The 112,539-nt window shown below is 39.7% G+C and overlaps 7 protein-coding genes and 1 long non-coding RNA gene across 17 annotated transcripts; 5 read left to right on the forward strand and 3 right to left on the reverse strand.

Annotated features, from left to right (window-relative positions):
• Window positions 1-5,207: 5,207 nt before the first annotated feature.
• On the forward strand, window positions 5,208-13,435 carry errfi1b (ERBB receptor feedback inhibitor 1b). The gene is made up of 5 exons (XM_082520140.1): window positions 5,208-5,321; window positions 5,708-5,956; window positions 9,635-9,793; window positions 10,229-10,314; window positions 11,109-13,435. Exons 3-5 carry the CDS (start codon window positions 9,747-9,749, stop codon window positions 12,104-12,106), a joined length of 1,131 nt encoding a protein of 376 aa, XP_082376266.1. The 5' UTR covers window positions 5,208-5,321; window positions 5,708-5,956; window positions 9,635-9,746; the 3' UTR covers window positions 12,107-13,435.
• A 573-nt stretch (window positions 13,436-14,008) lies between these two features.
• Window positions 14,009-25,393, reverse strand: emc1 (ER membrane protein complex subunit 1). The gene is made up of 22 exons (XM_082518828.1): window positions 25,235-25,393; window positions 24,642-24,769; window positions 24,489-24,554; window positions 24,289-24,382; window positions 24,074-24,202; window positions 23,767-23,893; window positions 23,443-23,601; window positions 23,093-23,260; window positions 22,708-22,779; window positions 22,338-22,436; window positions 21,984-22,080; window positions 21,252-21,368; window positions 20,467-20,666; window positions 20,101-20,250; window positions 19,670-19,831; window positions 19,321-19,440; window positions 19,071-19,208; window positions 17,706-17,879; window positions 17,306-17,516; window positions 17,081-17,165; window positions 16,864-16,993; window positions 14,009-15,015 (listed from the first exon to the last, which is right to left on the reverse strand). Exons 1-22 carry the CDS (start codon window positions 25,324-25,326, stop codon window positions 14,836-14,838), a joined length of 2,898 nt encoding a protein of 965 aa, XP_082374954.1. The 5' UTR covers window positions 25,327-25,393; the 3' UTR covers window positions 14,009-14,835.
• Window positions 25,394-26,083: 690 nt separating this feature from the next.
• ubr4 (ubiquitin protein ligase E3 component n-recognin 4) lies at window positions 26,084-82,347 on the forward strand. 10 transcript variants are annotated; one of them, XM_082518817.1, is made up of 107 exons: window positions 26,084-26,094; window positions 26,335-26,468; window positions 28,875-28,972; window positions 29,104-29,207; window positions 29,362-29,491; window positions 29,750-29,895; window positions 30,070-30,169; window positions 30,685-30,826; window positions 30,952-31,076; window positions 31,198-31,322; window positions 31,430-31,489; window positions 31,627-31,817; window positions 31,941-32,040; window positions 32,569-32,706; window positions 33,011-33,128; window positions 33,956-33,997; window positions 39,506-39,693; window positions 39,806-39,962; window positions 40,131-40,216; window positions 40,356-40,525; window positions 40,808-41,087; window positions 41,378-41,510; window positions 41,607-41,686; window positions 42,911-43,039; window positions 43,611-43,793; window positions 43,999-44,121; window positions 44,217-44,446; window positions 45,168-45,286; window positions 45,390-45,487; window positions 45,618-45,775; window positions 45,882-46,088; window positions 46,257-46,358; window positions 46,438-46,538; window positions 46,665-47,052; window positions 47,545-47,608; window positions 48,160-48,351; window positions 48,498-48,568; window positions 49,297-49,489; window positions 50,164-50,397; window positions 50,519-50,689; window positions 50,824-51,006; window positions 51,354-51,512; window positions 51,624-51,776; window positions 51,948-52,175; window positions 52,985-53,142; window positions 53,244-53,418; window positions 53,631-53,832; window positions 54,159-54,322; window positions 54,727-54,943; window positions 55,145-55,361; window positions 57,305-57,337; window positions 57,607-57,670; window positions 57,792-57,926; window positions 58,057-58,231; window positions 58,447-58,578; window positions 58,789-58,910; window positions 59,140-59,251; window positions 59,417-59,547; window positions 60,192-60,369; window positions 60,800-60,904; window positions 61,319-61,456; window positions 61,845-62,013; window positions 62,235-62,439; window positions 62,522-62,635; window positions 62,870-63,079; window positions 63,168-63,317; window positions 63,410-63,637; window positions 63,998-64,076; window positions 64,180-64,422; window positions 64,604-64,772; window positions 64,914-65,058; window positions 65,354-65,439; window positions 65,543-65,630; window positions 65,946-66,139; window positions 66,308-66,547; window positions 66,637-66,775; window positions 66,896-67,021; window positions 67,190-67,318; window positions 67,413-67,762; window positions 68,000-68,090; window positions 68,255-68,339; window positions 69,069-69,196; window positions 69,320-69,449; window positions 69,562-69,722; window positions 69,837-69,946; window positions 70,303-70,444; window positions 70,618-70,699; window positions 70,838-71,011; window positions 71,144-71,265; window positions 73,388-73,585; window positions 73,716-73,796; window positions 73,940-74,027; window positions 75,303-75,430; window positions 75,648-75,755; window positions 76,958-77,074; window positions 77,201-77,391; window positions 77,572-77,745; window positions 77,842-77,941; window positions 78,054-78,272; window positions 78,352-78,465; window positions 78,674-78,816; window positions 78,936-79,061; window positions 79,147-79,341; window positions 79,526-79,750; window positions 80,065-80,155; window positions 80,388-80,550; window positions 80,876-82,347. In XM_082518817.1, the coding sequence occupies exons 2-107, from the start codon at window positions 26,344-26,346 to the stop codon at window positions 80,938-80,940; spliced, it is 15,597 nt and encodes a 5,198-aa protein (XP_082374943.1). In that variant the 5' UTR covers window positions 26,084-26,094; window positions 26,335-26,343; the 3' UTR covers window positions 80,941-82,347. The 10 variants fall into 10 exon arrangements, with proteins under 10 accessions (XP_082374943.1, XP_082374946.1, XP_082374949.1 ...); XM_082518820.1 differs by lacking the exon at window positions 26,084-26,094 and having other exon boundaries at window positions 26,316-26,468; window positions 59,417-59,544; XM_082518823.1 differs by lacking the exon at window positions 26,084-26,094 and having other exon boundaries at window positions 26,316-26,468; window positions 49,297-49,444.
• Window positions 82,348-83,052: 705 nt separating this feature from the next.
• LOC309697150 lies at window positions 83,053-86,390 on the reverse strand. Its single transcript, XR_014273759.1, has 3 exons — window positions 86,360-86,390; window positions 84,234-84,663; window positions 83,053-83,955 (listed from the first exon to the last, which is right to left on the reverse strand). It is a non-coding gene; the product is annotated as an uncharacterized lncRNA (long non-coding RNA).
• Window positions 86,364-87,788, forward strand: LOC309697148 (transcription factor HES-5-like). Its single transcript, XM_082518829.1, has 2 exons — window positions 86,364-86,529; window positions 86,647-87,788. The coding sequence occupies exons 1-2, from the start codon at window positions 86,368-86,370 to the stop codon at window positions 87,085-87,087; spliced, it is 603 nt and encodes a 200-aa protein (XP_082374955.1). The 5' UTR covers window positions 86,364-86,367; the 3' UTR covers window positions 87,088-87,788.
• Window positions 87,789-91,957: 4,169 nt separating this feature from the next.
• her12 (hairy-related 12) lies at window positions 91,958-93,030 on the forward strand. Its single transcript, XM_082518830.1, has 2 exons — window positions 91,958-92,067; window positions 92,152-93,030. Exons 1-2 carry the CDS (start codon window positions 91,999-92,001, stop codon window positions 92,557-92,559), a joined length of 477 nt encoding a protein of 158 aa, XP_082374956.1. The 5' UTR covers window positions 91,958-91,998; the 3' UTR covers window positions 92,560-93,030.
• Window positions 93,031-95,387: 2,357 nt separating this feature from the next.
• On the reverse strand, window positions 95,388-99,145 carry tas1r1 (taste receptor, type 1, member 1; the record flags this gene model as incomplete). The annotated part of the gene is made up of 6 exons (XM_082517534.1): window positions 95,388-96,310; window positions 96,956-97,076; window positions 97,369-97,587; window positions 97,670-98,428; window positions 98,527-98,854; window positions 98,964-99,145. 6 exons carry the CDS (start codon window positions 99,143-99,145, stop codon window positions 95,388-95,390), a joined length of 2,532 nt encoding a protein of 843 aa, XP_082373660.1.
• A 2,259-nt stretch (window positions 99,146-101,404) lies between these two features.
• rprd1b (regulation of nuclear pre-mRNA domain containing 1B) lies at window positions 101,405-108,504 on the forward strand. The gene is made up of 8 exons (XM_082518832.1): window positions 101,405-101,803; window positions 101,903-102,126; window positions 102,994-103,123; window positions 103,467-103,600; window positions 104,095-104,213; window positions 104,358-104,484; window positions 105,368-105,543; window positions 106,177-108,504. The coding sequence occupies exons 2-8, from the start codon at window positions 101,976-101,978 to the stop codon at window positions 106,324-106,326; spliced, it is 987 nt and encodes a 328-aa protein (XP_082374958.1). The 5' UTR covers window positions 101,405-101,803; window positions 101,903-101,975; the 3' UTR covers window positions 106,327-108,504.
• The last annotated feature ends 4,035 nt before the right edge of the window (window positions 108,505-112,539 follow it).

The raw sequence follows: 112,539 nt of genomic DNA on the forward strand, positions 1-112,539 counted from the left end.
GTGGTCCCAGTGGTAATCGGAGCACTAGGTGCAGTGACTCCCAAGCTAGGCGAGTGGCTCCAGCAAATCCCGGGAACAACATTGGAGATCTCTGTCCAGAAGAATGCAGTCCTGGGAACAGCTAAGATACTGCGCAGGACCCTCAAGCTCCCAGGCCTCTGGTAGAGGACCCGAGCTTGAAGGATAAAACCGCCCGCAGGGGCGTGCTGGGTAAAAGAGTAGATAGATAGATAGACAGATAGACAGATAGATAGACAGATAGATAGATATAATAGTAGATAAAATAGCTCTCCAGTTGTTATCAGGAAATTGCATTCCATTAAGGAGCAAGGTGTCCTTAATTGTCCTCTCAACATAATAATGTCAACAACAGCATCCCAGCTCTGGGTCTTGCAACACATCCAAGATGACTAATCCTGGAGCATGTCCCACAGTCCATACTTCCAGTGGATCACGTTGTGTCGATGGCAGTTGTAAGACTAGTGTGGTAAGAAGGGTGTGTAGAGTAAACTCAAGAGATGACGACATGCTTGAATCACAGAAAAACTTTGACCTCGTGCCAGAAAGGGGATTACAGCAGCGCTGTGATGGGCACTCCTTCGAGCAAAGCCTCATTTTCCATTAGATGCAATCTGCTTTCTTTGAGCAGTTTGTGAATAAAGGAGTACAATTGTAGTTTTTTAAGAATGAAGCCTTTATTAGTACTATAACCTTTTCCTCTTCTCTTTTTCACAGTGACAATGATCACCTGGGAGGAGTTGTCTTCATGTCATAGTCAAGATATTAGTCCCTCAAAGGAACAGGGTGGACGCACACAAACACACATAATGCCACATAGGCTGGCGACGTGCTTCTGGAGACGAGTTTGCAAACTGAGTCAGCAGCTGTATTTCTGAATGACTCAACCGGTCCACCACAGAGCCCTTTCATTTCTCAGAGCCCTGCCTTCAACCCTGCCTAACACACAGGCATGCACTGAATATGTTAAACACTAGTGCTGACCTCACTACAGCATCACTTCCTCCCAAATGACCAGGGTAAGTACTCAAATACCAAGGCGCAATATGGACTTAATTTCCAAGGAAGTAATTCATCTCAGTGATCAATATTAACAGACAGTTTGATGCTTTAAGGTAATTTCTTAAGGCTACATCTTTTGTTTTTCATTGCTGCTGGAAACTTTTTTTGGCATTAATGCTGTATACTGATGACATGTTGTGGCAAGTGAGGTGGTGAATTATCTGTAGAGCTAATAATCCTTTGATCCTCCAAGTCATTTACTGTATGAATCAGTCAAGTTGCCAGGAAGAGACTTGTACATCTGCTTTGACTTTTCCAAAATGCTGCTTGGAAGGCTGTTGTGGGCCGACGTTGTGTTTCATTCCCCTCAATTTAAAATGATAGCCATCTTGTGAACAAGGAAGTGGAGGAGGAAAGTTTAAAAAAAAGGGGGACTAATAAAATGTAAAACATGGTGCAGCCTGACTGTGACTCAACAGGAAATGATGGAGTGCGCGTAAGTAAGGTGAGAGAAGAAAAGGAGGAGGTCTGGAGTGGGAGGAGAGACACAGTGAGGAGGAGGGGGAAAAAAAGGAAAACTGCCTCAGGACTCCAAGTTAATTTTTGGGAAAGGAACAGACTATAAGAGAGCATACCATGCCTTTCTGGGGAAAACTGTGGGTTGTATACGTATATCATTTCTCAGCCTTGCTACTCAATAGAGCCATGACGTGGACAAACACACGTCATGGCTCACTCACTAAATAATCAGAACAACAATTTGACCAAATTTGACTAGTTTCCACCGTCCTCCTAAAGATGACCCGGGATGACGCAGTTGTGCAAAAAGACTTCGACCTCAGAACAAGTTGCGAAAACTGTGCAAACATTCAAATATTGACAGCGCCTTCGTGTCTCCTCTCTCTACCCAAAATGTCCTTGTTAGCTAATTTGCATTGATGCCTGCAAATGTTTTTTTCCACTCCAGCAAAAGTGTGATTTATCAAGAAAAGCTGCCACGGATGAGTTAAATAACGGTCAAAGATCAGTCCAAGGCACTCTCTGTATTCTTTTTATCTGGATTCTACACAGAGCCTCCTCCGGCCTTCTGTTCCCTTTTCTCATTTCAACTGAAGCTCTTAATGAACTGAAGATGGACTTCACAGGGCTGCGGAAGTCCTCCTGCTGGGTTTGCAGAGCCTCTGCCCACACTGAGGCCTGATGTAATGGGTAGAAAAGCTGGCCAGGCGTCCAGTTCAGTATCCTAGGAAAAGAATTGCTCTTCTTTCATGCTCAGATCTCTGCCATTCATTGAAACTGTCACCGTGACATCTGATGTTGCTGCGTTTAAATCACTTTAACCCTTGATCCCTTGGTGTACTTCCTCCATCAGTTTGCCTGCTTACTGTGCTTTGTTTTTCTCTGCTGGTACTCTGGGAAAAGCTACGCTGCTTCATTGTTTGTTTGTTCTGTGTTTTAAAGAAATCTGTGTTCATTTATGTGTGTTTGTGTGTCATTTCTCTCTCCATTAAGCTCCATTGTACCTGGATTTTATTCACAGAAAATATCAGTTGCTATTATTATTTTTTTAAAAAGCACTTTAGCATCAGATTAGATTACACAGAAGTCTTTGTGCACATCCAGATTTGTCCATTATTAAAAGGTAGCAGAGGCATGATTCTTCCATCTGTCCTCCTCTTCCTCCTGATGACTGTTGTTCCTTTGATAACTAAGCTAAGATGTGGTCAAAGGCTGTGGTGGTGAGCCCACACAGACATTTGAGGAGCCCAGCTCCCAACTTGTCAGATCTACCCGTAAAGCCATTAAATGAAACAAGGACTAGGTGTGGGGTGTGTGTTTCAAATCACACACAGCGTTGCACACAGCAGCACAACATTCAGGTCTTAATCACTGTCCGTCTACTTTGAAGTAAAGCATCAAACATAAATATTACAAATCAGGCTGAAGGAAGCAGTAGGTGGCAAGAGAGGGGTGCAATGCACTAAATATGAGAATTTCATAAGAATATCTTTCTGTTTTTTCTCAATTACAGCAACTCGAATCCAGAGTTAAATGACGACGCTCTTTCAGTTCTGGTGACCCATCGTTTACTCATCTCTGAACAATCTTGATTTTTAACCTCTTACACATATAGCAGCATCAAGTGGACATTGTTTTATGCAATCACATATTTAAAGTATACGGCTCATAAATATGGCCGCCATATGCGCCTGTAGTTATCACAACCTCTAACACAGATTCGCTGGAACAAGGAATGTGAAACCTAAACACAAGACACGTCAACCGCGACTTTGAAAACAGCAGCCCTGTAGCGGCGCTCTAATTGCTATTACATGTTTGTACACAGCTGGTTCCTCTATAAGAGAATTCCCTGTGTCACCGTGTCAGCACATCAACCTACACGAATGTATTTACCATAGAAAACATATGTTAACACCTACCTACTTCATTTCCTTTTCCAACTTGAGACACTGTTAAGCGCTGTGCTGCACACACACTCATCGTTTTAGTTTTCTATTCTCAGACAGATGGGGAACTGATAGATCAGTTTAATATAACCATAAGTCTTGATGAGTTTTATTATGATCTTGTACTTTTTACTCATTCTTGCATTAATCCTGTTCTTTTCCACAGAACAATTGATTTTTATACACACACACACACACACACACACACACACACACACACACACACACACACACACACACACACACACACACACATATGTGTATCATAGTCCACCTGGTATTCCTGCTCATTTTTTGCCAGTCTGCATTTGAGTCAGGCCAGCTCTCGAAGTCTGACATATATGTATGTTTGCAACATTAAAAATAAGCAGTCTTCTTTATCTTTTTTGATAAGGATGTTGGGAGGTGGAGTGCTGCAGATGTGGAAGGTGGGCTTCTGACTGCACTGACATCTGTGAGGGACGGAGGTCTCTCAGAGCAGGAAATGACTTGACCTCCCCTGTAGGAGACTGGCCCACCCTGGCAAAAACCCCCACAGCCCTGAGCATCCTGGGTCACCACAAGCGCCCACAGAGGACTGCAAAGCAAGAGCAGAGCTGCTGGTAAAAGTGGCAAAAACTTTGAATTTTGCATGGCCATCTTTATGCAATTTATTAAAAGATGATTAGACTAAGATTTTGATTTTGAAGGGACAGCAGGTGGTATATTTAATTTCTATATAGTTTGGTATTGTTAGTCTTACAGTCTTAACTGTAACACAAAACGTGTACTTGGTTTAGAGCTGAATGACAGTGGTGTGACTGGACATCTCTGTGTCACTTTGAAATTCCACATTGCACAATGTAAAGTTGATACATAACAGCTTATTTGTTGAAACTATGAGTATTCCTTTAAGCAAACAAGTTAACGTTAGTGGGAGAGGGATGGTTGATGATTGCAGCAATGTAAGCACGTTACATGTGGCGTATTTATTTTATGGGTTTGTGATTTACAGTCAGTATATAGGTATAAGGCACTCCTTAATCCGCATATGACTGTATGTGGGCTTTATTGGAGTAGTACAAGCAGAGGAACTACTCAACAATCTGCACCAAGGGAAGAAAGAAAGGTTACAGGGTCACTTGGCTTACAATTTTACGATTTGGTTATACAGTGTACAATATTTGATGGGTCATTTTGCCTAAGGATTTATTTGTGCTGTCACTGCAGTAAAAAGATCAGATGGCAGTCTGGGGGAAGACTGTAAGCTCAGTGTGGTCTGGACCCTGTGGTGAAAACAAGAATAGCCTGCACTCACTTCCCTGTTATTTTCTGGTAAATGGCCTCTCATATTGTCCTTCTGCCTCTCTCAGCGTGGGTGAGGACAAACACAGGACAAACACACACACAGTCAACTCTTTTGTGACATGCAGGCTTCAAAACAAGTCCTCATCCTTCATGTCTGGTCTGCCAATCTAGTGCTTGTAACTCTTTATCAGTGTTATGTTGTACACACGCCAATATCCACCCACACACTTTCTGACTCCCACACAAGTCAGGCCACAATTGCTTGAAATGCAATTTCCTGTACACGCATTACAGGGAACAAATAAAATAAAGGACATTTTTGCTTTTTGACCTGCTGAGGCATACTTAGTGTAGGGTAAACGATGTAATAAAATGGGAGGGGAAATGCTTAATAGATTTAAGCATAGATCCTTAAGCTCTACAGAGTCTTAGTTCCACTGACTGTAAGGAAATAGATTTTGTGAATGGTGTCCTGAAACCTGAAAGTTGCGCAGACAGGTTAACAACATCTTGTTAGATTCACACTGCAGTTGAGAGTTCAGGAAGGTGAGTAAAACCGTACAGAGGAGTATAGAGATGAAACGTAAGAGAAACGTGAATTACTGCTGATAGCATAATGCGCAAGTACAATTTCAATGTTATTCCTGGTCAAAGGGAGACGATTTGTATAGTTTAATTGAGAACAAATAATCATATTTTATAACATTATCATGTGTATGTAAAAATGTAATATGAAAAGTAATTTCAGATTATCAGTTACATTTAATAGAGTCAAAACTATGTTGGACAGAATTGGGTTCTAACTACATACTCAAAAAATACATTTAATTAAAATTTTAAAAATCAAATAGTAAAGTAAACTTAGTAAAGTATTCAGTGCATTTCCTAGTAGAGTGATGTAAAAAGAATTACAGGCATTTTTCCCCTTTAAGGCAGCCATGGGTGGAGTTACAGTAACGCGTTCTGGGTGTTGAATTCTTTTATAAGGAGATGTGGAAACCCGCGTCACTCTGACAAAATGAGTTTCACCTCCCAGTGTTGTTGACAGAGGAGGGTCGATGCACATGGGTCAGGGTTGACTGACAGACTGGATTTTAGCCTCACGGGTGTCATTTCTCGCTTGGGACTGAGGGCGATCGAACGAAACCAGCTGTACGTGACGGATAAGCAGCATTTGCATGGTGAGGCTCATCACGTTCTCATAAAAGTTGTTTGATGAACATTGGCTCTTTTTTGTTGCCTTTGCCTTTACCACGGGACGGTCAGATGCTGTGTTGTATGTGATGTGAATGTTACTCTGTTACTAAGTGTATACGAGTGTTTTCCACACTGGGACGTCACGAAAAAAAAGAAAAAGAGCCGGTCAGAAATCACTGAGGTCTGTTCTCTGAGTAGAGCCTGTATAGTTCAGATGTGTGTGGACAGCATTTTGTAAGCTGGACATTTGTGTGAGTAGACCAGCTAGAGGAAGTTATTTATCTAGTGGAACGCACTGTACTTCTGACTCAATGAGGGATTTCACTCGCGTCCGCCGAGGGAAGTCACGTCGAGGCGGGATAGGTCTTGGACTGCTCGGCACTTCCATTTTCACCCACTAGTAGGCGATAAAGAGTAAACCAGTAATTCTATGTCTGTCTGACGTTTTCGTATAATTTAAAGCGCAAAAATAAAACAAAACGAGGGAGTCAAAATTGGTTCACAACTATCATTCAAAAAGTGTAAAAAAAAAGTGACGTCAGTAATATAATGTAAAATAATTTACAGTAAAAAGCGCATGACCCAGAGTTAAACATAACTCGGTGTTATCAAGAATAGAGTGCGATAAAGGCCAATAACAGAAAGTGACAATAAGGGTTATGGAAATTAATTATAATAATAAAATAAACTATAAATATATAGTTTAATAGTTATGATGTGAAAATGTACTACATGCCGATGTGGCCCATGACCAGGTGGAGTTGCGCTTTTTTCAAACTATAAAAATGTGAAAATCTTCATTTTCTGCACACTATCTAGACTTTAGTTTATTAGAAACAAAACATTTCGGACATGCAAGTAGACTATAAAGTCTACCTACCATCTTGTTACATATTAGATATGTAACAATATTAGATAGGTTGTTACATATATAATATTATGTAACAATATTAGATATGTAACAACAAAAGATTTTTAACACGTTTATTTAATTATTATTTTTTTAAATATTTTTTGTAAGTAAAAAGCAGGTACTAAAACTGCATTTTTTCAGTTAAATATCATCACAAACATCTTTTCATATGCCTCTTTTATTCCCCAGGTGAATGAAGTTAAACAGTGGAAATGTCAGGATCTAATGAACTGCACTAAACTGTCACATTTACAGCATGGCCTTCGCCTGGTGACCCATTAAAAATCAGTACACGCAGATAAACCTAAAGGTCTGGTTTGTTAGTGCAATGGAAAAAAAAAATTGAAAGCTGCAGTCACACATTGAACCTAGATTAGTTTGGTGAATAAACTTGTATTTGGGCTGCGGATCTTGTTGTTAAAACGGTTTCTCTCATTGAATCAAATGCTTTATTGTTTAGTTTTGTGGCGCGCAGTGTTGTAGTTAGTCCCACAGCTTAGCAGACCTAATTAGTGTGTATGTATGTGTGTGTAAGGTGCAAACTTCACGCCATCAGGATAATCAACTCGTGCTTAAAGAAGGCCCGGTCACTGAATGGTCTATTGCCTGAAAAAAAGTTGAGGTGGGGACTGCCAAGGACAACACACCAAGGACCCTGCATGTACTAAACAAACTGTTTTCTCCAGCCTCTGGCTTGTCCTTCCAACTGTGCCAACACACGCAGTCCCCCCCGCAGGGGACTTTTTGTGGCACAGACTCATACCTTGGCCGTGGCAGCTTGTCTCCATGGCGTATCTCTAGTCCTAACCTCATGGGAGAGTTTACTTGTATTTTCAGGCTTGCTTCGCTGTGCACCAAAGTGGTACAAAGGCCCATTCATGCCCGAGAGTGGCTCCATTCATGGACACTGAGTAATTGCCGGTAGAATTCATAATTAGTCTGTGTCTTCCATCTCCGAGGCTCACGGGTGGAAATGACGCCACAGTTGGTTGTTTTAAGGATAGCATTAATATTCAAATCCACGCTTGAGTCACTGTTTTGTTTGTAGTTGGGTTTCCTTTGCATGCTCTGCATTGTTTGCTTCCCACTTCGGCATTGGAGTTATCATGGACAGGAAACAAAGCAGGTCTTTGAAGCGAAAGATTGCAGTGATAGTAGAATGGAGACCTTGGGTTGCCCTCCAGGCAGTGTGGTGCTTTCATTTTAATGTGAAATGGGTCTTTTTATTTCATTGCATAAGCACAGTATGTGTCCGCCTTATTGTATTTTAATTCTAAATGTTGCTTTCAATGCAAGAAGAAGCACAAATATGTAAAGTACAATATATGGGGAGAACAAAGATTTAGAGGTATGTCATTGAGTCAATGCAGCTGGGTGCTTTGCTGCGTCACTGCTGGGAAGACACAGGGGCACCACTCAGTTTTAAACTCCTTCAGTTGTCTGATGGTCTGCTTAACCTGAGCTGCACATCTGACCGTAAGCCAAAACCGCAACAGCAAGGTTGACATCATCATCTATCATAAAAAAAAAAAAAACCAGGATGACCTTCACCTTTGCCCTGATACAAGTGTCCATCGCCCTGGAATGATATCAGTTGCTGTGCATCATATCAGGAGAAACAGTCATCATCTTTATAGATATATGCTAGTTGAGAATCTTAATCATCAGCATGGATGTCACGTACAGTCTTTGTACTTATTTCATTGCTTTGCCTGTCTGCACAAAATTCTCTCTCACCTTAACCCCTTAAAATATTTTAACAGTAAGACATTTCCTAGTCATTCGCAGTGTGCCACTTTTTAAGTGCACTTTTGTTCTCAGCCAGTAGGCTAACAAGGTTAGGGCTTGTGACCCTGTCAGACTTAAACTAAATTTTCCTTCAAGTGCATCTATAATCGCGGTGCTTTGGGGCCGTCTCAGCGGTGGAGTTTGTCATCCAGCATCACAGGAATTCTGGACAATAAGCCCCTTTTGTGAGGGCAGATACTGGAGCGTTGCACAGAGACGAAGGAGGGTGCAGGAGTACTGTCGCCCTCCCACATCTGACCCAGAGGTTGTGTAATACCCTGCTCATCAGACAAATAGCTTTAAACTGGATACATATGGTGGCTGAGAGAGCAGGCTGAAGCAATTTTCTTGGCTTTTGTTGTTACTCGTTTCCTCAAGGCTCACCTAAAACATGCGGGGTATCGCAAGTCGTTTGTTTACTGCGTCTAGTGAAAAGTGGCATATGTTCAAAATGTAAACGTTTCTTTTGCCCTGCTTTCATAACCTTTTTGAGAATAGGAAAAAGCTATTGGATATAGTTGTGTAATGATACTTTTACTACACTGAAATGTGAATGATATGAATGTTTTTCACAATCCTGCAAATCTACATACTAAACATAAAGAATGTCATGAAATGTTACATCCTTTGAACTTTGTTATATGTTACTTATTCAATGTAAAATACTTTGCTTTATATACAATTTTCATGAAGTAGTCCATCTGTCTGTAATATATGCTGTATGCTTGTGTATGTGCAGTTATCTTGTATTGTTTGCTGCCTTTTGCCTTGCCTGGTAAGATAAGAACGTGCAGCTGAGTGTGATGGACGGTGATGAGATCCAGCTGTACCCTGCTTATGGGCATTTCACACCAGCAAAGGTGTGACCTGAATGATGTGATGTAATGCAAAAGCCAGATGTGAATGTAAAAGATAGCCAGATGAATCCCCTTGCACTCTAATGTCAGTGTTTCTTCAACAGCTTACCACTGGCTAGAATGAAGCTGTGATGGGTTTGACGGAGCTGACTTGTGTTGGAGCTTTAGATCGATATCAAACAGAGCTTCTTATAAGAACACGATCTCTTCTACATCATGGCCAGGAGTCAGAATAATTTGTGGAGACAGCATGACCTGAACAGGTACAATTAACACTACACAAGTCCTAATACTAATTTTTAAAAAAAATGTAAATAATCTGTTATTATTATCTGTGAATCTGTGGCAGCTTTGCAAAATGTTGAGCATGTAAATCTGACCAGGAAAAAAAGAGAAATATAAGAGAAGGGATAAATGTTAGCATGAGCAACTACATGTAGTCATGCAGGATTATAATATATGTATATAGCAAGATAATATGAAACTAAATAACAGTGTCTGGCAATCATAGACACAGAGTCTGGCTCAGAAAAGAAATCCAGTAACTTGTTACTGTTTTATACTGCAAATAGAAAAAGGACAACTGAACATATGTCCTGTTAATGCATTTGTTAGGCTCGTCTTATAAAGACTGATTTGGAATGATTTACCATCGTGCACAGCTCTGTATGGATTTCTCAACCTGTCCTGCTTTGCAGAGTGCAGAGCTTTGGCCTGAGGGCTTACACAGAGCAAACCCTGAAGGAGCTTCAACAGCAACAGCAAATGGCCAACGAGTTTAACTGTGAGTCTTTTTCAGATATTAGTGTTACATGTATGAAGGAAACGGATTTAGCATGGATGCATGAACTTTATCAAAGCTCCTCTGCTTTGAATTCGTATGTATCAGGAACACTATCAGTATGTATCTGCTATTACTGTAAATTGTAGAAATTCTGGCAATTTTTTTTTCATTGTTTTGAAATTTTGAAAGGATGTGAAGAGTTATGTTTGTTAAATTAGGTGAAGTTATGCACTTTTTTTTATTAGAGAAAAAAAAAAACCTTTAAACCTCATTTGTCTAGTAGAACAGTATTTAGACAGGATGCAAGTGAGTTTGCCATCACAGTACTAAGCTGTGTACCAGAGGAAAGAGATCGGGGTGTAGGAGGAGGGGAAGCTATCGCTCCCCAGTCACCAGCTGTTCCTGCAGTCTGGGGCACGTCGGATGTTTCCACAGAGAAGGTTATGGGAAGCTCAGTTAAGATTGTGGCCTGCCCTGCAGATAATGACGATTCCCGTGTTAATCAGGGTGTTGTGGCTGATGTTTGACGAAGAAGGCGATAGGTTAAGCTGGTGTTTTCAGGATGTTTTTACTCCCGTTTCCTGTACAGTATCTTCAGTAAGTACGTTTTTATAAGGCGGTTGGGCAGCAAGTTGTTTTCCATGTTTCTTCCTCTGAGTGTTGTTTCTGCACTGGAGGGGACAACAGCGATAGCAAAGCCTTACATAACAATTTGCTTTCTCAGTATAAAAGCAAACGTAGCATTTTGTGTGTTTTAACACATTTCCTTTTTTTGCCCCTTTTTCTCTCCGCAGCCAACCCCTCTCTCTCCCAGCCTCCATTTTTTTCTGATTCCTACCACCTAGCATCAGACAACATGCTGCTGCCCATTGAGGGAGACCAGGTGGTTCCTTCTTCCCAGAGACAGGCAGTGTTCGGGGTTGATCAGAGGGAGGCCAAACCCTTGCCACCTCTGCCAGACCCCGAGGAGCTTATGTCAGATGAAGCAGCTGATAGTGAGGTTGAGTTCTTTACCAGTGACCGACGGCCCCTTTTGCCCAAGAGCTGCCCTAAGCCTATCTGCAGGAACAGCAGCAAAGACTTTGGCCAAGTAAATTATGCCTACCAAGAGAGTTCATTGAGGGCTGGAGATGCTGGCGTTGGATCCATGGCATTCTCTTGGCCAAGCAGAGAGGGCCGGCCAACATTTGGAGGAGGCAGGTTTGCGGCCGACATTTGGTGCCTTGGTCACCAGACAGATGAAAACCAGCCTGTGGTGTCGGAAGCTGAGGATACCTTTGGAGCCAAACGGCCAGAGCAGAACCTATTACCTAGAATCCAATTTTTTGGCTCGGGTCCTTCCACCCAACCACACGCCAGCACCTCATCATGGTCCACTGACAGGCCACAAATCCCTCCTCGTATCCCCATCCCACCAAAATCAAAGACTGGGACCGATGAAGACAAACCTCCCAAAATCCCTCCTAGGGTGCCTTTAGTCCCACCCTGTCCACCACGCACCCCAAGCCCTAAAAGTCTTCCAATTTATATCAATGGAGTGATGCCTGCCACTCAGAGTTTTGCTGCTAACCCCAAATATGTCAGCAAGGCGTTGCTGAGACAGATGACAGGTGAGCCACCTGCAACCCAGTTTTCTCCCTGCATTGTTCCGATTTTGAAGGATGGCAGAAAGGCCAGCGGGACACACTACATCCTGCTGCCGCCGGGCCGACCGCCAAACACAGAGAGAAGAGAAAGACTCCTGAGTGAACCTGCTAAGACAGGGAACAGCAGCTTCTGGCAGAAAAGGTAGAAATCATCTCACCATGTCTGAAACTAGACGAGTACAAAACGGTGACTGACGTTATTAATCACTCTGTGATACACAACTGTACAGTGTGCGATGATATCTGCTCACATGTGTAACGTATTGGTATTTTCATTGACTGACATGTGTTTGGTGTAATATCCACGAGGTTTTTTTGACTGAACATTTTACCAATCAGTATTTTAGAGACGTCTCTTCTACTTCGACCACAACGACAATACACAATAATATAGTATTTTCACAAATAGAGAACAAATATTTATTTTCTATCACCATTTGTCAGTTTTTGATAACTAAGATACTGCCGTTTCCTTACTAAAAAAAAAATAGTATGATCACTTATAAATTTTTAAAGTCTGACAGTCGTATGCTCATACCACTAAAAACAGCCTTAGCTATGCAACATATACCTTACAAGAGAGCACGTCTTTATAAATGTACAAGCTGGGCTTGTGCCAAACTGTTCCACGTCTGTTATTTTTTATCACAATGCTGCTTGAAAAATATAATGTGTTGATAGATTTGATGTTTTTCCAAATAATTAAAGTACTATTTGAATATTTTAGCATCTTTTCAGGTAAACTTAATAAAGTGCTCCATTAAAAAATACCAGATTATAAAGAGTTAGCCAAGTGCAAGTCTAAAGATTCTTGACAAATTTTATAGTAAATTTGCAAATGAACATGTTAGATCACCCCCCCCCACACACACACACACACACACACACACAGTCGATGCAGCTAATATTGGGTGTTTGCGCTTTTGAATTAGCTTATGATTTCAGTATCACAAAGCTGATTGAGATAAGATAGCCTTATCACTCCCAAAGTTTAGAAATTTACATCAAACTACATTAACTACAGAAAAGTGTCAATTTGTTCATTTTAATCAGTGTGTATTTAAAGCTAGATTCTAATTCATTTTCATTAGAAACTTTGTTGAAAACCTGCAGTCACACTTATGTTCACAGGTCTTTAAACATATGAAGAGCAAGTCAGAAGTTTTTACTTGTTGCATTTGTAAATAGAGCTGAAAAATTGTCATTAGCTGATCCTCGTGAAATTTTTTAATGATGTAAATCTGATGTTGTGTATACTTTTTTTTTTTTACTGTGTGGGCATGGAAGTCATGTTACGTTTACACTGCTGAGGTGCAGGCCCACATTTACCTTTGTTACACCAACCTCTATGAAGTTCTCATGAAGGTTCTGTATCAGACTTGGCCCATTCAAAGGCTGTTTGTAAGTTCATAATTCTGTGTCAATTGTAAAAATTGTCTTTAATCTATTTATAGAAATAAATAACTTATTCATTCTAGGATTGCTTCATTCTCCACACTCAAGCTATGATATGGAGAGCTTTCTCTAAGTTTGACCTCCTTTTTTCAAGATAAGATAAACTTTATTGTCTCATCCATCTATAATCTGGGTTCAGGTCGCAGGGGTAGCCCAGACTTCCCTCACCCTGGTCACCTCTTGCAGTTCATACAGAGTTCATCTCAAGCCAGGTGGGGAATATATCTCTCCCATGAGTCCTCGATCTGTTATGGAGGAACTGAGAAACCTATGAACATATATATTTTTATGGCATTAGGGTGAAACCAGGCTGCCATCCCATGTCTAATTGAACTTTCAGGCACTACATAATAAAAAAGCACATGTTGTTATTTAGAGTGGATCATGTCACAAGCACCTGGAATATTGAACTAATAATAATAACACTACTAATAATACTATAATACTACTAATAATAATAATCAAAAGCAGAGAGTTGGTGTGACCGAATATAGGTGGATGGGGGCAGATGATCAGCTGTGAAGAACCCTAAAAGGAGCAGCTAACAGAAGAAGAACAACAACAACAACAATAACAAACTAAAGCGCTCAGAATGGAGTTTTGGGAGAAATTTTAATGGAGCATCAACAGTAGCTATGTGGAAAATTTCTCATAAAAGTATGAGCTACAAGATGAGAGATGTACATAAAAGAAAGGCTACTGTCTCTTCCCATTCCCTTGGTTCATCATGTGATGGTGGCAACAGTGTAACAGTTCATTTGGTGGTTTTCAGACATCTCAAAAAACCATTTCTTGTACATGCTACATTATCACCTCACAGCTCATATTCACAGCTCATTTGCCAACAATCCAAACGGGACTGGAGTATCAAGGTGATTCAGCAGGCTAAAAAAAAACCCAACAAACCCTTCCACTATGGTACTGTTCGAGTTCATGCTCACATTCACGCATTTCTCCTGACTATTCCCTCAGCTCCACATTTGTTATCGCTTTATATTAGATCAGTCCAGTGATGCAGAAATGTCTCAAAAAACAAAAACAAAGGCCCAGGAAAACTAAAATAACTGTCACATGAGCAGAAGTTTTCAAGCTCCATAGTTTAATAAATTGGCCGGTTTTATCGGTTCATAATTAGCTGTGTTAAACATTTAATCGAAATGACATTTCACAAAAGAACAATTATTCTACTATGAAATAATTCATTTTTGCAAAATAAGTTAAAAAATAAACACAAAAACTTTTTGCTAACCCCTCATTTCACCCCCTCCCCACTGTCCCCTCACCCCTGCAGTTCCTTATGGGCCTTATTGAACTTTGACCTGTGTTCTTGGACAGGCACGGCCTCAGCGGTCTCATCTCTTGGAGCCGAGGTCCTTCGTGCAGCCACAGAGCTGGCAGATGTAGGAATTTAACCGTCGCCTTACCGCCAAGCCCGGTTGAGCAGTTTAACTTCTGCCAGGCGTTTGCTGATCATGGTGGCAAAGAAAAGGGCAAGAAGCACGCTACTGATCAGCATGTAGTCGTAGTCATCTTTTAGTACGTCGAACTGCTTCGAGGGATACACACGTGTCTGGTAGATGTCAAGACCATATGCCACAACCTAAAAAATAAAATTGTCATATTAAGATTTTATTTAAGTGGGGAGGAAAACCAAGTGGTGGCAATACATTTCCAAATAAGGAATCATCTACAGCCCTGTTTCCAAATAGTAGTGATGTGATGAAAATGTACATGCAATGATTTGAAGATGCTTTAAATTGGACGGTAAACAAGAAAAAAAAATGTTCTGAACTCATTTTGAATTTGACGTCAGCAACACGGGGAAGGGGCAAAAAAAACAAACAAACAAAAAAAAAAGACTGGAAAAGTTGCGTAATGCTATACCAAGAAAAAAAAAAAAAAAAGATCCGGTGGAACATTCTCACAACTAATTAGGTTACTGAGTAACATGATTTGCTATACAAAAAAAAAACATCCTAGAGAAGCTGAGCCTCACAGAAGTAAAACCAACGAGGATTTCACCATTTGCGAAAGACAGAGACTGAGTGGGCAAACGTTTTTTTAAAACCACTGTCAATTTAATTTAAACTGGGGGAATTTCTCATCTATGGCAGATGATATTAAAGGATCCAAATAATTCCTTGTAAGTGGGGAAGAAAGTCAAAAGCAGATACTGAATAGCCAAGCTTTGGTTAAAAAACAAGACAATATTCCATTGTGGAAAATTGTGCATGAGCTCTACTGAACATAGTTCACTGCTGCGTCCACAAAAACAAGTTAAAACTCCACTATGTGCAAAAAAACCAAAAAAACCCCCAAACATAAACAAGACGCAGGGGCCAGGACATTTGCGAGGCCAAAGCTCATGTAAGATGGACTGAGGCAGAGTGGAAAAAAACTGCTCAGTGGCATGAAAAATCAAAATATGAAAATATTTTTGGAAACCATGAACCTGGAATACTACAGGCTTAAAAAGGGACCAGTGGGTTTGCTCTTAGTGCGTGGCTCACAGCTTGGTAATACGGTTGGAGAAAACGTGCACAGAGCTTGTGCACTAAATGATATGAAAATCTCAGAGCAACATGCCCAGAGTCTTTTTTCCAGGGAATGTATCAATTATTTCAGGATCACAACTCTAGTAAAGTACGCCATTAACTTTTGAGCAGCTGAAATCAATATATCTACCAAGGATGGGAAAACACTTCACTTTTAAAACAACAGCGTTTGTTTCCCCTCGGTTATGAACCCCATAGAAGAAATGATGCAACACGATATTAAACATGCTCCGATTGCCACAGTTACATGTTATATCCACTCACTGACCACTTCATTAGTTACACCTTGCTAGTACGATGTTGGACCTCATTTTGCCTTCAGAACTGGCTTAATTCTTCATGGCACAGATTCAACAAGGTGCCAGAAACATTGCTCAGAGATTCTGGTCCAAGTGGCACCTGGTGTGATCTACTCCTGCTTTAGTCCATCTCCTTTAAAGTTCGATGTGTTGAGTTACTGTTGCTTTCCTATCAGCTTAAACCACTCTGGCCATTGTCCTCTGACCTCTGACATCAATGAGACATTTTCACATAGAGAGCTCCTGATCACTGGATGTTTTTGTTTTTCAGATTATTATCTGTAACCATACCACATTCAAAGCCACTTAAACCACCTTTCTACCCCATTAAGATGCTCAGTTTGAGCATTACAATGCTGCCATGTGATTGGCTTATTAGATGTTTATGTAAACAAGTAGTTGAACAGGTGACCCAGTGCGGTGGCCGATGAGTGTGTTGTTCAACCAATAAAATTTCTTCATTTCAACATTTGATAGGTTGTCTTTGTACCATTTTAAACTAAATATATGTGATGTAAATGATTTTTAAACCATTTTATTTTAATCTTACACTGTGCTGTCATGTGCTTTTCATTACTTTGAAGGCAGACTTACCAGGCAGGTTGACTCCAGTCCAGACGGGGAAGTGTGAATACCTCGCACTCTTGATATACTCTGATTGTAGTTGATAAACCACTCTGTACGGATCATTAGCTCTGGAGCATAGGGTATCAGGTTCTCCTCACTGAAGATCAAGTTAACAAGTCAGACACATAACAGTAAAGAAAAATCTGACTTTCATTTTCACACTAAGCCTGACTTGAGGACTGACCGGCTTTGCTCAGATACTATTTCTGGCCTTCGTGGGTCGAGGAACATCTTTGGTAATGACAAAATCCCTCCAGACGGCAAGCCAACTATGACAAAGCAAATTCAAACAAACATATTACAAAAAGGGCAGCCCGGTTCTGAAAATACTTTTTATTTCTAACATATTATGTAATAACTAAAAGCCAAAAAACCACAGAAAACAGCAATATAACCGAGTAGCACTTACTGAGCAGATGGCGGCTGGTGATGCCCTTTTCAGTCAGCGTGGCCTCCATGGTAGAAATGGCGGAGGGGAAAATGTAAGACTGCTGGAGAACCTGAGGAGCGTGTGGCCGATCCAGCGAGCTGAACACGGTGCTGTTGTAGAGCTCCATTCCTTCATACAGTTCAATTACAGAGAACTCGTTCCTACGTGACTTGGTGCTCCAGTATTCATACTGCGGAGTCACACAGGGGAAGGAGACACAATAAATATAACCCTCAATATTTCTCCTTTTTTCCTCCATTTAGTTATGTGCTTTGAACAAATGGCCTTCAAACTGTAACGATGCAAAAAGCAAGACAACAAAAGGTGGTTGTAATTATTTCAATCCCTACACATGACTGTAGCAAACAAGCGTGCTCACCACCACCCAGTTTTCAGAATGCACAATATGCACCGGTCCTCTGGCTTTTCTCTGAACAGCCTCGTGGATGATGCGGCCGGTCACACCGTCAATCAGGATGATCCCGACAAAGCTGCGCTCCTGATGCGTGTCTGTGCTCTCAGTCACTACAGCCAGTAGATTGGGGTTCAGGTACTATAAAAATTAGTTAGAACACAATTGGACATTTAAATTAATATAATAGCACAAAAGTACATATCTCGTTAATTAAGATAAATTTGTTGTCAAATGAAGCAGAGCCTCACTCAAGCTACTTTTGGGCCACTCCGGATGTTTGATTTGGCAGAGTTTTATGCCAGATGCCCTTCCTGACGCAAACCCAAACTGGGATTTGTGTCTCCGGCTGGAGTCCAACCAACAACATTTGCTTGCCAAGCAAATGTGTAAAGTGCAAACCACTACAACCAAGTAGGACCGCATTAACGCACTGACTTTTTCTTTGTAGTAGGGAAATAAGTTGGGGGTTTTTTGTACCTGGTTTCATTTATGAAAAAAGGTTGGAAAATAAATTTTTCAGTCCATAAACGAGGGTTCTTGACTATGTTAAGCTACATTTGCCTTCTCAGGAATCTAGCTTACAAAAAATATGACCGGAAATACTTGCAACAAGGTCTCAAATATGGCAGTCAGCTGGCCATCAGCCTATCCAGATCAACAATTCTAGGAAACCTCAAGCACTACTCGATGTACCGCTATAAACTGTCCTAGTGAATGATTTCTAATGTGTTTTTATCCTCATCTTCTTGTGCTACTCTCTGAAATAATGAATGCAAGAGCACACTTCACGGGTGATTCATAAATCACAACAAAGGCAACAGTAAGGAGTACTAGCAGTGAATTCTTACTAAAAGAGGGCAGTCGAAGGGAGAATGTGATTCACTGGGAAAACAGTGACATGGGTTACAAGATTTCTTGGAAAGATGAGTTTTTAGTTTACGTCACAAGACGGGGCGTTACCGTCTTTTAGCGCAAAGAGGGAAAACTGAGCCAAAACAAACCAAAATCGAGCCAGAATAAAGTCAATAATATAAGCTTAACCAGAAGGATTTGAAGCTTTCTTAGTTGTTTTCACTTGCATACTTCAAAGACATACAAGTGTTTTTGTGAAATCATCACTGGGAACTTGTTCCTATCTTTGGTATGACTGTGTACATTAGACAAATTTAGCTATTTTACTGTTTCTTTTATTGTTGTAATTTTAATGTTTGTCTAGAACAGATCTATCTTGTAAATGAGACACTGAGTCGCAATGGGACTACCTGTATAAATAAAAGTTAAATAAAAATAAATTAAAAAAAATGTGTTTTAAAAAGGATGTTACGGTACCTTATAGAGAACACTGCGGTCTCCCATTACTCTTCCTTGCGAGTGGACATGCTCATTAGGCCTTTTCCCTTTGACAGAGACAATCCTTTGTATCTCCATTGGAATGACAACTTCCCAGATCTGCTCAGTGGACAAGTCCTGAGAACACAAAATGATACACATGAACTTTTTCTGTCTGTGACTTGGGTATAGTTTCATGACGGTTTCCTGTGAGAATCAGGAAATGATGCGTTCAAAAAGTTTCACTTGCCGTCCTTAGTCTGTAACCAGAAAGTCTTCCCTGGCTGGAGTCAACAAGATAAAAGAATATAGATGAGGCCATTTCCTGGAGCTGCTGCAGTACGTTCTTCGTAGAAGGAAATGCAGAAACCTGGGAAAAAGCGAGCAAGATGAATATCATTTGTTTGCAGGTAACCGACAGCTCACACAATGCCATTGTTAAACAGTGTTCTACTGCCTGGTGGTCATGCACAATATGTAAACAGTATAATTAATGGGACATAGAGTCGTTATGAGGCAGCATGATGAGTATTCATACAGAAATGGCTTCGAGATGCAATATAGTGAGAATGTGTAAATGTATACAGTTTGCTACAAACCTTGTACTGATCATCAACTAGAAGCAAAACTTTAGCATAATCCTGGTCCATGAGTGGCAGCAGGAGTGACTGAAGTATTGGCTGAGGTAGAGCAGGTGGAGTCACATGACTCTTCTTTCCAAAGATGGGGTTAAACACATGCAGTGTGGTGAGCCCTGTGTCCTGATGACCAAAAATAGAACAAAGAAAATAAACCTTAATCACGTTTTACAGGTCAGGTCAGTACTTTATCTGTCAAGTGGGTATCTTTAAGATTTCTTTTATCTTTTACTGAGCCTGTCTTGTCTTTAAAGTTGAAAACTGTAGGTACCATTTGGTCAGTTTTTTTCCCCTGCCAACTATTTGAGCTTTATCCATATTGTCAGCCTGCAAGATAAGAGCTTTGACACCAAACCTGAATCTCCAAACACAGAGCCTTTGCAATAAGTTACCTTATCTTTGATGAGCAACGTGCACTGCGGAGGATGAGGGAAGTGCGCTGTCGTTCGCTGTACCATCAGTTTGAACGCTGCATTCGATGGGACATCATTGAGGTAGTGCCTCCATAAAATACTGCCAGTCTTACTGTCAATCCCAAAGAGCTGAAAAAAGGAGAAGAAGAAAAGAATGAACCTTGCAGGAAAAAGTGAGATGACTAATCTGAATTTATTTATCAGTGTTTCAATTCCCTTCAAGCCTGCCTGATTTTAGACAAAATAAACCAAATCTAGTTTGACCACAACTGTGCGGCGCTGCTCATCCTCCCTGAAATGCTAACAAACCATTTCTAAATGACAGGATAAGCTTTAGTTTCATACTTTTCCAGATGCAGTGACCATAACCATCATCTTCTGCAAGTTGAACTCATCTCTGGACAGGTTTTCGATGGTGACCTCGTTTTTAACTTGACTACGAGGCTTGCGTGCGTCATAGAACAGCTTCCAGAGGTGAGAGATCCAGGCCTGCAGCAAGATGAGCTGAGAGGACAGCCTCTTGAACACCATAGACATCAGCCCATCTGGACAAACGTAAACAAGAGCACAGATGCCGCTAAGTGACCTTCCGGGGACTTGACTCAAATTTTTAACATCTGATCCACATCATGTTTCATATCTTAAATACAACAAACGTTGCGAGAAACAACAAGGACACAGGGATACAGGTTTTATTTCAAGAGTGAAATAAAATGAAGCAAAGGGTTCAACAGAGGAATGGTTCACTGAATGTGAGGAAGTCCTAACCGTAAGACAAGGAATCAAGTTTTGCTGAAAAAAGGCACAGATTTGTTACCTTGAATGGCTGAATCCATAAGCAGCAATAACAAAAAACAGGACAAAAACAAACAAAATGAAAGCAGTAATATCAACACACATGCGAAAGATATGTTTGAAACTGGAATATAGCAAATTCGCCGATTTGATAAAGCAGCTGAGTTGTTTAAGGAAGGACAAAAGCAAATGCAACAACCCTCAGAAATGATTAGAAATTCTAAGTTATGGAACCATTAATGGAGACACCATCCAGTTCTGCTGAGTTTACGCTTTGTAAAGGAGATTTACATGACTCCATTCAAATACAGCAAAAATTTCGGTTTGACATTTACCGGCCTTTTTGCCGAACTCTCCCTCCAGCTCAGCCTGCGTTCCAGTGAGGGGCAGATCCACCATTTCCATTGTCACCACATCTGACAAGGCCTCCTCTCTAGTCCACATCACACGCCCTGGAAAGCAAGAATCATTATTGTTCTGCAATCGTTTATTCAATCTATTTCCCACACCCTGCGGCTGTATGCAGTTTGTGTTGACGCTTTCCATTAATTATATTATGAGACGCGTTTTTCCATCATTCTTGTGGAAAAGACAGGACTGTAGGTACATTATGAAATCTGTCCACACCGTGGTCAGATGTTGGCAGCAACCATGATGATTAAGAGGTGGGATAAACCAAAAATATTATCATGAGGCACTGCACAGCTTACAAGTCTATGCGCTTTGGGAAAAATGTCCAAGTTCTCAACACTAAACAAACACGCAGACTCCTCACTTACATTTAATTTGCCTACTGATTGACAGAAACCCACCGCAGTCAGACCACAGTATGAATATTCATGACGTTTTCATCCCTCTGTCTGACCTTGCTAAAACACATTCCAGAAAAAAAATAGGGTGTCTATTCTTCTTTTGCTCTTTTGAGTACAATGAGAAGGATTTTACTTCGGTTAGCTTTAGTAAAACTATAATTAAAAAAGTCCTGCAGCATCAATAGCTCTGCTCACATTAACATCAGTACAGCCTGAAAGCACTCTTTCCTTGCTTCCTGTTTTTGCCGCTCATACCTGGCTGTTGTATGAAAGTGAGTGTGTGGTCCTCTGTTTGCACCATGGCCCTGTAGCCTACAGAGTCATCTTTTTTCAAGAATGGCTGTATGTAGATCTGAAAGAGAGAATATAATTTACTTCTATTGTAAAGCCATTACTAACACACTACGGGGCACATTTACTACTAAAGTTGGCATAAAAAAAAAAAAGAAAAAAGTACTGTCTATATTTTCAAAGAAAGCCCAGAAACCAGCATGTCTTATTTTTTCCACATCATACTGAAATGAACTGACTGCACCTGTGTTTAGAAAACTCTGCCTGCTCTGAAAGGCCATAGTTCCCACAGTACCTCAGGAAAGAAAACTGACTCACTTTCTCTGGTTTGCCACCATTAGGATCCATAACGAAAATCAGTGTTGTATCTAGAAGTCTTCGTCCAGTTTCAGCACTAAAGAGGTTAATACTGCAGGCCTATGGGAAAGAAACAAATAATAATCTCCCAATAAAAAATTTTATTTAAAAAAAACAAGACACAAAAACCCCAAAACACACTTATAAGACAGTTTCCTGAAAGACATGAAAAAAAAACTTACAGTAACAAGTCTAACCTTTACATTAAGTAAATCAATATGTGTATTACGCATCTGCCTTCTAAAATCAAATGCATTTATGACTAAGAAAACAGCTAAAACACATCAAAACCCACACATAAATCTAAAGGTGAAATATTACTTTAACTCACAGTTTTATTCTTGGGGGACATAACAGCAGCAATGGTCTTCTCTCCAGTGGTTGCAAAGGAAACCAGCAAGGCCTACAACAAACAAAGGATATAGCGCTGTATAATACAACAAAAGACATCATGTTTCTGTAGAAAAACAATACATTCTACAAAATGTCACAGGTTGGGGGAAAAAAAAAAAAAAGGATCGTATTTGGCCGTTTTTAACAGTTATTATGTTTGACATTTTCCCAGGGCAATAAAATATTTTGGCAAGGATGCCAAGCCACATTTACATTTTTGCAGATATTTACTGATGTTGGCTGATATAGCAGAACAACTGCAATACCAGGACAGGCTAATGTTTTTGAATATGAAACAAAAATATAGAGAAAAGCTTACGTACTGGCTTGAAATCCCTGAGCGTAACTATCTGACCATTGTTGAACTGGAGAAGCAGGAAGTTATCAGGGCCGAGCTGAAGGAAGAACTCAGACAGAGGCTGATGGGCTGAGTTGGGCTGGTGAGACACCAGGACCGGTTGAAAGTCTGGAGCTACTTCAAGTCCCAGTGACTGTGAGAAGACAAATAGGAGAAGACTGTAAAAGAAAAACTGTGCATTTACAAAGGAACATATAAGAACACAGAAGTGGAGAGCTGAGAAAGAGAGAGGCAGAATTTAAAACGTACCCAATCTAAAGCAGAGGACATACATGGCAATTTTGTACATTAGAAAGGTTTTTGTTAGAATCATACCTGCAGGGGGATCTGGGTCATCTGTAAATCATCCATATTTGGGTTTAAGTTGTACATGTACAGCGATGGAGTTGCAGAGTCTACACAAATCAGCACCCCCTGACCAATCACTGCACAGCTGGCCACTATGTTGGACAGCCACGGAGCTTCAACTGAGATCTGAAAACATTACAAACAAGAAACTCACAAAAATCATTCTATATACTGACCACTGGTTCAGTGTTTAAGTTAGTTTGTTCTTTAACAAATTACCTATTTTATATACATTAAATTTACAGAGCATAGGCTGATTTTTTTAATACTATCATTAATAAACAGGATTACCTGCTTGATTATTTCTCCATCATCAGTGCTGTAAGCAATAATAACAATGTGGGAATGGGGAACAATTCCCAAAGCATAAACTTCACCATTTCCTCCAGAATAAACAGTCTGGTAATCCACAGTCTCACTGTGGAGAGAAACAGAAGGTGACAAACGTTTCATAATAAAACTACTGTTTTTGCAACACTGTGTAGTATTTTCTACAAAAAAAAAGCCTTTAAGGTGGTAAATGAATTCCTGTGTAGATTTATGTTCATTGAAACAGAGAACATCAGTACACAAAATTAACATTAATATAAAAACATACCTATCTGGTAGATTTTCTATCCATTTTTGATGGCCATTAGAAAGGTAATGGAGAGAGATAATGTTTTTTTCCAAAACAGCCACATGTTTCACTGTGCCTTGCTGTCCCACTAGACATGCTTTCTGGAAACTTGAACATATAAAAAGCAACGAGGTAAGATTTAATCAAATAAATGAATAAATAAAGACCATTCTTAACCTCAAGGTAATAATCACCTTCCAGAGTCGAGCACAATTTCCCAGTTCAAACCACCAACATTGACATCCCAGGATCGCAGCAGGCGGCCATTGCCAACCACTAGGATCGCATCTAGGACACAAACACACTTTCATCAACTGGAGGAACTTTAAAAAAATCTTTAAACTTTACTGCAATTCAAATACATGATTAGAATCATTACAAAAAAATAAATCACCTTGTCCATGGTGCAAAAGAGCATCAATGTTTCCTTCGGGTCCAGACTTATCAACATGTCGCCAGACTGTAACAGACATTGATAACAAAGTGACAATAAAAGACTATACCTAATATATGAGAACTTCGTCTTTCAAAGGAACAACATACTCACAGAGTTCCCCGGTCCTTGTATTGAGTGCGGCAAAAACATTATTCTCTGTTGCTACAAGAACCTTTTTGGATGACTGTACATGTGTGTCAAAATGAGAAAAACGAACCTTGCCTACATACTGCTGCCTCCTGTGAAACATGAAGAGAAAGCACAAGCACTCAGACTGTCATCCAGCTCACCCATGATCATAGTGACACCATTGTTTTAATGACCACATGGATCCAATCCCGGTGCAAAGACATATTTCTCAAACTGAAAAGCCGAAACTACATGACACTGGTTTATTGATTATTATCAGATTGGCTACAACGTTTTCCTATTACCTTTAAATCACTTTCTATCGCGTTTCACTTGCTGAATTTAGTGGGACCAATGATTTACTTAATGTATAAACCATGGAGATATGTACACCTCCTGAAATTAACTACCAAATTTACATTTGTTTGTTTGTATTCATTCTGATGTGTTTTGACCTGTTCTCTCATTCAAAGTCCACCGATTCGCAGTTAGCTGCTTTGACAGGTGCTAACATTAGCATTTCCACATTAAAACATAATCGGCACACATTTGATCGTTCGCTTGACTCCTCTTACCAATCAAATTTTCCTACTTGGTCCTCAAACACAGCATCGACAGCATTGTATAATATGATACACTTAAGCCAAAGCAAAATTAGCTTTGCCATTGCTGCAGCAGCTCTGACTTGCTCTTCAACGGAAGGAGGAAGTCGGAAGCCGAACGACTTCCTTTTTGTTCTGCGATGGAGAAGTGCTGCCCCCTAAAGGTTGTAAAGGTTACAGCGTCGGTCCTGGTAGTGACCTTTCAGATTAACAAATATTCATGGATTGAACCAAATCCTAAACTGAAAGAAAAAAAAGAAAGCAGATCACTATTGAAAAAAATAGTGTAAGACCGAGATTAATTCATGTGTGGGAAAATGTGTGATGGGATCAAGTGACAGAAACACAAATGATAAAATTTAAAAATAATGGTACCACAGGGGATAATAACAGGATTCAGGTGGAAGACAGAGGCTGCACCCCGACACGTTAAAAAAGCGAAAAATAAAAACCAATTAAATAAAGAAAAACGAAGAAGATTTGTGTATTTAATATATTTTATCTATTTAGCAGTGCATTCTAGGCCTTGTGTGGTGCAGTCAGAAATTAGACAATAAAATATTTATTTTATTTTATTTATTATATGAATTAATATTTACTTTTTTTTTTTTTACTTACTTGATGATCTTGGATAAAGTCCTGTTGGCTTTTTTGGAATCAAAAGGTGTCGTATTACTATATCTATCTATCGTTATACAAGAATATTAACATATGTGGATGAAAGTCACATAAAGTCAAAAACTTGATTATTGGTTTGTTGATGAAGTTAATATTAAAACAATAAAAAGATAAGTTAAACGCGGTAAAACAAAACAAAACAAAACAACCAATATGTAAGTTTTACTACTTGTATATGTAATTATATCACAAATGAATGAAGGGGAAAACATCGCTTTATTCGTTCCTGTAAAATGGGAACTATATTATTATACATAATTTAAAATGGGTTTAGAAACAGTAAACCAGTAAACATTTCGAGTGAAATGTTGGCAGGGCTGGTATCAGAGTGAGAGCGCCCCCAAGATTTACTTACACCACAGTTTCTTCTTCCAGTAACTAGTTTTTTCTGTTAGGATTTCAAGATGGCGTCGAGCGGAGGAGATGGGGAACACGAATGGACAGCGGCAGTTCGGCCGCTTTTATCAGCTTCGTACACTGCTTTTGAGACGAAGGAGCTACCTCAGCTTATTGGGTCTATAATCAACAGGTAACCGGTTAATTGTCAATAAATTGCAGGTTCATATTTGCTTGAATACTGCCTGTGTCCACCTAGGCGTAGGCTAGCTAGCTAAATTGCTAACCCTAGCTTGGTTAGTATAGTTGGATGGGAAACGATACCCATTTTGCTAACGTTAGCGGCTAGCAAGCTATTTAAGCTTAACTTGCACTGGCATGGAGTCAGCTCCAGACGTTAGCTGATATGCTAATGACAGCTAACTTACTCAAAATGCTATTTAGCGTTTCCTTTCTGCTGACTACAGAGTTTGAAACAACGCACGTCTTATGACTGATGGACATTTATCTTTAACGTAATGTCAGCGCTGTGCAAACGTTAAACGGTGTCGCAGTGTAAGCTTTAACAAAATTGCTTCATCATTAGCTAGCTAACACAAACATTAGCCGACAGGCTAACTCGGGGGGCCTTCCAACTGGACTGGCTAACCCTCAAACGCCCCAGCCAGAGTAATATTTGACTACGTCAGCTGACTTAATTGGGCTAAATTCAGCAACACTTGCATTATGAGGCGTAATCTGGGCATGTCATTAGCCAAATCACGCATTATATGGGTGGCAAAAATAGCCAGTCTGCCTAACGTCATCTGCTTGTGGTTAGGCTGGAAGTAGGCGGGGGACCTTATCTCTCCACTCATTTTTGATCAGGTGATGGTGGGTTACCGTCAACTTGTTGTTAGTAAAATTGTTATTTAGGGTTATTGCTTCTAAGACTTGTACTTTAGGTAATGCTGAATGGTTCTGCTTAACCACAAAGATGCTGGTGCAGAATGAACTTGTTATCTCGTTACAACATTCCCACCTATTTATGTTCTCATAAAAGTAGGAATATGTGATATTAGTGCTTTGCAAGTATTGTTGAATGATTTATTTGATTCCGTAGTTTTCCCTTGATTCTCTGTTTGTGGCGTAACATAAGCTAGTACACTGAAATAAAAAGCTTCCTAGTATGTCTGTTGGTTTCGTTTTCCAGTGCAACAGGCTGTATGCAAACATAACTATTACGAGGATTGAAAGTAGTGTTGTGTAGTTGAATTATCCTATTGTGCAGTTTACTATAATAAAAAAAATTAAAATAAAATAAGACTCCATTATCTATGTAAGTATTGGATAAAATGTTTCTTTCTTTCAGTTATGTAATTGTAACAAGCCTGCTTATTAGAGGCCCCAGGTGCTTATGTAAAAGTACTTAAAAAATTCCAACCACACCAAAAGCCAGTTCCAATACCAACAGCATAAACACACCTTGTTTCCTTACATCTCAAGTCCTAAAGAACTATTTCATTCTGTGAAGACAACATTGAAGAAGTAGGCTTGAATTGCTAAAGCTTAAATGGCATACCACGAGTTTGACCACACTGAGTTTGGTAAAGCTGGGTGATAGGTTTATAAATTTTGTGTTCTCACTGTAGCACACTCTAGCACAGATACCAGAATGGCCATGCTATTGCAACTTGTCAATAGCATGTTAGCAATAGCATTCATTTTACTATTTTAATGCTTTTTTGTGAAGGTCATGATTGTTTTTTGTGAAGGTTCAATTAATTATTGATAATATTGACTATTTGTTGCATATATATTGCAATTGATTGTGGTTTGATATATGAAATTTATCTTCTTTTTTTTAAAAAGTTTTTTTAACTGAGACAAACTAATGCTCCTGGGAGATGTATCAGAAATGTTAATTAGTTAAGTCACTGAGGTGGTGTATACTGAAGAACAGTAATTATTTTGATGCTAACTTTTAACCAGATTATAAACCATTTAATAACCATTAAACCATTTTATTCTTTTATTTTATTAAAGGGTTGTGTTGACAAAATGTGTAAGAAATGTTAATGGATGGATGATAATAAATTATAATTATAAGAAGTCTGTTTTAAAAAGTTGAATTAATTTTTAAGACTGAATTCTTGCACAAACACATTGGACAAACTGTAGGTAAGCAAAGTTTACATAATTGCAGTGCCTCAGAGGAATCAATTTCACAATTCACAATGTAATGTCACCATAGCAACAGATGGAGCTGATTCTGTCTATATTTTAAAAGTAAGGCTGCAGTCAGCAGCTGTTTTCTTTATTGTTACTTGGACATTTAGTATGGCAGTTGATTTGATGTACATCATGAGAAGTTGCCATCTGTTTAATGTGACACAGCAGAACATGAGATTGTCCCGTGAACACTTTAACTCCCATCTTTGCACCTCTTACTCTTATTTGCGTGGAAGAATTAAGACACTAGTTGAGGAAAGGAGGAGGAGTTAGATCAAATCCACTCTGTGTCACTGTCCTATCTGTATTCTCTACCCCCTCCCCCCAAACAAACTAAAACAACCCACTATAAATGTTGTGTAAAAAGTCATATTTCCTTTGTTTGCAGTGAATCAGACATTCTTCACCACGACAAGCAGTATGAACCTTTCTACTCATCATTCGTGGCACTCTCAGCACATTACATCACCACAGTATGTGGACAAAGTATGTGTATTTCATTTTCTCCTAAGAGTAATAGACAAATTACTGCCACTCACTGACAATGAGCCAGAATCTTTCAGTGAAAACTGTTTTGTTGCTAGATGTTATTTTTGTTCTTTTCTTTGTTTCCCCAGTACCAAGAAATCAATTGCTGTCAGTTGCTGCAGCGTGCAAAGTATTGATCGAATTCTCATTGCTGCGCTTGGAGAACCCTGATGAGGCATGTGCAGTTTCACAGGTAAGTGAGACAGTCAGCAGGGTGGGTGTAGTCAATTGTAATACATTAGTGTAGTCATTTCTAGTTATCACTGATTTGCATTTTCTGGTGGTTTTCTGCTTTCTATTTGTATGGAATTATGTATTGAAATAAAAAAAAAATTGTTTTTCTTTAGAAACACCTGATCCTTTTAATAAAGGGACTGTGCACTGGCTGCAGCAGACTAGATCGCACAGAAATCATTACTTTCACTGCTATGATGAAATCTGCCAAGTTGCCTCAAACCGTCAAGACACTTTCAGATGGTAAGACTCCATAAAGGACAAAACTGAAAAATGCTTCACTGTCCTGGTAGACAACATGAATAAGTTATATGGCCAAAACTGGAAATTCACTGCATTCACTGGAAGGATTTGGACATTTTTGGTCTATTAGTTTTCTATATACTATAATTATTCAATGAAGCTGTGAGTATTTATCTGCCTGGGCTGTCACAGAGGCCCTTTTGATTAACAGCCTTGACATGTGGTGAAACTCTTGTGCCATTTTTTTTCATTTAATAGTGGAAGATCAGAAGGAGTTACCCAGTGCTGTGAACCCAGAGCTTCGACAAAAAGAAGTACAAATGAACTTCTTTAATCAGCTGACATCAGTTTTTAACCCTGACCTTACCACCATCTTGGCCTCTCCATCAGCAGCACACATGCAGGCAAGTATTAATGACCCAGCTACTCTCGATTGCTATTAGCAGAAGTTACGCAGCTTCTGCTTTTGTTCCCCTTTCCTTTTAAATTAATTTTGTTAGCTGCATTTAAAATAATATTCTGTCACTGTATTGTTGAAAATTATCTTTTGTAATCATTGCATCTCTTGTTAATTACAGGCTGAAAGTGATTGCGATGAACAAAATACAGATCAAGCTGTTCAGACCAAAATGAAAAATGCCTTTGTGTCCCAGAATGTGTCAAGCTTACAGGAACTAGGTAAGTAGTTGTTCCAAGAGACTGGACCTTTGACACTACTATATACAGGTCAGGGTTTAAAAGTTTTATCGCAGCTGTTGAAAGATGGGAGACTAGAAATCTTGGGTTGTTTTTTTTTTTTTTTTTTTGAAAAATATCTGTTTAGTAAATGTCACCATTAAGTCACACTATGATGAATATACTTCAATAATTGATTTTCCATACAGGAGTGTATATATACACTGTGAGTGGCTGTAATCCAGAATTGAGTTTGTTTTTTCCCCCACACATCCATGTGGAAAATGTACATTTTTTCCCCCCTATTGATTCAAAATGTCAGATGGTCCCTTGTTTACTTTTCACTCTTGAAAGCACGCTTGAGCTCTAAATTATACGTAACCTTGTAAAAGCACTTTTTCCTTTACAAATTGCAATGAAAATTTAGTTTCTTTAGTAATCCTGCCATTAATTAATTTAAAATGAAACTTAATGAGTTATTATTTGATTAAATTTTTGATTTAATGTAATTTTTCCAGGTGGGTCTGAGAAGTTGTTACGAGTGTGCCTCAACCTGCCCTACTTTCTACGCTACATCAACCGCTTCCAGGATGCTGTATCAGCCAACTCATTCTTTATCATGCCAGCCACAGTGGCTGATGCCACTGCTGTTCGCAACGGGTATTCTTTTTTTTTTTCTTCTTTAAATCTACTGGGCTAATAAGAAATTGTGTTTAATTTTGGCATCTGGCCATTTCACCACTGGCCCCAACATTAAGTTGTTATCCTGTACTTAAAATACATAGATTTCACTCACTGGTGATAGATGTGACCATGGCTTTGGACACACTTTCCTTGCCTGTACTGGAGCCCTTGACACCAGGACGACTACTGGATATGACTGTGCTGGCTCTAAGCTGTCTCTATGCTGGTAGGTGGTTACATTTTTGGTTAAAATAAAACATACCATGTGATTCAGGCTGCTATAACATTCAAAAACCAAACTAAGGAAAAAAAAAAAAAACATCTACAATGCGTTTTTACTTGTTTAGGTGTAAGTGTGGCCACTTGCATGGCCATTCTACAGGTGGGTAGTGGCTTGCAACTTCGCTCTGCCTCCACTGGTACCAAAGAAGAGGACTATGAAAATGATGCAGCCACAATTGTCCAGAAATGTGTAAGTATTATAACTAATCACTTTTAAAAAGTCTTTAATTACTGTCTTACTAACATGTATATTTTAACAAGATTTAAAAAGATGACATATATTTGTCTTCACAACAGCTGGAGATTTATGAAATGATCGGACAAGCCATCAGCAACTCTCGCAGAGCTGGAGGAGAGGTGAGTACCAATTTTGATTGATATATTGCGCAAATAGAAGAATAAATATATATTTATAATTGACAGTCCTAGACTGTCAGTTATAAGTTAAGTATTATGACTGATATTTTTAAAATTCTCTCTTCTCTGTTCTGCAGCATTATCAGAACTTCCAACTGCTTGGAGCCTGGTGCCTCTTAAACAGCCTGTATCTGATTCTTAACCTGAGCCCGACAGCGTTGGCAGATAAAGGAAAAGAGAAGGATCCCCTGGCTGCTTTGCGTGTCCGTGATATTGCAAGTCGCACCAAGGATGGCGCAGGGTCACCTAAACTTGGTCCTGGCAAAGGGTATTTTTAAATCTTAATAAAGACAATTTTAGTTCAGTAGGTATGCTTATGCATAAAAGGTCATTTGTGTGCATTAATGTTTTGCCTTTTTCTGTTTTGATCTTTTTTGTTTTCCCTCTCAAGACACCAAGGCTTTGGGGTTTTGTCTGTTATCCTGGCCAACCATGCAATCAAACTTTTGACTTCACTTTTCCAGGATCTGCAGGTTGAAGCTCTGCACAGAGTAAGTGAAGCAACAAAAAAACGTGGCTGCATTAAAACAAAACTGCCATTGTAGCCATACTGTACTTGCCACCGCTATCGCTGGTTTCAGATGTCACAATCGTTTGTAGGTTTAAACCCTCTACTGTAAAATTGAATTAAATACTAATGTAGCTAGTTACATTCAAGCCTTCATCTCTTGTTTGAGGAACCAAAAGAATTTTTTTTTAAATTACTGTACCTCAGTTAAATCTTCATGGCTTCATATTTAGTATAAGTTCCTTGTTGTTTTACAAGATTGCATGTTTATTTAAAATTAGACGCACAGATTTGAAAGTTGTTGTATTTTTTGTTTGTTTGTTTGGGTTTGTTTTGGTTTTTTTTTTGGTTTTTTTGTTTTTTTTAGCATTTTCATTCTTTGTTACCCTTTCAGGGTAGGAAATGAATTCAATTAATAAAAAATTCAAAAGCATCCAAGTATGCTTCAGTAATTACTGAAAGTATTTTGTGTTCCTTAAAAGCCGTTTCCCCCCTTCTGCCAAATCTAAAGGGTTGGGCAAGTGATGGACCACCGGCTGAGCTCAACATCATGGCACAGAGCACTTCCAGCCAGAGGGTTCAAAGACTCATTGACTCTGTTCCCTTGACAAATCTGCTCTTCACACTTCTCTCCACCTCCTACAAAAAGGTGCTGTCAGTTGTATTTGTAATTTGCATTTGCAGTTATGCTGTTTTATTGATTTGAACATTAATTGTGATATTGTGATACAAAAGAAACAAGCAACAGATTTTGTCTGGTTCATTTTTATCTTTGTAGTTTATCCTTTTTTATCCCTTACAAAATTAGTGGATGTCTAGATGATTATTTATTGAAACCAGCCATTTTCAAATGTAGGTATACTGCAGCTGACTTCTCGGGTGAATCCTGGAAACTTTCTGTGTCCCAACCAAACTTTTAAACGTTGACTTTTATTTCATTTATCTGCTGTTAGGCTTGTGTTCTCCAGCGTCAGAGAAAGGGCTCAGTCAGCAGTGATGCCAGTGCTTCTACAGATTCAAACACCTACTATGAGGATGATTTCAGCAGTACAGAGGAGGACAGCAGCCAGGGTATTTATTTTCTTTGGATTCAAACAATTGTTTGTTACATAAAGTATGCATTTACATAGCAGCTCAGTTATGCAAATAAAGAGACATACTGCTCCCTGTGTGCTGCAGACAGTTTTTTCTTAAATCCTGGGTTTAGGAATGCAGATGATACTCTCAACAATTCAGACATTGTTATGCTACTCCTGGATTGATTAATAAAAAAGCAACAACTTAAAAAATACAGACAATCCACTGAAAAACAGGGGATTACATTAGCATGACCATATGTATCTATATTGTAATTATGAAGCACTCTACTTTTGCAATTAATATATACAAAAATGCAATTTATTAAAATATATTGATAATTTAGGGTCAAACTTTCTTGCATTTATGGACAATTAAAAACAAAGATGTTGTCATCTAGCTTTAAAGGTAAAGGGGAGACACATGAACTCACCATTTAAGGACTCAATTCTGTTTTAACATAGTGACCAAGAAGTGTTGTTTCATTCCTACAAGGTATGCTTCAGGTTTCTCTGCATCACAGTGGGGATTCAATTGGTGAAAGTAAAGTCACATATATTTTTACACATTTCCATTTGATCTGAGTTTCTGTCAGTGCTGAGCTGGATAAGATAACAAATGCAGTATTTTCAGTATTTGGGAACATTTTTAAATTGGTTTAATTGAAGGAGTGAAACAAGTGTGCTGTCAGTGGTTAAGTCAGTGAGGTAATGACAGCAGTGCGAAGGGTAAACTCATACATACGCTCACAGTGATGTGATTTAAAAAAATTTTGCCCATCACAATAATACCAGTGTAGTTGACAGTGTCTACTATTTCAGCAGAGAGAAGACAGGAGAAGACAAGTGCAGCTTGTGTCTCAGGTTAGCAGTTTTCTGTCCTCAGGTCAAAGACTTGGTGTCCGCTGTCCTAAATTCATTTTTGTTATTGTATGTCTCACAATTTAGACTCTGAGCCTTGATCCTAACGGCCTAGAAAATGATAAAGCCACAGATGAAGTCTTTGACAAAATACTCCCTGTTATCAGAGTTGCTCTGCCTTATAATTCATATGAACTAAATTAAACTTGTTTTATCAAAGAGGTTCATCTGTGGCTTGTTGTTTTAAAGAATAATACCAGTGGTGTTGATATGTGGGATATTATTTAAACTATTAACTACTGAAGCTTTCATTAAAACTAGTTAATTATCTGAATAATTACACTAACAGTTACTGACAGAAGTCATAAAACATTTCTCAGTGATTTATTTTAAGAGCTTTACCTCTATTACTTTATCATCCTTTTGTCTTCCAGTTTCTGCCTCTTTCCTTTTTCAACAGCGACTCCAAAGAAAGAAGTTTGTTATAAGATAGCTGCTAATAGTAATGCTTTAAAAGTATAACATTTATTGCTGGCCTAATGACTTTTCAGGTCGTGGTTGAAATTAAAATTAAAAAATTTTCAGTATGGTAGAAAATTATTTTTGAAATTGGCTGTGATACTACAAAATGATAAAATCCATTTTACCCCCGACTCTTGAATCTATTTTAACACAAATGAGGATAAAATTGTTAGAAAACTTATTTAAAAAAAAAAAAAGTGAAAAACTCTTGATGCAAAAATAATCAAGACCCACATCAAAGCAGTGGTATCATTCTTAAATACAATAAATTCAAGTTGTGCTTAATGAGCTTAAACACGCAATGCTACATCTTGCTGTCACCTGAAAAGTTCATTTTTGTATGTTGCATGCAGATGTGAATATCAAATTATTGTGATATTCTTTTGAAACACTAAAGTTGTCTTGTTTTTGTATTTGAAAACTTTCAGTGTAGTTGAGTGATATCACCTTTTTAAAGAATATGAATGTTTTGTGCATGGTAAGTGCACAGAGCACAATGAATCAATAAAATTTGTGGCTATAAATTTAAAAACATTATGGGGAAGGATCCAGAGCTAATATAGATGGTACACCCATGTAAACTAAACCAGGCAGTACCATCTCTCTAGATTGGTGCTATTAATTTGTCTCCTAGCTAGAGCTGGTTGGTGTCAGACACCTATTAGTGTTCACTGAAACCAGCCAGGTCAATGCTGCTCTGTTAGGAATTTTTTTTTTTTTTTCCTCCATAGCTAAGCAGAAGAGTTTTACAAAGATGAATGCGTCTTATTCTATTCATGAACTAATTTTTTCCTCCAAGGCAGGGTCTAGGAGAGACTGGTCAAATTTGTAATTTGTTTTGTTAACTTAAACGCACATTCTCCAAAAAGTTGATTCTGTTCATCTGGACCTAGCGTTTTGTGGGAGAAACGTTTCGTCACTCATCCAAGTGACTTCTTCAGTCTCAGCTGACTGCAGGTTTCCCCAATCTTATAAACAGAGCATTTGCATAATGACTGAAACCAGCCCACTGAAGGAACAATGGGCTGGGAGGTCAGTTCCTTAATCTTAATTATGCAAATTCTCATAACCATTGATCAACAACCACTGACCAAAACCCACTGATCAAAGACCACTGATTAATGGCCATGAGTACCATTCACAGACAGTTGGGGAATGGCTGCAATCACAGCATTGTAAGATATACCCTTAGGCCCCCTCCTCGATTCAGAGATGGTCTTTCCCTTTTCACGTAAATGGCCTCCTTGACTCCACTCTCAAACCAGCGTTCCTCCCTGTCCAGGATGTGTACATCCTCATCATTGAAAGAGTGTCCACTGGCCTATAGGTGTAAATAGACTGCAGAGTCCTGGCCTGACGAGGTAGCTCTTCTGTGTTGTGCCATCCGCTTCGCCAGAGGTTGTTTGGTTTCCCCGATGTATAAATCCTGGCAATCCTCCTGGCACTTAACAGCGTACACTATGTTACTCTGTTTGTGTTGGGGGACCCGATCCTTGGGCTGGACCAGTTTTTGGCGCAGCGTGTTTTGGGGTTTGAAAGCCACAGAGACCCGGTGTTTAGAAAAAATGCATCTCAACTGCTCCGATACTGCTGACACATATGAGATCACTACAGGTTTTCCCTTGGGCAGCGGTTGTCCTTCTCTCCTGGATTGACTGGCGCTTTCTTTAGGTGCCTTTCCAGCTTTGACGTCCAGCTGGGATAACCACATTTACTCAGGGCCTTTTTGATGTGATGTTCTTCTGCCTCCCTGGCCGCTGTGTCTGTGGGGATGGTGTTCGCTCTGTGTTGTAGCGTCCTAATGACACCCAGTTTGTGCTCCAGCGGATGATGAGAGTCAAACCTTAAATACTGATCCGTATGTGTAGGTTTACGGTAAACGTCAGCTTTTAGATGTCCCCCATTCCTGATGGAAATCTCACAGTCTATGAAGGCTAACCTGCCACTCTTCATATCCTCCCTGGTGAATTTGATGTGTCGGTCCACCGAGTTAATGTGATCCGTGAAATGTGGTACGTCCTGAGATTTGATTTTCACCCAGTTGTCATCCACATATCTGAACCAATGGCTTGGTGATGTTCCAGGGTAGGATAGCAAAGCCCTCTTTTCCACTTCTTCCATGTACAAATTGGCCACGATGGGTGAAACTGGGGAGCCCATGGCACTCCCATGTTTCTGCCTGTAGAATTGACCCTTGTATGTTAAGTAGGTGGAATGAAGACACAGTTCCAAAAGCAAACACACTTGGTCGATGCTGAGATCCTGGCCCTGAGGTTGGAGTCATCCAGTAATCTCTTACGGACTACCTCCAATGCTTCCGTGACTGGGATGCAAGTGAAGAGAGATGTAACGTCGCAGGGCGTGGCTCAAGAGTTGGGAGTTCGCCTTGTAATCGGAAGGTTGCCGGTTCGAGCCCCGGCTTGGACAGTCTCGGCCGTTGTGTCCTTGGGCAAGACACTCCACCCTGCCTACTGGTGGTGGTCAGAGGGCCCGGTGGCGCCAGTGTCTGGCAGCCTCGCCTCTGTCAGTGCGCCCCAGGGCGCACTGACAGAGGCGAGGGTGGCTGAGGCGAGGGTGGCTGAGGCGAGGGTGGCTGAGGCGAGGGTGGCTGAGGCGAGGGTGGCTGTGGCGAGGGTGGCTGTGGCTGTGGCTACAGTGTAGCTTACCATCACCAGTGTGTGAATGGGTGGATGACTGGATGTGTAAAGCGCTTTGGGGTCCTTAGGGACTAGTAAAGCGCTATACAAATACAGGCCATTTACCATGGTTTCATCTGCCTCCATAATGACATCTCTCACCTTCTCAACAAAATCCAGGGTGTTCTGGATGTGGTGTTCAGAACTGCCCACCAGCGGGTTGAGGATCGAAGCCAGAAACTTGGAGATGTTATAGGTGACCGAGTTGATCATGCAGACAATCGGTCTTAAAGGTGCACCCTGTTTATTTATTCTGAAGAAGTCACTTGGATGAGTGACGAAACGTTTCTCCCACAAAACGCTACGTCCAGATGAACAGAATCAACTTTTTGGAGATTTACTTCCCTGGATGATTGAGAATGCATCAAGACGTTAAACGCACATTGACAAAGTGGAATGAAAACCCAGTGGGGACTATTATGAGCAATGCCGTGCCTATTCTGAACCTTAGTGGAACCTTGTGACATCTGTTAGTTGTGGTTTGTCCTTGACAAGCATGCTGTATCAATAAATAAGAGCCACGAACTTGACAGCAGTGCACTTAAAAAAAGAAGATTGATTGCATTTGTCATCAACAGATCACATCTGTTTACATATCCTACAAGGAATAACATAGCTGTCACCTGAGTTAAATCAGATGGCGAGTAAGGAAGCCATAGAGACTCTAACTTTCTTTGTGGTTAAGCTGAAAGCGTTGGACTGAAACTATTATCAATAGGTCTTAAAAACCTGCTTTCAAAGAAATTACTCCTGTATCGTACTGCAGGCTGAGCACACAGAATCAAAATGCCTGTGAAACAATTTTTCAGTGTAGAAAATGTCATGGCTCAGCAGGTGAGGGAAGCAGTTGAGCTTGAGTTGGCGACCTATTAGAAACACAAGATTTAAATGAGTTTTTTCCCCTCATATTTAAATTCAATGTTTGTTATATAGGTGCTTTTTTTTTTCTAAATTCTTACTGTGAATTTTTATTTGGTAGAATATGAATTTTTCAAGCTATCACTGTAAATTAATGTACAGTATTATGTAGTTCTAGGCTGTGTGACAGTCAGTCTTATATTTTTGCACCAAAACATTTAAAGAGAAGTGTGCACATTTTATATTTTATCATATTTTTGACCGACTGACATGTTGATTGTAGCAGTGTTTTCTGCAGAAGGTGTAATAATGCATCCTCACGCTCTGTTCAGCACATTCAGATTCTAAGCAATCTGAGAATAACGTGTGCTTTATGTTCAGCTAATTCTAGCATTGTTTCTTATTTTTGCTAGAAACACACAAGAATGTATAAAATGTGTAAAAATTCTAATGCAGCACAACTTGGAGCTCATAATAATATAAATTAATTTAAAGGAATGATTGTGGCTTTCCTCTCCACCATCTATGGTAGCTGACAAACTGCAGCATGTCTTTTGTTACTAGCAGATTTACTTCCACTTTGGATTGCACTTGTCTTATACAAAGATAAAAATATAAATCAATACAAATTAATATGTTCATGTATTCTCAGTGACAGCAATGAAAAGTGCATGTCTTTGAAGATAAATTGTGTAACATCCTTATGTAGATATTCATCAAGAGGGAACTGGTTATTGTTTGCTTCTTACTGCAGTCTTTGGATCTTGTTCACCACCTTCACTGTGTTGTACACTCACTGGCCACTTTATTAGTTACGTCCTGCTAGTAATAAGTTGAAAATTTCCTCATTGTTTGTGACATGGAAACAGCAACTTGCTAAAAATTTTAGTCCATATTGACATGGCATCATATAATTCCACATAACTTTTTCATGCCTGGCTACACGTTTTACTGCTTCTTTGCAGGGTAGTAATGTTTTGTTTGTTTGTTTTAAAGCAACTGGCAAACAACATGACATTGTTGTCAGGCAGCATATTTTTAAGATCATGACAATTCCAAGTACACAGGGGCTCATAGTGTGGTTAAAAGAAGGCCATTATACCACCACAAAAGGACCAAATGGTCAATAAATACACTGCGAGCACACTAGCAAATTGGCCATGGGGAGAGGATGGTGTTACTCAAGTTAACCTAAAGCAGTCAACCTCGGGGTAATACTGAAATGCGTTTTAAGTTCTACCGTGTGAGCGGTTGAAGTTTGTTTAAACAAATGGTAACTGATGGCCAGTGTCCAGTGAGTGTAGTTGCCATGAACTATTGTGAAGCTTTGTTTTCCTTTTATTGGTGACACCACTGCTACATCACAAATACTTTCATGAATGTGTGAGCATTTTACCTCAAGATGTTTATGTAAATAATTAACTATTCTTTACAGATGATGACAGTGAACCTATCCTGGGGCTTTGGTTTGAAGAGACAATTTCACCAAGCAAGGACAAAGTGGCTCCTCCACCCCCTCCCCCTCCACCACCTTTGGAGACTTCTCCCAGACTGAAGAGCCCCAGCAAGCAAAATCCAAGCGAGAACGGCAACATTTTAGCTGGCCGTAAAGATCCCGAACTGGTGAAGACAACATATAGATTGTTGCTGTTACAATGCATACAATACTTCTTCTTTTTTTTCTTTTTTAATAGGGCTTATGACATTGTATCATCTCAAATCTTTGTTTCTGCAGTTCCTCAGCTTAGCATCCAGTATTCTGAATTTCATCACCACCTCGATGCTAAAATCCAGAAACAACTTTATCCGTAACTACCTGAGTGTGTCTCTCACAGAACAACACATGGCTACGCTTGCCAGTATCATCAAAGATGTGGACAAGGATATCAAAGGTATGCTTAACAAAAAAACCCCAAAACAAACAAAAAAAATTGCAGTTATTCAAATATAAGAATATTTACCTAAATTCATAATAATTTGCTTTGCAGCCCTGCAGACTTGAGTATTTTGACAACAGTGAACATCTATAGTTATGCGTTGTTGTTTCTTTTACCCCACAGGGTCTTCAGATGAAGTCTTTTCTTTAGCACTGTATCACTTCAACCACACCCTAGTGACCTCAGATCTTCCCTCCCCAGCATTGCAGGTAAGAGGTTTTGCTTTGCTTTCGTTTCTTTGCCACTATATGAAAAAATCTTTTAACAACTACTTTCTACAACAAACTTAAAATTGATTTTTTTTTTTATTATCTCAATTCTCATATTGTTTCTCTTAACTATTTGCAGAGCACCCTTTTACAGCAATTAGGTGTTGCACCCTTTTCGGAGGGTCCATGGCCTCTGTACATTCACCCTCAATCATTATCAGTGCTCTCCAGACTTCTCCTCATATGGCAGCACAAAGCTACTCTGCAGGGAGAACCGGATGTTCCTGAGTGTATGAAAGTTTGGGAAAGGTAGAAAAATTCAGTTTTTCTTATCTGAATATTTATTATTATGATCAAATTGTTTAAATGCCTTGACGCTGCAATCGAACTTAGATAGTATGGTTGTTGGCATTTATGAAAAAAAAATGGTGGTGGCTTGATGGGGGCGACTTGTATAAATATCCAATATTGTAGTCAATAACAATGGAATTATTGTTTGCAAAAACATCACAGTTGTAGTCTAGCTTAGTCTTCCATACATTTCTCTTTAATCTGGATTTTTTTTCCCTTTTGCTGCCTGTACTTTCTCAGATTTTTGGGAACCTTAAAGCAACACGCCATCCAGGGTTCTATTCATGGCGAAGATGACCTTAATGTGGAACACCTCCAGCTGCTGCTGCTCCTTTTCCACAATCTGTCAGAGCGTGGTCGTCGATCAGTCCTCACCTTAGTCACACAGGCTATTACAGAGGTGGCACAGAGCAGAGACTCCCAGCTGAAAGCTGTGCCCCTCAATTTGGCCCGCCTGTTGCTGGTTTTTGACTACCTGCTGCGCCACTACTCCAAGGCTCCTTTATATCTTTTTGAACAGGTTAATGCTTTCTTTCAAATTGTTATTTATATGGTAAATTGAACAATAAAGCTTTTTCTTTTTTCTTTTCTTTGTTATTTGATTTCCATTCATTAGGTAAAATATCGTCCTGCAAGTGCATTAATCTGGGTTCAGAGTAACATAAAGATGTCATTATGATTGTAATATAAGGCTAGTTTAGTATAAAACATACCAAGTCCTATACCTAGTAAATTTTTGCTAAACATTCTAATAACACAGTATTGTGTTTGGGACTCAATAACAGTGTTTACTCTGTGTGCTATAAATAGGTGCAGTACAACCTTCTTACCCCACCATCTACTGGGGCAAGTTCTGTTCAGGAAGGTGGAAAACGCAGCAACATCCCACTTTACTATGGATTCAAAGAGGTGGAGGAGAACTGGGCTAAACACTGTTCGACAGGTAAACCCAAATATTTTTTTTAACTAAATTTCAGTTTAATCTGTTTGTAGTATATGAAAATTGAATTTTATCTTTGATTAAATGCAACTGTTTTAGATTCCAATGTCCAGCCCAAGTTCTACTGCGTTCTGTCTCCTGAGGTGTCTGAAGATGATATCAGCAGACTAGATAGCAAGGTGAGGCATGGACTCTGTTTTATGTGGTCTTAAATGAATTTTTGACAATACAGTTTAAATGTGTCTTAAAACATGCTTTTTATTTTATTTTTTTGTATATAAATACTAGGGGTGCAACAATACTCGTATCGGTATTGAACCGTTCGATACAGTGCTTTCGGTTCAGTACGCATATGTATCGAACAATACAAAATTTTTTCTTTATTTTATCAACTTTTCTTCTGACGATGCTGTCTGTGTTGAGAACTCAGTGAATCTGCGTTCGACTACTCCTCCTAGGCTGCACTGTCGAGCGCAGATCCGCTGAGCACAGCGCAAGCTAGCAAGACAGCTAAGCTCGTTGCAACATGGCAACTGCCTCAACGCTAGCCGAATTTTAACCTCCCCCACCCTCATTCAGATCTGGCGTTTGGAACTAGTTTGGTTTTCATGTGAAGTATGACCCTGATGGTAAGCGCGTCATGGACAAAAGTAAAACAGTATGTCGGATGTGCCACGCAATGCTCAATTACATTGGTGGGAACTAGTGCGTGCGTTAGCTCGTTAACGTGTTGACGCCATCCAGCCCCACACACGGGGCGATCCGCGGTAACTCATTAATGGAGATTTGCCGCGTTATGGCGTTAATGTCATTTTAACGAGATTAACGCTGACAGCACTAGTGGGAACACAATGAATTTGACTGCACATTTGCGCCGACATCATCCTAGTGCAAAGACAAGTGGAAGCAGACAAAAACAACAAGCACGCATGCTACAAACTTTACCCGAGTCATTTAGACAGCCGTTAGCACATGATTCTCCTTATGGGGACCTGATATGTTTAATATGCTGCTGAGAATATAGCCCAGAAGAAGCGTATAGTATAGCTTTTATTTTGGAAAGAGCCATTTGTAATAAACTCTCATTTCCAAAGATGAGTGATTTCTTGATCAGATAGATTTCTTTTTTAATTATTTTGTTGTTTCTGCAACAGTAAATTTAAAAACTGTACTTTTGAGTTAAAATATATATTTATAATTTTAATAAATGACAAATTAAAAAGGCATGAACATCTTTTGCATCGAAAAAACATCGAACCGTGACACCAAAGTATCGAACCGAACCGTGAATTTTGTGTATCGTTGCACCCCTAGTAAATACCAGTATTTCTGTTTTTAATCACAATATTTTATCACAATATTAAAATTATTGCCATGCCTAACTGTTAAACATGTCCTCATAGGTCTTTCCAAAGCTTTTTAATGGAGCAGTGAAATATGATGAGCTGTATATATGGCTCATCTCACTCCTGGCTGCAGGCTCTCAGTTTGACACAGCAAGAAGACAAGAGAACAAGTCCATCACTCCTATGGTGAGAGCACCAAATGAAGAAATAGAACAGCTGAAATAAGCCCACTGAGCATATGGCTTTAGTGGTTTATCTAAAAGGCATTAAACACCCACGTGCTGCAGGGCTTGTGTTTTGGTGCGTCTTTCTGGTTAACTTAGAAATTGATCTGCAAACAGAAACGTGATATAAAAACCCTTTCTATAATGATGCAGTCCTTTTTCTAATTGTTCACTGCTACTGTTGACTTCAGTGACTGGTTTAGTTGGTTCAGGTGATAGAGGAAAATGCATATTACATTTTTGAAAATAGACCAATAAGAATAAAACAAAATAAACAAGAATAAGCCACATTGGAAATGTTTATCTGCAATTCTAGAGACAAAAAAAATGATAAACACATGCTAACAATATTGGCCAAAAACAAAGTTAATATCATCACTGCAGTAAGGCAGGACCTACAATAAATGTTATTCTAAACTGCTATATTGTTGTGTAAGTAATTTGAAGAGCTAAGCTTCAGTTTCTGAAACATTAGAGACTTGTATACATAATGATACTAGCTTAATGGCAGCAAACTGTTGGGCCCCATACAGGAGGCCTGCTCCCTTCAGTACTACTTCCTGATACTGTGGAGGATCCTTGGCGTTTTACCACCTTCCAAAGGCTTCATGGAGCAGCTAAAGACTGGCTGCAGTGACCCCAGTGAGAGCGACATCCTACACACACTGCGATGGTCATCACGTCTCCGCGTAGCTACGTATGTAAACTGGATCAAGGTCAGTTGATGCTTGAAAGTCCTACAAATGTATTATCAGTGTGATGGGTTTGTTGTTGTTGGTCAAACCTTAGAATAATGTACTTGATTAATTCATGGGGGGGGGGGTCTGGAAATTGTTTGCTTTTTCAGAAAAATTTATATTTTGTATTATTTCTGCAATTTCAAGTCTTTGATGGGTGTTTTTTGTGTGTCATTACTCACAGGAACACTTGGTAAAGCAAGGAATGAAAACAGACCAAGCTGCTTCTCTGGTTGAAGTGACTGCTGCTAAATGCAGCACTGTGAAATACGATGTGGAGCTAGCAGAAGAGTACATTGCCAGACAGGTAATGGTTACGACAGATACATTAGTAACTTGTGTTGGTGGTGTTCAGAGTTTTGAAATCAATTGACACCTCCTGACAACTTTATTTTGTTGCAGATTTCCACATTCTCAAGTGTAGACCCACATGTCATCCTACCACTTCATCAGTTGCCCTCTCTACAAGCCATCTATACGCTGGATGCAGTCATCTCTAAAATTCAGGTTTCTTTAGATGAGCATTTGTCCAAGGTTGCCATTGAGGCTGACACCCACAAATCCTCTGAGATCGCAAAAAATCTGCTGCCTGCCACACTACAGCTCACTGACATTTACTCAGCTTTCACAAGGTGAGAGGGTAATGTTGTTATAAGCTCTTGTTATATCTAGTAGACTGGAATGCAATAATGTGATTGAAATGCTTGATAGATCACATGATCATGTGGCCAATCACATGGCCAGTTCTTTGGTTACAGATACTCAAAATATTGACAAAATCCAGAGGTCATAGCTTTGGTGACTTAAGTTACATTTAAATTATTACTATTATTATTATTATTATTTTTAATTCCACCATATTCGTCAAAGCCAACATTTTGCAAAGCACACATCTACTACATGCACGCTACATAATTCTAGTATCCATATATCTGTTACTTTATATATCTTTTACAGTTTATCAGTATTCTAACACCACTGGCATGTGGATATTTAAATGTTGAATTTATTTAGAATTGACTGTAATTGCTAATGTAAGCTGTTTTTAAAGTTTAGTTTTAGTGAAAGCTTTAGTAAAAAAAAACCCCAAAAAACAAAACCCCTCCGTTACCTTCAGAATGCATGTGTGCTTCAATTTAAGGAATACAACTTAAGGAACCTTAAATATTCCTTCTTTAATTTATATATCATAACATGTTTTTAAACATTTCTAAATCCTTTGATAGTTTTTCTAATTATTTGTTTAGATTTGGAATGTAGCCTACTTCATGTCTAAGAAATAAGACTTGTGGATGATGTTCTTTATGACAACTCATCCTGATCTAATCATTAAACGAAACTTGTCTTGAACAGATCTTACCTATTAATGAACATCCCAGAGGAAGGGGAGAACAAACTGACCGATGCCAAGCTCCAAGGTTATGCTGCAGTTCTGGCCATAGGTTCCACCCGATGCAAGGCCAACATACTTGGTATCCAAATGAAATACTGAAAAATAATATTTTACAATGCAGTGAATATGATTACTTTAATAGCTTTTATGCAGTGGTCTAACAAGACTTTAAATTTCTACAGGTCATAATATTATGCAGAACTTGCCAACAGCTGTGCAGACAGTTTGTGAGTCTTGGAATGGTGTCCACACCACTGAATTTCCCAACATTGGCTCATGGGTATGTGGTTAAAGTTGGAAATTATTAAAACATTTGTTACACATGGCATAATTTTAAAAAACATTGAAGACTTGGCTTTTGCCTGTATTTTCCCACACCATAAATAACAAAACTGGTGGTATCTTTTCAGCGCAATGCATTTGCAAATGATACCATTCCATCAGAGAGCTACATCAGTGCCATCCAAGCAGCTCACCTGGGCACACTGAGTTGTCAGTCCTTGCCTCTGGCCTCTTCTCTTAAACACATCCTTCTCTCACTGGTTCGCCTGATTGGAGACCTCATTGTGTAAGTTAAAAAAACGTCTACTGATAAACTCTTTTGCATGCATAGTTTTTACTCACGAAAAACCTGTTATTGTCTTGTGAATAATGCTGCATTATTGTCTCTTCAGTACTGAGGAGCTGAACCCCTCACAGGTTGTGAGCACCCTGCTGCCTCTGCTCTTGGAGAGCAGCACGGAGAGTGTAGCTGAGATCAGCACCACTTCACTGGAGCGCATCCTTGGCCCATCAGAGTCTGAGGCCTTTCTAGCCCGCATCTACGAGCGTTTGGTGACCGGATGTTACAACATTATTGCCAATCACTCAGATCCCAACAGGTATTTTTAATATGTATCAGATTTCATTAACCTTTAATGAACCATGTTAAATATTAAAATTCAATCAAAACATTACTTTTTATGCTTTTTTTTGTTTGTTTGTTTGTTTTGTGGGCTGCTCTTCAACATTTATCTATCCCATTTTTTTTTTTTTTTAATATTACTTAGTGGTTTGGATGAGTCCATCCTTGAGGAATGCCTTCAGTACCTTGAAAAACAACTTGAAAGCAGTCAGGTCCGAAAGGCAATGGAAGAATTCTTTTCATTCAGGTATTGTCTCTGCTGATGACACAATCTGGCTTCTCATTCATTCAGTCACCTCACATATTTTGGGTTTCTTCTTTTTCAGTGGTGAGCTTGTCCAAATTATGATGGCAACGGCCAATGAAAACCTGTCTCCAAAGTTTTGTAACAGAGTGCTGAAATTCTTCACCAAGCTTTTCCAGCTCAGTAAGTCTGTAATAATTTTAAAACTATACTGTCCAAGTTTGGTTATATTCAAGCTTTTCAAGGCAGAGCTCTTTGAGCTAAAGCTGGAGTAGATCCCTCTAAGTTTCATCATGCATTTTTCTCCAGCGGAGAAGAACCCAAACCCAAGCCTGTTAGGCCTGTGTGGCTCTTTGGCCCAGCTGGCCTGTGTGGAGCCCTCTCGTCTGCAGTCCTGGCTGACACGTATGACTGCTACCCCACCAAAGGACTCAGAACAACTGGAAATTGTGCAAGAAAACAGACAGCTTCTGCAGCTGCTAACCACTCATATTGTGCGTGACAATAGCCAGGTGGGCGAAGGAGTGTGCACTGTACTCCTCAGCACACTTATTCCCATGGCAACAGACATGCTGGCCAATGGTGATGGAACAGGTTTTCCTGAGCTCATGGTCATCATGGCCACACTTGCCAGTGCGGGACAGGGTGCAGGCCACCTCCAGCTGCACAGGGCAGCTATAGACTGGCTGACTAGATGGTAAGAAATGAATTTTACAGGCATGGAGATCTAAGTTTCAGTCGCATCACTAAAGAAATCTAAAGGGTGGAATTATATAGTTGCTACAGCCAAACTCGCTAGGAAAAAATGCTTGGTTTAAGCTCAATTTATACTTCTGCTACGAATCTATCCAGCAGCTATGACAGCAGCTACACCCTAGGGTGTGGCTTTATGTACACATCTCCACATGTCTGATTGGTTTTCCTGCTGATTGCAATGTCATCTTCTTTTTGTAACTGTATTTCTTTTTAATTATTTAAGCTTAAATCTGATGTTGTTCAATTTCCATTGGTAGGAGTATTCAAATAAATTTAGCTCAGTAGCACAGAAATCTGAGCCTCAAGTAGCATTTTGGCTGTGTTATTACATGTTATAGTGAAAGCTCTCTGTAGATTCAGTGTGGGAGTATAAATCTAGGTAGAAATTTAAATGGAGAACTTGTGACATAAAAGCTTATTTTTTGTTTTGCAGCAAAAAGTATTTAACACAGAAGAATGTCGTGGAAAAAGTGAGCACAAACTTGTCTCATGGAAAGGTGGGTTTTTCACACACTGAAGTGAATTTTGGACATTTCCACAGAATGAGATTTTAATTATGCCACACTTGTTGTAGACCTATGATCAGCCTTGTTATTTGAGAATAATATCGTCACCTCTCTAAAGGTTAAAGACCTTACGTATTCTTTGTTTTGGGAGTGTATTGCAATCTGTGGACTTTCTCTGTGGAAAAAGAAAGGATGTCCTTCTTTGTTACATTTTATATTAAGAAAATGTAAAATCTCTTCAAGGTTAAAATCAAGTGTAAATCATACTATTCTGATTTGATTATGAATTTACTACCACATAGTTGTACATCATGTCCTCTGGTTGTCTGTGTGCTTCTCATACCCCATATTGGACAATCAGAATGAATGATAATGAAACTGGCTTTAGGCAATTAAAGGAAAACACTGTAAAAGTACCAATTTGCCAAAGTATTTTTCTGTGATATATTACATTTTGAAAAATGGCCCAAAATGTGTCCCCTGCAGTTCAGATATTAACATATCTAAATATCAACTGATATGCACTTCTTCTTTGATTTCAGCATGCCAGCATGCTGGAATGCTCATGTCACATCATCTCCTATCTAGCTGATGTGATGAACGCTTTGCGTCAAAGCAGCGGTCAAGGCAACTCAGCAGTGCTGATGGAGGGAGAGGAAAAGGCCATGGAAGTAGACTCAGACTGGGTGGAGGAACTTGTAGTAGAGGAGGATGATTCCCAGGCAGAGGACTCTGTAAGAAGTTGTTCTTTTATTCTCGTCTGTCTCTGTGTGTATGGACTTACAGACATACATCAGTGCTGTTTTTGGGCTTAGCTTTTATCTCTGTCAGTTTGCTATATGAAACAATCCTTTTTAACATGTATGTCATTGTTTGACAGGATGAAGACTCACTTTGCAACAAACTTTGCACTTTTACCATCACTCAGAAGGAATTCATGAACCAGCACTGGTAAAGAAAAGTTTGTTTATTGTGATTTTGTTCTAATCTTAAGTGCAGCCTTTGGTTCCAAATACATCCGCATTACACCTAAAAATGGATTTGTCATACAGTACACGTTTGATTATTTCATTTGTTATTATTCATTTTTTACTAAGAATAAACAAAAAACAGAAACTCATATATTTAGTAGATTGCCTTTATGAATCAGAAAAGCTGATGGTGTTTCTCGAATCTGTGGAAACGGGAGGACTCCGCACTGCTGAATTACGATGGAAGACAAAATTGCATACATTTGTAACATTTGTAATGTAATTAGTGTTATGTACCTGGAAAAAGTAACAGTGTGTTAGCAACATGTAATATTTTCTATGTGAATTTTTATTTGTTTTTTGACTTGCTGTGAATATTTAAGGATACAGAGGGCAGCTATAAAAGGTTAAAAATGCCTTAATTCATCTAGAGCCTCTGTGGTGTGTAAATCTAACCGGGCAGCAACATATTTAAAGCTTGTCTGAGCTGAGTTAATCTTCTGGAAAATAATCTCCTTGGTTAGCTCTGGAATATGAGTAATTTTTAATTAATTTATCTGGGAATATTTAGGTGGTAGCATGATCAAATAGCCTTCTCTTGTGATATATCCATTTAGACATGGAGAAATACAGTGTCATTCTTTAGTTTCTCACATGATGTGATGTGCCATGCTATATATAGTATTGCCTATACTTTTCATTCTGCAGGTACCACTGTCACACCTGTAAGATGGTGGATGGGGTAGGTGTGTGCACAGTGTGCGCCAAGGTCTGTCACAAAGACCATGAGATCTCCTATGCCAAATATGGCTCTTTCTTCTGTGACTGCGGTGCCAAAGAGGATGGCAGCTGCCAGGTGAGACCGAATACCTCAGGTCATCATGGGAAGAGAACAACAGCGGTAACTTTAGCTTGCAAGTCATTCCCCCATTGACCTCCATCCAGTCATTTCATTTGATTAGGGTTATAGCTAGCCCACACATTTGGCCAGAAAATGAGCAAAATCATGTTAGGAATGTCTTTTTGTCAACTTTTTGTGTACTGAACAGGTCAGCTTCCCTAGTTAATCTTAAAGTCCGTGTAAAGAGATAATTCAAGGTTTACTTTGTATAAATATAAAAGTCTTTGAACCATCTTTTACTGAATTTTGTAGGCGTCGTATAATATTTTTTATCTGTGTGGTTTATAAAATATTTTTTATGATGTGACAAACATGTTTGTAACCACTTTACACGGACTTTAACAAATTTTTTTTATTTTTTTATGTGCATGTGATGAGCAAGCCATCAATTACATCTTACCTTTAGTTTACGGCGTAATAAGTACGATAGGCTTTTAGCTTTTTTGTTTTGTTTTGTTAGTGCGATGTTTTCCTCACTATCAGTGTTGTGATAACATTTGCTCATAACAGTTTGGTTCACTTTTTTATAAATGTTTGTTCCACTTCTGCACTTATACGTATTATCGGTTGACATTTACAATGCATAAAGGGGAGCATAAAGAATCATTTAAGTATACATTTATATTAATATCAACTTTCTCCACTTCTTACTTTGTGTGTTGCATCATTCACAGGCCCTGGTCAAACGCAGTCCCAGCAGCGGCATGGGCTCTACTCTTAAAGAGTCTTCAGCTTTCCAGAGTGAGCTGCGTATTCCTGAGAGTGCTATTCGCCACCAAAATTCCTCACCGTCTGACAAGGGCAAGGTCACCATCTGTGATGGCAAATCCAGTGATGAAGACAGACCTAAGAAGAGCAGCGTGTGCAAGAGCATTGAAGGCTGTCAAGAAGAGCTGCTAGCACAAGTGGTTAGAGAGAACATATTAATTTATTTTTATCTGTCATCTCCTAAAACCGTTAAGAGTTCTTCTTTTTTATGTGAAAAGATGTTGTGAGACTTATGTTTTTGCCCCTCTTTTATCATGCTAGATGGGGTCATCTACTGCTGCAGTCATACTGGAAATGCTCATGTTTCTCATGGAAGCTATCCAGACCAACTTCCAGCAAGCATCAGCAGTGGGAAGCAGCAGCCGGGCACAGCAAGCCCTCAATGAACTGCATACTCAGGACAAAATTGTGGAGATGACGGACCAGTTAATGGTATCATGACCCAAATAGATTGCCTGTTCCAGTAAAACACTTAATTCATTGATAAGTTATTAAAACTTAATTAAAATAGAATTCTATTATTTACCTGCTGCATTTCATTGTTAACGGCTACTTTTTCCCTTCAGGTCCCCACACTTGGCTCCCAGGAAGGAGCTTTTGAGAATGTGCGAATGAACTACAGCGGTGACCAGGGGCAAACTATACGCCAGCTCATCAGTGCACATGTCCTGCGCCGTGTTGCCATGTGTGTTCTGTCTTCCCCCCATGGACGGCGTCAGCACCTGGCAGTCAGCCATGAAAAGGGGAAGGTAAACTAAACAATTTAAGTTCCTTTGTCCAATTAGAAGGGCTTTCATTGAATTCTTATTTAAAATATATGCATTGTTATTGATTCAGACTTGCCTGTGAAACGGAGCATCATGACAAGGAAAAAAATCTACACTCAAATGAATAATTGAATAAAAAACATTCCTCTTTCTATGTTATTATGTTTTTGTGTTTTTTCTCTTTGACTTTTTTCTTTAAGTTTTCTTTAAGTTGTTTGGTATGTTATCAAGATACTTTGCAAACTATGAAATAAGAACAGATAGGGAAATCTGTGTTTTCACTGTTAAAATGTCTCAACCTGACTTTTTCTCCATTTCCTATCTGGCAGATAACAGTCCTTCAGCTGTCTACTCTCCTGAAACAAGCTGACTCAAGCAAAAGGAAGTTGACACTGACCCGTTTGGCTTCAGCCCCAGTCCCATTCACTGTCCTTAGTCTTACAGGAAATCCCTGTAATGAAGACTACCTGGCTGTGTGTGGCCTTAAGGTCAGAAACGAGCTGCTTCTTGTAAAACAACTTGTAGAGTCAAAAGAACAGTTGCTGTAGGAATTCGTTAAATTTAACTATCTTGTTTTTTTTCCTTTCATCTCTTCCCAGGACTGCCATGTACTAACTTTCAGCAGCACAGGTTCTGTGTCTGACCACCTGGTGTTGCATCCACAACTGGCCACTGGCAACTTTATCATCAAAGCTATCTGGTTACCAGGCTCACAGACTGAACTTGCCATCATCACTGCTGACTTTGTCAAGGTATATATTAAAATAATAAACATATTTTGCACTTAAAGCAACATAATTGATTTTGTTTCTGCAATTTCTTTATGAAAACAACCATAGATACTATACATATACCTTTCTGCCCTAGGAAAACAAAAGATTGCTTAATACTGCCTTTTAATGCTTGTTCCCTTTGGAAAACAGATCTATGACTTGTCAGTGGATGCCCTGAGTCCAATGTACTATTTCCTGCTCCCAAGTTCCAAGATTCGTGATGCTACATTCCTTTTCAATGAAGAGGGGAAGAACATTATTGTCATCATGTCATCAGCAGGTTACATGTACACCCAGGTCATGGATGAATCTAGCAGTGCTCAGCATGGCCCTTTTTATGTTACAAATGTATTGGAGATAACCCACGAAGACTTGAAGGTAACTAGGATTTGACATGAGTTGATGTTGTGACAAGGTTGCTGTCTTAATGGTCTCCAACAGGGGTGTCAAATGTACGACCTTCGGGCCACATTCGGCCCACAATACAATTATATCTGGCCTGCAAGGTATTTTCATACGTCAGTTATTAATGGCTCGTCAGCATGGGGGAGCTAAATCTTCAGCCCTGCTGAGAATCCATGCAAGCAGGGGTGGGACTTTATTTTGATGGGCACACCATGCTGCTAATCACATGCAAAGACAGACTGCGATCAGACCATTATGTGAAAAAAGGAAAAGGGGGCAGAAGTTCCAAAAGCAGCAAGTTTAGTGGTGTGCCAAATCATGCCAGAGTACAAAAAATGCTTAGCTATGTCTCTAATAAAACCTCTGTAACTTTGTGAAAAATAGAAATGTTTCTGTTTTTCACTTTCTGCTATAGAATTATCAGGGGTGGGTGCTACAGGCTAATTAAAGGCTAACTACAGGCTAATTTTGTAACTTCTTTACACTGACCAATTTCGTTGTACTCTGTACAATGACAATAAAGGCTATTCTATTCTATTCTAAAAAGGGGAGTTTCACTGGTCCGGCCTGCTTAAAGTCAAAGTGGGCTGCATGTGGCCCACGATGTAAAATGAGTTTGACACCCCTGGTCTACAGTATTTCTGTCATACTTTCCAGCTCTCATTTCTTTTGGGGGAATGTTTGGTTGATGTGTACATCATACCTTTATTCAGTGTTCAGGTGTTTTTGAAACTACATTAAAGAAAGCAGTTTTGAGGTAAATTCTTTCTTTGTAAACACAGGATAGCAATGGACAGGTAGCTGGCGGTGGTGTTTCTGTCTATTACTCCCATGTCCTTCAGATGCTTTTCTTCAGCTACAGCCAGGGGAAGTCATTCGCTGCCACAGTGAGCCGCAGCACAACTGATGTGCAGAGGCTCTTTGCCATCAATGTGAAAGGGTAACACAATAAAATAGTCTGTAAAAGCCTATCAAATATAATCGTAACTGGAAAAGAAAATTATGAACAGAAATATTTTTTTTCCCATTTTGTCTTTAAAGCTCCAATGGTGGCAGCAGTAAGATGTCTCCTGCACTGTGCCAGTGGTCTGAGGTCATGAACCATCCAGGCCTTGTGTGCTGTGTGCAACAGACAACAGGCATACCTCTGGTTATCATGGTCAAACCTGACACCTTCCTCATCCAAGAGATTAAAACCCTGCCAGCCAAAGCTAAGGTAAATACCATTTACTATTGTGACATGAAACTGGTTAGGATACCATGAAAACAGTAATTGGAGGAAAAAAAGGAAATTCCATTTTGGAGTACAGAACTGTATAAACACAAAGCTTTTCCGGTTGTCTTGTTTACTAAGCAAAGTTATTTCCCATGAGTTTACCTAATTTTACTGTTTTCTAAGGTTAACATTTATTTGTCGGTTTCTGTCAGATTCAAGATATGGTAGCTATCCGACACACTGCCAGTAATGAGCAGCAGCGCACTACCATGATTCTTCTATGTGAGGATGGCAGCTTGCGAATCTACATGGCAAATGTGGACAACACCTCCTACTGGCTCCAGCCCTCATTGCAGCCCAGCTGTGGCATAAGCATCATGAAGCCAGTCCGCAAGCGCAAGGCCGCTGCTGCCAGTAAGTTTGTGGACAAGGGTTATTTTGTAAATGCCAGTTATGTATGATGAATGAACAGCTTGTACTAACCTGTTTATTGCTTACTTAATATTTGCTGATATGTTACTGATGACACAGATTTGTAACCTTTTCCATAAATGCCCGTATGTTTTCTGATTTAAGTTTGCTTATTTTAAATTCTTCTTAAAATTCAAAGTGTAATTCATTCACATTTTCAGATCATGTTTCTTGTGTTCATTCTCCATGTAGCCAGACATACACAATAATAAAAGCAACTAATCTAAAATTTTGGGGAGCTAATTTGAATGTAATGATTTTACTTTAAGCCACCCGGACTTCCAGTCAGGTGACATTCCCAGTGGATTTCTTTGAACACAACCAGCAACTGACAGAGGTGGAGTTTGGGGGTAATGACTTGCTGCAGGTCTACAACGGACAGCAGATCAAACACAGGCTCAACTCCACAGGGATGTATGTGGCCAACACAAAGGTAGAGGCATTGTACCTTAATGTTCTGTGTTAGAAAAGGTGTAAAAACATTGCTCTGCTTCTCTCTTGTAATGCAGGTTATTGCTGCGTCAGCAGTGCTTGAGTTGATAACCATGGTGCAGCAGAGGGATCTTTGTTAATTAAATTTTATGTAAATGTAGTTTAATGTTATCTGCCATCACTTGTGTTGAGACTTTGCTGTCTTTGCCATCTACATTTGTGCAGTTTACTATACCAGAGTACATTAGTATATGTCCAGTCTAAATCCAAGTGACCCTGCTTTAAATAAAAACAGTGAAGACACCTATTCTAAACATGTTTTTCAGCTGTAGTCAAGAAAAAAAGATGTAAAATAACAAATGTCATGTTTCTTTTTGCTTTCCTTTCTCTTTTCCTTCATCCTAGCCTGGAGGGTTCACTGTAGAGGCAGTAAACAACAACAGTTCAATGGTGATGACAGGTATGCGGGTTCAGGTGGGCACCCAGGCCATTGAAAGGGCTCCTTCTTATGTGGAGGTCTTTGGACGCACCATGCAGATAAATCTGACAAGAGCTCGCTGGTTTGACTTCCCCTTCACGAGAGAGGAGGCCCTGCAGGCTGACAAGAAGCTGTCTATATTTAGTAAGATCAAGACTGTGCAGTGGTTATACGTTTTTTTGTTTTTTTTTACTACTTAATGGTTTTTCTTGTTGCCTGTATTGATATTCCAATACACGTGTTTAAATAATTTGCGCTGACCTGTTCATATTATTTGGTCATATGGTCATATGCTTCAGTCTGTTTAGATAGATCTTCTAATACACTGTCTTGCTAATTTTTAAGTTGGAGCATCTGTTGACCCAGCTGGAGTCACCATGCTTGATTCAATTAAGATCTATGGAAAAACCAAGGAGCAGTTTGGCTGGCCTGAGGATCCACCAGAAGACTTCTCATCTGCCTCAGTTAACAATGTCTGCAGTCCCAGCCTCAACCAGGGCAATGGGACCTCTGATGGAGACATAGCCACCCCAACAACAACTAATGGCACTGTATTAGAGAGGTATGAGCTTTTCAATTTGGGCTGCGAAAAGGTCAACCCAAGTTGTTGGCATTCATTTTTTATCCCCAGGGTTGAATAAACCACTCCTAATGAACTGATGAGCAAGTTGACCATCATCTATTAAGTACCTTTTAGAGATGGCACGATACCACTTTTTTATGTCCGATACCGATATCATAAATTTGGATATCTGCCGATACCGGTATGAATCCGATATAGTGTTTTTTAATCAACAAAACTGTTTTTTTAAATATCTTGCTGCATTTTGTATAAGTTCATACTCAAGTTTAAAACAACAACTACACTAAAGCTATTCTGTTATACCTGTATGCAAAAAAAAATATTTCATAGTTCAGCAATACTGATCAATCTAATAAACTCAAACCTACACCATCCTCCCTATTCTGGTATTTTAAAGAGTGCTTAGCGTAAATATTAAGCAACCTTACTAATAGGGTTCCAACTCCCAGCAACAAAAATAAATAAATAAAAAATAGGGAACCACCCTCCACCTCATGATGCTTAATCGACGTAATCAACCTTAATTTGATGCAGTGTGAAAAAAAAAAAATGCACAGAAATGAATTATTTTTCAAGAAATATTAAATAGATTCAACATCTTTCTTCAACAAAATTGCAGACTGCACAGATGGTACCTTCCCAAAGGAAAAAGTACTATAGCTTACTAGGGTATATATATTAGACTTAATAGTTACTATATACAGTAATTGACTTCTATTCATTTTACATCAAATTAAAACTTTGGGTGTCAGATAATTATTTATTAAAAACTAGACATTTTAAATGAGAATAAGAAAGAAAAGTATGTCTTTGTGCCCCCTTTTCCCTGTTAATGCCCTATCGGCCCCCCTGGCTAAACTTTGCTAGATCCGCCCCTGCACAGTTACCAGCCGTCAGCTACGTAGAAAAAGATCCTCGAGTAGAAAGTAATATTAAATAAATTCTAACAACAGCTTATCAAGCTTAAACGTGCTGCTGTTGTTCAGCCGCTGGTTTCCTCTTTCTGGTGCAAAGTGGGCCAAAAACAAACAAGAGAGACGTACTCGCGACAGAAAAGCCAACCAGCTGATCATTAAGCAGTTTCATGATTGAAGTAGCAGCAAGAAGAGGCAGTCGCTTGTTAAGCTTAATGCAGGAATGCTTTACATTCAGAGATGGACTTACACACTTGCTTTACTTCTCTCGGGGATAACTTTGTCGGAGATGAAATGCCGGGTTGCTAGCGAAGCTCCACATGCTATCCAGACCACCGACAGGTCCCGCATGTCACAGCCGCTCTATCACGTGATGCATACTGCTCCGACGTGCTAACATTCTGAGGCGAGTTACGGCGTGTTGCAAGTTTTGTGAGATGCTTTCGTGATATTTAATGGATCGGATTACATTTTTTATTTTTCTCCGATATCCGATTCAGTAATTTAGGTCAGTATCGGACCGATACCGATACGTAATATCGGATCGGTCCATCTCTAGTACCTTTATATAAAACCTCTCGGTAGATTTGTTGGGTTCAGTGTTTCATCATAACTGTTTTTTGGTCCATTCACTTGACAACGAAATGTTTTCTAAAACATTGTTTTATCTACATTTCCTCAGTTTTGTGTGAAGATGTATATTTTGTGAAAAGCGCAATACATATGTTACCATAGATGTGATGTTTTTTTAAAAATTATTTTAACTCGTACTACATTTTAGAAGCATGTATTGAATACAGCTGTGTAGTATGGGTTGTTGGACACAATCCTGAAATTTGAGCAGTAGCAGTGAGCTCTTTAGTGTGTTTTAGTGCATGGCTCTTGTGATCATCTTTTCTTGCATGTGTCTTTTGTTCAACTGAATCATTTATTTCCACTTGTTTCTTTCCGTGATCCTCACACTTATTTTTGTTCTTTTTCTTTTGCTCCCAAAATTACAATAAAAAGTTGTGAAACTGAGTCCTTATCAACATTGGACCGGTTAGTAACTGCCTTTTCTCTGCTTGTTTGTATGGTTTTGTGCATGTGTGCCAGCTTGTTTGTCTTTGCCTGCAACCGAACATGCCATGCACCATTTCCACACCTGTGCAGCAACAGAAACATTTTTCCCCTGACATTTATTCTTGCACTCAATTTTGTTTGGCGTTTAGAGTAGCAGCAGAATAATAGTGCTTTTTCCCCCTGTATGATTGGTTATTTAAAGAATAATTCACAGGAGATGCAGAATTGATGTTCTTTCTCGATTTCAGGTTGGTGGTCAGCTCCCTTGAAGCTTTGGAAAGCTGTTTTGCAGTTGGTTCATCCAGTGAAAAGGTAAACCTGTGAAGACTTTATTTTTTTATTGACTTTTAAAAGCATAATTCTGTATAAATGAATCCCTGTTATCTACATGCTTGTGTTCAGGATGCATTTTTAATTCATGTCAACTCTATAGGAGAAAAACAAGGCTGCAGCACTGGAGTTGGCAACTTTACTTCTGTCGATGCCAACACCTGTAGGTGTGCAGCAGCAGACAAAGGGGCTTCTTGCCAGTCTGCACACAAGCCGTACTGCCTACCACAATCACAAGGTAATAAAAGAGGCCAAATTCATACAATGTTTAGCTCATTATAATCTGAAAAATGTTGTATTGATTTTCATTAACAGCCAAACACCTTAATACTCTCGCGAACCACTATCCCTCCCTCTGTTCTCCTCAGGACCAGTCCTTGCTGAGCAATGCTGTGCAGTGTCTGAATAGTTGCAGCCGGGAAGGGAAAGAGCTAGACCCTGATGTCTTCCAAAGACTTGTAATCACTGCCCGCTCCATTGCGATCATGAGACCCAACAACTTGGTGCATTTCACAGAAACAAAATCATTGCACCATGACTCGGGTAAGAAGCTTTTCTTGTTATGAAGAATGTTGGCATAGAATAGAATGTTTTATATGTATTCTTGTGTGAGCATATAACAAATAAACTTGATTTTTGTCATTTGGAGTCAAAGTCAGAAAAAGATACTTTTTACTTTTCACTTACAATGAAACAGCTTGGAAGTTAACTGACTTATAATTCTCACACTTACTGGTGTTCTTCTCTTACTAACTCAGAGGTGACAGAGGATGGACAAAAGCATGTGGATAGTGAGAACTGTAATTTTATTGCACAACTGATGAATAACTTCTGGAAACTTCATGCCCTAAAACCAAAGAATGCCTTTCTTGCTCCTGCTTGCTTGCCTGGTAAGTTCTACCCTGTGGGTCCCCAACATTTTGCAAGAACATTTATTGTTAAATGTATATGCATTTATACATATGTGTTGTGAGTAATGTTGATTCACTTAAATCTTATGTAAACAATTTACACGTATTGTAATGCCCAACAGCACGAGTACATTTGTCTTCTATTCTGAAACCCTAGTCTGGAAATGAGTTATTTATTTTAAATTTAAGGTCTAACTCATGTGGAAGCAACAGTAAATGCCTTGGTAGACATCATCCATGCATACTGCACATGTGAGCTGGATTACGTCAATGTAGCCTCCAAAATCTACATGCAGATGTTACTGTGTCCTGTAAGTATATCAGTTTTATTGATCAGTCATTTTTATTTATCTTCTTCTCCTTGAACAGCATTTTAACTACTGTAGTTTGTACCTTGTCAGTAGATTTTTTTTACATGGCTTTACAAGGGTGATAATAAGCAGCATGCCTATATTAAAGATTTTAGGCAATTAGAAGGAGCTCTTGCATGGATCACTGTCAAAGTCATGAGGTAACCAGTCTATATTTAACAATTCACAGGACACTGCTGTCAGCTTTTCTTGCAAGCAGGCTCTGATCAGAGTGCTTAGACCAAGAAACAAGCGACGCCATGTGACCCTTCCATCTCCCCCACGTTCCAACACACCTATGGGTATGTTTATTAATTAATTCAAAGTATTAATTGAATGTTACTAGATGTACATGAATATTTGATAGTTTTTTGGGGGCAATATTAAATATGATTTCTCATATTAGTTATCATTTTAACAAGGCTTTAGGGATCCTCTAAATGTTTGCGGTTGATCTCCTTTATCAGGAGACAAGGATGATGATGACGACGACGATGCAGATGACAAAATGCAGTCATCAGTGTTGACTGGTGGAGAAGAGGGTCGACAGGAGAGCCAAGAACAAAATGAAGTGGACCATGGCGACTTTGAGATGGTGGTGAGACAAAGAGCAGCAGTCTGTAGGCCAGGGGTGTCCAACTCCAGGCCTCGAGGGACAGTGTCCTGAAGGTTTTAGAAGTGTCCTTGATCCAATACAGCTGTTTTAAATGGCTAAATTACCTCCTCAACATGTCTTGAAGTTCTCTAGAGACCTGGTAATGAACTAATCATGATTCAAGTGTGTTGACCCAGAGTGAGATCTAAAACTTGCAGAACACCGGCCCTTGAAGCCTGGAGTTGGACACCCCTGCTGTAGGCTGTTTCTGACATTGGACTAGCATTTTTTTTAGACTGTTTAGAGACACTCATCGCAAAAGTATAAATGATCTTCCTGTTCCTGAATTATTCTGGATGCAGAGTATAATGTTGTAACATCGCAAAGATATATTTAAAGTAACTAACTAGCTCTGACGATGTCAAAAAGTTTGTAATTCACTTCTGTTCATTTATATTATGACTAAATTGTTTTTCTGAGCTCACACTACATAGACAATAAATATACACTGGAGTAACATTTTTAAAAGCCACTTATATTCCTTTCTTTGGCTTGTATGACCATCTTCAAATTTAAATCTTAGTTATCTATAAATTACATATGCTTGTTAAAATTTGGTAAAACATGCCTGTTTTTGTGCTTCACAGTCCGAGTCTATGGTCCTGGAGACAGCAGAAAATGTCAACAATGGAAATCCATCTCCCCTCGAGGCTCTGCTTGCTGGAGCTGAAGGTTTCCCCCCCATGCTTGACATACCTCCTGATGCAGATGATGAAACCATGGTAGAGTTGGCAATTGCTCTAAGCCTGCAGCAGGATCAACAGGGTAAGTGACCAGAAAATCCTAAATAAAGTAATAATTTTGTGACTAGTGTGACTGTGACTTATTACTAGTCCTACTCAGCATTAGTCTTTCCTGTCTATGCTGAAACTATTCTAAATTTCTTTAAACCTTGAAATTCATAGAGCCTTACAATTTTTCTTTTACATAATTGTTTCGAAGCTTTTTTGTTGTGTGTGTGTGTGTGTGTGTATGTGTGTGTGTCTATATCAGTTGCCACCCTTCAGAGTGATTTAAACCCTCATAAGTTATTCAACAAAATACAATTTTTTTTTTCTTCCCCCCCCCCCCCCCCAGATTACGTTATTTGAATTGTTCTGATCTGCAAAACTTAATGTTTCACCCTGACACATTTTAATGGAAGTTTGGGCACTCCTAGAAGTCCGTCCTTAAACACAATTTTTGACATTTTTAGGCAGTAGCAGCAGTGCTCTTGGGCTTCAGAGTCTAGGCCTGTCTGGCCAGGCCCCAAGCTCCTCTTCACTTGATGCTGGCACCCTGTCAGACACCACTGCATCAGGTAATAAGACCATCTTCACGTTCAACCGGAAGCTAGTTTTTAATGCTTGCAAAGTCACTGTTGCAAGTCAGTTAAACAAACCTTTTTTTTAAAGTTCCAAAAATAAAATAACTTTTTATTTTTAAATTAAATAAAAGGAAATTATTATCATTAAATAATTTTATTCTAACTTGAAGCTCATAAGCTCATCAGTGATACAGCATGTAGTTGTACTGCTCATATCTGTAAGCTGGCCAATGTCAAATTAACCCCTATAATTTAATGCCACACTGGTCACAATGGGTTCGGTAGCACTTATTTTTGATTGTACTGCATGCTCTTTGCATTGTTGGTGCACAAGTATAAACTAAGATCATGTATCCTGGCCAGATGACCGCGGTGTATTTACTGTTACAGCTATTGCTATGATTTCAGCCCCGGCATCAGATGATGAGGGCAGCACAGCTGCTACTGATGGTTCCACATTGCGGACCTCCCCAGCTGAGCACGGCGGCAGCGTGGGCTCAGAGAGTGGAGGTTCTGCTATCGACTCTGTAGCAGGGGAGCACAGTGGTGGGTGATTTAAGTAAAACAGGCCAGTTTAATATTAAAAACATTATATATGCATGCCCCGAATTAGTGGTAGTATCTCAAATATGTAGGAACTTCTATATCCAATTCTTTTCAGCCCCGTAGTAAGTATTAGACTTTAAACTTCTTTAGACATTAATTTTCTCTAATTCCCAATAACCTTCTGAGAAAGGTAGCTCTAAGTTTACAGATTATAATATAGTGTGTCACCTTTCCTGTCCTTCCCTTTTCCCATGCCTCATTTTGTTGCGCTTTAAAGTCCTGAGGGGCAAACGTGACTCTTCAGTTTAAAATAAAACCTAATCCTTCCCTGTGTTACATTACCAGATTTCCATATTGCTTAGTTGCTTTCATTCATGCATTTGTATAGTGTCAGGTCGCAGCAGTGCATATGGAGACACAACAGCGGAAGGCCACCCCGCTGGTCCAGGCAGCGTGAGTTCCAGCACTGGAGCCATTAGTACCACCACAGCCCAGCAGGAATGTGAAGGCTCAGAAGGTGAAGGAGAGACTGAAGGAGACATTCATACAAGCAACAGGTCAGATTCATGAATTTGGATTATTTTAGGTTAACTTAAGGCTCCATGATAATGAACATCTGCCATGTGATGTGCTGAAGACTCATTTATACTATCTATGGATACCAACATGACCATAAGAAAGACAGATAATAATATTTACTTTTTATTACATTGTCATGAAAAGTGATTTATGCTTAATAGTTTAACCAGTAAAAAAATGTCATTATGTTTTTCATTAGGTTGCACATGGTTCGTCTTATGCTACTGGAGCGTTTGCTTCAGCACCTTTCTCAGCTCCACAATGTAGGTGGAGTCCAAGCTATCCCTTACATGCAAGTTATCCTCATGTTGACCTCTGACCTTGACGGCGAGGATGAAAAGGATAAAGGTGCTTTGGATGACCTGCTTGCACAGCTCATTGCCGAGCTTGGCATGCACAAGAAGGTAACTACTGTTTTGTCCTTTCCTCATTTTGTATCAGGCTCAGAATATTTTTGTTTTACTGAATCGTGTTATATCTCTGCAGGATGTTTCCAAGAAGAATGAGCGTAGTTCCATAAATGAAGTTCATTTGGTCATCATGAGGCTGCTTAGTGTCTTCATGTCTCGAACAAAGTCTGGATCCAAATCTTCCTCTGAGGTACAGTTGTACTATAATCACTATGTAGTGTGTAGCCAGGTTTGCACCTCTCTCAACAACTGCTCAAAATTGATTGCAGTCATTCATCACATCTCATTTTTGCTCAAGTTTCATATTATTATTAACATAACTTGTGCCATGAAGCTCACAGTTTCATGGCTATCATGCAACTTGATTATACTTTGTACATCATGAATTTTGAAGTCAGCTGTTTTCCCTCTTTTTGTCTTCTAGTCATCCTCCCTCATTTCCAATGCCACAGCAACCGCCTTGCTCAGCCTGGGTTCTATTGACTACTGCCTCCAAGTGCTCAAGTCACTCCTGGAGTTTTGGAAGAGCCAACAGGGTGAAGAAGAGCCAGTGACTGCCAGCCAGCTCCTCCGCACACACACAGCTTCCTCTCCCCCTGACATGAGTCCTTTCTTCCTTCGCCAATATGTTAAGGTAAGATAATCTCAACATAAAAAACGTAAAAGACTATTTATATCTCTCAAATTTTAACATTAACTCAATATATTGTTTTTGCAATCAGGGGCATGCTGCTGATGTGTTTGAAGCCTACTCCCAGTTGTTGACTGAAATGGTGCTTCGGCTGCCATATCAGATAAAGAAAATTGCTGACGCCAACCCACGTATCCCACCTCCTGTATTTGATCATTCCTGGTTCTACTATCTATCTGAAGTAAGCCATCATATAAATGTTTTTTTTCTTTTGTCTTTCCAAAAGAGAGAAATTGATCTCCTCATTTCCCCCCCCCCCCCCATTTTTCCCAGTATCTGATGATACAACAGACACCATTCGTCAGGAGGCAAGTCAGAAAACTGTTGTTGTTCATTTGCGGCTCAAAGGAAAAATATCGTCAGCTACGAGACCTGCACACTCTTGACTCTCATGTGCGCAGCATCAAAAAGCTTCTAGAGGAACAGGGCATCTTCCTCCGGGCTGGTGTAGTCACTGCCTCATCTGGCTCAGCCCTACAGTATGACACACTCATCAATCTGGTGAGTGTCTTGATAAGACAGTGTACCACTCCTGCATTACTCTGGATCCATTATGTATAAAACAGGTTTAGTTAGAACTTGTTTATTTGTGTTTTTATCCTTTTTTGTGTCTTAGTAAGCTGCAGTGCTGTGTTGAATTTATTTGTGTGTGTGTGTGTGTGTGTGTGTGTGTGTGTGTGTATGTATGTATATATATGTATATATATGTGTGTATATATATGTATGTATATGTGTATATATATATATATATATATATATATATATATATATATATATATATATATATATATATATATATGTATATGTTTTTTTTTTTTCTTTGCTATGCTTTGCTGTAAATTGCTTTATTTATTTTTGTAGATGGAACACCTGAAAGCTTGTGCTGAAATTGCCACTCAAAGGACAATCAACTGGCAGAAGTTCTGCATGAAGGATGACTGTAAGTTGTTTGTGATTACTTATTTATTTTTGAAGCAACAAATGTTTTACACAAGTACTAACTATTTATGTCTCTGTCTTTGCTTTTCTTTTTTTCCATACAGCTGTCTTGTACTTCTTGCTCCAAGTCAGTTTCTTGGTGGATGAGGGCGTTTCCCCAGTTTTGCTGCAACTCCTCTCCTGTGCTCTGTGTGGCAGCAAGGTGCTGGCCAGCTCCTCCTCTACTTCATCCTCATTCTCAGGCGGAGGGTCTGGTAGTGCTGGACAGACAGGAGCCTCTCAGTCCTCTCAGAGCAAGTCTTCTAGTAAAAAGAGCAAAAAAGAAGACAAAGAGAAAGAAAAAGATGGTGAGAAAATAAAAAATGACTAGTTGTACTTCTTCGAAAATCAACTAGCGTAGAAACACATATTGGGTACTGAACTGGGCTCCAGTGCTCCTTTGAACCTGAACAAGATGTAAAAGTGGTGTAAAATGATTGGTCGATGAGAGTATCCTGAATTTAATTGTATATTGTCAACTGACCACAGGGGATGGTGTTGGTAGCCAGGAGGATCAGCTTTGTATGGCTCTGGTCAGTCAGCTTAACAAATTTGCAGACAAGGAAACGCTCATTCAGTTCCTACGCTGTTTCTTGCTGGAGTCAAACTCATCTGCTGTGCGCTGGCAAGCCCACTGCTTGGCGCTGCATATCTACAGGTATTGTAGAAACATACACCTAGTACATTGGGTAGTTTGGTCTAAAGATTAGTCTATTTAACAAAAGCTTAGGCTTATTGCATCACTTTTTAACAATTGAATACATGTATGGACAACCTGATATTGTTTGTACTTCCGCAGGAACTCTAGTAAATCTCAGCAGGAGCTGCTGCTTGAACTGACTTGGGCCATCTGGCCAGAGCTTCCTGCATATGGCCGTAAAGCTGCCCAGTTTGTCGACCTACTTGGTTACTTCTCACTCAAAACCCCTCAAACTGAGAAAAAGGTTAGATTTTTTTCTTTTCTTTTTTTCTTTCTTTAAAATCCTTTTCTGTATTTCATGCAGTTTTTTTTTTTTTTTAAATAAAATTATAGTTTGGCTATTTTCTATATCAATTCAAAGAGGAATAATTCAGTATTTACAATTAAACGTTTAGTTTTTGTTCTTAAAGTATTACACAAGGGTTCATATCCTGATGCTTGTGTTTTTATTTGTCTCCACAGACCATAGACACCACTTTCATTATGATAGAAGATGAAATTGTTTTGTTTCTCTTATTTATTTATGTATTTTTCTCCAGCTGAAGGAGTATTCCCAAAAGGCTGTGGAAATCCTGAGAGCACAGAACCATATCCTGACAAATCACCCCAACTCCAATATATACAAGTATGTTGATAGATACTGAAATCGAAACATTCAATCTTATAACAGTGAGAATGCAACTATTGGGCATCATCTACATAAAATTACATGTGTTTTTTTTCTGCAGCACACTCTCTGGATTAGTGGAGTTTGATGGCTTTTATCTGGAAAGTGACCCCTGCTTGGTGTGCAACAATCCAGAAGTTCCCTTCTCCGTGAGTGAAACACACCCTCACACAACAGGCATATTCTTTTAAAAAGTGCACAGGCAGTCAAGCTAATTAAAATAATTTTTACATACTAGTAAATTTCACAGGGGAAGGCTTAAAGAGAGATGGTATTGGTTTCAGAATTTGAAAACCCCCTGCGAAATGCAAAACTCTTAGTATTAACTGTGTAACATAGCTGGTTAGTTAAACAATGATGAAATACAGTTATGTTGATAGAAACATCCTCTAAACGTAGGTATAAACAGTTCTCAGTATTGTTTTAAGCATAGTTTTTATTTTTATTTTATTTTCATCCACCAGAATATAAAACTGTCATCCATCAAAGTAGACACCCGCTATACGACCACACAACAGGTTGTCAAGCTCATTGGTAGCCACACCATCAGCAAAGTCACAGTGAAGATTGGTGACCTCAAACGCACCAAAATGGTCCGCACCATCAATCTCTATTACAACAACAGGACAGTCCAGGCGATCGTGGAGCTGAAGAATAAGTATGTCAGCAAAGAGCTGCTGTTCTTTCTTGCTTTTAGTTTTCATATTATTATGGTAAATTTTAAGGTGCAAAGATGTAGTATCAACTTGGAAGTTTCATTTTAATTTACTTTTTTGGCATTAATTAGGAGTCCTTAACTTTACTGTCTTTTTTCTTTTCTTTTTAGGCCTGCTCGTTGGCACAAAGCCAAGAAAGTTCAGCTCACCCCGGGACAAACAGAAGTGAAGATTGACCTTCCCTTACCTATCGTCGCTTCCAACTTGATGATTGAGTTTTCCGATTTCTACGAGAACTACCAGGCTTCCACTGAGACCCTGCAATGTCCACGCTGCAGTGCTTCCGTACCGGCCAACCCCGGTGTGTGTGGCAACTGCGGTGAGAATGTGTATCAGTGCCACAAGTGCAGGTGAGCCCTGTGTTTCCTCTGCGGTTCTTAAAGAATTGAAGACACTTTTAGATTTATTGGATTTTTACTATATGGTCGACACTTTTCAGGTCTATCAATTATGACGAAAAAGACCCCTTCCTGTGCAACGCCTGTGGTTTCTGCAAATATGCCCGATTTGACTTCATGCTGTATGCTAAACCATGCTGTGCTGTGGATCCTATTGAAAATGAGGAAGACAGGAAAAAGGTAGAAAAAAAAAAAAGAAGCCTCTTCTAGGACAAGAAAAACATTTAAAGGAATTGGTTAAAAATAGGCTTACCATTCCTAAAAGTCAGACTACAAAATGTTTTGTCCCTTTTTGCATAGGCTGTGACCAACATTAACACCCTGTTGGACAAAGCTGACCGGGTCTACCACCAGCTGATGGGTCACCGGCCTCAGTTGGAGAGTCTCTTGTCTAAAGTCAATGAGGCAGCACCGGAGAAGCCCCAGGTCAGTCAAGAGGGACTGAAAGAGCACTTGACCTAAATAAGCACAGCTTGTACTAATGCAACCTGCACATGCTGCAGAGATCATTTATGTTTTTCTTCAGTCTCTATTTTAGCTCTATTTCTACAGTTTTATCTAACAGTATTTTCTCTTGTCTTTTATTTCTTTCAGGATGACACTGGAGCAGGAGCAGGACTTGGTGCATCCTCTGCTAATGTGAACAGATACATTCAGCAGCTGGCTCAGGAATACAGTGGAGATTGCAAGACCTCATTTGATGAACTCTCCAAGATTATACAGGTTAGGAAGAAAATGCAGTTAACTTTCCTGATATCTGTACCCTTGTTTTCTTCCTGCTCTCATACAATTGTGCCCCTTCCTTCTTTGTTTACAGAAAGTGCTTGCATCTCGTAAAGAGCTCTTGGAGTATGACCTACAACAGAGAGAGGCTGCCACTAAGTCATCTCGGAGCAGCAGTAGCCACCAGCCCACCTTCACCGCCAGTCAGTACCGCGCCCTCTCTGTGCTGGGCTGCGGCCATACATCCTCAACCAAGTGTTACGGCTGTGCTTCAGCTGTTACAGGTCACTGCATCACACTGCTCCGCGCACTGGCCACCAATCCAGCCCTTCGGCAGATCCTAGTCCTTCAGGGTCTCATCCGTGAGCTGTTTGAGTATAACTTGCGTCGAGGTACAGCAGCCATGAGGGAGGAGGTGCGCCAGCTGGTCTGTCTCCTCACTAGGTATGTCCTTTCCTTCACATATTTTCATGTGACAATTAATTGCCTGACTTCAGTTCCACATATAAGCAATGATAGTATTGTAAGTTGTTGGAACGATAACATTGAAATCTCAGCTTTTTGCTTTTTAACTTTCTATGTTAATACACGCTGTATATAATGGTGTTTCATTGTCATTTGGTCTCCTGTATCCTTACATGTTTTTGTTTTTTTTCCTTGCCTCTCTATCTTTTGCTTCAGAGATCACCCAGAAGCCACTCAGCAGATGAACGATCTGATCATTGCCAAGGTGTCAGCTGCCCTCAAAGGTCACTGGGCCAATCCTGATCTGGTAGGTCTCAGAGGTCATACTGAAAATAATTTAAACCCAACAAACATTGTTTTTGTGGGGGGGTTGTTTTTTTTTTTTTTCCAGAGTCGCTGTGACTATGAACTTTACTATAAAGAGCTCCGATTTTAAAATACACACACTGTTTTTTGTTTTTCCCCCATCAGGTTAGTAATTTGCAGTATGAAATGCTGCTGCTAACGGACTCCATTTCAAAAGAGGGTGGATGCTGGGAATTACGGTTGCGTTGTGGTAAGCATTAATAATATACTTCAATTATGCCGTGCATTGTTTGTCTATAACAATTAATAAATTAAATTAATAAAATATGCATATGATATATTCTATTGATGGATCATTTGTATGGATAAGGCAGCGGTCCCCAGCCTTTTTTGCGCCACGGACCAGTTTATGTCCGACAATATTTTCACGGACTGGCGGACGGACAGGTGTCGCGGATAAATACAACAAAATAAAACCAGTACCGGTACCACCCCCCCACCCCCCCCCAAAAAAAGATTTTTTCATAACACACAGAAAAAGACCCAGGGAAACTATTTAAAAAAAACTAACGCTAAAAACAGATAGAAACCCTGAAAACCATAAATTTCACACCCGAGCCTCAACTCTCGGTACCAAACGACTGGTCGATGGCCCGGGGGTTGGGGACCACTGGGCTAAGGGACTCTAAATTTATAAACAGTTCATCCAGCTCGGTCAATCCTGGCCAGAAATTTTGAGAGAACTATTTATTTATTTATTTATTTATTTATTTAGGTTTGGTTTGGTTATTTTTGTCTGACCAAATCAGTCTCGGTCTACATAGGGTGGTATTGATTAGACACCTGGAACTATCGCTTCTTCTTTTTTCCTCTAATATTATTTTGAAAGAGGTTTTGTTGGATTAAAGCAGTTAAGAGTCTTCGACTAATAGTGTTGTATCTTTTGTTTTGTTTTCCCTCACTCCTTCCCCATATGTAGCCCTCAGCCTGTTCCTCATGTCTGTCAACATAAAGACACCGGTAGTGGTGGAAAACATCACACTGATGTGCCTGAGAATCCTGCAAAAGCTGATTAAGCCCCCTGCTCCCACTAGCAAGAAGAACAAGGTAAAAAAAAAATTTGCTGCATGTTTAAAATAGATAAATATAAGCATATCTGTTGTGTCGGTTACCACTTGGTTGTATTATGCCACCTAACACCTAAAAGTTATGTGTGTTTTCTGTTTAAAGGATGCTGCCATTGAGTCTCTGACTACAGTCAGGCCCTACAGTAATGAAATCCACGCCCAGGCCCAACTCTGGCTCAAAAAAGATCCCAAAGCATCTTATGAGGCCTGGAAAAAGTGTCTTCCAGCAAGATGTAAGTATCATGTCTGAACGGTTTACATTATCTGAGTGTCACAGGTTTATTCATTTATTGTATTTAATGAAATAGGAGCACTCAATAAACTTCTCATTGTTGTCTATCGCAGGTCAGGAAACGATGTCAAAACCTCAGGGGAAGGCTGAGTTACGGAAACAGTATCTACTTGAGAAGTATGTGTGGAAGTGGAAACAGTTCATGAGGTCTAGAAAAGGAGAAGGCCTTTTCCCGCGCCTGCTTAAACTGAGCCACAACAACTGGCTGCGACAGGTAATAATTAAAAAATAAAAAATCAGAAAAATGTTGTTTGCTTTGTTGGTTAGTTCACAAACCGGTAAATGCAATTTCTTAAAAAAATGCTAACTTTAGCTCTACTTTTTGCAGGTTCTTTTCACACCTGCCACCCAGGCTGCAAGACAGGCAGCTTGCACTATTGTGGAGGCACTTACCACAATCCCTAGCCGCAAGCAACAGGTCCTGGACCTGCTCACCAGGTACGAGTCTCAACAGAAAGCCATAAAATCATGACATGCTCTATTTTGAATTTCATATACATAAATTAGGTTGATAATTCCAATGAATTTGGATATGCTTAGCAATATAGCATAACTAGTTAAAGATGAATAGCTCTTATCATGTATTTCCATGATTTTATATTTGCTGGAAAATGAATTATCGGGCAGAAAAATAATATTATTTTAAATACTTTACAGATAAAGTGTTAAAGAAAAATATAATTCTGTGCTTAATAATGAAAGAAAATGCATCTCAGGCAGCTCACTTATTGCATAGTTTCTCAAGCAAAAGGATGAAAACTGTTAAAGTGATTAAAAAACTGTCCTTCTTTAAGTTATCTGGATGAACTGAGTGTCGCTGGAGAGTGTGCAGTGGAGTATCTGGGTCTGTACCAGAAGCTGATTAAGCCAACACACTGGAAGATTTATCTGGCTGCCCGGGGAGTCCTGCCCTACATTGGCAACCTGATCACCAAGGTATTATTTTAACGTTCAAAGAATGTAATTTTATAGTCAGATAAACACTGGTGTTTTTAAGTTAGTATCTTCATAGTCCTGTTCCTTTCCCAATTTCAAACAACTGAAGTGTCACTAGATCCATTAGAAGTGCTCCTATTTCAGTATCTTATCTTGTTTATTGCTATGATCAGGAAATAGCCAATCTGTTGGCTCTAGAGGAGGCTACACTGAGCACAGACTTGCAGCAAGGCTACGCCCTGAAGAGCTTGACTGGTATGTTAGTTTCCATCTTTAGATTTTCAGCATATATACAGATTGAGTGGTACAAATTACTTTTATATCACAAGTAAAGTTGCAGCTAATTCAGACTTTCCTGAATCTTCTTTTTTTGGTTCTGTGTGTGTTTTTTAGGTTTGCTGTCATCTTTTGTCGAAGTGGAGTCCATTAAGCGGCATTTCAAAAGTAGGTTGGTCGGCACGGTTCTTAATGGTTATCTGTGCCTGAGGAAGTTGGTGGTTCAGCGAACCAAACTCATTGATGAAACTCAGGATATGCTACTTGAGATGCTGGAAGACATGACGACAGGTGGGCATTGACAATAATTATAAATTTAATTATGTTTTTAAAAAGATAATAATATTCTTATTTGGTCAACTGAATATTGTACAAATTGTGCTTAATATTTTTTTTTATTTGTATGTCTTGTATTGTTTATAGGAACCGAGTCTGAAACCAAAGCTTTCATGGCAGTGTGCATAGAGACTGCAAAGCGGTACAACCTGGATGACTACAGAACACCTGTGTTCATTTTTGAGAGACTTTGCAGCATCATCTACCCTGTGAGTTGCCTTTACCTCGATTAGAGCTGCAACAAATAATGTCTTAAATTTTAATATAATGTTCACTAATTTTCACTAAGTCATACAAGTAATTTTCATTTGACTGAAGGCTTTCAAGTGCAACATCCTGCTGCTTTCTTGACATTTGAGATTAATGATCAAGTAATAAGAAGTAATTATATACAAATTGTTATATTATATACAAGTATTTGTATTATATACAGATATATTTAGATTGAGTGTAGTTTGTGTTTTAACGTTCATTCTTTGAGTTGTGAGTAAAGATGAAGAAGTGACGTGCTTGTGTAATTTTGGAAACAGTTTTGAAGCAGAATTTGTTTTAATCTGGAGTAGGGCTGGGCCATATCATACCGTTCAGGTAATACCAGTGTAATGTTAGGCAATGATAAGAAAATGAAATATCGCAGTAGAATACGGGTAAAACGCGCATGCGCAGTGCCTTTGTTTTCATACCCACATGGCAGAAAAAGCATGGCGGCTACGGAGAATGAGAAGGGCGAAAGCGGATCGTTGAATGACAGATGAACCAGAATTGGTTTATAGGTGCAACTTCAGTGGTGTGGAACTGGTTTGGCTTTCGTCTGTCAGATGCACACCAAAGCACTATTTTGTAGAGCATGCAAGCAGGCCGTTGTTATTAACGTGTTTTTCGGTAAATAAGTCGCTCTTAAAATCCTTTGATTTTTCTGAAAAATTGACAGTGCCCAATATAATTCTTATGTATGAATTCTGGTTGTGCTTACTGACCTCGAACTGATTTATGTGCTACACGGCGCTCGAAAACCTGTCAAAAAATGTTTTAGTACAGTTTTAGTACTAAGCTACAGAGCTGCACCGCTTGACAGATTGTCGGAGCATTACAGCTACCGTAGTCAGGAGTCTCCCGGAGTGATATGTACTGCGCTTCAACATAATATTACTGTATTGTGTGTATAACCTCTTTTTAAGTTTTGTGGATATGTCGGCCAATTTCCACTGGAAATGCCTTTTGGTTAAACTGTCAGCAAGGATTTGCATTTGCACTGTTAAATTTTTATATATAACTTTAATGCACATAAAAAAAACAGCTGCTTGTTTCAGAGCAGGGCGATATGACCAAAAATATTTATCACGATATACATTTGAAAATTTGCGATAACGATATAACTGACGATATAATTGACACTAGACAAAATACTTTACAACTCCACAACTTTATTAGTGCAAAAAAAAAAAAAATCAATGTATTTTCACTTAAACAAACAGCTTTTTTTAAGTGCATTAAAGTTATATAAAAAATTAACAGTGCAAATGCAAATTCCTTGCTGACAGTTTAACCAAAAGGCATTTCCAGTGGAAATTGGCCGACATATCCTCAGCATAACCATGTATAATATCCACAAAACTTGAAAGAGGTTATATACACACACAATACGGTAATATTATGTTGAAGCGCAGTACGTATCACTCCGCGAGGCTCCTGACTACGATAGCCGTAATGCTCCGACAATCCATCAAGTGGTGCGGCTTCGTAGCTTAGCAAAGTCGTACTGAAACATTTGACAGATTTTCGAGCGCCGTGTGCCACATAAAATCATTTTGAGGTCAGTAAACACAACCAGAATTCATACATAAGGCACACGGGATTATAAGGGGCACTGTCGATTTTGTGCTTTGTTGTGTATCTGACGGATGAAAGCCAAACCAGTTCCACACCACTGAAGTTGCAGCATTTTTACAAACCAATTCTGGCTCATCAGTTTCATTTAACGATCCCCTTTTGCTCTTCTCATTCTGCGTTGCCGCCATGTGCGTATGTAAACAAAGGCACTGCGCATGCGCGTTTTACCCATGTTCTATCGCGATATTTCATTTTCCTATCGTTGCCCAACATTACACTGGTATTACCGTGAACGGTATGATATAGCCCAGCCCTCGCTTGTTTAAGTGAAAATACTTTTTTTTTCTTTTTTTTTGCGCTAATAAAGTTGTGGAGTTGTAAAGTATTTTGTCTAGTGTCAATTATATCGTTATCGCAAATTTTCAAATATATATCGTGATAAATATTTTTGGCCATATTGCCCTGCCCTAATCTGGAGCATTTGTTTCATTCACTATCTAGGAAGAGAATGAGGTGACAGAGTTCTTTGTGACGCTGGAAAAGGATCCTCAGCAAGAGGACTTCTTGCAGGGTCGCATGCCAGGAAACCCCTACAGCAGCAACGAGCCCGGCATCGGTCCTCTGATGAGGGACATCAAAAACAAGATCTGCCAAGACTGCGACCTGGTGGCTCTTCTTGAAGATGACAGTGGCATGGAGGTAAAGTAACCTTACATTTGAGTTGCTTTGAAGGTTTCCTTTTCTTGTGAAATTATAAAAGGTGACACAGTTCAAGAAAAAATTACCAGATGTGTTTTTTGTTTTGTTTTGGGTTTTTTTTGTTTTTCAGCTTCTGGTAAACAACAAAATCATTAGTTTGGATTTGTCAGTGGCAGAGGTCTATAAGAAGGTGTGGTGTCCTACAAATGAGGTGAGACTCACATTTTCTATGAATTAGTTACACTTTTACAAACATTTGGAATCATACAAATTGTCATGAAATGCTTACAGTCCTTTAAAGAATTAATGGTACTGAGAGCCCACTGACCTTGTCTCCCCACCCCCCCCAAAAAGGGTGAGCCAATGAGAATCATCTATCGTATGAGAGGACTACTTGGAGATGCTACTGAGGAGTTCATAGAGTCACTGGATTCAACTACAGGTTTGATTTGCTTTTAACTTGGTGTGTCTTCATAATTAGGGTCAAGTAGGGCTGCTCAATTAATCGAATTTTAATCACGATTACGATCTGGGCTTTCAACGATCATTAAAAATGACTGAGCCGATTATTAGCCCCTCCCTCATTTATCCGCGACACCTTAAAGGCCGTCTGTGAAAATATTGTCGGGCATAAACCGGTCCGTGGCGCAAAAAAGGGTGGAGACCGCTGATTAAGAGGACCCGAGGGAAGCTCGGAAAGCTAAGCAGAAGTTATTTGGAGAGTGACTGCCGTTGCACACTATTTTATATTTTTTTTTTTAAAGTTATTGTTAACCCTTTAAAGCCGGTCAGAGCAGCACGCTCCGTTTTGCGTAACTATTTTTAAATCCCTGTAGAACCTGAACCGTGTAAGCTAGCGCAATAATTTGTTTTGCATATGAAACCGGAGGAGTTGTACTTACATCTGATGCCATCAGCTTGTCCTCGGTCACGGTTTCGTTCCACATATAGCTTTGCAAAAATTGCATAAAAAGCGCTTGCAGGAACAAAAACATAATATTCCAGAAACACGCTTCGCCGTTCCTATCAGCTGTTCGTAACACTTCCCACAGTGAAATGATGCACCTGCTGTTTTCTTTGCAAATTTGCATCATAGGATTGTTTTTTGTTTTTCCTGCAGTATATAAAAATTGCTGTATCTCCAAAATAAAACTATGAAGACACTCAAAATAAATTTCCTGTGGTGGGAAACTATTTTTTTGCAACTTTATTGTATTTAAAGTTTTGAGGGATAAACCTCTTAAATTTCTCCAAGTAGAAATATATGTAAACAAAACAAAAGCGATTTTCAATTTTTTTGTAGTTTATTGCACTTTTTTGCAATTTATGTAATTACTATGGACTTAATGCATACATATTATTAAAATATGGGCTATAACAGTTGTATTGATGTATAGCAACTTGAAATGCTCCCACAAATGGCACTACAACATGTAAAAAAATATATATATATAAGCTCTGGTGGACTTGGTTCTATGGTAGGTCTTAAAGGGTTAAATAAATATCGTCAAATAATCGTGATCTCAATTTCAGTGAAAATAATCGTGATTATCATTTTTGCCATAATCGAGCAGCCCTAGGGTCAAGCTTGTTCTCGTTTATGTGACATCTACCAGGTTTTGCCCTTAATATAATTATTGCTGTATGTATTCTTGGCCATCATATGTACCTGTATGCACAGAATGAGATGCAAATGTTTTAATTGACCTCGTTACAGATGAGGAGGAGGATGATGAAGAAGTGTACAAGATGGCAGGAGTGATGGCACAGTGTGGAGGACTCGAGTGTATGCTCAACCGGCTGTCTGGAATCAAAGACTTTAAACAAGGAAGACATCTGCTCACCGTAAGACAGTATTTTTGTGTCAGAAAGCGTTTTGAAATAATACCATTCTTTATTCTCCAGTCATCAATGTAAACTGTAATTTATTTGTAATTTTGAATTCTTCTTTGAATTAGTAAAAACGAATGCTGGTTATCTAGAATATATATGTCATTATTATTTAGAATTAAATTCATATAGTGCCCTAAATTAGAATTAAAACTTTTTTTTTCTCCCCCAGGTTTTGCTGAAGTTGTTCAGTTACTGTGTGAAAGTGAAGATCAATAGGCAACAGCTTGTCAAACCAGAGATGAACACACTCAATGTCATGCTGGGAACTCTAAACTTGGTGAGTCTTATGCTGATTGTTGTGATTCAGTTTCTAGATTGTATTTTTGTGTGTGTGTGTGTGTGTGTGTGTGTGTGTGTGTGTGTGTGTGTGTACACACACACACACACACACACACACACTTTGGTGTCACGGTTCGATATTTTTTCGATACAAAAAATGTTCATGCCTTTTTTAATTTATAATTTTAATAAATGACAAATGTATATTTTAACTCAAAAGTACAGTTTTTAAATTTAATGTTGCCAAAACAACAAAATAATAAAAAATAAATAAATCTATCTGATTGAGAAATCACTCATCTTTGTAAAAGAGTTTATTACAGAGAAATGGCTCTTTCCAAAATAAAAGCTATACTATACGCTTCTTCTGGGCTATATTCTCAGCAGCATATTAAACATATCAGGTCCCCATAAGGAGAATCATGTGCTAACGGCTGTCTAAATGATTTGGGTAAAGTTTGCGTGCTTGTTGTTTTTGTCTGCTTCCACTTGTCTTTGCACTAGGATGATGTCGGCGTAAATGTGCAGTCATATTCGTTGTGTTCCCACTAGTGCTGTCAGCGTTAATCTCGTTGAAATGACCTTAACGCCACAACACGGCAAATCTCCGTTAACGAGTTACCGCGGATCGCCCTGTGTGTGGGGCTGGATGGCATCAACACGTTAACAAGCTAACTGTGCTAACGCGCTAGTTCCCACCAATTGAGCATTGCGTGGCACATCCGACATACTGTTTTACTTTTGTCCATGACGCGCTTACCATCAGGGTCATACTTCACATGAAAACCAAACTAGTTCCAAACGCCAGATCTGAATGAGGGTGGGGGAGGTTCAAATTCGGCTAGCGTTGAGGCAGTTGCCATGTTGCAACGAGCTTAACTTTTGTCTTGCTAGCTTGCGCTGCGCTCAGTGGATCTGCGCTCGACAGTGCAGCCTAGGCAGAGTAGTCAAACGCAGATCCACTGAGCGCTCAACACAGACAGCATCATCAGAAGAAAAGTTGATAAAATAAATAAAAAATTTTGTATTGTTCGATACATATGCGTACTGAACCTAAAGCACTGTATCGAATGGTTCAATATCGATACAAGTATTGTTGCACCCCTAATATATAGATATAGATATATAGATATAGATGGAGAGATGGAGATGGATAGAGAGAGAGAGGGAAATATTTTTTTTATGTTATTTTTCCTTCAGGCCTTAGTGGCAGAACAAGAGAGTAAGGATAGTGGTGGAGCCTCTATAGCAGAGCAAGTCCTGAGCATCATGGAGATCATTCTGGATGAGGCCAATGCTGAGATTTCAGAGGACAAGGTAACAATCTGAAGCTAATTTTATCTTCTGCTACAATCATAAAATCATACCCTCAAAAAGACCTTTTAATTCCGTTTTTGTGTTTTGTTTAGTTTTTTTAATTAGAAACTGTCTTGTCCTTTGCAGGGTAACCTTCTCCTTACAGGAGACAAGGATCAGCTTGTCATGTTGTTAGACCAGATCAACACCCTGTTTGTGCGCTCCAACCCCAGCGTGCTCCAGGGTCTTCTGCGCATTATTCCATACCTGTCTTTTGGCGAACTAGAGAAGATGAGGATTCTGGTGGAACGCTTCAAACCGTGTTGCAACTTTGACAAGTGAGCACTCAGCTTTTACTTACTAATAAGCACATGAAGACTTTAAAGGGGCTATTATTTTACATTTTAATGGATAAATCGGGCTAATCTTTGTAGGAGAACCATGCTCCTATGAGCACTTTTATAGTTAATTTAGTGAAATTGACTCTTATTTTTGTGTTTGTGTTGTGTTTCTTTAAGGTACGACGAGGAGCATAGTGCTGATGACAAAGTGTTTTTGGACTGCTTCTGTAAAATCGCTGCTGGAATCAAAAATAACAGCAACGGCCATCAACTGAAAGATCTTATTCTGCAAATAGGAATCACACAGAGTGCACTGGACTACATGAAGAAGCATATCCCAAATGCCAAAAAGTAGGTCTCTTGTAGGTAAATATTTTGTATACAAGTACAAATGCAAGATTTTTTGTTTTTAAACCTCTTTTTTGTTTTTCTGAAATCTCTCATCAGTCTGGATGCGGATGTTTGGAAGAAATTCCTCTCTAGACCTGCTCTACCCTTTATTCTCAGACTTCTCCGTGGTTTGGCTACCCAGCATCCCCCCACACAGGTACAGAATGCTTTGAATATTAGACTAAACTGGAGTCAACTCAGACAGTTCTTTTTGTAAACACATGAACCTGTCTCCCTAATATAGCTGAGTGTCATCTTCTTTTGTCTAGGTGCTCATAGGCACAGATTCGATAACAAACTTGCACAAGCTGGAGCAGGTATCCAGTGATGAAGGCATAGGAACTCTAGCAGAGAACCTTCTAGAGGCTCTGAGGGAACACAGTGACGTCAACTTGAAGATTGAAGCAGCCCGCAGAGAAACCAGAGCTGAGAAAAAGCGTATGGCTATGGCTATGAGGCAGAAGGCTCTGGGAACTCTTGGCATGACGGTATTTTTTTTTTTTTTTTATTACCACAGACTTGAATTGAAATGTGGATTTTATTGTAAGCTTTATGTTTGTCTTTCAGACCAATGAAAAGGGGCAGGTGGTGACAAAGACTTCACTCTTGAAGCAAATGGAAGAGCTGATAGAGGAACCAGGCTTGACCTGCTGTATCTGTAGAGAAGGTTACAAGTTCCAGGTATAAAAGCACATACAGGATTGAGGGAAGTTTGACATTATTTAACACTGAAGACATCTGGTTTTGGAATCCTATTTAAAGTATCAGTAGCCAAATTGTAGATAATTAAAATGACACTCTTATCAGTCTGATTTGCTGGTTTTCTTGGCATGCTGAAATTTGTTGTTGTTTTCAGTTCTCATTTTCATTCTGGTTTCTCTTTCACTAGCCAACCAAAGTCCTGGGTATTTACACTTTCACAAAGCGTGTAGCCTTGGAGGAATTTGAAAACAAGCCTCGCAAGCAGCAGGGTTACAGCACTGTGTCGCACTTTAACATAGTCCACTATGACTGCCATCTGGCAGCAGTCAGGTAGCTACAAACACCAGCATTTACTCTGTGGTGATGTTTAGAGTACCCCTTACATTCTTTCTGCAGCCCCACTTTTCATTTTTTTTGTAATACATGCCTGTTATTTTTACTTATTTTAGGCTGGCTCGTGGGCGAGAGGAATGGGACAGTGCTGCTCTCCAGAATGCTAACACCAAGTGCAATGGTCTGCTTCCTGTGTGGGGGCCACATGTGCCAGAATCAGCTTTTGCTACATGCCTAGCAAGGTTAAAAGAAAAAATCAGCATAAATTAGAGAGAACATTTTCTTCATGTGGCACAATTTCTTCAACCAAACTCTTTTACTGCACAGGCACAACACATATCTTCAGGAGTGCACAGGCCAGCGAGAGCCCACATACCAACTCAACATCCACGATACCAAACTGCTGTTCCTCCGCTTTGCTACTGAGCAGTCATTCAGCGTGGACACAGGAGGTGGAGGTCGGGAGAGCAACATCCACCTCATCCCCTATATCATCCACACTGTTCTCTATGTCCTCAACACGTATGTACATTTTTGATGTGCACAGAAAACACTTGCTGACATTTACTCAATATTGATGCTGAGGTGATACATGTGTGGGACTGTTGAGGCTTAAAATAAAACACAAATCCAAAGTTTGATTTTACAGCTCATAGTTCTCATTCCCATCTCACCTTATTTCACTTTGCAAATTCTGTCACTGTAGTACAAGGGCTACGTCCCGAGAGGAGAAGAACCTGCAGAGTTTCCAGGAGCAACCATGTGAGAAATGGGTTGAAAGCTCATATGAAGTTGAAGGGCCCCACTATTACACCATCCTGGCCATGCACATCATGCCACCCGAACGGTGGAGAAGTTCTCGTCTGTACTTCCTGCGGAGACTTCTGGGCACTGCGCATGCCCGTAAAGTCTCGGCAGCCTGTGCAAACAAGTATGAGACCTTTCCTTTCCTGTCTCCATTTGTTTTACACTCAATGCAGGGCACCTTTGTCTGTGATATTAATTAAATCCTTCAAGCAGGGAGCAGGTTCAGTACCAAATTATTAATTTGTTTGCCAATAATTCCAACAGGAAACTTTTACACTAGTGTAATTTTATTTTGAATACATCTAAGACATGTGAGTATTGACCAGTGAAGCAGGTCAGAGTTATAAATTTAAAAAGAAAAAGGAATAACCATTGAATGTTGTGTCCATTATTTATCTCAGAAGGTCTTCATCCACATCTTCTCTTATCTATTCTCAGGCTCACAGATAAAACACCAAAGGAATATGCAGTGTATCGCTCACCTCTTCTTTTCTGGGGCCTGGTGGACCTGGTCTACGACATGTTCAGGGTAAAGTATTTTGCCTGTCGATACTGTAAAACGATGGTATTATGCTCTTTCAATTTTGGGGATGCTTTGTAAAAATAGGAGTCATTACCTGTAAATACAGAATTCAGAATGTTGTTTGTTTGTTTGGGGGGTGGGTGTTTAGGGACATTTTCAATCTAATGGGAACATTGACATTAGACAAATAGATAATATACTGTAATTCCCTCTTCTGCTCTTGATTTTGTTTTTACAGAAGGTACCAACCAGCAACACAGAGGGCGGCTGGTCCTTCTCACTGGCAGAATATGTCCGTCACAATGACATGCCCATCTATGAGGCCTCCGAGCGTGTGCTCAGGGCTTTCCAGGATGAACTCATGCCCGCTGAATCCCTGTCAGAGTTCTTTGATGTTGTAGGTCAGTATGCACACACACACACCTATGTTTCTGGCTGATACTATTCTGATACTACTTCTTTTTAGACAAAATAAATCATCTCAGATAGAGAAAGCCCACAAAAAAGAACGTTTTTGTAGTGAAATTTCAGTGAAATCCATCTCAAATAAATGCCGTCAGTGAATAAGAGGATTTGCATTATTCAGTGCAGAAGTATAAACAAGCTTCACAGTTTATTTTCGTCTTCTCTTGTGCCATTTTTCTTTTAATTTACGACACTTCTTTTCTGGTGTGAATAATAAACTGTGGTGTTGGTCGAATGTTACTATTAAACTTTGTTTTTCAGGTCTCCTCTCTGAAATTCCAGACCCGGACCTCTTCCTGCAGGATTTGTTGAACTCTTTGCCCTAATGGCCAACCTCAAACCACAACCCCTCAAACACAAAACGCCCCTGCAATTATCATCTGGACACCTACCAGCTGAACAAAAATTTACTTTTTACACACTGATATTCACACAGTGTATACACCACGCTTCCTACTTAACTCCCACTCCCATATGACATCTTCAAATGATCTTTAAGCAGAAACTATGTGTAGTTTAAAAAAAACAAAGAAAAAGAGAAAAGATCCATCTCTGTAAAGTTTAACACAGAAACACCATGCTGTCAAAGGTTGGGGAGGGCACACAAAACAGAATTTACACTTTGATTCAAACTCTTTCAGACTAGAGTTGAGATCACAACTTGTTTTGTTTCAGGAAGCTTGAGGGAAAAATGAAGCAGGGCTCTGCCGACCACCCAGCCACAACCATTCACATCTGTCACCATCAAGGCATCTGTCTCTTTATGATGCCATAGATGATCAAAAAAAGGCCAGCTGAATTTAATGATTCATGTGAAAAGAAGAAATAATAGTTTTTTTTGTTGATGGGAACAGCCTACGAATTCTGTTTTGTTGTGATCCTATCTTTTGGCTTTAAACTCCTCCCCCTCTCTTTGGGGTACAATAACTAAAATGTTTTGGGTATTTGACCCACCACCTATGAAGAGCGGCATTTGATTTTAACTCCTTTTCCTTTTTTTTGTTTTTTTTTTCTTTCCATTTTTGTTGTGCTTTAAGGTTTTTTTTGGTAAGGGTTTTTTAAAATGGCAGAAGGTTTCACTGTCACATGGTTGCAAGCTAACCTGTCCTTTTCTTCTGGGCTTTTGCTGTTTGATCTTCATGTAGAGTCTAACTGGAATTTGAGTGACGGACAGGGAAACAAAAAAGCAGTTTGGTTTTATTTTTTTCTTGTATCGACCTTGGAAGCAAAGAGGGGGAAAGAACAATGAAGTGTTTTATTTTCTTCCACAAAGCTATGCCTTGGTGATGAAGTAAACTTTGGATTGATGAAAACATTTCCATCTGTTGCAATGAAACACCAAACTTGTCTAAATGAATAATAAACATAGACCTACATTATATCCTTTACACTTTTTCTCTTTTGACTAATTATTTTTATTTTTTTCCCTCTTGAGCCTCTCTGCACTCTTTAATTTAGGTTTTGGTTTTCCTCAGAATTTCTGGAAACACACACGTCAGTTTCCAGAACAGATTTCTGGAAAGCAAAGTCTCACTTTTACCCTCAACAGTTGAGCAAACTTTGAACTTACAGTTATTACAGAACCCTTGTACTCAAGAGTTGAATGCATGGTGTGGAGTTCACCCAGTTTCTCGTCAATTCACCTATTCCCGCTGCTATACGATGTTTAACTGTTGCTGAATGTCTGCTTTTTGAATTTAGCCTATGATTAATAAAGCCGTAATAATTCCAAATCTGATTCAGGGTAACCTCTTCTGTTCCGGCTGGTTTCTAGATTTGGGGGGAAAAAATATTAAAACCTGCACCTTTGTTTCCTTTAATCTTTTGACAGTGCTCATAACACTGCTGTCTGTAAACATGCACAGAATACAAATGAATTCTAAATAATATGGAAAGTGTAGTTTAAATTGGATCTCATATCTATTGGATTGATTTAGTCTTTGACGGTTTCATTAAAATTAATTTCTTCACATTTTGCTTCAAAGGCGACATTTTCTTAGAACTTCTTTAGGTGGTCTTGAGAAATAGTTCCCCAGGCTCTCTGAAGGTCTGGATCCTGGATGCTTCGAGAAGCCTGGAGAGCTGTTCCTGAAGACTACTTAAAGTATATCACAAGAATGCTCCCTAATAGTTTAGACGAAGAATAGGAAGACTGTTACAACTGCACTGTTTTTCCTCTTTATATATTTGCACATTTCAACTAACTGCTGCACCTACTTCCAAGTTTTTCAAGCATAATGTAAAGAAATGAAGGGTGGCTAGAGACCTTTTGCGCAGCACTTTACATCAATCAGTATACTTTTCATTAAAAATGCAGGCATGTGCGTAGTGGTGTAAGATGGTAAGTCCCCAGTCTGATTACTTCCTCTTTTCATGCACAGAGGGTTAAAACTCCAGAAATGTATTTAAGAACACTTTTATAAAAGTTTGCAGCTTTAAAGCAGAGCTCTGAGAATTTATGGTTGAATAATTGTGGATCACATGTGAAGTGTTGTTGCATTAATGCACACTAGAGGGTGACATTGATTATGACACTAAAGTGCAAGATATGGAAGTCGAACCTTTCGGGGCTCAACACAGAATCATAATTTAATCATTTACATTTTGAAAGTGCCGGAGCAAACAAAATAAAGAAATGTATATATTTAATCCATTTTTTTAGAAAACAAAACAAGCAGCACATGATGGGAAAACATGTCATTTTACTTAAAATTGCACAGGAAAGCACATTGCACTTTTCACTTATGGCTTTCAGCAACAAATTTTATACATGACTGACAATATCTTAAACATTTACAAAATATGCATTGGCATAAAATTAACTTTTACCCTTTATACAAAGGAATATGACTTTCAGTTTAATAAAACTGTAATAACATGATCTTAAAGTTCTAAGAAGTACTTAGATTTAAGGCATAACATGCACAGTTCTAGGGCCTGTGCAATGACCAATAGGATCACGGTGCAGGTAGTCACAGTTAATGAGAACTCCCATCTTTTCCACCATTTGTGCTTAAGAAGACATTTGGAGAAAAAAGTTTATAAAAATGCCTAGATTTTGTTTTCCTCTTCGTATTTCAACCCTCTTTCGGTGCACTTCTTACTGGCAACACAAAGGCGACACATCCTCAGAAGGTGAGGGGAACAGCCTCATGGCCTCTCTGGAGGATTTGGTGTAGCCATTATGGAAAATGAAGGCCTTCTTCACTGTGAAAAAGGAGACAGTTTTGTCCCACACGTCAGAGCTGCTCATTCCAGTGCTTAGATGGCTCTCTAACGTGGAGCGGAGCCTCACTGCTCTGTCTGTGCACTTCCTTTCCAAAATCATCATCTTACACAGGCTGTGGAAGGAGATGGAGAAACATCAAATTAATGGTAGATGCAGAGAATTGGGTTGTTTCCAGGAGAAAATACCAGCATGCTTAAATATTGACGGCACATGTAGAAATGGTTTTGGTAACATTCATTCAACATAAAAAAAAAAAAAAAAAAGGAAAAACTTTCAATCACTTTTGAGTCAAATTCACAGATAGTGGAAGAAACATTGCTGTGATGCCTGTTCAAAACTAGGATCAAGCCTAGGATGATCTACAATGAAGTTTCTTGTATTCGAGCTTACGTTGTGTGTTGATCCCTCATGGCGAATATGCAGTCGGATGGCGTCCCGTGAGTCCAGGCCCGTGTGGGTTACAAGAAAACGTTCAGGGTTATGATTTTACCCACAGAGACCTCCCTCATTTATATACTTATGCCAACTTTCCCACTGATTTAATGTGATGTTGGTTCTCACAGTGTTTGGCCAATCACAAAGCAGCATTATGACAATAGGATGTGAATGAATTAGTTGAATTCATTGGGGTACAATGGCCCCAATCCAAACAAACAGGTGGGAGGGGCCCATTGCTTGCCCCTTGTTGAGGGAGATTTCCTTGTTGTTGTATCCACTGGGATGATATGTGGTGGGAACGTGGAGGACAACATCTGTCTGAGGACGTTCTTCCTGGAGGAGAAAGACGTCCATTGGTGGGCAGAGTTTCCAGATAGGCAACCTAAATATTTAGATACATTTTTGGAAATGTGATCTATGTGAGGGCAACAAAAAGCATCATCACAGACTGGATCTGCATCTAAGTGTTGTTAGTACCTGTTATATTAGTCTTTAATATAGAATAATCCCTTTTCTGTTGCAACAAGCTGAGAAAGTGAAGTGGTTTTCACTTTTTTCTCAATTTCTTAAACTTTTCGTGTCAAACAGTGTAAGAGTTTTGCACCTTTTTATTCACAGATTCTTAAAAAAAGTTCATCATCCTATCCAGAAAGTTTCCCACCCTCCACACACACACTCCCTATTCTTCTTATTTAACTTTCTGTCTCTATTTCAGCCTCTCCAATTCTCACGGTAAACATCTCCCGCGCTTGATCGGCCGACAATGGCATACAATCCATCCAGATGGTGTGCCTGGAAGCCCTGTTGACAGCCCTGTTTTCCTGGGTGTGTGCGTGCATGTGTTGTTAGTGGGGCTTGAAGGGGGGGTTGGTCACTCAATCTTTGTGCAATGGGGCACACTTCCTTTGTGCAGGCGGCCTCAGAGTCATTAAACACTGAAGTGTGGGAAGCCTGGGACCACAGCGGCTCCCACGTTCCACACAGGCAGGAAGGGAGCGTGTGACTGAGACGTGGCCAGCGGCATGCAGGTCAGCCAGCTGTGTGGGTGTGTGAGTGTGTGTGTGGGGTAGGGAAAGTGAATGAGAGTGTGGCTGTCTGCATGAGTTTGTGGGGGGTTGCCTGATGTGTCAGCATGTGCTGGGAGCGTGAAAGCTTAAAGCTGAAGCACTTTACAATTCACACACAGCTCTAATCACGTTCATCAGATTAAAGCTGACAAACTGATAACCAAACGTGTCGCTAATGAGTTATAACAGGCAAATTTTGAATGGCAGTACTTTTTTGTAACTGAGAGAGTACACTTTGCATCAGCTCTACAGTCTTTAGATGTCACACAAATCTCTATGAAAATGCTTGAGATTGGTGAACGTAATGAAAATTAGCTGCGATTAATCACTAATACTTCAGCTTCATCAGGGCTGGATATTGTGAGAGTAATTTGGTCAGATTATACAGCTGTCTCTCAAGAATTGTACTAAACCTTGAATGAGGAAACACCTTATAAACATATAACAGTTTAATCAGATTATCTGAAAAAAGGGTTAAATATTCATAGTCTAAATATTCTCTTTTCTTTTTCAGCTGAATAGGTTTGAGTTGCAAATCTGTTGCTTTCTTTCTCTTTGAATCTTTGAGGAACCTCAACCTGTTGCACAGCTCTGAAAGTCTGCCATTTCACACTGGTGGAAGTGGCTGCATGTTGGTCTTTCTCTAATGCTTGGCCCTCTGTAACACCCACGTGTGCCTGGTGGCAGAGGCACTTTGTCTTCAATTACGTGGCGGTGAAGATGACATGAGACAGCGGCATGCTTCCCTCTGGGGTCACCACTTTCCCATATCAGCACAAGCACCGGGTCAGTCTCCCATCTACCCCCACTCAGCCCCCCTCCCTCTGCCCACTCCACCCCGGGCTTTCTCTTGCAGTCTATTCCTCCACCTGCTCCCCAGAGACACACTCATTGTCCCCACGGCTATAAACACTTCATTGAGCATGTGGCAGCCCTGCTTTCCTCAAAGCCCTTCCCAGCACTCCCATTGGCCCGGGGACTGTGAGAAACTCCATCAAGCCTAAGACTCACACATTCATATGGAGATTTGGGTGTATAAATACAGGGCAGTGGCAGAGGAGAGGAGAACGCAGCTCAGATCCAACCAGCTCTTCAACCCGAGTAGAGACCCTGACTCCACAGCAATGGCTCCCTCTGTTTTTGGACAAGCAAACAAGGAACACCTGACCCCTGCTCACAAGGTAAATACTTTTTTCAGAAAAGTCTCATAACTGGATTTGTGTTGGTACAAATAATTCAATTAAAAGCAATGTTCAATTTGATTAAAATACCTTTTTTTTTCTCCTTCTTTTCTTCAGCTGAGAAAGCCAATGGTAGAGAAACTACGCAGAGACCGCATCAACACCAGCATCGAGCAGCTGAAATCCCTGCTGGGGCCCGAGTTCCTCAGGCAGCAGCCTGACTCCAAGCAGGAGAAGGCTGACATCCTGGAGATGGCTGTGTCATATCTGAGAAACTGGCACCAGCAGCAGAAGCAGGCCGGCTTGACCTCTAGCCCGATGGTGGCTAGCGACGGTTACTCCCACTGCGTGCAGGAGGCTGTCAGCTTCCTGTCCCACTGCCAGGTCCAGACTCAAGCCCACAGGCTGCTACTCAGCCACTTTCACGGCCTGCAGGCGTCCAGCGGGACCAGTCACAGTCCCTGCAACCTCCCCTCCCCTCCTGGCTCCCCACTCCATCAGGTCAGCTCCAGCAAGGGCGTAAGCCAGGTCAGCTGTGCTCTGTGGAGGCCCTGGTAACATGGAGGCGGGATCACCTGTGAACCGAGAGAGAACTACGTCTGTGAACGTCATGGACAGAGAGTTAAGGACTTATAGAGAAGTCTGCTTTCTTCTGCTTTAGCAGAAGATTCAATACTGTCAAGTGTTTTATTTTGTGGTGAAATCAGCACGATGTGCCGGTACCCCTTTGGAAGGACTGAAATGATTTAGTGTATTATATATGATACACGCTTTATTATTTGGAGTGCTCATTCTGTGAATGCGTTAATTGTCCCTGTGGGAAAACTGCTCCTGACTTTTTGTTTGTTTTGCAAACATCATTGAATTATATTAACCACGTTGGTTTGAAACTATTTAAGTGTCCGAGACACTGATCGATGTGTTTACTGTTTGTCCCTGATGCTGAGTGTCACTGATTGACGTGTTTCATCAGTTTGCTGTTGATGAATCAAAAACAAGCCATAGAGAGATCCCATGGATCCATCTGTACTGTAAATCTTATAACGATTATACTTTGTTCTATTTGTAACCATCATTTGGCCTGTGTATGAAGGATACTGATACTGTAACCATTACCTATCCACTTGTAATGTTCATAATGGATTTTTAAAATCTTCATAACAATGCCTTTTATAAAGGCCTTTTGCGCTGATATCAATCTTTGTAAAAAAGAATCTGATTTATTGCTTCCTTGAGGAGTTTGATATTGAAAAAAAATAAATGAGAAACTTCTGATGAAGTTCTGCAAATATAAGTAATCGCAATGTGCTTTCTTTTAAAGAAAACTACAGTGCTAAATATGTCTTGACTTATTACTGATTGATTCATTTCTGTACACTAGAGTGAGAGACAGAGAAGGGAGCTGGTGGAGTGGGGGACTAAAAACTTAAATCCAGTCAGAACTGACAGCAGCTTTAGTTCAGTGTAAGAATTGAGCTCTGGTTCTTGTAAAGATTCATTAGGTTAGTGCTAAATATTTGGTGGTTTGATCACCATTTATGCATCTATGGCTCCAGTAATTAGTCACTTACATCACTACAAACCTTCTAAACATTGTAAAGACTTAGGAAATGGGGAAAATAAAATGGCGATATAACAGAAACTCCAACTAGACGCAAGTTTTCACCATTTAAAGAGTGTTGCCGATTAAAATGTACAAGTCTGTCTTTTTTTCTTGCCATAGTGCCAGGTGTATAATACATCTGTTTGCACAGGTCTGGTGGAGCTGAATGGTGGCACTCTACAAGTGCTTAAATTAAATTATAATTCTTACAAAATGACTACATTTTCAAGTCAGTTTAAGTGACAGTAATTTGAGCAGAATGCAACTAAAGAGTTTGAATCGTTAATGTTAATTTACTGATTCAGGAGAGTGTCTTGTTTAGCTAAATTTTGATTTGAGATTTACCACAGGTATCATTAACATGTCATCTTATCCGACCTGGTAATCATCAACAGGTGCTTAAAAAAAAAAAATCAAAAATCAGTATGTAGACGCCCCAGCAGGCCACATATGCCGCTTTTCTCTGTTGTGATTGTCTTGGTATGTTGTGCAGTGCTTGAGTTATCTCTCAAGTGCCACAAAAGTCTTTCACAATTATTTGTGTGCGCTGAAGTTGTGGAGAATGTGGGACTTTCTCAGGGTCTAGTTTGCCAGGCCAGATGGTCTGGCTGAAGCTGCCCCCCCCCCTTCAACAGGAGATCAAACACCATAGCTAATGTGATGTGTAACAAGACACACTTCTATTGTTCCCATCTTGGGACCAGTGAATAGGCGCAGAGTGTGGGAAACGGGAGATACCACACTCACAGAGAGATGGCTGACGGGAAGCAGCTCTGTGCCGCCGCAGGTCTGAGCAATGGCCGAGACTTTATGGCATGAATTCAGCGCTCTCAGGCGGCTGGTGGGAGGGGGACTCGTCTTCCCACACACTTGTAGACAAAGACCCCCGGCAGCCATGTAGTGCACACCAACTTCCAAAGGAGGAGAACTTCGCACTGACATGATGACAAAGAGAAAAAAAGAGATTTAAAAAGCGCTGGGCTCATTGAAAGTTACTGGATTTTTTTTGATTTTTCAGTAATGACAACAGTTTTAAGTAGTACTGCTGATATGGGCCACACAGATGTAAGAGGAGAAAGAGAGAGAAAAAAAACAGGGCTCCATTACAGTGAATTTTAATTATCTCATTACCTCCAGAGATCCGAGATTTCCTTTTTTACCTGCTTTAATCTCTCTCATATCAGATTTATTGTGAATTATTGTTCAATACCTGTAGCACTTTTTGAGCATTTTCTACTGTGCCGATGCTGCTTTTACATGACTTGTGGTGGGGATGCTGCCACTGACTGGACTCACTGCTGTACAAAAGTCTTGAGACTCTCCTCATTTATTTATTTTAGATTTTTCTATGAAAATGGGAAATATGGGCATTGAAAAATGTGCAAGAAAAAATGGAAATATAGTGTATAAGACAAAAACAGACAATTGTATAATCTAGTGAGTTCCAATATTTGGTGTGACAACACAGCCTGAACTTTTCTGTGTTCATAACTTCATCAGTTTTGACAAGCTCTCAAACACCACCACCTGACTGCACAGATGGCTGTATGCTCACCCAGCTTTACCCCTCTCCTTACCTCCTCTGTACACATTGATCATGACTCAAACTATAAATGTCGACTTTGAATTCATCACTCTACCAGACCTGTTGTGTCTGACTTTCAGTCCAGTTCTGGTGTAATTTTTCATACCTCAGCCTTCTCTCTGTTTCCCCTCTTTATGACCAACCTTCCACTGAGACCACTTCTGATGAGGCTTATGAATAGTAGATGAATCAACTGAAGGGACAGATACATCCATCAGATCTGGTGTTAAAGCTTTTCTTAAATTTTTCCTATTTCTTAAAGACATGACTTTCAGATACTGTACACCTGATGTAAATAGATGTAAAGACACTGCAGAGACACACTTCAAAATGGGCAGAGATATGCCAAGTTGGCTACTAAGACGTCTTTGGGAATCACCTTGTTCGTGTAAATATACTATTTTATGACTCTCAAGCTGTGTTATTTTTAGCAATTTTCATACATTTCAATAAAGAAGTAGGTTTAAATTATATTATATTATATGTTTTTGCAACAGGCTCCTAGTAACAAAGTGCCTATGTGTTGTGCCAGTGTTGTGTCTTTTATGTGTAGACACAACACTGGTTCATCACTTGAATTAGGGGCCTTTTTATTATTGAATGACTCATAGTTTAGCTTAACAAACAAACAAGAATCAAAAACAAAATTGGTTACAAAGATGCACGTCCCAAAACCTTCAGAGAGCCTGGAGAACTATTGACACTTTGAAATATTACAAAGGAAAGGTCTGGCTCCTCGGAAGCAAAGTCTAAAGAAATCAAGGGGCGGCCCAAGACTTTTAACAGTACTGCATCTCTGCAGTTCTTCCTTTGTGATGAAACCTTTAGTTCTTCTATCAGCACTATACATGGGTAACTGAAAGCACAGACCAAAACCTCCATACAGACAGGCAGTGAAGCCAGTTGACTTGATTTTTCCCAGATGGACCAGGACACAGAGTTTCTGTTTGAGCTGCAACAAAAGATCAATTAACATTCCTCGGAGCGTGGAGGAGCGGCATGGCTTTTGGAGCCCATTTAGCCTGATGTTGGGGGCTGGTGGGAAACTGGGGAGATGGGACTACTCACACTGCGCCCACAAGGCCAGCTTCACATCTGGGGCCAGCCAATGATGGAGGCCCTCAGAGGCACACTGCCAGCCCCGCTCATAATGCCATTAACTTGACACTAATTTGACACAGTTCATTTACAGCAGAGTCTGCAGACCCTCGGGGGAAGCGAGGCAAGGACTTTTGACTAAAGGCTGCCAACAATTTTTCAAAAGAAGTCATGACCAGTAATAAAGATATCTGCAAAATATGCTAAATTTATTAGTTTCGTAATAAATTCATGACTCGGTGACTCTCTCCAGCAGGGTGGCACTTTTGGGTCTTTCTTTGTTTGTCTTTCTATATGGGGGCAAATATAAACATGGCTAATATGCGCTCCCGCCCCTGTTTGTCTTTAATAAGAGGAACAAGAGGCTGAGTAAACGCCTCACGCTGTGCGTCAACACAAGCGCAAAAAAAATCGCTTGTTGGGCATTTTGAAGCGCACGCGTTGGTCGGCCCGGCTCGGGCCAGACAACTTACGCCACTCACCTCCTTTCACACCTGGGTCGTCTGTAGCTTTGAATATGCGCGAGATACACTGCTGAAGCTTTCCCTCACTCGCGATCCCCGTGGGAAACCTTAATGTCAAGGCTTGAGTGGGGCGGAGTTGGAAAAGCAACAGGTGGTAGACGAATAAGTTTCATCTAAGACTTCTTTGATTGTCCTGTCCTCAACTTTGATGGGACTGCCTGGAGTCATACCCGAGGCCTTTATTATTCCAAAAACAACATTTTCTGTCCTCTCCACACTTTGCTATCTGAGCAGTAAAGTGCTCAAGTGTTCTTTGAAGGGGCATTTATATTGTTTTATTGCAGTAACTCATTTGGTCCTTAACTGCAGTCACCCCCTCCCCCTGGAGAGATTCTCTCTTTTGTGTATTTTACTCCCTCTGATCAGAATTAAAAAACAGAAAAAAAATCTGATCAATCCAGCTGATGTAAATTCGGAGATAGCACTTCTGATTAACTCTTAATTGCCTGTTGCTTATCTTGGGAAACATGCCCAGCAGAGATAAATGCTCTCTGAGTTATTGACATCTCCTCCATTGTTGTTGTTGGGAGTCCCACTGGTCAGAGTGTGGGAACCCCAGCCCTGCCTCAGCCACATGACTTTGTTATGCTAATCTCCCAGTATAAAATGAGGAGCGGCTCCTCCAGAGACATCACTGCTCACTTCACCTCTGCAGAGACATGGCTCCTTACTCAACAAACTACTCCTCTGTTCACCACATCAGGATCTCTGAGAAAGATAACATTAAAGTGAGTACCACAGGAGATTTTTAGATTGGCTTGTGCATTGCTGACTTGAAATGTGAACTTACTTGTCTGCCTTCTCTTTCTCAGATGAGGAAACCCATTGTGGAGAAAATGCGCAGGGATCGCATCAACAGCTGCATCGAGCAGCTGAAAGTCATTCTGGAGAAGGAGTTTCACAAGCAAGAGCCCAACTCCAAGCTAGAGAAGGCTGACATCTTGGAGATGACTGTGAGCTTCCTGAGGCAGCAGCTGCAGACAGGCCTCTGTCAGAGTGACTACAACCAGGCCTACTCTCAGTGTTGGAGGGACCCTGTGCACTTCCTTTCAGCTGGCTCAGAGGCTTCTCTCGCCCCTCTGCAGGGACTCCAGCAGCAGCAAGACCAGAAACTCCTTCAAGCCCAGACAGCCAGCAGCTCCTCCCCAGTCTGCTTCACACTCAGGCCCACCACAGTGCAGGACAGCGGGAGCAGAGGCCCCGTGTGGAGGCCTTGGTAGAGGCAGAGACTGAGACATGAGGGGTGCTGAACTCTCCCTCACTATGTAGGAAATATATTTTTCCAGCCTGCTCATTCCTGATGGGTTTCCTTAGCGTCTCATCACATTGATGGACAAGTAAAAGCACCGGCTGTCACGTAGCTGAAGATCCCGCTGTGACTCTTAATACGTACTTTCCCTTTGCGTTTAAAGCTGGAGGTTGATTTTGATTTTGAGTATTGATAGTTTTGTTGTTTACTCCAGTGGAGTTTTATCTTTGGACTACTCGATGTTACTGTATATGTGTCTGCCATACTGTGTTTATGGACAGCTGCTGTGGAGAATATTTCTCATCTGTTTTGATGTATCTATGCCAAACTCGATGTGTCAGTATGATTACAAAGCGTGTGTTTTGCGTGTAGATGGGTTTACATTTTTAACATGTTGTACTGAGATGTTTATATTGCTGTTCTGCTATTGTGTAAAGGTTCTTAAAACTCATTCCTAACATTTGTACGACAATTAAAAATAAAAAGAAACAATCATTAAAAATGCTTGCTGACTTCTTTTACATTTATATATATTTCATGAAAAAAGTCCACATTGGTACTATATATATATAAAAAAAAATACCACTTTATTTTTGCCTCTTTTAGTGCATTTTTATTTTAACACCTCTTTTCAACAATGAATGTAGGGATGGTCATTAATGGTTTGATCTACAAGGCAACAGATATAAGGATGTTTGGGTCTGTACATATCTAAACAGCAAACTTAAAATGGGTTTTGACAACACTGCTGTACACACATTTTCCTCGTTTGGTTTGTAGATTTCATAATCAGGAAATGTGATAGGATTTCTTTGATTTATGCTAAGCAACGTGAACAGAAAAACACATTAAAAAATCCAGCAAATTGCATCTAGTTGCTGGCATTTGCAGCCAGCATCTTGTCAGTTACACACGACAAGATGTATTTTATTTGCAATGCAAAGGCACAATAAACAATCAGCTGACCTTGGCATGTTAGAAACTAAAGCAGTCCCCCATGTTACTAAGTAAAACAATCACACATTCTCCACAGTGCCCAGATTTATGGCCTACATATTGTATTCACAATTACTCACACGTGTACACATATACTTACTTATAATCAAGTATAGACCGCAATAGCATTTTCCTAGCTTGTGTTTTACTGTAAATTCATGCTTCCAACACTCAGTATTCCTAACAGCACAGTGTAATGCTTGGAAATGAAAAATCAAAGCCACTGTTTGCTGCTACCTCTATTTTATTTTAGTATTTTATCAAATAATTTCTTCCCTAAAATAAAAAAAGGACGCTCATGTTCTTATGTGAACATTTTATGTTAACTGTGGATGATTTTTAGTCTTGGTGGTTTTGTTGTTCAAGCATTTCATTCACATCTCTCTGTTTAAATCTCAGAGGTGCTAACTTTGTTATCTCCCCTCACAGGTTGTGATGTAGTGAAAGGAGGCGTGGTTGGTGATGCATGGAGACGTGGGTGTGTAGGTGAAGCGATCAGATTCATTTTGGATGACACTATCAGCTCTGAAGCTGCTCTTCACTTTATAGCGTGTCATTAGCATGACAAAGGCACGTTAATTAAGCCGTATTGGGGTTTGTGTCAGATGAAGATGTATCAATAACTGACAAGTGAAGCAATCAGAGGCTGGCTCAGTGGAGATAAAACCATTCCAGACTGAGAATGGAGTGCCGTCCATCTCTTATCAGGAGCTGCTGCTTATCTCAGCCTGCATTTACTCTGGGGAACGTGGGCAAAAGCTCCTGATATGCACCCAGGGAATAATTAAACAGGATGCATCATTGCACTGGTGGTGTCAGGGGAAAAGATGCTGAAAGAAAACATGTTATTATAGATTTAATTGCTAGTGTGGAAAAGGCAAATTCTTAGTTTTCACACCACAATGATTTACATAGTTTTTTTGTGCACATTTTTGTCCCTTTGACTTCATGGCAAAATATCATTAATGTGTGGATAGCCACATCCCAAATGAAACCTCGACTCTGCTGGTATTCGGGTGACTTTAATGGTTTGTTGATTTTAGTGTAACGAAAGACAAACACGGCCAAGAGCACAGTGAAACGTTGGCCACAGCAGTTTGCAGGTAGAGGTGTAAACGTGCCTTTGCATGGATTCAAACGGATAGTTTGTATGTTGGGCGATGTTGAAATGAAATTCCTGAATTTTTATTCTCGCGCCTTTTCTTTGTGTACAGACAATAAAACTCCTGCTTGTTCACCCATGGCACACTTCGATTGTTGACCGAGGGTATTAGCCTGTGAGTGGACAGAGAGACTGTGGGAAAGCCAACCTCCGACTCTACTCACACATCTACTGGTCAATAGCGCTGACCTCCCAGCCACAAAAGGCCTTTTCATCTATCCTCTCAAACAACAGCTAACAGCAGCAGCAGTGTGTGTGTGTGTGTGTGTGTGTGTGTGTGTGTGTGTGTGTGTGTGTGTGTGTGTGTGTGTGTGTGAGTGTGAGAGAGAGAGAGAGAGAGACAAAGCAGTTAGGGATTTCTTTGACATGCAATGAGTTGTTGTATCATTCTGCAACTTGCTGTAACAAACTTTTATTCTGTAACCAGCTGCTTTTTGCTATTGACTCACTTGAAACTTGAACTTGACAATTAAATTACACTGAAATTAAATTATAGGACATCTAAGCAAAAGAATGCACAATCTAATAACACACAAATACACTCACAAGATAAACATTGTTTAAATAAAATGCATTTAAAGCTATTATTTTGCGCTGCCTTGAATATAAGTGCTGTTAATGTAATGAAATCACCACACTACTCATTTTTTCATGGTATACATTTGAATACAATTCTGGAAATGTGCAGTTGTGTTCATTTGCGGTCTCAGCACAATAATATAAATTTTGGGTACAAAGTATCCCCCGAGGAAGGCTAGGACACTGAAGAGTGTGGCAAACACTTGTGCGGCCATGGTGAACGAATCTCTGCTGATGAGGTAGAGGGTGAAGAAGCTGATCCAGGAGATCATGTACACCATGAGGCTGAAGGTCACGCACTTGGCCTCGTTGTAATTGGCTGGCAGGTCTTTGCCCATGTAACTGAAAGTGAAGCAGAGAACGCTGACCATGGACACATAAGCAAGTTCAACACCAGAGCCGACCGAGAGGGTCTTGCTGCACTCGAGCACGATGCGATCCTCGTAGAATTCAAGATCCATGGAAGGCCTGGGGGTGTCGAGGGCCACACGGAGCACGGAAATGATCAGCATGATGGCAGACACTAGGAAAATTGTGAACTCTGGCCCGTGTTTTTTTGCCCACTTGTCATAGGCTGGCGGCAGCTTGGATGCAAATTTAAAAATGCAGACAACCTGAAGGGCGCGCATAGTGATGCAGGCCAGGCACACAGTGAAGCTGTCCATGAATAGAGACTGCTTGAAGATGCAGGCCAGAGGCGATGGCTGGCCAAAGTGGCACAAAGAGCTTATGGTGGCTGCAGTCAGGGCTGCCAGCATCAGGAGGCAGGTGCGGCCCCCGGCAGACTTGGCTACGGGTGTGTTCAGGTTGAGCAGGAGGATTATTGCAGTGCCAAAGATCATGAGAAGGCAGGTGGCGAAAAAGAAGAGCAGGGCAATGGAGAGAGGGGCGTCCCATTCCAGCAGCAGGACAGTCCTGTTCAGGCACTGCTCACTGCTCGGGGGCGCCCACTGCTCTGGCAGACACGGCTGGCAAATTACAGGATCTAAGGAAGAGAAAAAGCACAGCTTGAAGAAAACCTGGGATATAAAAGCTGGACAGCAGTTGTGTCCACTGTTGGTTGAGCTCAGATTCACCAGCCCAAGTCTGAAACTTAAAGTCAAACACACAGCATTTGCTGGAAATCATATAATATGTGATTTGTTATTATTCAACATTGTGGCCCTTGTTTGGTTTTTTTCAGGTCGTTTGGCTCCAGCGTCAGAATGTGCATTCAGCACCACCTATTGGACAATTTTACACACAACAATGTAATGGCGCTCTGTTGCAACGTGGATCACTTTGTTCACTGGAAGAAATCTTAAATAGCTGAACTCTATATTGAGTTCTGGAGCACAACAACTTAACTTTTATTTCTTGGATATCTTTATGATTTTGGGGGATTTGTATTTGCATTACATACAATCAGCACCTCTGACGATGCCGATAAACGACACATATTTATTACTGGCTTTTATAATAAAAAGATAGATTTTATATAATCTTTGTTATCAGATCATAAAATCTCAGATTCACTTTTCAGTCTCATTTTGCTACATAGAGATAATATGTGATCAAGGAAACCCTTTTCCACCGCCCGCCTCTCTGTTTTCTATTTATCTCTGCTCCTTTTTCCTTTTTCTTTGTTTACCACTTTTATTGAGGAATGTGGCAGCAGGACAGGCCTGGCAGTCGAAGCAGCACTTATGCTGCCCTGTCAGCAACTTCTTGTGGCCAGTTGGGCAGGGTGGTGAACAGATGGACAGTGGCACCTATACACAGTCAAAGAAAAAGACATATTATAGATTAGCTTTTATTTAAACAGGTCATCTCTAATAGATCTAGCTCTTGGTTGGAAGGGAGAGCAGAGAATAACAGAAGAAATAAATGCTATACAACAGATGCACATAAACCACAACATCAAAAGCATATTTGTTTAACCTTTTTAAATGAGAAATGAAAATGATCCTTTTTAGGGTTAGGGTTAATTTTCTGTGGGTCTTTTTGTAATATTTAATTTTTTTTAAAACTATAAAACAAACCCAAACACCATGTTGCTCTTACTGCTCTTGAACCTTCTTTTCCGCACCACTCAATTTGATCTGCATCAATTGTCAGTGTAATTGGGTCTGGGGTAAAGGAGCCCACTACTCTCAGGGACCAGTCAGTGCCCCTCCAAATCCAGGTAACAATATCATATCCTGTGGGTGGATCTCCATTTGCATCAAAGTACACAGAGGTGTTCTCCAGGGAAAATCGCACATGCTTTAGCTGCTGAAAAAGCTGGGGAGGACAGAAAATGAGAATTATGTAAAGAATAAACCCAAATCAAACCAAACCAAAACATCAGTTTAAATCAACTCACCTCCCATGGATGCACGGTTCTCTTGTTGCACTTTTCGGCATCACAACCAAGTGTAGTGTGCAGAGCATGAGCCAAAGCATACACAGCTTTATACACATTGAAGGCAGAGGCGATGTCATATTCCTCCAGAGAGTAATTATTTCTGGCGAGGCTGTACAGGTCTGTGCTCTGTAGGCAGTCATTTCCATAGCTCATGGTAACATTAGCGTTGGCGCGTTGCATTGAAGCCTCGACTATCTTTTTCTCAAACTCCTCAAATCCGGGAATGGATATAGGTTTGACGGCCACACCGATCACAGTACCGATTGTGTTGATTCCACTTATGCCTGATATAAGAGTTGCCACTGACCAGTCCTCCGTCCCGATCCACACTTTATCTGTTATGTTGCGCTCGAGTACAAATGGGAAGAAGCCACTGAGTTTCGTCTTGCTGGAGAAGACCACAATGGTATTGACGTGGGTTGTCAGTATGTTCGTTACCATGTTCCTCATGATCTGGACTGTTTCATCTGTGGCTGAGGGGATGACTCCTTGGTAGGCGATGCAGATGCCGTAGCTGGATGCTTGTTGGGACAGACTCTTCATGGCCTGAAGCCCATAGTCATTGTCACTGCCTAAGAGAGCGATCCAGGTCCAGTTGAAACGAACCAGGAGTTGGATCATAGCAGCTACCTGGTTCTTGTCACTGGAAATTGTGCGGAAAAAAGATGGATAGTATATCTTGTTGCTCAGCTGCTCACTTGATGCTTCATAAGAGATCTACAATGAGCAATGAGCAATGAGTTTCTTTTAAGATGTGAATGTGGAATATAAAATAATTCATGGACACGAGCAAAGACTTCCAAATATTAACTTACCTGTGGTACAAGAGAGGTCCCCAGTAAAGCAGCAGGGGTGAAAGACTTGCTGCTGCTGTCCGGCCCAATCACAGCCACAGCTGTTTGAGCATCACTGGAATTAAGGGCTGTGTTGTTCTGTGCCCCAGGTGTAGAAATGTTCCTGTACTGTTGGTCGAGCAGGTCCAGGGTGGCCAGGATACTGGCCGGTACTGAGCAAATATCGTACATCTGGTAGCCGAGTTTCACTCCTGGTAGGAGAGAAAGCACCCCTGTTTTGCTGTTGATTTCTTCCACAGCAAATCTCATAGCTTGCAACAGATGAAAACCATGTTTGTTGGGCCTGCCTCTGGAGAAGAAAAAAAAGAGTGTTAAGTTTGAAAAAACTGACAATATTAACTGGTCCACAAGTGAAATGCATCTATCAGGTTTCTGTCTAATAAAACAGAAACACTCACTCTCTGCATGGAACCAGAGCAGGCAAACCACTCAGCCCATTAGTATAGAAGAGAGGAAAGAGTCCAGCGAAGGAGAAGTCCCCCTGCAGATACATCCCCTGGCTGTGAGTGGTGTGATCTAGATTCCCATCAGCTGACTGCAGCACTAACCAGCCCAAGGAAAGCAGCACAGTAACAGACATGCTCGTATTTTAGCGTCAGCTTATGCACATCTGCATGTGGAAGCTCAGTGTGTTGTGCAAAAACAGATCAGGAACTCTTCTTAAAAGTGTGGGCTGGCAGAGGGGAGGATTTTCCATTCTTCTGAAAAATGTTTACTGAGTGAAGGTACTTTGCATGTGGAATTTGTTGGTGTCATTAGAGTTTTCCTCCCGTTGAAATGATTTGCATAAATGAAAGTCATGAAGAGGCAGTGATTTTTTCATAAATCTTTGACCACTAACATGGAGTGAGTGCAGATTCACTTTTTAACACATTTATTAGGGCTGATAGTCTTTTCCAATATAAGACTTTGCTTTCAAGGATTTTAAATCTTAATCTTATAGATGATATTGCAATTTCAGTGTGATGTACATACATTACGTACATAGATACAAAGTGAATTTATCAACAAATGAAGGCAACATTACAGGTTTTGGGAGTTAAATGTTAACCTGATGCTGCTGGATACGTTTTGTAAGTACATTTTATGATATTATTTTTGTTAAATTCCACATGATGTGTGTTTAGTAAAAAGCAGCTGCCCATAAAACAGGAAATATCTGTTAAACTTTACATAGAAATAATGTGTCTCAAAAGTGTGTCTGAGTCAGCACAAAAACTAAGAATCTACTTTGAAGAGAAAGTATTTTTCCTTAAAAAAATAGAATGAAAAATAAAGTCATCAATGTTTAATAAATATAATATAAAAACGGTTTATTGAGCAGAATCAAGTATAAGATGCTGAAAGCCAAAATTTAATGTCACCAGATGAGGATTCAGGGTCTCAGGAGGTTAGCTTGTAAAGGCATAATTTGAAAGTGATGTCCTACTCAGAAGGACATTTTAGAAAATGTAAAAGCCAATAATAATAATAATACTAACAATACTACCACTAATAATAATAATAACAACAACAACAACAACAGTAATACATTTTATTAATTGGCTCTTTCAAAACACTCAAGGGTGCTTTAAAAGCAAATAAAAAAACAAATAACGAATTTCTAAATGTATATAATGTTACATGTTACACTAGTCTTATTAGCTACACTTATTTTGTAATGTGCAAATCCTTCATGAGGGCTGTACAGGTGTGCCAGAATTTGCATTTTGGTTGATATTTGACCTGTATTTTGTCAAACACACCTGTTGTACTAACATGTAATTTGCTTAGATCCAGGGAAAAACCATTGTTTGAACAGGAATACGGTGCATTTTATTATCCGCTGTATTATGCAGTCAAATAGCCATGTAAATTCAAATGCCTGTACAAACACAAAGATTTGATGGCATGCACACAATATGCAGACTTTTAACAGAAAGGTATTTGTTAACATGTCCGTATGAGCCAGGAAGTTGGATAAATTCTCTTTGTTTTGTCCTTTGATGACATATTGCAGTCAGATTAATAACAGAGCTGCATGAGTAATAGATCCAAGTTAAAGCAATCATAGCTTGAAAACAGTCACAAGAAAAATCTACTCATGACAAAAGGTTTATGAGTAAGACTCTGACCTTTACCAACGTGACTCCTCTCTGTGTAATTCTTCCTCTCAGCCTTCCAAAAACGTGTAAAGCAGCCATTATTAATGTACTCTTATGCTTCTTTAATATTATAACATTACACAAAGTGAATTGCAAACAGCTAAGCATAGACTGAAGTTGGGCAACGTTTTGATTAATCATTTGGTACACAAAGAAAGAAAAGTAGTACAACATTTAACTATATTCCTATATAACAACTGTTTGTAATGTCTTTGTGTTGAACTGGAGCAATAACACATAAGTGTTCGGGTCTTACAGCTTTTAAAAGATCAGCCGGTCAAACTGCAAATTTGAAGAGAGGCATTTTGGACATAACATAGCAAAACAATGGGCTGTTTGGCCTATAACTAAAGCTCCAATCATCTTCTCCTCTTCCCGTTGTTTTTGGCCTATCAATCTAATCAAAATATTGATCTGATAGTGTAAAATTGCATGTTTTAATGCATTTGAACTGCAGTGAAAAATAAACAAAAATACAAAACTTTAGTGAATTACTTTTAGCCTTGTAGCCTTATTACATGTTCTAGTATATACATATATAGTCTAAATCATCAAAAATACTGAGATATATTTCCCAAAATTCTCGTGAAATTATAGATGATACTGACTGTCTTTAAAAAAATCTGTGTTATTTAAGCAGTGGCGATATGAACAAAATAGCCTTCATCCCCGGATAAAGATGATGATGGTGATGCCCGGTCTGCTTGCGTCACTACCATGCGACGCGAACATCGAGGTGAAAGTGCAAGCTGCCATTTTTTGAAAGAAGTCTTTTTGATGAGTTAGGCGACCAAAGTCAAAGTGTGAGTTTCGCCGTTAGCGCTTCGTCGTTGGGTTTTTTATGCTGGTGGGTTGACACGTATTAATCGGGCTTGTTACAGAAGTTCTGTGTATCCAGAGTCTGTTTGGAGAGCAGGCTAGCACAGGGCTGCACTGCTCTGCAGATGGCTGCTTAGCTCGGTTGGCTAACGTTAGCTGGTGCTGTAAACAAACACTGGACTGAGTGAAGAAGCAGCTGCTGATAAAGGAGCTCATCTTCATCGCAGGCTTGCTTTAGCGGATTTGGTCGATAATTCAGGAAGCTGTGAGCTAAGGTAACGTTTGGGAGGAGCGGGAAACAGTTTGCAGCTACTTGTCAGTAAGTTAGCAGCACAACTTCAGTTTTGATGACAGTGCGAGTCTCTCCAAAATAGCTCGGGGCTCAGTCGCGTTAACGCTGGTCGGAGTCGGTCCGGTCACAAGGGAAGCGCCCACTTACTCACCGGCATGTCGTCCTTCTCTGAGTCCGCCCTGGAGAAGAAGCTGTCGGAGCTGAGCAGCTCGCAGCAGAGCGTCCAGACTCTGTCTCTGTGGATCATCCACCACCGCAAACACTCGGCCCTCATCGTCAAAGTGTGGCACAGAGAGCTGAAAAAAGGTGAGACCTGACTGCCCTCCTGAAAAAACCCCCACACATTTGTGTGTATGTTGCAGCCAAAGAGAGAGCCGGTAACTAACAAGTAAAGGACACTGTACACAGACTGTAAACTCATTTTACGCTGTGAGCCACGTACAGCACACTGCAAAGCCCCTTTCTGTCAGTGCAAAGAAGTTTAACTGTGCATTTAATCCATGACATTATAATGTGTAGGATGACTTCTGGTATCTTACAGCCCAGTCTGTCCTGTACTGTTTTGTTTTTGTTTTTTGTTTTTGTTTTTGTTAATAGGAAATAGCCTTTCTTAAAACTGTGGACCTATTGTAAAAAACAAACAAACCCAAAAACATAAACTGTTATACTGCATTGTACGGGGGAAAAACTATTTTTCTCTCAGTTAATTGTTTATCTGTTGCTTAATTACTTTGGTGCAGTATGAACAGTCAAGGGGGAGGTCTTTCTCAGTAGGAAAAGCTGTAATCCAAAATTTATGCACCTTTCTACATTTTCCAAAGCTGTTTAGTGGGCTGAATTGGAATCTGTGCTAGGCTGATTCTGGTCCTTGGGCTTTATGTTTGACACCCCTGCCCTAAGACCTTATAGATGGTCAGCTTACATGGGTGTGAAAGAATAGAAATACTAGTAAATCCAGTTTTATTGCGACTAACAGTGTATTTTTCCTCATTCTTATGCAGTAAGTAAAGGAGATGGGCATGATGAAGGGAAAATATGCCAATTAAAACTCAAACTGCAACTCAAACTCAAAATAATTTGAATGTGAGAAACTGATAATCACTCTGTGAATTTTCCTTGTTAATTTTGTTAAAGCTAACGTTTAAAATGAGATATTTTTCATGTACGTTGCAGCTAAAAGCAGCAGGAAGCTGACATTCCTGTATCTGGCTAATGATGTCATCCAGAACAGCAAGAAGAAAGGCCCCGAGTTCACCAAAGACTTTGAGTCTGTGCTCGTCGATGCCTGCTCCCATGTTGCCAGGTATATTTTAACGGTGACCACCGTGTTCTCTAAGTCTGCTCCAAATTAGACTCTCCTGAATGTAGTAAATGTGTGTGAGTCTGTGTGGGGAAGTAGATGCATGGGAAGTCATTTGTTTGAATTTTGTTTTGTGTTTTTGCTTATCTATTAAGCACAGCAGATCCTATCTGGACGTCTGCAGCCCCCGTTATCTTTTGTTTTTTAGAAAATATGTCATAAAAACTCTGGATGTGCTTTGATCTTTTTATAGCCTTCCTGTGCGTCTTTAAATTTAACATTTTTATGTAACTCGTTACTCCCTTATTGTCTGCTGAAATCTGTTGCTCCTCTCGTCGCCCTGCAGTGATGCAGACGAGAACTGTAAAAAGCACATGGAAAGACTGCTGAACATCTGGAAGGAGAGGAACCTCTACAGAAGCGACTTCATCCAGCAGCTCAAACTCGCCATAGAAGACTCAAACAGCCCCAGGCCTTCAGGTTAGATGACTATTACATAACATGTTGTCACAGGTGTATGTAAATGTATACGATGCGTTTGACATCACAGCATTTCACTTTAAAACCATGGCCGGGATCACCAATACTGAAAGAAGTCACATTTTGTGGACGTTTGTTAGAGAGCTGTCATGATTTATGAGGTGACTGTATCAGTGGGCTGCGTCTGAGTAAATACACTGATTACGACTGAATAATTCTCCAAACAGGAAGCCTTTCTTTTCACTCTTTCACTGTTAACAACATGTGTGTCGACACACCTGCATTTGCAGGTAAATGGCAGGTTTTTACTGAGTTTGTATCACAGAACAACAGAAAGAGCAGCGTTCAAGTACCCAAAATGTTATCTAACAGTAAATACATTTTCGGGTTTATCCTGTCGACATCAGTATGCCATCATAGGTGTTAATGGAAACACATTAGTGACCTCATGATGTGTTTTTTCTGTTCTGTTATCTCCAAACATCACTCTGCAGAAGAAAAAAAGCCAGTGAAAAGAAGCTATCAAAAGATCCAGGAAGATGAGGACGATGATGACAACGACTATAGAAGCCACACTTCTCCTCGCAACGCAGATTCCACGGCAACTCAGCTGGTGAAGATGCCAACGTTTAATCCAGATAATGTTAAAATGGTGGTATTTTTGACTGGCCTCCTTACTGATCTCTTATTACTGTTTCCCCCACTTCCTTTTTTTCCCTTGTCTCCTGTCTTTAAACACACTCTGGCACACGTGCAGACAGAGGAGCTGGTAAAAGCCCTGCAGGACTTAGAGAACGCTGCATCAGGTGACGCAGCTGTTCGTCAGAAGATTGCCTCGCTGCCGCAGGAAGTCCAGGATGTTTCCCTGCTGGAGAAGATCACAGGTAAGGCTTGGACAGCTCAGCTCGGTTTTGGACAAAATTGTTGGTAACCTTCTGTCAAAGAAAGAACAACCTACAGTGGTCACTAAAATAATAACTTGAAACTGAGATAAGTAATAACACTAAAACAAAAAACTTCAAGAAAATCAGACATTGCTTTTAAATTGTCGTTCAGCAGAATCCTTTTTTTTAAACAACTAATGAAATTGGCCTTGCTATAAATGATGGTACCCCTAGAAAAGACTGATTCCACTAGTGCCTACTGAGCTCAATTCGACTCGGCTTTTATGGTTTTTGATAGTAGGACCTGGTACCAAGCGAGCTGAATCGATCCAAAAATGTCATGCTAACAGACGGCATGCTGCCAATTGGCAAGTCAGTGGTGTCACTCGGTGAGTCATGAGAGTGACTCCTTCACAAAATTCAAAACAGACTTTCTTTAAACCCTGCAGTTTCAGCCAAATTGCTGTAATGATCCCATCCACATTAGATGGTAGTTGATTATAATGAAAAATGAGACAAAACAAGTAGAGTTGATCCGAGTAGGTACCGGTACTAGTGGAAAAGAGCCAAGGTAAACTAGATTGTGCCCTGTAATTAGCATCACAGGTGTCTTCTATGGTGTGTACCACACTGACCACAGAAAGCTAAGGAGAGAGCAGCCTCAGGAGATCTTTTTGTAGAGCTTGAGCTTAGATTGTTTTATCTCTGCTTTCAGTGTGATAGAATTGTTCCTTCCAAAAAGACTCGCACTCAATCAATAAATGTTAGGACAGAACATATATACAGCAATCAAGCACTGCATGCAGAGGAGCGTGTTTATCTGGAGTAACCTCAGTTTAAATTAAGGCTCTGAGATTAACAACACACTTTGGCTCAACTCTAGACAAAGAAGCCGCAGACAAGCTCTCAAAAACTGTGGATGAAGCCTGCTTGCTGCTGGCAGAATATAACGGGCGTCTGGCCGCAGAGCTGGAGGACCGGCGGCAGTTAGCACGTATGCTCACTGAATACATCAGCAGCCAGAAGGAGGCACTCATGGAGAGAGAGAAGAAACTGGAGGTAAGGCACTTGACAGACGCAACAGTCATTAGAAAAGGATGTTTGAATGCTTGTGTTTGTCTCATTAATAAAGGGAGCTGTAATACCTGTAATACACTTTGTAGAGTTAAGTACAGATGTCTGAACTCATTATAGCAGTTACCATACAGCATACCATATTATTTCACAGATAACTGCAGGAAAAATACCTAAAGGTAACAACACCCCCATCTTTTTGAGGTCATGTTCAGTGACTCAGATTAGCTGAGGAGATAAAAACAGCTGCAAACATGTTTATTTCTGCTGTTTAGAAGTTTAGAAGCAGTTTACAGCTAATGCTTCAGCCCTGAAAGCACTCATTGGCTAAAAACATGCCCACATAGCTGGGAGCATGTCTGACATGACAAGAAATAAAAGAGGTCAGAAGGTCAGCACACTGTAAAAAGCAGATCTGGTTATCACAGTTGGCAGACGTTTATTCTTGGATGTTTAAATACAATTTTGACGTTTATTACTGACATTTTGGTGCATCTAGCTTTAGAGGTCATCTCCCTTCTTTACTGCCTTGCTCTTCTGTTTCCTGCCTCACATGTTTTCATATTAAAAAAAGATGTAATTTGCTCATACCTGTGCATATCGTCATTTTTTCGGTAGGAGTATAAGCAGAAACTGGCGAGAGTGACTCAGGTGAGGAAGGAGCTCAAGTCCCACATCCAGAGTCTCCCTGACCTTTCGCTGCTGCCCAACGTAACTGGGGGTCTGGCCCCGCTCCCCTCAGCAGGCGACCTCTTCTCCACCGATTGAGAACCCTTTGCCTCGACGAAGTCTCCCGTATGCTCCTCCCCAGACAATCTCAGCTCCACGTTGGATTTACAGAAATACTCCCAACTGTGTCTCCAGCCAGAGGACACGTGTGGTCAATCCTCTTAACAGTCGCCACCCTACCTGCTAACTCAAACCTGCAGGACGAGGACGAGGAAGGCTTTTGGTAAAATGAGAATGCTCTGCAGAGGAGAATAAAGACTCTGTCAGCCTGTTTATTTTGTTAGTTTTTTTCCCCCGTACCCTCTCGATCGTCAAGGATTCCACTTCACCAGCTTGGAACAAGTTTCCTGTTGCTTTTATTTTGTTTTAAATGCTGGAAGTTTCAGTGATTTAGGAAGAGGAGCTTAGACGTAAACCTGGTTATCAGGACATGTCAGTCGGAGCATCTGGCTGTAAGTTATAGTTCGGATTCAGTGAGCAAAGGCTGTCTGTCCGCTCTCTTAATTCCTAAAGGCTGTGGCTACACTGTGAAGAGGATGTACCATTCATTAGGTTTACTTTTTGACTTTTATTTGCTTGGTTTTTATCGACAAATTAGAGAGATTGTTGATTTACGGTGTGTAAGTGTGTGTTTGTATAGTTAGAAAAAATATCAGGCCACTTCAGTATGTGTTGCTTTTTTGGTTGTTTCACCGGACGCCACACACAGCGCTTTCATTAAAGTAACACTTGGTAGAGTCTGAAAAATGGGATTTGTGGGATACAATCATTCAGGCAGCAATTTTAAAGACAAGGGACTTTTTATTTTCCTGTATGTAAGGATTTTCCTTATTTTGATACAAAGGTGCACAAGGTTCAAAAGAACTGTTGTCATGCTTTCATTTGAAATATGATGAAGCTCATTATGTTCGTTAGTGGAAAAGAGGCACAGTTTGAGTTTTGCTAATGAAATCCTGCACGTTTGAAAAAAGATCATCTAAATGCTAAAACTAAAAATACTATTGCTGTATCTTTTGAAAAGGTAATTGATAAGAAGGCAAAAATAAAAATAAATGAAGACATCAGGAGGATTGAGCCGTTATTAAAAGAAGTGTCAAGATAAACGAGTCAGAAAACGACATTTGCTGATATACTGATCACAACATGTTTGGAAAAGTTAAATAAAAGGGTAGCGTAGTTGCATTAATTAGATTATATGTTATTGCGAAATGAACTGACCATTCTCTACTTTAGCAACATTAATAGACACATTGGACTGATCAAAAATAATTATTAAATATTCCACAGTTCTAACTGCCTGTATCGATTTAAGTATTCAACAGGTTCACGCCTGCATCCCCTTCATATTTGTTTTTGTTTTCTCTTTTCATGGGTGATCCATCCTGTAACAAATGTGTTTATTTAGATATTGAGGTCAGGAAAAGTTGTAATTACCAAAGTCATTATTTTGGTACGAGCCTTTTAGGAGCAGTTCTGCGAGAAGGCCATTTTGTCATTTTGCTTAACTGATATTTAATTTTCAGTTGTCTGATACACACACAAAAAAAAACATTTATTGAAAAAGTTTATGATAAAAAGATCAGAGACGTTTAACAAACTGCTCATTTCATTAGCGTCTTCAGAAACACGTAGCGACTCCTGCTGCTACAGCTGAGGTGATTTTTTTCCTTATATAAAAGAAAGATTGTAGAAGCTGTAGCTTATCTGCTGATTCCAAACGCTCAGCTGAGACATGCTGTTCATGGAAAACCGTTGCAGTAAAATGATTGGCCTCTCCCGGAAGCCTGAAACCACGAAATCTTTCAAAGAGCAGGTGAAAATTAGCAGTTTTCTGCAGCGTTTGTTCAACCAAAGGTGTGGATGCATTCGTCAGAGTCATTACTGGGGTCATAAAACAGATGTTTGGGCTTTAACATGATCCCTAATATCAAAGTAAACCTTTGGACTTTGGATGTCGAACATTAAAGCGGAGCCATTATTTCATTAATTCATGTTCATCTGATAAAAACCAAAACCAGGAAAGATTTCAGTAAAATTTTAACCCAGATATGCTTGACTGTAGATAACACTTAGATATTTTCTTACTGACTTGCTGTGTGGTATGTGTTTCTCTATAGAATCAGTCTGTACTACCAGGACTCTGCCACTAGGGGTAATGTTTTTTCTGTAATGAAAGTGATTCAGTGGATGCCAATAAACTGGAACCATTTGAACAAATTCTGTGTGTATTTTACATAATTTCAGTATAATGCGAATATACTTACTTAAATTAAAAATGGGTTTTAATTATAATACATAATAACACAAAAATAATAATAATAATAATAATAAAGTCATATGTGCAAATCAGAGTTTTCCAGCCTTTCATTTAATGCAGTGAGGAAACTCGGGCCTTTTCACAATTTAGAGACCATGAATTACATTTCTGTCATAATTTTAAGTTATTTAAGTAGTGGACCTTATCCTTCTAGGATCTTTTCATTGGGTTTGGTGTATCCTCTATCTAAGAAATTCCCTACTTTAAATATTATATTACAGATATGATGGTGGATGTCAGTAAAAAATCACAGGAAGATGAAAGGGGAACAGACCCTTTCTCATGCTCCTTAGAAGCTGTAAGGGTGGAGGAAGAGTCCTGACTTCAGAAAACTGCATGTGACTCGAAGTAGAGTTCAACAAATACTCAATTTAAGGGGCAAATAAAATTTTTTATTTATTTATTTATTTCCATTAATCATGAATACTACATGAATACATATATAGATATAGCTGCGTTATAAAAACTTGACTTTTATGCACCGGTTTACAAATTGTTTACGTTTGTAAATCAGTGCATAAAAGTTTCAAGTGTTTACACCAGTTGAATCTGAAGTGTCAATTCTGACTTTCTGTGTATTGCTGCATGGTTGGAGAGACTGAAGTCTAACAAGAACAAGGAAGCTCTGAAAATGATACATAGATATTTCAAGATTTACAAGAGGAATGAAAAACTTGAAAACATTATATTTTCATGAATATTTCTATGTCTACACAATGTTTATGCTCAAAAAGAAGTAAGATGAAGTTTCACATTTTCTGTTCCTACCCTCTTATTTCAAATTCCATTGTTTACAAATCAATATTCCAAATTCGACATTAAACAATCCATACATTTTTAACTGTATACAAGTCTAAACTCATATACAATACACACATGAAACAATTTAAGCTCATAAACCAAAACAACAACAAACTACATTTTTACCTAAGCTAAACACCCTATGATGTTTGTAATTTGCTTCATATGGAATTATGCCTATGTGACAAACACCTTAATGAATACTTTAAGTTTGGGTTACGCTTTGCTTAATCAATAAAAATCAGGACAAAGCTTTATTATAACACAATAGGACATCTCAGTCACTAAGAGGAACATTTCCTATATTCATAAAATTTATTGTTTTTAAACAATTGTGTACATTTTTGTATAGATGTACCTTTCTTAACTTCATCTGTACAGGTGTTCCACACACTAATGCCTGTGGCTGTAATGTATGATATATATGAGAACACATCACACAGGTATGCAGCTCCAGCTTTTGTTCTTCAAGTGTCTATGCTGACTGATGAATAATTTTTGTGAGTAAGTTAACTGAGAATAAAAATACATTTGTTTTTCCTTAAATAATTTTAGTTGAAAGCTGCTTGTAAGATGCAACACAAAATAATAACCAGTAAATCCTGATTACACAGACATCTTTCACATATCAGCGATCACAATTCATTACACTGTAATTATGAAAAGACTCATTGCTGAAGTATACTTTTAATGTGGCTGAAGCAGACCTGAAAAACCTGCAGTGGCAGCGTCACAAAGCCAAGGCAGCCAAGCAGCCATGCACTGAGAAATTCAAAGATATCACCAGCAGAGACGAGTAAGTTGTTTTTTTGTTTTGTTTTTTTACAGTATCAGTCAAAGGTTTGGACACACTCAGTCAAAATGGAGTACTTCTTGGATGCCGGTTTAGCTCGGCTGGATGAGCAGGTGACCATATGCCGCATGGCTGAAAGTGGCGGGCCTGGGTACTAGTCCAACCTGTGGCCCTTTGCCGCATGCCTTTCCTGTCGATCTTCACTGTTTCTGTCAAATAAAGCTGTTAAAAGGATAACAAATATATTTTTAAAAAGGAGTATTTCTTTATTTTTCATTATTTCCCATATTTTATAATGAAACACTCAACAAAAGAACATCAACCGAATTGATGCAGTAAGCTTCCTGCACTGACTTCATGTTCATTGTGTAAACAGTCAAAGAGTTTCGTGTTGGTTTTTATTATGACTTGTCTCGGATAATGAGAAACTTCCCTGCCCTCGGGTGTGTGCATATATTTGACTGGGGCTGTACCTGTTTGCCTGCTCTAGAGACATTTTACAGAGGCTGGATGATATTTTGACCCCTTACATTAAAATTCTAAATATGATAGAAACAGATTTCACATATTGAGTTAAAAACCTCGAGACCTGGCTCTGGATACGGAGAAGAAGATGGATGGATGGATGGATGGATGGATGGATGGATGGATGGATGGATGATGGATGGATGGATGGGTGGATGGATGGATGGATGATGGATGGATGGATGGATGATGGATGGATGGATGGATGGATGGAGTTAAAAACCTGTCAGTTACAGAGACTTTTGTTTTTTCATTTTTTTTTTAAATAATTTTTTTCTCAAATTTAAATGTTGGCATCTTTTGTGAATCCTTTGCTGCTTTTCTCCCTTCAGTCATAAACGGTTGATAGGGTATTGTTGTCACCCCACCAGGCGGGTGGTGGATGGCCACACGTTCGGCATGGACATCCAACTTTGTGATGACTCAAGAATGAGAAGATGTAGGATTTTCAAATTAATACCATAGGTACATCTACTAAAAATCTAAGTACAATTTGCTGACCTTGATCTCAAGGTTTAAAATCAGAGGTCAAGTTTTCTTCCAGTGAATCACGCAAGAAGGAAGACACTAAGGATTTTTAAATTCATCTACTAAGAGGCTGAACTAGCACTAGCAGTGGTCATTATTTTGTCCATTATATTTTTCTTTTAAATGCACATTTGAGTCCACCTTTCTTAATAAAATTGTCCCTCATTGTTGATTTGGTTTTCAGATCCTTGAATGGGAGAGAAGTTTGCGGAATTGAGGACTATCAGGGCAACCACACCTGACAAATCTGATAAATTTGATAACAGGAAATTTCTAAAAACTATGCAGCATACTGAAGACAAGTGTTTCAGGGTTAGTGTTGCACAGAGAATACACTTTACTGTCAGTTTCACTGTGATTTTGCCAACTTCTAAAGTAATAGATATCTGTTGTGCTTGGTATTAGGTCCCCTTGATGTTGGAATCCTTTTAAAAACAAACGCTAAGATGTTTTTTAACTTAAGGCTTGCCAGTGCTTAAATAGCCTGATAACCAAGAATGGTGAGTTGAAGGGGGAGCTGTATGCACTACTGATGGAGAAGAAACAGTTTCTACATGTGAAATCTTTGCTGGAAGATATGAGTTCAGTTTTCCAGCAGAGTTATTAAAGGGTCCAACACTGCCTGCCTCCCTTCAATATACTCAGGGTGTCTCTCTGTTATCTGGATTCACTTACCCTAACATCTGCAACAAAAAAAAGTGATCACAAAGCTAGTTAACAGCTTGTTGAGTAAATCCAGGGTTTCCCCTGCACGTTTCCATGTAAGGAGTGGCATTGGTAGCATCTGACCAATCACAAACATGAAAGAGTGTAGTGGCAGCAGAGCAGTTGATTTTTCAAAGGAAGATAAAACTATACTACCCGAAAAATCTTAAGAGATTAAACTCACAATACAGGCGGAAAACAATAAAGCTGCTGCAGACAAAGTAGTGACATGAACGTGTGTGTGAAAGGAAAAGGGCTCTACAGTAGTTTAGTAACAAAAGAGGTGTGTGAATTTCTGAATGTGTTTAAGGACTTTGGTCAGCGAGACTGGAAATACAGTGGGGCAAAAAAGTATTTAGTCAGCCACCGATTGTGTAAGTTCCCCCACCTAAAATGATGACAAAGTTGCATCTTAATCTGCAGGTGTTAAAACCCTTTTTTTCTCCCTTCTGCCCTACCTTGGCTCATATCTGCAGCAGGTTTCGTGTCCTTTCACTCTGCAAAATCACACTTCAGCTGCTGCTGCTTATTGGTTAAAGACTGCACAGTGTAACAGCTCCTGAGGGATATTTGTAGCATGTGT

Source organism: Aulonocara stuartgranti, assembly GCF_965226115.1.
Source record: "Aulonocara stuartgranti genome assembly, chromosome: 20".
Taxonomy (NCBI): domain Eukaryota; kingdom Metazoa; phylum Chordata; class Actinopteri; order Cichliformes; family Cichlidae; genus Aulonocara; species Aulonocara stuartgranti.

What these genes read in the sequence shown, in the direction of transcription:
- errfi1b (XM_082520140.1), top strand. Translation starts at nt 9,747, where the DNA reads ATGGCCAGGAGTCAGAATAATTTGTGGAGACAGCATGACCTGAACAG. An exon ending in AGACAGCATGACCTGAACAG is followed by an intron (nt 9,794 to 10,228) that starts GTACAATTAACA and finishes CCTGCTTTGCAG; the next exon opens with AGTGCAGAGCTTTGGCCTGA. An exon ending in AATGGCCAACGAGTTTAACT is followed by an intron (nt 10,315 to 11,108) that starts GTGAGTCTTTTT and finishes TTCTCTCCGCAG; the next exon opens with CCAACCCCTCTCTCTCCCAG.
- emc1 (XM_082518828.1), bottom strand. Translation starts at nt 25,326, where the DNA reads ATGGCAAAGCTAATTTTGCTTTGGCTTAAGTGTATCATATTATACAAT. An exon ending in TCTTTTGCACCATGGACAAG is followed by an intron (nt 24,383 to 24,488) that starts GTGATTTATTTT and finishes TTTGTGTCCTAG; the next exon opens with ATGCGATCCTAGTGGTTGGC. An exon ending in CTGGTTACAGACTAAGGACG is followed by an intron (nt 19,209 to 19,320) that starts GCAAGTGAAACT and finishes TTGTGTTCTCAG; the next exon opens with GACTTGTCCACTGAGCAGAT.
- ubr4 (XM_082518817.1), top strand. Translation starts at nt 26,344, where the DNA reads ATGGCGTCGAGCGGAGGAGATGGGGAACACGAATGGACAGCGGCAGTT. An exon ending in TTGGCGCTGCATATCTACAG is followed by an intron (nt 64,773 to 64,913) that starts GTATTGTAGAAA and finishes GTACTTCCGCAG; the next exon opens with GAACTCTAGTAAATCTCAGC. An exon ending in GCTGGAAGACATGACGACAG is followed by an intron (nt 71,012 to 71,143) that starts GTGGGCATTGAC and finishes TATTGTTTATAG; the next exon opens with GAACCGAGTCTGAAACCAAA.
- LOC309697148 (XM_082518829.1), top strand. Translation starts at nt 86,368, where the DNA reads ATGGAGATTTGGGTGTATAAATACAGGGCAGTGGCAGAGGAGAGGAGA. An exon ending in ACCTGACCCCTGCTCACAAG is followed by an intron (nt 86,530 to 86,646) that starts GTAAATACTTTT and finishes TCTTTTCTTCAG; the next exon opens with CTGAGAAAGCCAATGGTAGA.
- her12 (XM_082518830.1), top strand. Translation starts at nt 91,999, where the DNA reads ATGGCTCCTTACTCAACAAACTACTCCTCTGTTCACCACATCAGGATC. An exon ending in CTGAGAAAGATAACATTAAA is followed by an intron (nt 92,068 to 92,151) that starts GTGAGTACCACA and finishes TCTCTTTCTCAG; the next exon opens with ATGAGGAAACCCATTGTGGA.
- rprd1b (XM_082518832.1), top strand. Translation starts at nt 101,976, where the DNA reads ATGTCGTCCTTCTCTGAGTCCGCCCTGGAGAAGAAGCTGTCGGAGCTG. An exon ending in GCCTGCTCCCATGTTGCCAG is followed by an intron (nt 103,124 to 103,466) that starts GTATATTTTAAC and finishes GTCGCCCTGCAG; the next exon opens with TGATGCAGACGAGAACTGTA. An exon ending in ATTCCACGGCAACTCAGCTG is followed by an intron (nt 104,214 to 104,357) that starts GTGAAGATGCCA and finishes GCACACGTGCAG; the next exon opens with ACAGAGGAGCTGGTAAAAGC.